Genomic DNA, 144,179 nt, shown 5'->3' with positions numbered 1-144,179 from the left:
ATTTAGACACCCACACAAGTCCGCCACACCAAAGGTCAGTGATAAACTGGCGATAACAAAACCTACACCGTCACGCCAACAGGAGTACGCCCACACTATCATGACCCACGAATCCACGCGGCGGTCATTCAACTGCGGTATTCCATTGGCAGTACACACCGCCGCGCTCAAAATACACACACTCTTCCAAAACACATCCACATTGGACAAATTGAAATACACACACCTGATACACATACACACACCACTCCCATACACGGAATACAATGTAAAACACCCACCCACATCACCCACAAACCCCTACGACCACAATTGCGACTGAAGACCAGAGAGAGACACCACCAGAAACAACACTAGCATCCACAGGCACTCAACACCATCACTCACACAACATCCACGCACCCCACACAACACACCCCTAAATATCACCCCACACATCACAACACACACCACACCACACATCACCCACACAACCCCATGGCACCGCAAAGACACCACAGGTTTTCTGAGGAGGAGCTCAGGGTCATGGTGGAGGAAATCATCCGGGTAGAGCCACAGCTATTCGGATCACAGGTGCAGCACACCACCATAGCTAGGAAGGTGGAGCTATGGTGAAGAATCGTGGACAGGGTCAACGCTGTGGGACAGCACCCAAGAACTAGAGATGACATCAGGAAGAGGTGGAACAACCTACGGGGGAAGGTGCGTTCTGTGGTCTCTAGACACCAAATTGCAGTTCAGAGGATTGGTGGCGGACCCCCACCTCCTCCCCCAGAACTAACAACATTGGAGAGCAGGTCTTGGCTATACTGCAGCCTGAGGGCCTCGCAGGAGTAGCTGGAGGAATGGACTCTGGTAAGTCAAATCTTAACTACTTCATCCCCCACCCTACCTGCATGCTATCACATACCCCCACCCTCGCCCTCACTCCTATCACTCCAACTCCTCACACATGTCCCACTATCACAAACCACACATCCCAAACCCAAGCCCTGCATGCAACACCAAAGCATGGACACCGATCACCAATGCATGGCCACTGCACATACCCACACAACCTCCTAAACCATTATCACAGAACGTCCCACACAAGAATGCATGCACACGGTTACAGGGTCACCCACCTAATGCACACCATGGCACATACAGATGCATTTATCGTGCCTTTACACCGCTGCAGGACCACTACCCGTCACTGGACAGGAGGGTCCAGACATGTCCACTCCACCCACAGAAGAGGCCCACAGTGATGACAGCAGCTCTGTCCAACTGGTTCTAGATGACCAGCCTGGCCTATCTGGGACCTCGGGACAGTCGGTTCCCCTTACACAGTCACAGGCCACTACAGAGCTTCCCCCCTCTGGAAACACCAGCACAGCACCCACCCAGCAGGCCCATACCTCTGTCCCCAGGACACATCAAGCAGCAGTGTGTCCACCACTATAGGGAACCCAGGCTAACCCACCACCCCAACAACACCAGGTCCAGTGGTAGTGGGCACACGGTGCAGGGGACAAAGGCCCAGGAACACAGGGGAACTGGGAGGGCTGCTGTGCGACAGGGGGAGGACAGACCAGGGGAACCCACTCTCCACGAGGCCCTCTCCAACATCATGGGAGCCTACCACCATTCCCAGGAGACAATGGCAATGGTTCGGGCCAAGTTTCAGGAGACCAAGCGGCTGCAGGAGGAACAGTATTTGGGGTTCAGGGAGGAACTCAAATCCATCAATACCACCCTAGGCAGCATTGTAGGGGTGCTGAAGGAACTCGTCAACACCAGGAGGGACACTGTGGCACAACCAGGGTCCCCTGACACTAGCCGGGATGATGAACTGCCCAACACCTCCGCCGGCGCTAGTGGACAGGAGGCACCGCCATCGGACTACAACACCAGCACCCCACCCACTGCAGATGGAGAACCACCCCGCAAACTGTCCCTAAGATCCAGGACAAAGACAGAGAACAATGCCAAGACCCCTGCCAAGAAATGAGACCACCCTGAATGTCATCCTGCTGTCCCACTTTGTCACCCTGTCCATCCCTAAACTGCCCTAGCTCCAGTTCCCATGCCCCTTTGGACAATGCACCTGTGAGACTAATAGACTGGACTCTGCCATGGACATTCCTCCACCATCCCCCCTGAACAATTTACATCCCCCTCCACTATTTTGCACTTAAATAAACACCCTTAAATCACAGAACAATCTGGAGTCAGTCTGTGCTTTCGAAAATGTATATTTGCAATAACTGTGGAAAAATGCTATATCCAATGTATTGTCAACATACCTATGTCACACAGCTCTAGTCCATGCGGAAACAAAGCAGATGTCACACAGTGGGACTCACATCTGTGAAATTGAAAAGGAAAGTAACAAATCAGGGTCCATACACTGGGTGAAAGTGACAGACAGATGAGAGGTAGAAGAATTACATCAGATGTAGCAGGCAGTGTTGTCTTCTTACCTGTGTCTCACTGGAGGTATTGATGAATCACCGTGTTCCAGTTGTCCATGTCCTCTTCTTCTTCTTCCTCGTCTTCACTGTCCACAGGCTCCACAGCTGCCACAACACCTCCATCTGGACCATCCTCCTGCAGAAAAGGCACCTGTTGTCTCAAAGCCAAGTTGTGAAGCATACAGCAGGCCACGATGATCTGGCACACCTTCTTTGGTGACTAGAATAGGGAACCACCTGTCATGTGGAGGCACCTGAACCTCGCCTTCAGGCGGCCGAAGGTCCTTTCTATAATCCTCATAGTTGGCCCATGTGCCTCATTGTAGCGTTCCTCTGCCCTTGTCCTGGGATTTCTCATTGGGGTCAGTAGCCATGACAGGTTGGGGTAACCAGTCACCTGCAAATGTCTAGGGACAACTTTTAAACACACACTAACTCTTAGGGACATCCCCAGACACCTAGTCACACTGTATTGGGTCCATGTCCTCACCTAATAGCCACACACGGTGCCTCTGGAGTTGCCCCATCACATAAGGGATGCTGCTATTCCTCAAAATGTAAGCGTCATGTACTGAGCCAGGAAACTTGGCATTCACATGGGAGACGTACTGGTCGGCCAAACACACCATCTGCAAATTCATCGAACGGTAACTCTTCCGGTTTCTGTACACCTGTTCACTCCTGCGGGGGAGACCAAGGCCACATGTGTCCCATCAATGGCACCTCTGATGTTGGGGATATGTCCCAGGGCATAGAAGTCACCTTTCACTGTAGGCAAATCCTCCACCGGAGGGAACACGAGGTAGCTGCTCATGTGTTTCAGCAGGGCAGACAACACTCTGGACAACACGTTGGAGAACATAGGCTGGGACATCCCTGATGCAATGGCCACTGTTGTTTGAAAAGACCCACTTGCCAGGAAATGGAGTACTTTCAGGACCTGCACTAGAGGGGGGATTCCTGTGGGATGGCGGATAGCTGACATCAGGTCTGGCTCCAACTGGGCACACAGTTCCAGGATTGTGGTACGATCAAGTCTGTCTGTGACAATTACATGTCGCTCCTCCATTGTCGACAGGTCCACCAGCGGTCTGTACACCGGAGGATGCCGCCATCTCCTCATCTGCCCCAGCGGATGTGCTCTATGGAGGAGAACAGCGAGCAGAGAGTCAACCAACACTGAGGTACATAAACGCAACCTTATTCCATAATTTTTTTAAATCGATATATGACTGTATTAGTGTTTATGCAAGGCCTAGATATGTGTGACGCAGTCAAAATTAATGCCATGTGGCCCCTGAAATGGCAGCTGCCTGACCTGTAAGGTGGGACAAGGGGATATGAGGTAACTGCGCTGGCGTTGTACACCGTCGCGCGAGGCGGTCGAAGACTGTGGCGCAATCCTGCTTTGGTTAACATTGGACCCTATGGGTCCCAGGAGCCAATGACGATGTACGCCGACAGTGATGGTACGCACTGCCACGGACGTCTCTGCCATTTTCTGTCTGTTCACTCACTTGATACCTGATCTTCAACAGGAGAGGACCTACACTGCAAGTGTCGCGCCGCACCACGCGGCGCGAGCCGAGCATTCAGCTCGCGCCGCACAGCGCGTCCTCAGGACATGGCGCGCCCCGAGCCTTCTGTGCACCTCGCGAGGCCCCAGATTTTGCTTGGGGCCTCGCTCTGCTTTTCCTTGCGTCCCTGGTACCCCCTGACCCCTCCTTACCTGTTCTTTTTTCTTCTTTTCTTCTTTGGGGCATTTTATTGTACTTTCTTTATGTCTTTTCCCCCTTCCCATGTTACCTTTTTCTTCCCAGCATTCCTTGTTCCCTATTCTCTATGGTTCCTACTCTATTCTGTCCTATGTACTTTTCCCTATCTAAGATGGTGTCCTTTTACTTCCTGTTGGTCATTTCCTGTTTCTTGGTATTTAAGGGCTCTGTTTTCTTCCTTTCCTTGCGCTGCAACACTATCTGCTCTGATTGTGTCTTCGCTCCTGATTCTTTGCCTTCGGTTCTGAATCTTGTCAAATTTCGTGTTTACCTGCATTTTTGTTTCTTTTTGATTCCTGGTTTTTGTTCTTGTTTCAGGAATCTACTGTTTGGAGGTTTTTTCCCCTTTTTAGTTTTTTTTTCCCTCTGGCACTATTTCTAAAGGGCACGGTCTGTTCTTGGCGTTTTCCATTGCCTACAGCACCGTGGCTACTAGAAAGAGTCGCCCGTTTCTGGGCCAAAGCCGAACCTTCAAGACCCACGCCACTCGATCTGCGGATTCCAGGCATAAGCAGCACGTGAGTCGTGACAGCAAGTGCTGCTGTGACCTCAGTCTGGAAGAGACAATGGCTCATGTGTCTGTGGAAAGGGTCCCTGCCTTCAGCACGGAGGAGTTGGAGAAACTAGTGGATGGGGTCCTCCCCCAGTACACACTACTCTACGGTCCTCCAGACAAACAGGTAAGTACACTGTGAGCATGCCGAATGGGCAATGCCTGTGTGGAGTGGTGTGGATGAAAGATAGGGGGGGGAGAATGAGGCGTGCATGAAACAACGGTGAATGCATGTGCGTCATGGCAAGGGTAGGGATGCGGGCCAATGACTGTGACGGTGCGGACGGTTATATCTTCTACTTTTCCCTGTACTATTTGTGTAGGTCAGCACCCACCAGAAGAAGGATATTTGGCGTGTCATCGCCAAGGAAGTCCAGACCCTGGGGGTCCACCACAGACGGAGCACCCACTGCCAGAAAAGATGCGAGGATATCCGCTGCTGGAGCAAGAAGACGGCGGAGGCCCACCTGGGGAGGGCCTCCCAACGTGGGAGGGGTTCCCGTCGCACCATGACCCCCCTGATTTTCCAGATCCTGGCGGTGGCGTATCTGGAGTTGGATGGGCGCTTGAGGGCATCACAGCAGCCACAAGGGGTTGAGTACACTCTCATTCTGCTGATTCAGTGCGCATTGTAGGTGTCTGGGTGGGGGAGGTGGGCTGTGGGTTCCCCTAGGCCAGGGCGAGTTTAGTAGGCAAGGTCCCTTCTTAAGGCAGAGAAAACTACTATATGAGCTACTCGAATACATATGAAGATACCATGATCTTCATAAAAACAACAATAAAGTTAAGGATAATATGACCTAAGTATAATAAGCCAATGATACACATATGATATCGGACTGCTATATACTTATTATTAGTTACAGATAAAGTAATCCCATTATATGATTTTATATATACTTTTTATTTTTGTTATTTGTCATTCAATAATAATACAATTATAAAATAATTATTTTTAATTATATACATCATTTAATAAAGAAAACAAAAATATCTAAATCAGACATACCACTCACATACACTAAACACAATAGATAAGAAAAAAGTCTTATAAACTAATGAAACATAATATCAATGAGGCTAATCCTAATATCATAGTGAAGCTAAAACAATTTTTAATAATGAAGATATATTGACATAAATTCTTCTAATACATTATTGATAGTCTAATACATAAAAGGAAAAGATAATGCTAACGTGGTTCTATCTGAGTGGTACCGTAGGGACCAAAAGGCCTACGCGCGTTTCGGTGTTTCGTGATGTTATAGGTCACCTTCTTCAGGGCCGTTCCCAGTGGTACTGTTCAATAGTGATCTAGTCTTAGCAGCCAAATCTTCTGATATATTTGATTTTAGATGTGTAGTATGTTCCTTGATAATGTAGTCACAGAGTTTGAAAGATCTCTTCTAGCTATTTTGTATGGCAAGTGTTGTCCCGGCTGTCTCTGTCTCTTTATAGGGCAGATATTAATTGGTAGACCAGGAGATTAGCTGTACACCTGCTGGTAGCAGTTGTTGAAGTTAGGTCCTTGTATTAGGTTTTGGTAAATCCTTAAGATTGTAACGATATAAAGGGTGAGTCCAAGATATATTTATCGGGCATGTCACAGTCAGGCGAAGTCTTTGGATTGCGGCTGCAGGCTTTGAGGCAGAATCTGTCATGGGTCTACCCACAGTGGACTTGGGCTCAGAATTGCTGTGGAACCTTCACAGGACCACTGCACCACACAAACTCAGGCCATGCATGTAGCGGTACAGAGGTGGATCCGGGTGCAGTTTTCCAGTTCCTCAGGGCAGAGTTCTTTTTTTTAATTTTTTTTATTTTTTTATTTGATTTCTTCTTCAACAGGTACGCTGTTCTCAGGAGATCTTGGAGGTCGCTGGGCTGCAGGGCAGGTCATCTTCTGGCGCAGGATCATCAAGGGCTGCAGACAGGCAGCAGGGCTGCAACCAAGGTGGGCTGTGGGTTCCCCTAGGCCAGGGCGAGTTTCGTAGGCAAGGTCCCTTCTTAAAGCAGGCCATGTGGCACCCCACCTGTGTTCAGAGCCAACTACACCTAGTCAGGCTCCTGTAAATTCCATGTGTGCAGCAATCGGGCATAGACCTTGTACCCCATGTCCCTGTGATTAATTTGGGAACTCAAAGTGCACAGCGTAGTGCAGGGGGCTTCTGTGTCTGTAGTGTCCGCCATTGGTGACGGTATTGCATGCACTCAACATGTCTTTCTTCTTTCTTCCCCCCCCTTTTTGTGGTCTCCCTGTTCTTGTGTGCATTAGCATCATCAGGCAGAGGAGCAGTGGCACCGGAGCAGGAGGGAGCTGCATCCCACATGGCCCTGGAAAGTGAGACTACGGAGTCAGAAGCCACCAGTGGGACGGAGGGCGAGGGGAGCTCCACGGTGGGGACAGGAGCTGAAACCAGTGACACAGACTCCTCCTCTGATGGGAGCTCCCTTGCGGTGGTGGGCCCCTCTGTGCCCCCCGCATCTACAGGTACAGCCGCCACCCCCCTACCAGCACGGCCCTCCCAGCAGCCCCTCAGCGTGTGCCCTGTGCCCGCTCACCCAGGAGGGTGGGCATCTCCTTCGCCCCAGGCACCTCAGCCCCTGCCCCTGTCAGCCCTGCTTCCCTCAGTGAGGAGGCCATTGACCTCCTCAGGTCCCTCACTGTTGGGCAGTCTACCATTTTGAATGCCATCCAGGGTGTAGAGAGTCAGTTGCAACAGACTAATGCATACCTGGAGCGCATTCATTCTGGTCAGGCAGCCCAACAGCAAACCTTTCAGACTCTGGCCTCAGCACTGATGGCAGCCATTGTCCCTGTGTCCAACCTCCCCCCTCCAACTTCCTCCACCCAGACCCAAACACCTGTACCTCAGCCTATCCCAAGCACACCAGCAAACCAGCATGCACACACCTCAACACACAAGTGAAGCTCAGGCACACATAAGCACCACACATCCCACAGGCACTCACGCAAGCATCATACACATGCACACATACCAACATCCACTGCCTCCTCCTCCTCGTCTCTCTCCTCCCTCCCAGTCTCGTCTCCACTCACACCTGCATGCACTACATCTTCAGCCACTATCTCCATCACCAGCACACCCACCAGCACACCCCACTCACTTGCACTCATCACCCCCACTACCATTCACACGTCCCCTGTGTCCTCTCCCAGTGTGTCTGTGAGCCCACCTCCCAAGGTACACAAACGCAGCCACACACCCACCCAACAGCCATCCACCTCACGACAGCCTCCAGCCCATGCACCTTCACCCAAACTCAGCAAACATACACGTCCTACCACCACTACCTCTTCCTCCATTCCAAACCCCCTCCATCTACCCGTCCCAGTGTGTCGAAAAAACTTTTCCTGTCCAACCTTGACCTCTTCCCCTCACCTCCCCCACCCCTTTAGTCCCCTAGGGCCCGCCTTTCCAGGTCCCAACCCAGCACCTCAGCCACAACATCTGCGGGAACAGTGGTGCTAGTAGTAACCGGCTTCTGGAGTGCGCCAAGCAGCAGGGCAGCCAGTGTGCCGACGAGCCAGACCACGGACAGTCCCCACCTCAAAAGCACAAAAAGTTGGCCACTGCCCGGCGGGAGAGAGGCAAAACATCTACCACCAAAGCCTCTCCCAGGAGTACAGTTGGGAGTGGGAAGACAGCTGCGCCACCATCCAAGGTGGGGAAGGGGCACAGAAAAACAGGCGAGTCGCCGAAAACCTGCACGGCTGACAAGACCGCCACCGGCAACACTGAACAGGACACCTCCGCCACCAGCACCACTGAACAGGACACCGCAGCCACAAGCACCGCTGAACAGGACACCCCCGCCACCAGCACCGCTGAACAGGACACCGCCGCAACAAGCACCGCTGCCAAGGACACCGCCGTCACCAGCACCGCTGAACAGGACACCGCCGCCACCAGCACCGCTGAACAGGAAACTGCCGACACCAGCACCGCTTTACAGGACACCGCCGACACCAGCACTGCAGACCAATGAGCGCCAAAAGCTCTGACGCTACGGAGGCTGCCATGAGAACGATGAAGCACTCTGGGCACCAATCCCCCTCCAGAACCAGTGGAGAAAGGCATCCACTACCTCAGTCCTTGGCAGGATGAAGCTCTCTGGGCACAAAGCCCCCTGCAGAACCAGTGGAGAAAGGCATCCACTACCTCAGTCCTTGGCAGGATGAATCACTCTGGGCACAAAGCCCCCTCCAGAACCAGTGGAGAAAGGCATCCACTACCTCAGTCCTTGGAAGGGTGAAGCTCTCTGGCTAAAAGCCCCCTCCAGAACCAGTGGAGGCTGTTATCCACTTGAGAGACTGTGTCTTTGCACTCCCCAGGATACAGCAGTGGGCAACCCACCCACTGGAGAGACTTGAGAGACTGTGGCTTTGCACTCCCCAGGATACAGCAGTGGGCTGTCAACACCAGGGCAGTGCGCGCTCTATTGCCGACTAGAATGCAAAAACCCAGCACCCTCAAAACAACGTAATTTATGCATTGTGCTGATATGTTGTTGTTTAACCTTTTGCATTGCAGAGTTTAATCCTAAAGACTTATTTTTAATGTGTTTACAAATACTGTTAATTTGCAATGTATTGCTGCAGGCTTTCAGAGAGTGTTAGGGTGTGGTCCCTTTCCAGGGCCTTCCAGAGACTGTCCCTAAAGCATGCCTGGGTGTGGTTGTGGGCTGTTGCCAAGACTTTATAAAAGGGAGCCAGCCCAGCTCCAAGTGCTCACTATTCAGAGGTCCCGGTGCAGAGCAGAAGCTACTTCCTGAGCTCCTATCCCGGTGGCCTATTTGATCTTCCACGCCTCTGCCCTTCATTCTTCATTGGTGATCCTTGTTCTGGGTGGTAAGACGGTGGTTGGGCTGACCTCCTGACGCCGTTATCGACAACTTTCATATTCTTGGCCTAATTCTTTAATGATTAACAGATTACTTTGTGCGCTACCATTTCTTGACATTCACATGGTGGATTACGAATCGGCAAGACGCGCGATTCGTATCATGCTGATTTAATCTTGTTATTCATTGCACGCTACCATTTCTTGCCATTTATATGGTAGCTTACGAATCGGCAAGACGCGTGATTCGTTTCATGCTGATTTGACTTTGTTATTCATTGCGCGCTACCATTTCTTGACATTTGTATGGTGGCTTGCAAGACGCACGATTCGTTTCATGGTGCTTTAATCTTGTTATTCATTGTGCGCTGTTATTTCTTGGCATTTACATCGTGGCTTACGAATCGGCAAGACGCGCAATTCGTTTAATGGTGATTTAACCTTGATATTCATTGCGTGCTACCATTTCTTGACATTTTACATGGTGGCACTCGAATCGGCAAGACGCACGATTCTCTTTTCGAGCTTAATTCATGTTGTTCATTGTATGTCATTATTCTAAGACATTTATTCGGTAATATTCGAGTTGACAAGTTGTGTGATTTGTTTCCTGAATCCATATTGTGTTATTCATGGTGCACAATCCTTTTATGGTGTTTACTATATATATGAAAATCTGCAATGTGCGCTATTCGTGTTGAAACATTTCAAGAGAACACAGAAGACCAGAGTTTCTAGATGCAATATTGCATGGCCCTAGTATGCATTCTCAAAAAAGGATTCATATGACTGGTTTAGAATTTATTCAGAATGTTTTCCTGATTCTCATGTAAAGGAAAGTACTTGGATTTGAAAGTTTCATTTAATCCATCTTGATTCCCTTACAGGTATTCGGCCATCTTGAAACTTAGCCATTTTAAGCCTAATTCTTAGGTTGTTCATGTTTTCAGAATGACTAGGCTTAGAGTCATAGTCTAGTATTGATTTCATGAGATGTAATTTTCATATTGTGTGTTTTAACCTTTTTCTTACTACAGGTCTCCTTCCCAGCTGTTCCCTTCCTAATCCCCTCTTCCCCTCTTGAACTCTCTTAGCCTCTGTGATTTATTTATCAGAGTCTTGGAGCTGTTCAGTGGTGGACGTGTTGGGAACGTGCGCAGACCACGAGGATTTGGTGACTCTGACATGGGCAAACCACCCACTGGAGAGACTTGAGAGACTGTGGCTTTGCACTCCCCATGATGCAGCAGTGGGCAAACCACCCACTGGAGAGACTTGAGAGACTGTGGCTTTGCAATCCCCAGGATACAGCAGTGAGCTCTCGTGGATCTGGCCCTCGTGGATCTGGCCTCATCCGGCTGAGGTGCCCCCCACTTCCCTTCCCCCTGAGGTGCCTGATGTATTTCTATCTGATGCCCCAGCAGTGTTCTCTCCGTTTTGATTGGGTATCGAGTGTGGGCCTCGCCCATGCATTTTGGGCCCAGTGGTCCACGGACTTTAATGGTGGAATACCTTGGACTTGTATTCTTGGTGTATATATTTGTTTATAGTGTGTATATATATTTTTGATTACTGTATTTTAATAGATTACAAACGTTCAACTCATTTCCTTTTGTCCTTGCATTGTTCCAGGGGGCGTTGGGGGTTGTAAATGTAATGTATCAACATGTACTTGTGTTGGAAAATGGGTTATTGGTAGGGCAGGTAGGTACCTACACCTAGCAACAAGCCACTAACCTCCACATAGGTACAGTTAGGTCTCAGTAAATTAATCCCAGCTCAACCCTTGGTAGCTTGGCAACGAGCGTCAAGGCTTAACTTAGGAGACAAAGTGTAAAGCATTCAAATATCACAAAACAGTAATTAAATAAAACACAGGAAACAGTTTAAAAATCCAAAACCAATTTATAAAAATAGTTTATATTTTTATCTTTAAAATGACACAAAAATGATTAAAATCGGTTCAGGGGAACCGGAGATATGAATTTTTTAAGAATTATTACTTTTCTAGCGCTTAGAAACAAAAAGCGCCAATCGGGTCATCTGGTTGCACCTCGACCGGGGCAAAGTCAAACTTTCAGGCCGACCGCGATGGAGCCCTGCTCGCGGGAGGCCTCGGTTAAAAAGTTACCTTCTGACTTAGTCTTTATTTTGAAGTTTTTCTTCACCGGGACGAACCTGCCAGTTGAATCCGACCTCCTGGAGCCCTTGTCCGGATACGCGATGTGGGTTTCCTCGGTGGAGACTTTTACCTTCGGACTTAGTCGTTTTTTCGAGATGAAAATCCTTCGACCGGGGTAAACCTGGATCTTGATCCGACGTCCATGGAGCCCTTCTCGGATACAATGGCTGGGAGGTCCCGGTCAACTTTTTACGTTCGGACTTAGTCTCTTTTTTGGATGTTTTTCTTTACCGGGACGAACCACGAAGTCAGGCCGGGTCGCGGTTGAGGCAAGCCGGCTAGAATTTCCGCGGCGGGTCGGTCCCTCTCTGGAGCTTTTTTCCAAAAATTCTCAAATCTTTTCCAAACTTCTGGGGCTTCACCCAGATGTTCTTTTAAGATTCTTTTGGGGTCCACAGCTCACCCCAAGGGTCCAGAAGTTCTGTGATGGTCCTTGGGGGGTGCGGACTTCAACTCCCAGAATGCACCTGGCGCAAACTCCTTTTTGGCCACTGGACAGTGGTCAGCTGGTCGCTTTCTTCAGGAGTTGGTGCAGGGGACTCTGGTTTAGCAATTTTTCACCTGTAGCAAACAGGGAGTCCCTCCTTGAACCAGTTGAAGCCAGGCAAAGTCCTTCTTGTGGTGAAGCCCAAGTGTGCAGCTGGTGCAGTCCTTCTGAGTGCAGGGTCCAGGTGCAGGCCAGGGGGTCCAGCAGGGCAGTCCTTCTTCTTCTTTAGTTCCTTTCTTGTTGAATTCTGGAGGGGATCTGAGGTGTGGGTGCAGGTCTGCCAGTTTTATCCTTGCTCCTGGGTGAAAAGCAGGGGGGCCCTGGTTCTCCAATCAGGGACAGGGTCGTCCCCCTGTGATGACCACTTCCTGGGAAGTGTGGCAAAAATCCATCCCAGAAGGCAACAGTCTCTAAAAATCCAACATGGATGAATCTGATTTTTGGAGGTTACATCTGGCTGAGCCCACCCACTGGTGTGGCTAAAAATCTTAAACACACCCCTCTCCTGCCCTCTCCTAATCGAATCAAGGGGGCACCTAATTGTCTGGGGTTTCAGGATGTGGGGGTGTTGCTGGGTGCTGCAAATGTCCTTCTCTGCCTTTGAAGACCAGTTTGGCAGCCCTCCCCCTTCCTGCCTCACCATCTGCTGAGGGGAGATTCTCTCCCCCAAGCACATTCCTTTGTGTGAAGTCAGGCCACTTCACACCTCATCAAGGCAGCCTGGCAGAAGCTGCTGCAGGCTGGCCAATCAGAGCACAACAGCAAAAACAATGCAGAGCTGAAATTGGCAACTTTTTAGGTAAAGTCTAAACTTTTTACCTGGACAAGTTATATTAAATCCAACAACTGGAAGTTGTGGGATTTATTACAACAATCAATTTGATACCAAATTCTTGGTATGTAACATTTAAGGAGACTTTAAAATTTAAAATAAAGTCTGCCCATTCTAGCCTATGAAGGCCATTTACTTCAATGAGGGAAAAACGAATTTGGCTGTTTTTACCTCACCAGGGCTTATAAATCTATTTTTATAAAGTCCCTGCTTATAGTTACATGGCACCCAGCCCTAGGGGCACATAGGGCACACCTTAGGGGTGACTTATATGTAAAAATAAGGTAGTTTAAGACTTTGGAAGTACCTTTAATTCCAAAGTCGAATTTGCATATAACTTTAATTTAAAAGCAGCCAGCAAGGCAGGCTTGCTTTTAAAATGACACTGGGCACCTCAGCAATGCACCTAGGTGTGCACCACCTATGCTGTGGTCCCTAAACCTACATGCCCTACCATATACTAGGGACTTATAGGTAGGTTAACTTAGCCAATTATAATTAGCCTAATTTGCATATCCATTTTACACAGAGCACAGGCCCTGGGACTGGTTAGCAGTACCCAGGGCACCATCAAAGTCAGGAAAACACCAGCAAAAAGAGGAAAATGGGGGCAAAAAGTTATGGGGCCTCTGCAATCAGCCCTGTTTTCTCACAACTTGTGTGTATTGCGTGTTGCGTGTGTGTGTCACTCTTTCTTTCCTCCCCCTCCCCTGTGTCGTAGGTGCAGTACTCACCGTGGTTTTCACCGCCGTCTTTGATGTTCCTGATAGAGGAGCAGGAAGACAAAGGCTGGGAGTATCTGGAGATCGGGTTCCATGGCGTCCTGGTTCCTCGTGGGGTGTGTAGAGGTGAGCGTTTTCCCTTCCAAGTCCTGTTTCCGCCGTGTTTTTGTTCACGGTGACACCGCCCCAGAAAAGGTGGCGGATTGGACTGTTGTAATACAGTGGGCAGAACCTGTCTTCCGCCTGTCTGTTGGCGATTACCGCTGCGGTGTTTGTTTGTACCGCCGTGGCGGTCGAAGTGTTAAAGTGGCTCTCTATGTTGGCGGTTTCCGCCACGGTCGTGATTCTATTTTTTTAACCGCCGGCCTGTTGGTGGTTTTACCGCTGATTTAACACCAACCACCACGGTTGTAATGAGGGCCTATGTCTACTGGGAGAACAAGGTCCTGGCTATAGAGTTTAGTAAAGTAAGAGATCCAGGTTTTGGAAGGGATGTGACAGTCAGGCCTAGAACTCAAGTTTCATCCTTCTTGGGAGACCAGGGACTAGAATCGCTTTGTGTCCCGATCCTTGGCTGCTACCAACAAATCTTGCCATACATCCTCCACCCACTGTGCCTTGCTAGACTTAATTCCGGCAGCATAGTCCCACCTTGCCATCCTTATAGCAGATCTATCTTGCTTCCAAAAGACCATGCTTTGCCCTCCTGCAGGCATTGTTAAACCATGGATTTAGTTTGAGCGCCCTGCGCTTCCCTCTTTCCCTACTTCCCCTAATGAAAAGGGCCTTTAGGGAAGCAAAAAGCTCAACATGATTTGCCATGATTAAGTCAGCGGAATAAGGATTAGGTACAAGGGCAGCAGCATGCATAGAGACCAAATTTGATATTTGAGCTACTAGAGCACCCTTGTTCATAAAAGCCTCCCATCTTAACACACGCTGGTTGCTGGCCACCTCCTATGGGGGCGTAGATCTCTGGTTTTGGTTTTTTAACCCAGGAACAGAAACCCACCTGTCCCACTCTGTCAAAAGGGGAAAGTGGTCACTATAGCATTGATCTCCCACTTTAAGATTTTTAATCTCATGCCAGATCCTAACATTGATAAGCAGATAGTCAATCAGACTACTATAGGAACCTCTAGAAAAAGTGGGACATGCTGGGATATCTGAGGGGAAGTGCCCATTTCCTCGCCGTAGGCCATGTAGCAGCATTAACTCAGTGACCTGCAATGCACTTGGGCTGGGTTTGGGCTGGTTTCTCAGCGTGGAAAAAGGTGGAATTCCCCATATTGCATCCTCTTCCTGAGTTAACTCTGCAAAAAGGGAATTAGGCTCCAGTAAAGCATTGAAGTCGCCAGCAATTATAGCAAAATACGACGGAAGTAAATCAGCCACAAGTGTATTTAACAAAGATATAGTTTCTGAGGTTTTTACCAGAGGGACCTGGTCTGTTATAGAGATTGACACACAAAGCCAGGGGACCCAATTTCGGTTTGATTGAAACCGCCAATATATCAGGTGAGTTCACATGGATTTCCTTTACTTTCCCTACCTGGGAAATCTTTACCCACGTAATGAGGCCCCCTACTGCCCTCCCGCAGGTGACAGGATGGCCTCTTTACAGAATTAAATATACCCTTGTCTATGTATGTTAGTGCTAGCCCATGTTTCCTGGAAAAGACAAATACTGCAGGAGTCAATAAGGGAACCCCAATCCAGATCAACAATCTTGTTCCGTAAGCCCGCTATATTCCAAGAAATTAAAGAAGGGAAAAAAAGCCTGAATCTAGGATGAGGATCATTCACAATCTTATGGCAGGGCGCTAAAAGCAATGTTGCTAAGTAATCTGATGTCCGTAGAGTCACCCCCCACAATGGACTCCTGGGAGCTACCATCCAAGTTCTTACATGAGTTTCCAACATCTTGCAATGAGCGAATGTTCAGATGGACTATTACTTCTTTTAGTCAATCAATATCTGATAAGTCAGAACTAGGTGTTTTATTTGGGGATTTCAGCTGCTTGCCCCAAGTCTCGCACTCCCTCCAGGGAGTGTCCACAAGAGGAACTGTTGTCAATGGTACATGCCACTTGCGGATATGGCCTGAGACTGGAAATTGAGCCCTATTTTATGTTGTGACAATACCATCTGTCCTGTGACAGCAGGCCAGTTTTACGTTCTACCCTACCCTCCTGGACTGGCTTGGCCTTTCCAACAGCCTTGGCATGGCAGAGTACCCCCATGCAAAGGTTGTTGGTGTAGTGTTGTGCTGTGCCTCTGGTTTCCCCTGCACAGCCCATGCACCCGTACTGTGCCCCTTTGCCCTTTCCACTGCCTGATTTCCATGGCTGACATGCATTGTGTAGTAGGTATGTCCCTCCCCCTGCTTGCAGGTAACATTTAGGCATTTTTGTCCCCCATGCAACTAACCCTGCATCTCTGTTGTTTCCTGGTAGTCTGCGCTGTCCTGTCCTTGAATCCTTTTGACGATCTCCTCTGGAATGACGGCTGCCACCATCTCCTCCATCTGGTCCAGGGCCTCCTGCATTGATGGACTCCCACCTCCAGTCTGCAGTGCTGTCTTCCTGTTTGTTGCCATTTTTTCCTTGGTCCTGCGCTTGCAGTCATGCCAGAATTTCTTGCACTCAGTGACTGTTCTCCGTACTTCTGCCACACTGTTTATCTTGTCCACAATTTGATGCCAAATTGCCTCTCTCCTCCCAATTGGCAATTTTGAGGTGACAAAAAGTTGATGCTGGTGTTCCGTCAACTCTTTCACCATTATTCCCTGCTCCTCTGCACTGAAACAACACTTCCTTTTCTTCTTCTCCCTCTCCTGGGTCTTGTCTAGGTCCTACTGGCTGGTTCCTGGTCGATTGGGGTCTTCCTGGGGTCTCTCCTGGCTTCTGGGATCCATTTGGGGGTCCTTAGCACATTTTGCTGTGTTTCGCCACTTGTTGACGCTATTGTGGGGAAAAATGGCACGTATACGGTTTGCAACGTCATAAACCGGATTAAAGTCATTTTCTCTGTGTTAGCGTTGTTTTGCTTTACGATGTGGCGCAATGGTTAGAGTAAAAAAAAATGACTCTAACCCATGGTTTGCACCATGGAGCGTCAAAGTATAAATTTGACGCCCGGGTGGCGCAAAACAATGGTGTTAGCCGTAGTTAACCTTTTTGACGCAAAACTGCATTGCCGCAGTTTTGCACCAAAAAGTATAAATATGGGCCTTAGTTTCTATGCATTGAGTGTGGACCAGGGGTGAGGTGATGAAGCTGTTCTTGCTAGTCTGGTTTATTTTGACCAGATCTTTTAGTCTTCCTCTTCTACTCATTTGTTCTCTTTTATGTCTCCTATTTTGTTTCAGTCTCTAATTTTCTTCCATTGCCACTGTCTCGTTCTTTTCTTTGTTCCTCTAATATCCAGAGAGCATCAAGTGAGATCTGTGTGAAATTACTGGGCAGCCTTGTTGATGTGATGTTATGATGAGAAGATGTCTTTAAGGCCTAAATGCATGACCTGTGTATATGACAAAATCTAATGACTATCTTTCTCTAGCTTGAAACATTTGTTTATGCCGGAGAGATGATGGAGGGATGGTGCTGATTTCTTTGTACTGTATTTGCCAAAAAAATAAAAATAAAATCTGTGATGGACAAATGGTACAAATCTGGCTTCACATTTCTAAAGAATCCAGCTGTCAAAATAGTTTGGTTTGAAAAAAATACATCCTTCTACCATTATTTAGCAGTTTATCAATTTCGAATCTTGCACATTGTATTTTGTAAGTTTACGCCACTTTTGCGTCAAGAAATGGAGCAAATGTGGCGCTAAAAAAGTATAAATATAGGCCTTAATGTTCTTAGGAGCTGATTTATACTTTTTTGCACTGCATTTGTGTAATTTTTTTACGCAAAAGCGGAGCAAACTTATACATTTGTGTCGCCTTTGCGTCAAAAAGCAGCGCAAAAGAGGCGCTAAAAAAAGTATAAATATGGCCCATATTTTGTAAGTTAGCACCGCTTTTGCATAAAAAAAATACTGCAAACGCAGCGCTAAAAACGTATAAATCAGGCCCTTAGACAATTGTGTTGTTCATAAATTAAGCCTTATGTACCAAGCAATTTCTCTGGCAAAAACAGAAATCTGCAACATATTGTATCCATCACATTAAGAAAGCAAGCCACGGTTGACAAGTGATGCTGGGAAGGTAGGACATTTGGGCTTGTGTCTCTTGTGCACATCGATATTGAGGTCTTTTCTTCAGAGTAACCAGGATAGAAAACTGGTGTGAGCTTGTAGAAACCTTTTAAGCCCCAATATTATCAAAACGATAAGGATGAACAGAAAAACATTTACAACCACTGTTATGATATTTCCCTCAGATCGATAATACCGAAATGGTAATCAAAGATAGTGCAATACAATACACCTGCATGATTCCGAGTCTGATCTTGGAAAATCATCAAAGGAATGTCATCTACTCGTGAAATGCGATTCAACACAGAAGTCAGTTGGGGTATTAAGACAGATCTTGTGTTTTAAAGAGTTACCCCATGGATAATAGTTCGACTTTGGTTGAAAGTAAGATTAGCTGAACTAGAAATCCATTAAATACCTTAAGGACCTTTGCCCTGCTCAACCAAACAACTTATAAATCATGTCTCACGGATCGGCATAGGTCCTGGAGAAATACCATCAGCATACTGATGACACCAGAGAAACTCGACACAGAATGTAAGGTACCACATATTGAAAAAATATATATATTAAAAATATACTTATTGTGGTACAGTCATCAATGACGTTTCTTGTGGAAAGAAATCATTTATTTCTGGATCCAAACCTGCCACTGGATGACAACTTGAGAGCTATCATCAACGAAATAGTTATCCAGAGGGATCTTTTCAGCATCCAGCAGAATGGAGGCAGCGTTCTGACCTGTATAAAAAGGATTTGTATATGTTGTTCACCTGATTTTATGTTGTGGGTATAGGAAGCACAAAAACAAGCCACTGGGTGAAAGCAGCCTTCGATAATGGCCAAATTAGTTAGGCCAAGCTACAATATATGAATCTCTAGACAACATACTAGGACAAGCTATGCTTTTGTAGTTACCCAAACCCTGACTGACATTAACATTATGGAAGGACAAATTCAGAGGCCAGGCAGCCAGCACATACAGCAGACCATGAGAGTCAACAGCACTGGGCCAGACAAAGGATGCTGAATACAACAATTGCGCCTCTGACTTTTGTCAGCTTTCTGTCTGTGACACCAATGCTGGGTGATGGAACTTCCGGCAAGGCAGGTGTGCCTTAAAGTGTTGGGACATATCTCTTAGTCTCAGCTGCAACATAGGGATGGAGGCTGTCTTAGTTTATTGGGTATAGTTTTCCTCTGCCATAAGAATTTCAAAAAATCGTGGCCAAATGGTGCACTTACCAGCTCAATTTTCATTCAAATTGACTAAAAATATATATGTGCTGAATAGGCAATACCTTTTCAAGAGGTGCTGGGGTTCACCTTCTGAGAAGTCGTTGACCAAATGGTGGCAAGACATTGATTTTGTTTCAGAACAACTTTCCTCAAAATAAGCCGGGTTATTCATTACAAGCACTAAACAATCTGATTGTGCATATTTACATACTTTAAACTTTTTTTTAAATGAACGTGAAATCGTTCTTCTTCACATTTTTCAATTCTATCATTTTCTATAATTTTCACATGAATCTCAGTCGTGTTTTGACTGAGAATCTCTTTGGATGGAACAAGGTTAACATTTTTACATTTATACAAAATGTATACAAATCTCATGTCCATATGACAGCAGCATCATATAGATTTTGAGGGCACATGCAATAGTTCTACTGCTGAATAACACAGTAATTACAGGATAAGAGAGCTGCTACATTATACCAGTTTTGCATGGTCGTGCCACAAAACAGTAGTATTGATGTCATAGAAAGTGTTTTTAGCCCCTTAAGTGCTGAGGCTTCTCATCACCCATCTCTGAGCTTACGCCTCCATAACTTTTTCCGCTGAAGTTACAGGCCAATTTTGCAACCTTTTTTCCCACTTGTTGAAGATTCTAAAAGTAGCTAGGGTTTGTTGATTTATCTGCTGTAAACCAAGAAAATAGCCAAAATTCCTGCATATGAGCCTGTGCTGAGGACATAAAGGGCCATATTTATACTTTTTGACGCAAAACTGCGCTAACGCAGTTTTGCGCCAAAAAAATTAGCGCTGGCTAACGCCATTCTGAAGCGCCATTCGGGCGTCGTATTTATTGAATGGCGTTAGCCGGCGTTAGCCGACCGGCGCTGCTTGGTGTGCGTGAAAAAAAAACACGTACACCAGGCAGCGCCGGCGTAGGGAAAAATGGCGTTTGGGCGTCCAAAAATGGGGCAAGTCAGGCTGAGGCAAAAAAATCGTCTTAACCTGATTTGCGCCATTTTTTTTGGGCGCCCAGACGCCATTAACATGACTCCTGTCTTAGCAAAGACAGGAGTCATGCCCCCTTACCCAATGGCCATGCCCAGGGGACTTCTGTCCCCTGGGCATGGTCATTGGGGATAGTGGCATGTAGGGGGGCACAAATCAGGCCACAAAAAAAAAAAAAAAAAAATACTTACCACAACTTACCTTTTCTTCCCTGGGATGGGTCCCTCCAGCCTTGGGTGTCCTCCTGGGGTGGGCAAGGGTGGCAGGGGGTGTCCCTGGGGGCTTGGGAGGGCACCTCTGGGCTCATTCTGAGCCCACAGGTCCCTTAACGCCTGCCCTGACCCAGGCGCTAAAATCCAGCGCAAATGTGGGTTTTTTAGTCCCGCCCACTCCCGGGCGTCATTTTTGCCCGGGAGTATAAATACGACGCATATGCATCGCAGTAATTTTTTAAGACGGGAACGCCTACCTTGCATATCATTAACGCAAGGAAGGTGTTCACGCAAAAAAATGACGCTAACTCCATGAACTTTGGTGCTAGACGCGTCTAACGCCAAAGTATAAATATGGAGTTAGTTTTGCGTCGAAAAATTAGGCGCAAACGGAGTATAAATGTTCCCCAAATTGTCTTAATCGTAAACAATGACCTGTTCTGCGCCAAACACACCTAATTAGGATGTAAACAGAAACAGTGTGTCTAGTGTGTAAGTGGGCCCTGAATGTCTTTTTGTTTTATAAAAAAAATGAGTGGGGGCTGGTCCGTCCTGGCATATGGCCACACCCACCACCTCCGTGGCCCAGACAGTCCATGCACCTCAAGCATTAAAAATGCAACCATACCAAAGGCAAGTGAGATGGAATTTATGTTCCTTTAGGCATAGTTTAGACACATGGACATTCAAAGAGGGGATAACCTCTTCTCACACTTTTCCTGCCATGGGTGGATAAATGACTATGTGGTGCCTGCCCTGATTTAGAATCTGATGCCAAGATGGGCTAGCACTCCACACCATTCATTTGTTGACACCAATCCCTGGGGAAAGAGTATTCCCACTAAGGGGTTTGAATGATTGTCTGGTAATGGGGCCTGCACTCTACTGCCAGGAATGGCAAGCTTAGTAACCTTTGCAGTTTCTCGCTTTATGTCTGATGGCCTGGTGGGGCTTTCTGAATCCCCACTCCCTTCTCACAGGAAGGGCTCATAAAGGGAGGGACCCCAATCTGCCCACCCAAGGTGTCTGAAAAACCACAAGAGTACCAGAGAAAAAAGTGGGAAAACGGATGGGGTGGGGGTGCTGAAACATTTTGACACTGGGCTTCACCCCAGCACAAAACAGCATTTCAGAGGGAGGCAGAGTGGGTGGGGTATACCCCTTCCATGCCAACCTATTTGTCAAAACTATGACCAAACTGGAAAAAATGAGGTTATGAGACTGAAACATTTTGACACTAAGCTTCACCCCAGCACAAAACAGCATTTCTGCCTTCAGAGAGAGGCAGAGTGTGTGGGGGGGGGGTATAACCCTTCCATGCTAACCTATTTGTCAAAACTATGCCAGAACTGTAAGAAATTAGGTTACTGGTTGAGAGGGATGAAACCCTACTCTAGTAGCAACTACAATCCTTATTGGGGTACACAAGCAAATCCCAAATTAACCTGTGCTTAAGACTCTGCTAGCTTGGCACAAAAGCAGCCAGGCTTAACTTAGAAGGAAAGTGTAAAGTATTTATGTAGCACTTCAAATAGTAATAAAGTGAAAACAAAACACAAGAAAATTCCCACACCAACTTGGAAAAAAATATAGTACAATTTTATAAATTATTTGATAGCAAAACAACAAAAATCCAATCAATTAAACCGGAGATGTGCAATTTTAAAGATTTGAGTTGAAACAGTGCTTAAAAGCCGAAGCATCAACAGTAGTTATCCGGTCGCACCAGGCGGGGACAAAGTCACAAGTTCAGGCCAACCATTATGGAGTGTGGAGCATATAAAGGGACTAGGTTAAGCCTGCTGAACAAAGTACCTTAAGCCCTGGTTACAGGGCATTGTGAGGTCTCACATCAAGAATGCACTGGACAGCAGCAGTTCAGAGGAGCTGTGGGGGTGAAATGTGATGCCTTGCTTTGAGGATGCATCACACAGCAGCGGTTCAGAGGAGAGGTGGGGCTGCAATGTAAGGTCCTGCATCGAGGATGCATCCTGCAGTGGCAGTTCTGAGGAGCTATGGGGCTGTGATGTGAGGTCCTATGACAAGGAGACATCGTGCAGCAGAGGTTCTGAAGAGCTGCAGAGTCCTCTGTCAGGGAAGTGTCGCACAATAGCAGTTCTGATATGGAGCTGCAAGGAGCTGCGTCACACTGCATCAGCTCCGTCCAAACACCACAGCTGCGCTGACAGAACAGCTTCAAGCCCACTTCCAAGGGTTCAGGACTCTGGTGGCACCTGTTGGCGGACAAAACTCACAGCAGTCAGAATCCAGGTATAGGGTTCAGGGCGGTTGGTGCCTTTTCTATCCCGCAGGCTCTGATCAGCAGGTCAGCCAACTAGCTTTTGAAATTATTCAGGTGGTCCTGAGTTCAGGATGCAGGCCCAGGCTTGTTCAATCTTGCAGCAGGGCAGCAGAGTGGCAGCCCTTCTTGCAGCTGAGCAGCACAGCAGTTCTTCTTCTGAGTCTTCCACAGGTCCAGATGTGTACTGAAGAGTTGAATCTGAGGGTCCGCTAAAACCTGGTGCCTACTTTGAATTGGAGAAGCTTCTGGAAACATATATGTATTAAAAAGGGAGGTTTGGGCCTAGCAAAATGTTTATTTTGCCAGGTAGGAATGGTGGTTTAAAACTGCACATACAGGCTGCAAAGACAGGCTGAGATATGTTTAAAGAGCTAGTTGAGTAGCTACCACAATGAGTGCTGCATGCCCACTTGAAACATTCACTTTACAGGCTCTGGGTACATGTAGTACCACTTTACTAAGGACTCAGATATAATTTAAATGTGCAAATTGAGCGGTAAGACAATTTCACCATGTTTAAGGGAGAGAGCACAAGCACTTTAGCACTGGTTAGCATTAGTAAAGTTCACAGAGTCCTAAGGTCAGCAAAAACAGGAGGATTGAAGGCAAAAAACCTGGGAGAAAACCACACCAAGGATGTCAGGTCCAACACAAACAAATCCCAATTTCCTTTCACTTGCCACGAGGAATAGCTGCAGCATTCAAGCTATGGCTCATCCAACAACCAGGGAATCCTATTAACCATGGCCATTTCTAAAAGCTTACGCCTAGGTGAATCCTTGGCAGAGTAGTTTGCTTGGAACCTAACATATTTTTTATACCCGTGATGCCTGATACTTGTCAATGTATGGGTCAAAAAAATATGTTTACCATATCTATGGAACAGAAATCTCAGGCACTTGCAGGCAAAGGGCAAAGACTTACTATACTGAATTCTCACACTACTGATTGAATCCCTGCCCCCTCCATGTATGGCTTGACCTAGCGCATCTTCGGGAATAGAACTGGGATTGTTTGGCAAGGAGACATCTACCCCTTGATAAATGGTTGCATACAGGGAGATGTTCCCCTATTTCATTCCCATGTGACAATGTCCGAAATAACACAGGGAAATACCCGTGATGCAGTGATACAAGCAAATGTCTACTTCATGTTCTATGTTTGTCTTTTTTAGTCCTCCCACTATTAGAACCACTCAATACTTGAGGATTGACAGGTTATAGGGATCACATAGTCCTGATGAAGTTTACCGACCCACAGTGGCATAAAAGATTGGCTAAAACTTGTTGACACATTTACCACATAGGATGGAGGGTCAATGCCGCCCCCATTACCATTCAACCATATACATTTTAAACTTGCCAGAGTGCTCGCCAATAAAACAGTTATTTAGATTATGCCCTAGTCGTATTTAATCTTTGAACTGAGCAATGATTCTGATTCCAAAGTATAATATCGAGAGCTCCAACTTAGGGGTTGGGCCCATCTCAACTTCAGAAATGCCATGGATGAGCAAAGCCCAGTGATAAAGCATGCCACAGCATGTGGACGAGGGCTTCTTTATCTAATAAGAACGATCTCTCTTGCATGGAATTTTCTGATACCAAATATAGGGGGTGATTCTAACCCTGACGGGCGGCGGAGGCCGCCCGCCAGAGTTCCCCCCTCCAGAACACCGCTCCGCGGTCATAAGACCGCTGCGGTGATTCTGGCTTTTGCACTGGGCTAGCGGGCGGCCGCCAAAAGGCCGCCCGCCAGCCCAGTGCAAAAGAGCCTTCCCACGAGGACGCCGGCTCAGAATTGAGCCGGCGGAGTGGGAAGGTGCGACGGGTGCAGTGGCACCTGTCGCGTATTTCAGTGTCTGCAATGCAGACACTGAAATACAATGTGGGGCCCTCTTATGGGGGCCCCTGCAGTGCCCATGCCATTGGCATGGGCACTGCAGGGGCCCCCAGGAGCCCCACGACAACCCCTACCGCCATCCTGTTCCTGGCGGGAGAACCGCCAGGAACAGGATGGCGGTATGGGCTGTCAGAATCCCCCATGGCGGCGCAGCAAGCTGCGCCGCCATGGGGGATTCCCAGGGCAGCGGAAAACCGGCGGGAGACCACCGGTTTTCCACTTCTGACCGCGGCAAAACCGCTGCGGTCAGAATGCCCTGCGGGGCACCGCCAGCCTGTTGGCGGTGCTCCCGCCGACCCTGGCCCCGGCGTTAAGGAACCGCCGGGGTCAGAATCAGGCCCATAATTCTCTCACTATACTTTGTGGTGTTATTTCGACACCACAGGAATGGGTGCATCTTAAAACTGCATTGCTTAACCACACATCCATTTTCTTTCATTAGATCATACCTTATAAATTGATGCATGGTGGGAACGTAATGAAAAATAATTCTCAGCTGCAGCACCATTGTTGACTGTAAGTTTTTCAGACAATGAACAAACACTATTTTTTGCTCTGACCAGGAAAGACTGTAGGAAAGTACCCTCTTTTTGGCATGTTACGACCAGTTTCTGCCCAATGTCAGTGTGTTTTTTAATGTATCACTGGGATCCTGCTAGTCAGGACCCCAGTCCTTGTGGTTTATGGCCTGTTTGTCAGTGTGTTTCACTGTTTTCCAAATTGACACTAGAGTCCTGCTAATCAGGACCCCAGTGCTCATTGCTCTCTCTGTTATCCAATTGGTCCTTGTTAGAAATGGGGTCTTTGGTTGGCAGTCAGGTTACCCCCTGTCCAAGCAAGGACCCTCACTGTAGTCAGGGTAAAAGAGAATCACCCTCAGCTAACCCCTGTTTACCCCCTTAGTAGCTTGGTGCGAGCAGTAGCCTTAACTTCAGAGTGCTAGGTGTAAAGTATTTGTACTAACACACACAGCAACTTAGTGAAAACACTACAAAAAGACACAACACAGGTTTAGAAAAATAGGAAATATTTACCTAAACAAAACAAAACCAAAGCGACAAATATCCACAATACACAAGTCAAGTTATCAATTAAAAAGCAAAAAGAGGTTTCATGTAGTTTTAAACACACACTAACACTGTAAGCGTGAAAATGTACCTTGGGTGGGTCAGAAATAACCCTGCACAGGCGAGTGTGTGTCAAAAAGGGCTTGTGATGCGTCGATTTCACTCACTCACGAGACCTTGCGTTGCTTCTCCTTTTGTCGGGTCGGGGTGCGTCATTTCTTTTCTCCGCAGGAGAGCGATATGTCGATCCGGTCAACACTCTTGGGTCCGGGCTGGCCTCGCGTCGTTTTTACACGCCCAGCAGTGTTTGCATCGGACACCCAGCCGCACAATGATCCGAAAACCATACAGCGTGGGTTGCGATCTCACCAGCCTCCGTCAGCGATGCTGTGCGCCGTTTTTCCACCCCAGTGCGTCGATCTTCAGGTCGCGTTGCAGGCGAGCGTCGATTTTCAGCTGCGAACCTGGGGTTTGACGATTTTTCAGCTGCAGATTGGAGTCGCGTCGATCTTTTCCCCGCACGGCGTTCTGTGCGTGGATTTCTTCCTCTTCGGCTGCCAGCTTCTCCTTTCAGGGTCGCAGGAACTGGAAGGGCACCACTTGGCAGAGTAGGAGTCTCTCCAGAGATTCCAGGTGTTGGCAGAGAGAAGTCTTTGCTGCCCCTGAGACTTCAAAAAACAGGAGGCAAGCTCTAAATCAAGCCCTTGGAGATCTTCACAAGATGGAAGGCACACAAAGTCCAGTCTTTGCCCTCTTACTCTGGCAGAAGCAGCAACTGCAGGATAGCTCCACAAAACACAGTCACAGGCAGGGCAGCTCTTCTTCCTCAGCTCTTCAGCTCTTCTCCAGGCAGAGGTTCCTCTTGGTTTCCAGAAGTGTTCTAAAGTCTGTGGTTTTGGGTGCCTTTCTTATACCCATTTCCCCTTTGAAGTAGGCCCACTTCAAAGCAAAGTCTCTCTTGATTGTGAAATCCTGACTTGCCCAGGTCAGGCCCCAGACACTCACCAGAGGGTTGGAGACTGCATTGTGTGATGCCAGGCACAGCCCTTTCAGGTCTGAGTGACCACTCCTCCCCTCTCTCCTAGCACAGATGGCTCATCAGGAAATGCAGACTACACCCCAGCTCCCTTTGTGTCACTGTCTAGTGAGAGGTGCCACCAGCCCAACTGTCAAACTGACCCAGACAGGGAATCCACAAACAGGCAGAGTCACAGAAATGGTATAAGCAAGAAAATGCCCACTTTCTAAAAGTGGCATTGTCAAACACATAATCCTAAAATCAATTTACTAAAAGATGTATTTTTAAATTGTGATCTCAGAGACCCCAAACTCCACATGTCTATCCACTCCCAAAGGGAATCTACACTTTAATCATATTTAAAGGTACCCCCCATGTTAACCTATGAGAGGGACATGCCTTGCAAAAGTGAAAAATGAATTTAGCAATATTTCACTGTCAGGACATATAAAACACATTACTATGGTGGTCATTACAACCCTGGCGGTAAGACCGCCAACAGGCCAGCGGTAAACAAATTGGAATTACGACCCTGGCGGAAACCGCCAACAAAGACATCCACTTTAACACTCTGACCGCCATGGCGGTACAAACAAACAGCGAAGTGGTCACCGCCAACAGACAGGTGGAAGACAAAGTACCGCCCACAGTATCACAACCTACCAATCCGCCACCTTTTCCAGGGCGGATTCACCGCGGACAAAAACACGGCGGAAACAGGACTTCGAAGGGAAAACGCTCACCTCTACACACCCCACGAGGAATCCGGACACCATGGAACCAGAGCTGCAGATCCTGCCAGTCCTTATCTTCTTGCTCCTCTACCAGGAGCACGAACGCCGGCGGCGAAGACAATGGTGAGTACTGCACCTACGACAGAGGGGAGGGGGAGGGAAAAAACAGGGACACACACATGCAACACGCAACACCCCCACCCTCACCCACGACAACACACACACCAATACAGCATGATACATTAGTTACACCCCCCCAACCCCCCGGAAGAATGCAAAGACAAAAGAAAATGAGTGTAACCATTGTAATATATTAAAAGCAAGTACGCAAAAATGTATATATATACACTATAAACAAAATATACACCAAGCTTAGTAGTCCAGGTAGTGCTCCAATGAAGTTCGTGGAACACTGGGCCCACACGGTATGGGCGACGCCCACACAAGATCCCCGACCATGATGGAGAGAACACTGCAGGGGCATCAGATACCAATAAAACAGGCACCTCAGGGGGAGGGAAAGGGGAGGCACCTCAGCCGGTTGAGTGCACAACGCCAAATCCACGAGGGGGCCACATGCCCACTGTTCCATTGTGGGGAGTGCAAAGCCACAGTCTCTCAAGTCTCTACAGTGGGTGGGTTGCCCACTGATCCATCCTGAGGAGTGCAAAGCCACAGTCTCTCAAGTCTCTACAGTGGGTGGGTTGCCCACTGTTCCATCCTGGGGAGTGCAAAGCCACAGTCTCTCAAGTGGATAACAGTCTCCACTGGTTCTGGAGTGGGACTTGTGCCCAGAGTGCTTCATCCTGCTAAGGACAGAGGTAGTGGATGATAGTCTCCACTGGTTTTGGAGGGGGCATTGTGCCCAGAGTGCTTCATTCTGCTAAGGACAGAGGTAGCGGATGACAGTCTCCACTGGTTCTGGTGGGGGCATTGTGCCCAGAGTGCTTCATCCTGCGAAGGACAGAGGTAGCGGATGACAGTCTCCACTGGTTCTGGAGGGGGCATTGTGCCCAGAGTGCTTCATCCTGCTAAGGACAGAGGTAGCGGATGACAGTCTCCACTGGCTCTGGAGGGGGCATTGTGCCCAGAGTGCTTCATCCTGCTAAGGACAGAGGTAGCGGATGATAGTCTCCACTGGTTCTGGAGGGGGCATGGTGCCCAGAGTGCTTCATCCTGCTTGTGATGGACTCAGTAGCGTCAGTGCCCTTGGCGCTCATGGGCGAGCGGTGCTTGAGGCGGCGGTGCCCTGTTCAGCGGTGCTTGAGGCGGCGGTGCCCTGTTCAGTGGTGCTTGAGGCGGCGGTGCCCTGTTCAGCAGTGCTTGTGGCGGCGGTGCCCTATTCAGCGGTGCTTGTGGCAGCAGTGCACTGTTCAGCGGTGCTTGAGGTGGCGGTGCCCTGTTCAGCAGTGCTTGAGGCGGTGGTGCCCTGTTCAGCGGTGCTTGAGGCGGTGGTGCCCTGTTCAGCGGTGTTTGTGGCGGCGTGTTCCTCTGCAATGACTCAGCTGCTGGCGGTCGTCTCTAGCCCAGCGGGGCTTGTGCTGGCGGTCCTTTCTAGCCCAGCGGGGCTTGTGCTGGCGGTCCTCTCTAGCCCAGCGGGGCTTGTGCTGGCGGTCCTCTCGAGCCCAGCGGGGCTTCTGCTGGTGGTGGCCTCTTGGGCAGCAGGGCAGGTGCTGGCGGTGGCCTCCTGGGCAGCGGGGATGATGGCGGTGGCCTCCTGGGCAGTGGGGATGATGGCGGTGGCCTCCTGGGCAGCGTGGATGATGGTGGTGGCCTCCTGGGCAGCGGGGATGATGGCGGTCTTCTCCGCCGTGCTGCTCTTCCCACACTTGCCGGGTTTCTTGTGGCCCTTCCCCACCTTGGAAGGTGTCGCAGCTGACTCCACACTCCCACTGGGACCCCTGGGAGCGGCTTTGGTGGCTGGAGTCTTCCCCCTCTCCCGCCGGGCACTGGCCAACTTTTGATGTTTGACAGGTGGGGGACTGTCCATGCTGTGGCTCCGTGCCACACTGGCTGCCCTGGTGGCTGGTGCACTCCAGATTCCGGTGACTACAGACACCACTGGTCCCAGAGATGTTGTGGCTGAGGTGCTAGGTTGGGACCTGGAGAGTCGGGACCTAGGAGAAGGACGGGGTGGGGGAGGTGTGGGAAAGAGGTCAAGGTTGGACAGGAAAAGTTTTTTGGAGACACTGGGACGGGTAGCTGGAGGGGGTTTGGGAGTGGAGGAAGAGGTTGTGGTTGTAGGAGGTGTTTGTTTGGTGACGTTGGCTGAAGGTGCATGCGCTGGAGGCTGTCATGAGGTGGATGGCTGTTGGGTGGGTGTGTGCCTGTGTTTGTGTATCTTGGGAGGTGGCATCACAGACACACTGGGAGAGGACACAGGGGACGTCTGAATGGTAGTGGGGGTGGTGACTGCACGTGAGCGGGGTGTGGTGGTGTGTGTGCTGGTGATGGCAGTAGTGGCTGTAGATGTAGTGCATGCAGGTGTGAGTGTAGACGAGACTGGGAGGGAGGAGGGAGACAAGGAGGAGGGGGACACAGTGAAGGCATTGGATGTTGGTGTGTCTGCATGTGTGTGATGCATGCATGAGTGCCTGTGGGATGTGTGGTGCTTATTTTTGCCTGAGCTTCACTTGTGTGTTGAGGTGTGTGCATGCTGGTCTGAAGGTGTGCTTGGGATAGGCTGGGGTACAGGGGATTGGGTCTGGGTGGCGTAAGTTGGATGGGGGAGGCTAGAGACGGGGACAATAGCTGCTATCAGCGCTGAGGCCAGAGTCTGAAAAGCTCGCTGAAGGGCCGTCTGACCAGAATGAATGCCCTCCAGGAATGCATTTGTTTGTTGCAACTGCCTTTCTACACCCTGGATGGCATTCAAAATGGTAGACTGCCCAACAGTGAGGGACCTCAGGAGGTCAATGGCCTCCTCACTGAGGGCAGCAGGGGTGACTGCGGCAGGGCCCTCCTGGTTGAGCGGGCACGGGGCAAAGGCTGAGGGGCTGCTGGGAGGGCAGTGCTGTTAGGGGGGGTGGCAGCTGTACCTGTAGATGCGGGGGGCACAGATGTTGCCACCACCACACGGGAGCTCCCATCAGAGGACGAGTCCTTGTCACTGGTGTCAGCTCCTGTCCCCGCCGTGGAGCTCCCTTCGCTCTCCGTCCCATTGGAGATCTCCGAGTCCGTAGTGTCGCCCTCCAGGGCCATATGGGATGCAGCTCCCTCCTGCTCCGGTGCCACTGCTCCTCTGCCTGATGATGCTAATGCACACAAGAACAGGGAGACCACAAAAAGGGGGGGGACGACATAAGAAAGACATGTTGAGTGCATGCATTACCGTTGGCGGACACAACAGACATAGAAGCCCCCTGCACTACGCTGCACTCTTGGGCTCCACTGTTCAATCCCTGGGACATGGCCTACAAGGCTATGGACGACATATGCACACATGGATGACACAGGGGCATGACTAGGTGTACTTGGCACTCTACAGAGGTGGGGTGGGGTGCCACATGGCCTGCCTTATGGAGGGACCTTGCCTACTAAACTCGCCCTGCCCTAGGGAAACCCACAGCCCACCTCCCCCACCCAGACACCTCCACTGCGCGCAAAATCAACAGGATGAGAGTGTACTCTCCCCCTTGTGGCTGCTGTGATACCCTCAAATGCCCATCCAACTCCAGGTACACCACCGCCAGGATCCTGAACATCAGGGGGGTCATGGTGCGACGGGCACCCCTCCCATGTTAGGAGGCCATCCCCAGCTGAGCCTCCGCTGTCTTCTTGCTCCAGCGGCCAATGCCCTCCCATCTTTTCCGGCAGTGGGTGCTCCGTCTGTGGTAGACCCCCAGGGTCCGGACGTCCTTTGCGATGGCACACCAAATATATTTTTTCTGGTGGGCGCTGACCTACATGAATTGTACAGGGGGAAGAGAAATTTTATTACCAACTGCACCGTCACAGTCATTCGCCCCCATCCCTACCCTTGCCATGTGGCACATGCATTCATCGTCGTTTCATGCACGCCTCAATCTCCCCCCCATCTTTCATCCTCCCCACTCCACACAGGCATAGCCCATACAGCATGCTCCCAGTGTACTTACCTGTTTGTCTGGAGGACCGTAGAGTAGTGTTTACTGGGGGAGGACTCCATCCACGAGTTTCTCCAACTCCTCCGATGTGAAGGCAGGGGCCCTTTCCCCAGACACTCGAGCATTGTCTTTTCCAGACCGAGGTCACAGCCGCACTTGCAGTGTAGGTCCTCTCCTGTCGAAGATCAGGTATCGAGTGATTGAACAGATAGAAAATGGTGGTAACGTCTGCGGCGGTGCGTACCATCACCGCCGGCATACATCGTCATTGGTTCCTGGGACCCATAGGGTCCAATGTTAACCAATGCAGCATTGCGCCGCGGTCTTCGACCGCCTACCGCGACGGTGTACAACGCCAGTGCAGTTACCTCACATCCCATTGTCCCACTTTAGAGGTCAGGCAGCCGCCATTTCAGGGAACCCACATGGCTTAATTTTTAACTGCGTCACACATACCTAGGCCTAGCCTCAACACACATACAGGCCACTTTTCGGATTATGATTCGTGTTCTGTGTAAGCTGTGGGTACGTACCTCTAAGTTGGTTGACTCTGTGCTCGCTGTTGTCATTCATAGGCACCGTCTGCTGGGACATGTGAGGAGACAGCGGCATCCTCCGGTGTACAGACCGCTGGTGGACCTGTCGACAAAGGAGGAAAGACATGTGATCATCACCTACAGGCTTGACCGTACCACAATCCGCGAACTGTGTACCCAGCTGGAGCCAGACCTGATGTCAGCTATCCGCTATCCCGCAGGAATCCCCCCTCAAGTGCAGGTGCTGTCAGTACTCCATTTCCTTGCAAGTGGGTCATTTCAAACAACAGTGGCCATAGCATCAGGGATGTCTCAGCTTATGCTTTCCAACGTGTTGTCCAGAGTGCTGTATGCCCTGCTGAAACACATGCAGAGCTACATCGTTTTCCCTCAGGTGGAGGATTTGCCTACAGTGAAAGGTGATTTCTATGCCCTGGGACATATCCCCAACATCATAGGTGCCATTGATGGGACACATGTGGCTTTGGTCCCCCCCGCAGGAGTGAACAGGTGTACAGAAACCGGAAGAGTTATCATTCCATGAATGTGCAGATGGTGTGTTTGACAGACCAGTACATCTCCCATGTGAATGCCACATTCCCTGGCTCAGTGCATGACGCCTACATCCTGCGGAATACCAGCATCCCTTATGTGATGGGTCAACTCCAGAGGCACCGGGTGTGGCTATTAGGTGAGCACCTGGAAGCAAGACAGTGGGAATGGTTGTCTGGGTCTGGGGATATCCCAACAGGTTAGTGTGTGTCTAACAGTTGTCCCTCGCCATTTGCAGGTGACTCTGGTTACCCCAACCTGTCATGGCTACTGACCCCAGTGAATAATCCCAGGACCAGGGCAGAGGAACGCTACAATGAGGCCCATGGGTGAACTCGGCGGATTATAGAACGAACCTTCGGCCTCCTGAAGGCCAAGTTCCGGTGCCTCAATATGACAGGTGGACCCCTATTCTACTCACCAAAGAATGTGTAGAATAGGGATCATCGCGGCCTGCTGTATGCTTCACAACTTAGCTTTGCGACGACAGGTGCCTTTTCTGCAGGAGGATGGTCCAGATGGAGGTGTTGTGGCAGCTGTGGAGCCTGTGGACAGTGAAGACGAGGAAGCAGAAGAAGAGGACATGGACAACAGGAACTCGGTGATCCTGCAATATTTCCAGTGAGACACAGGTAAGAGTACAGACCTGCCTACTACATGTACTTTAACACTACTACCTCTCTACTGTCTGTCCTTTTCACCCAGTGTATGGTCACTCAGTTGTCACTTTCCCTTACGATTTCACAGATGTGGGTCCCACTGTGTGACATCTGCTTTGTTTCGTCATGCACTAGAGCTGTGTGACATAGGTATGTTGCCATTACAATTGAAAGAGCATTTTGTCACTGTAATTGCTAATACACAATTTCGAAATCACAGACTGACTCCAGATTGTTTTGTGCTTCAAGGGTGTTTATTTAAGTGTTCAATATTGGAGGGGGTTTTAAAATGGTGAGGGGGGATGGTGGCGGAATGTCCATGGCAGAGTCCAGTCTATTAGTCTCACAGGTGCATTGCCCAAATGGGCATAGGAAGTGGAGCTGGGGCAGTTTGAGGATGGACAGGGTGACAAAGTGGGACAGTAGGATGACAATCAGGGTGGCCTCATTTCTTGGCGGGGGTCTTGGCATCGTTCTCTGTCTTTGTCCTGGATCTCAGGGACCGTTTGCGGGGTGGTTCTCCCTCTGCAGGGGATGGGGTGCTGGTGTGGTGGTCCTGTGGCGGGCCGTCCTGTCCACTAGCGCCGGCGGAGGTGGTGGGCAGTTCATCGTCCATGCTAGTGTCAGGGGCCCCTTGTTGTGCGACAGTGTCCCTCCTGGTGTTGAGGACTTCCTTCACCACCCCTACGATGGTGCCCAGGGTGGAATTGATGGTTCTGAGTTCCTCCCTGAAGCCCAAATACTGTTCCTCCTGCAGCCTCTGGGTCTCCTGAAACATGGCCAGTACCGTTGCCATTGTCTCCTGGGAGTGGTGGTGGGCTCCCATGATGGAGGAGAGGGTCTCGTGGAGAGTGGGTTCCCTTGGCCTGTCCTCCCCCTGTCACACAGCAGCCCTCCCAGTTCCCCTGTGTTCCTGGGCCTCCGTCCCCTGGACCGTGTGCCCACTACCACTGCCCCAAGGTCCCTGTTGTTGTTGGGGTGGTGGGTTAGTCTGGGTTCCCTGTAGTAGTGGACACACTGCTGCTTGACGTGTCCTGGGGACAGAGGTATGGGCCTGCTGGGTGGGTGCTGTGCTGGTGTTTCCAGAGGGGGGAAGCTCTGTAGTGGCCTGTGACTGTGTGAGGGGAACCGACTGTCCAGAGGTCCCCGATGGGCCGGGCTGGTCATCTAGATGCAGTTGGACAGAGGTGCTGTCATCACTGTGGGCCTCTTCTGTTGGTGGTGTGGACATGTGTGGACCCTCCTGTCCGGTGACGTTGGGTAGGGGTCCTGCAGGGGTATAAAAGGATGTTTATTACATTTGTGTGTGGCATGGTGTGCAATGGGTGGGTGACCGTGTACCCCAGTGCTTGCATTCCTGTGTGGGACCTTGTGTGACGATGGTTTAGGGGGGTGTATGGGTATGTTCAGTGGCCATGCTTTGGTGATGGGTGTCCATGCTTTGTTGTTGCATGCAGGGCTTGGTTTTGTGATGTGTGGTTTGTGATATTGGGACATTTGTGAGGAGGTGGAGTGATTGGAGTGAGGGTGAGGGTGGGGGTATGTGATGGCATGCAGGTAGGGTGGGGGATGTAATAGTAAAGCTTTGACTTACTAGAGTCCATTCCTCCATCTACTCCTGTGAGGCCCTCAGGATGCAGAATCGCCAAGACCTGCTCCTCCCATGTTGTTAGTTGTGGGGGAGGAGGAGGGGGTCCGCCGCCAGTCCGCTGAACCGCAAGGTGGTGTCTTGAGACCACGGAATGCACCTTCCCCCATAGGTCGTTCCACCTCTTCCTGATGTCATCCTGATTTCTTAGGTGCTGTCCCACTGCGTTGACCCTGTCCACTATTCTTCGCCATAGCTCCATCTTCCTAGCTATGGAGGTGTGCTGCACCTGTGATCCGAATAGCTGTGGCTCTACCCGGACAATTTCCTCCACCATGACCCTGAGCTCCTCCTCAGAGAACCTGGGGTGTCTTTGCCGTGCCATGGGGTGGTGTGTGTGATGTGTGGGGTGTGTGTGGTGATAGGTGTGCTGATATGTAGTGGTGTGTTCTATGAGGTGCGTGGAAGTTCTGTTGGTGATGGTATTTTGTGCCTGTGGATGCTTGGTTGTGGATTGTAGTGTCTCTCTCTGGCCTTCTCTCTGTAATGTTGTCGTAAGGGTTTGTGGGTGATGTGGCTGTGTGTTTTATATTGTATTGGGTGTGTGGGAGTGGTGTGTGTATGTGTATCAGGTGTGTGTATTTCGATTTGTCCAATGTGGTAGTGTTTTGTATATGTGTGTGTATTTTGAGCCCGGCGGTGTGTACCGCCAATGGAATACCGCGGTTGAAAGACCGCCGCGTGGATTCGTGTGTCGTGATAGTGTGGGCATATTTCTGTTGGCGTGACGGTGGAGGTTTTGTCTTCGCCAGTTTATCACTGACCTTTGGTGTGGCGGACTTGTGTGGGTGTCTGAATTTTGGCGTATTCCGTGCTGTGGGTCATAATAGCTGTGGCGGATTTCCGCAGCCACGGAGGTGTGTTGGCGGTCTTCTGCACGGCGGTAACCGGCTTTTACCACCAATGTTGTAATGACCGCCTATATGTCCTACCTTTACCATACACTGCACCCTGCCCTTGGGGCTACCCAGGACCTACCTTAGGGGTGCCTTACATGTAAGAAAAGGGAAGGTTTAGGTCTGGCAAGTGGGAATTTACAGTTTAAAACTGCACACACAGACAGTGCAGTGGCAGGTCTGAGACATGATTACAGAGCTACTTAGTTGGGTGGCACAACCAGTGCCGCAGGCCCACGAGTAGCATTTGGTTTACAGGCCCTGGGCACCTCTAGTGCACTTTACTAGGGATTTACTAGTAAATTAAATATGCCAATCATGGATTAACCAATTAACCATACAATTTACACAGAGAGCATATGCACTTTAACACTAGTTAGCAGTGGTAAAGTGCTCAGAGTTCAAAATCCAACAGCAACAGGACAGAAGAAATAGGAGGCAGGAGGCAAAAAGATTGGGGATGACCATTCATAAACTAAAAAGTCCAACAGTCCTTACATACTGGTAACTCAGTATTTCACTCCAAATTGGCATACTGGTCCCCCTTATAAGTCCCTAGTATATGGTATCTAGCTACCCAGAGCATTGGGGTTCCAGGGGATCCCTATGGGCTGCAGTATTTCTTTTGCGACCCATAGGGAGCCCATGAAAAGGCTTCTACAGGACTGCCATTGCAGCCTGTGTGAAATAGTGCATGGACTATTTCACAGCCATTTGCACTGCACCAGGTCACTTATAAGTCACCTATATATCACATCTTCCAACTCTGAAGGCTGGGTGCAAAGTACCTGTGTGTGAGGGCACCCCTGCACTAGCAGCGATGCCCCCACATCATCCAGGCCCATTTTCCCAGACTCCGTGAGTGCGGGGAAGCCATTTTACACATGCACTGGACATAGGTCAATACCTATGTCCATCTCCACAATGGTAACCCTGAATATGGCCATATAAGGTGTCTAACAACTGGGAATTGTACCCCAATACTGATTCCAGTATTGGTTGCACAATCCCATGCATTTTGGGGGCTCCACAGTGGACCCCCAGTACTGTCATACCAGCCTTCTGAGGTTTTCCAGGCAGCCCCAGCTGCTGCCACCTCACATACAGATTTCTGCCCTCCTGTTGCTTGAGCAGCTCTAGCCCAGGAAGGCAGAACAAAGAATTTCTTTTGGGAGAGGGGTGTTACTCCCTCTCCCTTTGGATATAGTTGTTACAGGCATGGGAGGAGTAGCCTCTGAGAGCCTCTGGAAATGCTTTGAAGGGCACAGATGGTGCCCTCCTTGCATAATCCAGTCTACACCGGTTCAGGGACCCCCAGTCCCTGCTCTGGCATGAAACTGGACAAAGTAAAGGGGAGTGACCACTCCCCTGTCCATCATCACCACAGTGGTGGTGCCCAGAGCTCCACCAGAGTGTCCCTGGGTTTTACCATCTTGGATTCCAAGGTGGAGGAGCACTCTGGGAGCATCTGAGTGGCCAGTGCCAGCAGGTGATGTTAGAGACCCCTCCTGACAGGTGCTTACCTAGTTAGGTGACCGATCCACCTTTCAGGGCTATTGAGGGTCTCTCCTCTGGGTATTTCTTCAGATTCGGTTTGCAAGACTCTAGCAGGAATCCTCTGCATCCTTTACTTCATCTTCTACATACGGAACAATCCCTGACCACTCCAGGAACTCTACAAAACTTCAACAAGGAAGCAAAGACGACTTCTGCAACATTGTATCTTCAGCTCCTGCCAGCAAATGCAACAGTTTCCAGGTCGTGCATCCTCTGAGGACTTCCTGTCTTCAGCCTGCACCAGGAGAACTGAAGGAATCTCCAGTGGAGTGACAGAGTCACTTTCCTTCTTCAGCAGGCACCTCTCTGTAATGACGACCTGTGGCTTGGGTCCCCTCTCCAGATGACAGGCGTGGATCCAGTAACACAGGTGTTGGACTTAAGTGACTCCGACAGACCCAACGCCAAGCTGTCCAACTTTGGTGGAGGTAAGAGCTTGCCTCCCCATGCAAGACAGTACCCCCATGCACAGCATGACTTGCAGTTGCCAAGGCTTGTGTGCAACCTTTCAAGAAGTTCTTCGTGAACAGCACAGCTTAGGCCCCCAGCACTCCATCCTGCAACACACAGCTTCCTGAGTGGTTCTCCGGCGGAGTTGGAATCCTTTGTGTCATGCTGCGTGGGCCTCCATTTGCACCTTCTTTGTCCCCGTGCTGTGGGACTCCGGTGTGCTTCCTGGTCTTCTGAGTGCTCTCTGAGTTGATGAGAGCCCCTTATGTCTCCCCCTCCTGGTTAGAGTCCACCAGGTCCCTCCTGGTCCCAGGCAGAACCATTTTCTGCTAACAGCGAGCTTTTCATGTGCCAAGGCTTGTTGGTGGAATCCAGTGATGCAAACCAGACTGCATTCATCCATCTGGCATGGGACATCTTCTGCACCAACCAGGAACCCCCATCTGTCTTATTTGGTGCATTACTGACTTTGTCTTCTAACCTGTGGTTCTTCTTTTGCACCTTCATCTGTGTTAGCAGGGGCTCCTGTTCTCCCTGGACATCTTCAGTGTTTCTTGGACTTGGTCCCCTTCTTTCACAGGTCTTCAGGTCCAGGAATCCATTGTTGGTGTCTTGCAGTCTCTTCTGGTTCTTGCATAATCTTCTATCACAATGTCTTGTGTGTTTCAGGAAACTTACTGTGATTTACTCCTGTTTTCCTGGGCTCTGGGGTGGGGTCTATTACTTACCTTTGGTGTTTTCTTACACTCCCAGAGCCCCTCTACACACTACAGTTGCCTAGGTGGGAGACTGACTTTCTCATTCCACTATTTTAGTATATGGTTTGTGTTCCTCCTAGGCCCATTGCACCATATTGTGATTTTCACTATTTGCACTGTTTTCCTACTGTGTACTTACCTGTTTTTGGTTACTAGTGTATATGTTGTGTATATTACTTACCTCCTAATGGAAGGTAGTCTCCAAAGTATTTTTGGCATTGTGACACTAAAATAAAGTACCTTTATTTTTGTAACACTGAGCATTGTCTTTCATGTGTGTGAGTACTGTGTGACTTCAGTGGTATTGCAAGAGTTTTGCATGTCTCAATGTTCAGCCTTGGTTGCTCTGCCTACAGCTACCTCTAGACAGTCCGCTTCTAGACACTGACTACATTTCACTAATAAGGGATAACTGAACCTGGTATAAGGTGTAAGTACCTTTGGTACCCACCACAAACCAGGGCCAGCCTCCTACACAGACACAACAGCATGTAACATTTTGTAAATCAGCCAGAGTGGAAAGCACATTACAGGTACTCTAATTGATTTTTGATTTCAATGATTAGTTTATTTGGAAAAAATGTGAGTGATCTGCACAAATGACTCCTTGCTGACTTCAGAATTGTGCAGACGTTTCAGAAATATACAGCTTTCTGTGTTCATCCAAGAGTCCCACTCCACCACAAAATGAAAGTAGGTATAATTCACAACAATAGAACATATTGGCTATTGGTCGGAAAATAGCAACAACTGAGGTGAAAAAAATTAACATTTTGCACAGCACTTTTGCCATTTTTCCAACAATTTCCAAAGTTTTGCCACATTTTTGCAACACTTGAAAAAATTTAGGCTGATCAGCCTCTGTTTAAAGAGGGCAATTCCTTAGAGTCACTCGCAGCCCCTTTGAGGAGCACCTTCAGTGGACAGAGTGACTGTTTGCCACCTCTATTTGCTGCACAGCTAGTGTGCCTACTGACTTGATTTTTGTCTCTGTAACCATGTCTGTAAAAAGGCACGGGCACAAAGGCAAAGTTCATTGCGACTTTAGTGCACTTTTGTGACATTGTTCCTTTTGTCTAGTGCATTGTCTGCTCCTCTGGAGGAGAGACTAAGAGTTATGACACCAGGGGAAGAAAGACTTTTGGGCCTTGAAGGGTACAGTGATTTCTGCTCTCCCTGATGTTAGAGTGCAATAAACTCACTAATCTGCTCCCCAAAGGGTCAGAAAGACTCTATGGGGATTATGGGTGGTGGATGCCACGCCACGATGGGCCAACCTCCATCCCATTCATTTAAAAAAAAAAAATAATAATTCTGGTGGCTAGTAGGCTTTCTGCCCCCTTAGTGAGGCAGATTGGGAGTAAATCCCCCAAGCCATCCTCCTAGAGGGCAGAAAGTCTGTTCAGCCCTTAGTGGTGGGAAGTAGGGCCTAATGTCAGGAAGGGCTGCCCCTCACCCGATTCTACTTAAAAGAAAATGATAAACCTGGTGGCTCATAGGTGGATCCACGTAAGGTATATTGGGAGGTAAACCTTTCAACTTGTCCCTCAGGGGGATGAAGAATGCTTGTTACTTAAGGGGGTACAGCCTCATGGCATGATGGCCTGAGCCCCAACCCTGTTCTTTTGAAAACAATACATAATGTTGGTAGCTAGGGGACTTTGGGGGTCATTCTAACCCTGGCGGTAAAAACCGCCAGGGCGAATGACCGCGGTAGCACCGCCAACAGGCTGGCGGTGCACCGCTGGGCATTCTGACCGCGGCGGTTCAGCCGCGGCCAGAAACGGAAAGTCGGCGGTGTCCCGCCGACTTTCCGCTGCCCTTGAGAATCCTCCATGGCGGCGGAGCGTGCTCCGCCGCCATGGGGATTCTGACACCCCCTACCGCCATCCTGTTCCTGGCGGGTCTCCCGCCAGGAACAGGATGGCGGTAGGGGGTGCCGTGGGGCCCCTGGGGCCCCTGCAGTGCCCATGCCCATGGCATGGGCACTGCAGGGGCCCCCCGTAAGAGGGCCCCAAAAGGAATTTCAGTGTCTGCCTAGCAGACACTGAAATTTGCGACGGGTGCTACTGCACCCGTCGCACTCCAGCAACTCCGCCGGCTCCATTCGGAGCCGGTTTCATCGTTGCTGGGTCTTTCCCGCTGTGCTGGCGGGCGGCCTTTTGGCGGTCGCCCGCCAGCACAGCGGGAAAGCCAGAATGGCCGCCGCGGTCTTGTGACCGCGGTGCGGTCATTTGGCGGTAACCGCATGGCGGGCGGCGACCGCCGCCCGCCGCGGTTAGAATCACCGCCTTTGTGTCTCTCTGCCCCCAGGGGGGCAGAAAGACCTTCAATGTTCTTAGGTCCTTAGTTGCTGGAGGACATAACTCCCACTGCCTGGGGTCCATTCCCCCACCTTTCATAGACTTGGTTGATTAATGTGTCAACCACTGGCTCAGGATCACCATCCTGTTCGATCCACGAGCAGGAGTTCACTAGGCAGAGGTACTCTTACAAAGGGGAGATCTCCCCTTTGTAACGGTGCCTTTCCATTGTGAAGTGTGCTTGGGGAGCTAGGATGTGTTCCTGAGCACTGATCTCAGTAAACGTCTCTCTATACTTTCACATTCATTAAAGTGTCAGAGACAAACACAAATATTTTGGATTGTAAAGAACGCACTTCCCTCACAGCCAGTGCTTAATTTGTGCTTGTTGTGCTGAGCACCAGCACTTATTTTTGAGGGCCGGCGCTTTTTCTTCTGCCTCAAGCATTTTCTGCAAGCAAAAGACACATTTGGGAAAGAGGGAGGAAGAGAAAAACGAAAAATCGTCGCAATGGGAGAAAGCAGAAAGCTGCAAGAGTGAGCAGAAGGAGCAGGGAGGGGCTCCAATGTATTGAAGAGGCCCGAGGTGGCTTCAGGATTACTCCCTCAGTATTCCGTGCTCCCACATTTAATTACAGCAGCTGCGTGTTTCAGAGGAGAGCTGTGAGCACCTGCACGTTTTTATTTACAAATTAAGCACTGCTCGCAGCTCAGGTGTTTGCACAAAAAAGAACATGTTTCTGATATTTCATGATATTCTGCCTCTAGTCCTTAATCGAGACATTCCTATACTCTGCACTGGAGAGGTAGTTCATATAAAGTAAAGTCTTGTCCTTGAACTTAAAAATGTGATATACATGATGAAATGCCTTTCCGCAAGCCAGGAACATCAGCCTAGTATTAAGTGCCCCCTGGGACCAAGGATTTAAAAAGAGCAAAAAAGAACGCAAGGGATTGGAGATATCAAGAGATGAACCAGTTTTGCCTGTTTTTATGGACCAAGCTTTTTTCCCCCTACATTATTTAACTTCCCAATTACATATCCCAACAAAATCTTGTTTCACACTCTATGCAAATGTTTCTTAAAGGGACAGAGCTGGAAATCACAAATTGCACTCCCAAATGAAGTTTCCATCACTAACTGATTTGGCTCTCTGTGTTTTAATGGAAACAACAATAGTTTTACCTTATGCTAAATAATGATATCTACCCAAAAAACACGACTATCTAAAATTGTTCTCCATTGAATAATCTACAAAAAAAGACCAGATATTCAACGCTGTTCTTTTTGCAAACTGCACCGGTGCCCCTTGACACAATCAGATCTGCAAGAAATGTCTTCAGGAAAACGTCAAAAAACATTTCATTTACCTCCTTCTAAGGGCCACTATCTGATACAATCCCACCATCACCAAACAAAATGAACCCTTGACAAGAATGGAGAAAAAAAAATATTCATTATCTAACTAAACCTACACACAGTAAGGTTGCAATCCTATTCAAATAACCCCTTGGATTTTGAAATTCTTTCTACCAGATCACTGTAGACTACCTCCTGCTCAGATATGGTCTAATAACAGTGCCTATCATCAAACCTCCTACTCGCCCATATAAAAACTAGCTTAAAGTCAACTTTTTAAAAAGCTAAATTCAAAATCAATGTCTTCACATCTACTGCCTTCTGTAATTGGATACTGCAAAATGTAATATCAAAATTCGTAAAGACTGGGACTCCTCCCTCCTCATAAAGACTACGCCATTGCCTGCAACTTCTCTTTCAATGACAACAGGAGGTACACATTTTTAAGTACTGGCCTAAAACATCCAATTATCCATCATAAAATATTTCTCAGGCCCTACCATGCGCTAATAATCTTCACAAATTAAGTATCAATTACTCTCCAGCTTGCTTGCTGTATGGAGAAAATAATGCAGGTTATAGTTATGTGTTAGCTCACTACCCCCAATGAAAGATTTGTGGACTCGTATGTAACCAACATTCAATTCTCTTTTAACCATTAGTTTGTAATACACAAGGAATTATTTAAAAACTTCAACAATTCTACTCTATTTTGGGTCTCAAAAAGCCTGACAATGGGCGAGTGCATTTGTTAGAGCAAAGGCAAACTAATGAAAGCCATAGCAGCTTAAATTTACTTCTGAATTTATATTCATTTATATTTGAAGTACTTCGCATTAGTAAAAAACTCCCATTACATTCAAATGTATATCTAGCCTAATCATTCTCACTCATCCTATTTTGGAAGTCTTATGTTTAACTCTTGTGTCCGTGATATCCTATACAGTTGTTTACTGATTCTCCTCTTCCTTAATGTATCTTCACTTTCAAGCCACTTAAATGTAATAATTCAACTATATCAAGGAATTGCATCTTCATTTTTGCTTTATAACTTTGCCGTTGATATACCCCTTGGTTATGAATGTAAAGTCTGCATGGCGGATCTGTCATTTATTAGCTCTGAATATAGTCATGAAATACAGCACTTTTGTCCAAAACAGCTGCCTGCAAGTTTCTGAAAATGCAGATATTCATCATGAAATGGAAAAGCTGAATGGGTAAGTTTTCTATATATTATCTCAACTCCACGTCCAATATCCTAAAAAGATAGTACTTTGTCTTGAATTTCAAATGTTCATGATTAGTAAATACATTTTAGACCCGAGCAACAGTTTCGCTTTTTCACCAAAGACCCATATTATTATTTACATGCAGGGACAGAATGTTCCTGTCATGCTCGTTTATCACAATCATTAAGGGCCACATGTACGAAATATAGGTTTTGCAACTCGCAAATTGCGAGTCAGAGCGACTCGCAATTTGTAAATTGCAAAACCTTAAGTTCAACAGTTTCAATTACACTGTTTGCGATTCACAAGGGGGTCGCAAATGCCCTACCTCATGATTATTCATGAGGAAGGTCGCAATTTGCGACTCCCTTGGGAATGGCTGCCCTCACAAGGATGGTGGCCTGCTGGAGGCAGCAGACCACCATGTCTGTGACTGCTTTTAAATAAAGCATTTATTTTTATTTTTTTGGTAAATGCAGCCTGTTTTCCTTAGAGGAAAACAAGATGCATTTCAAACCACTGCCGTTTGCGAATGGGTTAGCACCAGTTTGAAACTGGTGCTAACTGTGATTGTTTTGCGACATCATTCGTGGTCACAAAACAATCATACATGGGACTGTGACTCGCAATTAGGAAGGGAACATCCCTTCCTAATTGCGACTCGCAAACCCTTTTTGCAATTCGGTAAATAGTTTACCGAATCACAAAAATGGGTCTGAACATCCCAAAGTGCATTTTGTACGTTGCAAACGTCCCGATTCACTGCATGCGATGTGTAAAATGCTACGTACATGTGACCCTAAATGTCAGGAACGTTCTGATGAGGAAATTTTCTGTGCAGGAGAGATAACCCTGTGGGAGAGAAGTAGGCAGTGCAACACATATCTTTGCGTTGTCAGCATGCCCTTATTGTCAATGAATTCTAAAGTTCTATGCTGTGTAAGAAGTTGCCTTTCTGGTTTCACCTGCAGAACCAGTCCGGGAGCAAGTTGCATCAGTTCAAGTTGTAAGTTGTATTTTACTGACACACACCGAACTTATTAAAGTGGGTGATAGGTTTTTTCATACTTTATTTCAAATGGCGAGTTAATAAAAACGGTTTTCGTTAAGTTTGCTAAAAAAAGAATTTCGTTTTTTTGACAAGTTGACTATTATTCCAAATATCTCTTGGAATGTATTTACATTCACACTGGCTATGACACCTTATTGGATTGTCATTGAAAGAGCAACAAAGTCCTGTACTTAGATTTCACAGTCCTTCTTTTAATTTATTTAAATACACTTTGGGACCTTAGTGAGTTGTCCTTCATAGAGCCGTATAATCCTTTCCCTAGCCAACGTGTGTGTCACCTAAGCACAATGCACCTCGGGATTTTCAAGGCTTTTGGTTAAAAAGTGTGTTCCAGAATGTCACAGACAAAGAGGCAGTGTAGAGAAATCGCCAGTTTTAAACCCAGCATACAAGCTTGTTATCATTGGTAAATGCTTTATATTTGTCCCTCCTTGGGGAAGTTTTGTTACCGCCTTGGCCAGCCACCCTGTTACGTGGATAATTGGGGAAGAGGGGGGCATTACCGACAGTGAAACAAGAATTGTGTGGAAAAAAAAGCTTTATTGGAAAACAGGTGCACTTACAATTCAAAACCTCGGCCTTTGCCTTTCAAAACTAGTTACCTCACTATACAGCCAGTCACCTACCAAACTCACCCCCCCTCCCCTACCTTTCCTCCGACTCTTAAACGTAGCCTTGTGATATTGTACTCCTTTAACTGTTTAAACTGTTCACCCCGTTCAAATTGTTTCCTATTGTTAACTGCCTTCTGATGCAACATAACAATTATTTCAACACATCCAAACCCATCTGCACTACTAAATCATTCCCCTCTAGGTGGATTAACAGCTGGTCCAGACAATGACCTCTAGATTTGAACTTATCTAAGTCCAACAACAAATCCTGCCATCTCATTCCCCCTTTCCCCTCCCAACACACTGATCCCGCTCCCGGTGCAATCGCAGGTTCCTTCCAAGGGTGTTTGTCCTCGCCTGGCACTGGGGCCATTTCATAAAGGAAAGCCCCACCACCGAAATTGAAATTAATGCTGCGTCAGGGCCTGGGACGACACCTGCAAAACAAAGAACAATGTTAGGTGCTCCCCACAGAACCCTGAACACACTCACCGCTCACGTACCATTGGTAACAATCAGACCTCCACCGTCCTGTGCACATAATTGTTGGCCTGCTCCCCCCCTGCCTGCCCGTCTCCGAGGCCATCCAGATTCTGAAAGAATGCGTACCAAACAATTTTCCATTCATGCTCAGAGACTTTAGGCATTTCCTCAGTACCGCTAGCAACTGAAAGAACGTTACCTTCCTGCAATTTCTATGCTGAAACACCCTTCTTGTCGCAAACATACTCTGGACCCTCAGCTGTTTCCCTACGCTCCAAGGACATATCATTGTTGGCAGATACCTCTTCAGGAAGACTGACATAGCAGCCCAGGCCTGATCTGTTTTTGAGCCGTACAGAAACGCAGTCATTCCATTCTGGCTAATATGCACATCCTCCCAAGATATCCCCTGAGTGCCTCCCCCAGGTGCTCTGAAAATCAAAAAGACCCCAAAAACATCCAAGACAACAAGGTACGAAACAGAATCTCTTCACTTTCCTCCACACAGATTGTGTGAAGCCCCGCTCCTATCTGTTTAAGCAGACTCAGTGCAACCGGTCTCCTAGGTATCCCCAATTGACCTACCTCCCTGGCTCATCCTTCTAAAATTCTCAGCCCCAGCTCTCCTGCCGACGTCATGTAACCCCATAACAATTTTCCCACAAAGGCAATCCCTGCTAACTTGCCCGCTATAGTTACCCTTGACTGACCTCACTCAATCAAACCCATTATGAACCGTACTACATCTTCCACCCTTTCCAAGGCCGCCCCCTGCCTCTTTGCCCCGATCGCAGACATTCCTGGCATGCCTGTGCATAACCCTCCTTGTAGAAGGCACCAATGAAGTCACCACCAAGAGAAACATCCTCTGTAGCCTATGCTCCATAGTGCCGCCAGCATCACCGTTCGGACAAGCTCCTTGTCCGTGACTAGCCTATGGAACCTTTCCCACTGTGAACGAGACAAAGCATCTGCAATGTCATTGTCCACTCCTAGCACATCTCTTGCCCTGAAGGAAATGTCATGGTGCAAGCAACCCAAGACAAACATCCTCAACAATTGCAGAACTTGTGGGTCCCTTGAGGACTGCCTGTTCACTGCGTGCACCACTGCCAAATTATCCACCGTGAAAACCACCTTTTTGTCTTCCAGATGATGACCCCATAAACAAACTGTACCTACCAGAGGAAACAGTTTCAAAAAGGCTATACTCCTGCCCCCTTGCTGCCATTCCAGGGGCCACTCCTCTACACGCCACTTCCCTTGCAAGTAGATGCCAAAACCTGTCACGTCTGCCGTATCAGAAAAAATGTGCGCATCCCACTCACATTCTTGCCATGCTTGCAAAGTAATACCATTGAAAGATTTCAGAAAGATACACCACTTGCGCAAGTCCTCTTTTATCCCTGCAAAAAGTATTACATGGTGGTGAGGTGATCTGGTCCCTGCCAATGCCAGTCCCAGTTGCCTACAAAAAGCCCTTCCAGCCCGCACCAATCGGCAGGTAAAATTTAGATGCCCCAGTAAGACCTGTATTTGTCTGACCATCGCCTTTTGTCTGCTTAGTATCTCCGTCACTAATGCCATCATGACCACTCTTTTGTCTTCTGGCAATCGAGCCATCATTGTCACTGAGTCCAGCTCAATCCCCAAAAAGGATAATGCTGTTCTCAGTCCCACCATCTTCTCTGGGGCCAGGGGCACACCCAGGTCCCCCATGAGACTCTTGAAGTGGTCTATTAGCTCCTCACAATGAGCAGAATCTGCCGGAGCTGCAAAGAAGAAGTCGTCCAAATAGTTGGTCACCGCAGTGTGACCTGTGACTCTTGTGAAAAGCTATTGCAAAAATGTGCTAAAGCATTTAAAAAGGGAGCACGAAATGGAGCATTTCATTGGTAATGCTTTGTCCACATACCACGATCTATCAAACTGGTTACCAAGGAGCTCGAAATCGTCAGGGTACACCGGCAGCAACTGAAAAGCAGACAATGTCTGTTTTTCTCATCAATGGCCTGGGACCCACTGCCTCGACCATTTCCATCGCCACATCCACCGAGGCATAGGATACTTTTATCAACCCCTTTGGAATGAACTTGTTCACTGATGTGCCCTCCGACCAGGAAAGAAGCTGAATTAGCTGGAACTGTCCTGCCTCTTTTTTGGGCACCATGCCAATAGGCGACATAATGAAGTATTGCATCGGTCAGTCTGCAAAAAAACCTGCCATGCGACCTTCACCCAACTCCTTAATGAGCATGCTCCTCATCGCCTCCTCGCGTCCCCTTACCTATCTCAGGTTCTCAGCCCATCGATGTTCCCTCGGCCCTGTGTACCCCGAATGAAACTCCCAGGTGAATTCATCCAACAACTATTCCACGTCCCTCTTCCGGTCATATTGGGCCATCCAAAAACACAACCTCTCCAATTTAGCCTTTTCCCCAGGACCTTGAACTCCTCACCCCTTGGTGCTGGCTGCCAGTTCTGTTGCGGACTTCCACTGTACTGTGCCTGTTCTTGTCCTGTGGGCCCTGGTGATGAGTTGTTTCCATAGCAATGGACCAGTGCATGCCTACCTGCACACTTTGAGCAATCGTGTTGGAATTTAAAGTACTCCCGAGTGCACATGCCCTTATTAAAGTCCCACACCGTCCCAGGCTGGGCTGCCACTGAACCTCGTATTCCTGACTGCCCTTTTCCTCCTGACCCCACCCCTCCTGGGGTGGGACATTCTCGAAAGGGCCGATAAGTGATAAGTAGGCCACTGGCCATGAAAATGGTCTTACCAAATTTTGTAAGCCCCATAGTATGTTGCCAGAGGTCCAAGTCAATTTCCCCCCACTGCACCTCCGGGTCTGCTGCCATGAGTGCCTGAAATTCCTTGTCATACTGTACCCACGCACAGCCCCCGTGATTAAGTTGCGCCTTCCGGATGATATCCATGTGCTTGAACAACGCAACTGACCTTTCTGGGTACCGATCCGAGTACACGCTAGCAAAAACTAGAAATGCTGCCGTCCAGTTCTTAATAGTGACTGGAACCTTGGGGTGCTTTGCCAGCTCATACTCCTCCACCATAGATCCCTCTTTTGGCCTCAGTTTTCTGTGGAGTAGGTTTAGCATCTCCACTTACTCCCCCTTACATACTTTCTCCTTTGTTGCCAACATGAGAAGGGCCTCCAGCAGCTTTGCCGTGTCCATGTATGCCATCTTCTTTACTTATTTCTCTTTACTCTCCACAGACCCTGCCACCCCCTTTGCCATCTGTGTCACACCACCACCCCCGTCTCCTGAGCCCTGGCATCCCCGCTCGACTGAGAGGTCACTTTCTCGGACCCCTTTTTCAGCTCTTTTTTGTCACCCCCCACCTAACTTCCTTTTTCTGTCAATACCCCAACATCCATCACATATATTCCTTTTAGGAGGCAGGCCTCCCCACCACAACCAACATCCTTGGCTTCAATAGCCACTGATACCATGTTATTTTGGGCTTGCAACCCCCTTACCTGCATCAAGGTCGATGGCCGCTCCGGTGCCTTCCGCCTAGGCAGCTGACTCTTTTCCAGGCCTTCCTGTCCCACCTGGTCCCTGTAAGGACATATGACAACTGTTATCACACCCCTCCTCACCCATCCCCTCGCCACTGCTGCCTCACCCCCGTTTCAAAATCCTCGTCCCTGATCTCTCCTTCTTCAACACTCTCCTCATCAAAGTCCAACCAAGTTGACTCACATTAGTTTTGACCATTCTTAACGGGCGCCAGTACACCTGATGCTGCCTCTTGCCCAACACCGTGTAACAATGTGACTTTCTGTTCTGGCTGGTGCTGAGGGGGCGTATTGAGCCTTTTATGCCACTTTGTTGCACCAGGACGCTGCCTCTTTGACGCCGTGACACGGGTGGGTGCAAAACCCCTTCCTTCACACAGGCCCGAAAAGAGGCTTCCTTGGCATTCCCCGATTAGGCAACTGCCTTTCCTGACAATGACATCTGGCTGTCTGCTAATGGCTCTGCGTTCTCTTCCTCCCAGGGTTGCCGAGCTGCACTTGGTCCACCCAGGTCACACCCCACTGACCACAACGCCTCCTGACACTGAGAAAACAGGTCCGATGTGCTGGCGCCACCCAATCTTGCCTTAAATATGGGCTCATACCCTCAGTGGCCCTCCTCCCATGCTGAGTTTCACTCTGCCCTCACTTTCCTCCACCCCTTCCTGGAAATCCTCCAACTGCACTCCTGACAGCCACCCTCCCACAACACCCTCCTGGCATGGACTGTCAGTGTGCCTCCGGCCATATACCTTGGCGAGGGCCTGACCACTTGCGGATTTTCTAATCCTTGGGTCCCCATAACCCACCCCTGCTCCTGTTCCCCTTCGCCTTCCCCCTCCTCTCATTTCACTCCATTACAGCATGGTGGGCCAGTGAACAGACTCTGGCCTATCCCACCCCTGCCCAACTCCTAAGCCCTACTCCTGCCTCCTCTGGTCCCCTTCCTCCCACCTTTGCCATCCAGCTCTCACCCTGGTTCTGCCCTTTCCTCCTGCACCTAGGTACCACACCCCCAGCTCCTGGCTCTCCTCCTGCTCTTCTGTGATGTCGATTACATCAGCTTTGAATATCCCTCTCTCTCCTACCCTGCTTGGAAGCCTCATGATTCCCTCCTCAGCTCCTCTATTTCCATTGTTGGCTGCTGTGCTGATTCCTGCAGCACCCTGCCACTCCCACACCCTTTCCTCACCTCAGTGCAATTATTTTTGGAGGCCCCGGCCCCCACTTGGAGGAGCAAGACCTCTTCCTGGCCAAGCTTGATGCATGGCAACAGAGCCTGTGATCCAGTCGAGCTATCCGCCTACACATGGTGAGCCTTCTGCGCTGGCATGCCTTCCCGGGAAAGCAGTGATAATGAAAGCCCTCCTCGGTCGTCAATGCTGACTATGGAGACTGCCCGCCTCAATCGTGGGTGGCCTACAACCCTTATCTGGACACCGAAGCTCAGCGGCGAACAAGTCAATACTGCTGCCGCCAGGCTGCTTTCCTCTCTCTGCGCAGGCCAAAGGTCTGCCAGCGCAACCTCCCATGTGGTCTGCTTCCCTTAGAAGGTGGAGGGCCTTCTGCACTTTCTCGTCGCTAGACATCCTCATCTGGTAAGTGCTGTTTTTTAACTTAATAATGCCAGCACCTGTGCAGAAGCCCAACTCAATCCACAAGTCTAATGGACAAAGTTGCCCACAGGAAATTCGAAAACTTAACTAGCCCCGGCTATACCATAGCCCATATGTAGCCAAACCAGCCCAACGCAGTCTTGGACTGCACCACCTTCCCCAATCCTCCCAGGGGAGGAGGCCTCCCTCCAGTCAGTGATACCCCCAAAACCCCATTGCATGATTGCCGATACGTTTGACTGCAAGCAAACTTCTCTTTCCCTTTGTGTCTCTCCTTCGCGCTCGTGCTCATTGTGACCGTGGCACTTTGAAATGGCTTATGTGAGCTGTTTTACTTTTCATTTACAATTTATGTGGCAAGAAAAGTCCAGTTAGGAATTTACAATGCTTATAGCTCTAACTCGAGCAAACGTGAGACCCATTGCATTGCAAATGCTTGTTTGCTCAGTTGGTATGTGGTGTATTTAGTAAGGAGGTCTCATGTGGTCTGTCGTTCTGTGAAGAGGCAGCAAGTATGATGGGTATCCATGTCCTGCTTGACTGACTGACTGCTGTCTGAAAGTAAAGAATTTGAATGCATGCAATATTGAGTTGAGGCATATTGGTAGTAATCCTTGGCTTGATAAGTTACCTATCTATTTAAGACTAACTGTTAGTTAGTAAAACATTTGTACCTCAAAACTCCTCCATCCTTAACACGTACAAAGTGAATGGAAACGCAGCACACAAAACATGAATATTTCACTCTGAAGGCTACATGAAAAGAATACAAGTGAGTTCACAATATTTGAAGGGCATGAAGGTCTCTGTAGAATAATTATCAGATAGTGGTAACTCAGCAGCCGCTCTGGCGAGCACTAAAGGGCCCTACTCCCAAACAATGAACACTGCCCTCACTTCTAAGGAGTACCTGTGGTCTGTGAAGCCCCAGACACCTGGCATTAGGCTGTTATCCCACAAAAAGGCTTTGGTGTCTTCTAAGCCACAAGTTGAAAAGCAACAGGAGCACAAACGCCAGAAATTGTTCTGAGAAGCTAAGCTTGGTGTTACCTTTGTCGGCGTTTATGCTATCAAACTAAGTATGTTTTGCATATCACTTACATTACATTGGTGTTAGATTTGGTATCCTTGGTGTGGCCTCCCTAACCTTTAGCCTTTGTTTCCCAGGTTGTTGATGTGTGCCGGACTCTGTTTTTGCTGTTTTTGTTACTCTGGGCACTTTACCACTGCTATCTAGTGCTAAAGAGCAAGTGCTCCTATGTAAAATGTATGTGTAATTGGATTTCCATGATTGGCATATTTGATTTACTGGTAAGTCCCTAGTACAGTGCACTAGAGGTGCCCAGGGCCTGTAAATCAAATGCTACTAGTGGGCCTACAGCACTGGTTGTGCCACCCACGAGTGTCCTTGTAATCATGTCTCAGACCTGCTGCTGCATTGTCTGTGTGTGCAGTTTTAAACTGCCAATTCAACTTGGCAAGTGTACCCACCTGCCAGGCCTAAACCTTCCCTTTTGTTACATGTAAGACACCCCTAAGGTAGGCCCTAGGTAGCCGCACAGGCAGGGTGCAGAGTATGCTTACAGTAGTACATATAATAATGTGTTTTATTTGTCCTGACAGTGAAACACTGCCAAATTTGGGTGTTTTTGCAAGGCCTATCTCTCTCATAGCCTTTAAATATGATTAAAGCATAGATTCCCTTTGGGAGCACATAGGCATGTGGAGTTTGAGGTCTCTGAACTCACAATTTAAAAATACATCTTTCAGTAAAGTTGGATTTGAGATTGTGTGTTTGAAAATGCCAATTTTAGAATGTAGGCATTTTCTTACTTAAACCATTCTGTGACTCTGCCTTTTTGTGAATTCCCTGTCTGGGTTAGTTTGACAGTTGGGCTGTTTGCACCTCTCTCTAGAGAGTGACACAAAGGGAGCTGAGGTGCAGTCGCCTGCTTATCCTGATGAGACATCTGTGCTAGGAGGGCGGGGAGGAGTGGTCACTCACACCTGCAAGGGCTGTGCCTGCCCTCACATAATGCAGTTTCCAACCTCCTGGTGCGTGTCTGGGGCCTGGCCTGGGCAAGGCAGGATCTCATAAACAAGAGAGACTTTCCTTTGAAGTAGGCCTACTTCAAAGGCAGAAAGGGGTATAAAAAGAGCACCCAAACCCCTGCAAATTAGATCACTTCTGGTCTCAAGAGGAACCTCTGCCAAGGAGAAGAGCTGAAGAGCTGAGGAGAAGTGCTGTCCCTGCCTGTGACTGTGCTTTGTGGAGCTATCCTTTAGTTGCTGCTTCTGCCTATGAAAGGGGTCAAAGACTGGACTTTGTTGTGCATTCCTGCTTGTAAAGAATCTCCAAGGGCTTGGACTGAGCTTGCCTCCTGTTGTTGAAGTCACAGGGCCATCAAAGACTTTCCCTGCCAGCACCTGGACTCTCTGCTGAGATTCCTGCCCTGCTAAGTGGTGCTCTTTCCAGTTCCTGGGCCCTTAAAAGGTGAAGCTGGCAGACCAAGACTGAAAAGCCACGCACAGGGAAATTTTTGGTGACCTTCCGTGACGCGGCTGATAAACAACACGCCCCCGGCTCCATGGATGAAATCAACGCTCCACCTGCATTGCGGCTGGAAGATCAATGTAATGCGGCTAGAAAAACGACGTGCAACACCCGCTAACGGAGGCTGTCAACGACGGCAACCACACGCAGCTCGGTTTTGTGATACTGTGCGACCAGATTTTCAATGCAACATCAATGGGCACGGAAAAACAACGCCACGCCTGCCCGGACCCCAGGTGCCTGTTCGGATTGATGCATAGCTCTCTTGTGGGATAGGAAAAACGACACGCGCCAATGAGACGGGAGGAGGAACGATGCACGGTCTTGCTTGCGAGTGAGAAATCAACAAATCACTGGCCTTTTCTGATACACACTCCCCGGTGCGGTGTTATTTTGACACTACCCAGCTATTGTTTGCACGCTAACAGTGGTCTCACTGTTTTCTAAAGGATTTAAGACTCTTATTCTTCAAAAATTCATAACCTGACTTGGGAGGCTGGATTTTTGTCATTTTGGTCTTGTTTTGTTTAGATGAATATTATCTAATTTTCTAAACCTGTGTTGTGTCATTTTGTAGTGTTTTCACTGAGTTACTGTGTGTGTTGGTACAAATGCTTTACACCTTGCTTCTGAAGTTAAGCCTGTATGCTCTTGCCAAGCTACCAGGGGGTGAACATGGGTTAACTGAGGGTGATTCCCCTTTACACTGACTACAGTGAGGGTCCTTGCTTGGACAGGGGATAACCTGACTGCCAACCAAAGACCTAATTTCTAACAATTGAGAATGCCAAATTTCAGATGAAGATGCAAACACCTTCTGCAATGACAACAGGGTCATACATGGCTCCATTGTGATCTCTCCTTGATAAAACCAGTAAGCCTTGTGTATCAATGATAATGTTTTGGGTATTATATGGAAAATGCTGGTGTTGGTATATGTGGTATTCCTTACCCTAAAGGACCTTACATAGCCATATGGTGCCCATCTTTGGTACAATACTGTGGCCCTGCCATGTTACCAGTAATTCGTCTCCTATTAGGGCCATTGATGTATGATGGTCCACATCCTTGGCAAAATACTGGTCTTAGCATACTGGTTGCAAATTTTAGCATCTTGTTGGCATCTTGGCATGGAAATGCAGACACATGACATACTACTAGCCCTCACATAATTGCAATTCTTGGCCTACTGTAGGCCTCCAGGGAACAAGATTATGATAAACTGACAGAAGCTTTGAGCGTACCTAATGAAAATAATACATGTATATTTGGTCCTTTAAAAAAACAGAAACATGAGTTAGAGTAACTGACCTAATTCCTTTTGGTAAGTTTCTATCAAAAACACAAAAGGTGATGGGAGGAATGCCTGAAATAGTTCTAACCACTGGCAATCACCCGGGGAAGCATTCCAACCCATCATTTTGCCCACCATTAAACCTTAGAATAGCACCAGATATATTTAAATCAGTCATGACCCTGCTCCAATAGGAATAGCCCACACAACTGCCAGGCCAGTCCTCTGTGAATTGGAACACAAGCAACCCAAGACCGTTTTTGCTCTTCAGCCAGGTGCAGACTGGCTTCAGTGGCACAATGAGCACAGGAGCCATGTCTTAGCATACTTAGGGTGTTACATTAATCACATAAAAACATTCCTCTCATAATTTTTTGCATAAATTATGTTAAGTTCTACACCAGGCAATATTTCTGTGGCCAAAATGTACAAAATCCTGCTTGTATTTGGGTTTGTAAGCTGTCATGAAGGCTTCTGAAAAAAACAGAACATTCCTCTTCAGAAATCCTAGGCCATCTATATTTTCCTCCCTTAGAAAATATATAAAGGGATGTTTTTCCTTACATGCCTGCTTAAAGAGGCGGTTTCTTTCATAGGGCGCTGGGACTCTGACCTACCTACCTGAATTTCCTTGGATCTTGCCTGTAATGCTATTTGCCATTACCATCATCCACATTTCTGCTAGAATGCTATTTCTAAGTAACATGTTAGTGCATCAGACCTTATTAAGTCAACTTACAAGGGAGATGCAACATATATCCCGTACTAGTATAGATCAATAACCGCAACAATCAATAACATTAGTAATCAATAGGAGTCAGTAATTTCCACACACCATGACCTTGCAGTCATGAATACCCACACCTTTATGTAAAAGTTAGAATGTTTATTTCCCCACATTAACAATGCTAATGTCACGTAACTTAGTCTCAAAATAAATTGATAAACATACAGAAACAATACTGGCTGACCGAAGCGGCAAAAGAATCGCAATCTAATCAAAGCTTGAGCTACTAGACATTCTAATGTTACAGTACAAATTAATAGCACGAATAACTGCGCAAATGATATTTCATACATTTAGATTCAGCAAAGACATCAACTGTTATTACATGTAGCAAACCGAATCCATGAGAACCCTAACATCAAATTAGAATAGCATGTTTGGGCTTCATGCAAAACAATTTAGTCACACAAATTTAAAAAACATCTAACCATGGCTCTATCAAAATAGTGGTTGGTACCTAGAAACAAAAGCAAATAGACATAACAATCAGCAACATTATCAGTATACCTGTCCTCAATATGGTTCGGAAAGCTGTGACAGTCTTCATCAACAGGACATCAGTTCGGTCAGCAAGACATCAGGATTCAGCATAAAAGTTCAGAAAAGCAAAGTCTCTTGAAGCAGCTCGAAGGAATATAGCTAATGGACTAAACTCTCAAGAAGAGTGGGCCTCTCACCTCTATAACGCCATATTTGCACTCCTGTGCAAACATAGTGAACAGGAGGGAGGAGGGGTCAAAAAATGGTGCAAAGCTTGCTTTGTCCCTTTTTTAAACGCCTGGGTCAGGGTAGGCGTTAGGAGACCTGTGGGCCTATTTGGAACACCATGGAATAAGCCCACAGGTGCCCTCCCCAGGCCCCAGGGACACCCCCACCCACACCAGAGGTACTGTGGAGGATAGGGGACCCCATCCCAGGTAAGTACAGGTAGGTATTTAATTTAATTTTTTTAAGTGCCATGGGGGCCCTGAAATGGACCTCCATACATGGCACAGGGTGAAGTGGCCATGCCCAGGGGACCCTTGTCGCCTGTGCTGGCCATTGGGGTGGTGGGCATGACTCCTGTCTTTTCTAAGACAGGAGTCATGTGGTTTGGATGGTTTTGAGTCAGAAAATTACTCTAGGCAGGTTGGACTCATTTTTTTTTACTCTAATCTGTCTAACGTCATGTTTTAGTGCCCGGCTGGTGCACAGAAATGGTGCAAGCCGGTGCTAAACTTTTTGGTGCAAAAGGTATTAATCAGGGCCTGAGTGTTCTGGCAGTAAGTTCGCTGTGGAGTGAGCAGTTATCCCACTAATTTACTTGCCACTTCTCACAATCAAACTTTGGTGCTGCATGTAAAAGTATATTCACCCACCTCTTGCCGAACTGGTTGCTGTGCTGAGTGTAAAACACTTTTCAGTCAAAGCATTGTCATAAACAAAAGTATTTCCAGACCTGGCTGACAGACAGTGCCCCAGTGAATGCAGGGGCAGCGCTTTGCCTGCTGTTGTTTTCCGGTAAGGCGTCAGACTATGGGATGCTTTGAAGAATGTTTTCAACCTTGGTTTCTGGGTGCTGGGAAATCATCACTGGCTCATCTCTCCCCTGGCTCCCCACCCACCTCAATGTTGTTGTTGTGAAACCTACATTCACCATCCCTCCTCTGGTCAAATTAGGTTTCCCCATCCTTTGCTTCACTACATCTCCAGGATTCTAGAGTTCGGGAATAGCAACGATTTAGGTATAGTCCACGTTTGCCTTAATTGCCAATTTTTAGGTTCTTGTTGTTTTGTGAAAAAATATTAATAATATTATGCTCATTGTGGAAGTTTTAAAAAATGTTCTACTTTATTTTAGTTTATGGGTACATAGTAGATTCTGTACGATTGTTTATTTATTTTTCTAATCCATGCCCCTGGAATTCTGGAGTTGGTGCCATTTAGGTAGAGCACTGCTGTAGTGCAGTTTATAAGTGCTATGCCAGTCTCAGCACTTAGGGCCAGATGTATCAAGAATCCATTTTACGATTATCTAATAGCGATTTTTAAGAAATCGATATTTCAGAGTCGCAAAATGGTATGGATCATATTTGCGATTCGGTAATATCGATTTTGCAAAAAACGCAAATGCTACTACCGAATCGCAAATAGTGATTCTGACCCCATTTGCACCTATGGACCTGTAGGCCCATATTTGCAAATTTTTTGCATTTCCCAAATTGCGAATTCCTAACTGGAATTAGCAATTTGTAAAATGCAAACCCCAGGGTGGTGGGGGCCTAAGGCCCCCTCAGCTGCACCCCAAAAAATTATTTTACGACATGTAAGGTGCACACATGCCAAAGGCGCATGTGTGCGTTACATGTCAATTTAAAAAAAGCATTTTTAATTCATTTTTAAAATTTGCACATGGTTACCACCAAATTGTATTTGGTGGTAATTGCAATTCCTTAATGCCCAATTCGCATTAAGGAAAAACGTGATAAATGTGCTTAAGAAATCGCAAATAAGGATTCCTTATTTGCAGTTCCTTATTTAGAGAATCGCAATTTGCGATTCTCTAAACGGGGTCGCAATTTTAAGGAATTGGTATTTTAGCGATTCATTAAAATTGCATGGCGAATACCTTTCATACATAATGAAAGGCATTTTTGTATTTGCAAACGGCCATTCACAACATTTGCGAATGCAAAAATGCTTGATACATCTGGCACTTAGTCACAACCAACACACAGTAGCAAGCGCAGCAATAAGCAGCTGCACGAATATGGTGCAACATCCAAGGCCTGTCTTCGAAGTCCACTAACCTGAAAAAACAGCCTGGCACTCTACTAAATCTCAACTGCTGTCAGTATTTCAATAGTAGCAGCTCGCCTTTAAGAACTGTCTTTTGCTCCTATTATCTCAGAATTAGTGCTAAAAAATGGACAAGAATACACTAATGTTTAAAAATTCTCTCAATGGGAAAACTCCCCCAAACCCTCCTATAAATGTTGGGCTCACTTGCTGCATTCGCTTGCAAAATATATTTCCTCAGTTGCTTAGTTGCTATTCTGCCCCACCACTCTCTAATTCCACCAGTTGCCACCGCCTGCCTAGGTTTTATTTTATGTTGGTACTCTGACCTTTTGTGTAGTTTGCCCTCTGCTCTTTCTTCACACCACACCTGATTTTGTGCTCACATAAATCAAACAGAGAAACTTTAAGGTATTGGATAGAAATTCACCAATCACCAAATGTTCTTTGTGTTTAGCTGTTTATCAATGAAGTGTGAATATTATCTTCCTCTATCCCAGGGTTAGTGCTACTGTCCATCTTTTAAGAAACAAAAATGTATCTTCAAACCTTCCTTTTAAACTCTTTCACCAGTTTCCAAAGCTTGCCTAGGCTACAGTCCCTTAGTGGCATCTTGGCAACTGGGCACCCAGAACACCTCTAGTCATGGTTGGTAGGCATGTTGTGTTAAGGATTTCTGTGGCCCTGACAAAAATTATTTTGGGACCTCTGAAACAACTTTATCACTCATATTTTGATAATTGAAGACTGAATGATACCCACCAAACTTTCAGAAATTGGGTCACCCAAAGACATTTGAAATATGTCTTTCCGGGGTCCCAAAAATACCTAAATTGACACTGAAAATAGAGGGAAGTAGTCAGAGGCAGAAGTAGGCAGAGAGAAAAGAGGGTGAAATTTAGGAATGAACGGCGGTGAGCTAGAAAGAGAAAGTTCAATTTTCAGAGGAGCCTCTTGGAAGGTAGGAGCACTGGGCAATTGCCCACTCATCCTTTAAAATTCTCTTTACTCCATGTCTTGGGTGATGAGAGGATAATTACCAACTCAGTAATGCCCTCTTAGCCCTCCTATTCTTATCCACCTTTTCTCTTTTCTCTCCACAACATCCAATCATCATCTGCTAGTACACAACAGGACTCTTCTCTATTCCACCTCATCTGATGTTTTGTTGCTCCACGTACAATGTCCTGTCTCCTCCTCATCTTCTCCTTGTCTTCTAGCCCATCTGTTGTCCTCTCTCTCTGCATCATCTACTTCTCTGCTATATTTGTCCCTCTTTATTCCAACTCCCACCACTTCCTGTATCTCAGTTGCTTCATTACAGTTAATTGTCTCCAGGCATCCTGTATTGGTTCATCCACATTTCTGAGATATGCAATCCAGTTGCTGTAATGTCATGTTTTGCTTGCTGGGACACCCCTAGGACTGTTCAGGAAGAAAAATGGATAAGAGCAGAAAGGATCCACATGAGCCTTAGCAACGTCATAGACCTTCAGTAAGTGGTTGTCATAGGTTCACGAATTAGACTCCTGAAAGTATTCTCACTATCTCACAGTGATAAGATGTATTCCAACAGGAGTGTTTCCGCTTTCCCCACCCAACCCATGCCACATCACTGGGTTTTCAGAATTGGTATCCAGTGGGTCAAAATCCTGTGGACTCCTGAGAGGGCAGGAAGGGGAGTATCTTCACACTATGGAAGAGGTAGAGCGAAAGACTAACTTAAGCATGCCCTCATACTATCTACATATCACAGAAAAATGTTTGAGTCTGTGTCCTATTGCTCATACAGTCTAGAGCAATATCCCTAACTCTGTCCTACATCAAACAAGATATTTGAGGGGTCACCTTACCCACAAGCTTCATGCTTGCATGCTTCATCATGGGCAGCCCTCCACAGTGAAGTAGGACAATGTTACGTTAGTGGACTAAACAGAAACTGTGAGTTCTTGGATATTTTTGAAACAGGAAAATGCAGGGGTCCAAATAATATTTTAAAATATCTAAGGGTACACCCCAAATGTATCCTTTTATCACAGGGTAACCTTGATAGTTAAAAATTACTTTTAATAATGTTACTACCTAACCATAATGAATCAGGCACCCCACTTGTGAGCACTGCACTTGATATGTAAATGTTGTGATAGCGATTGTATATGATTAATTCTCATTATGATGGAGCAACAACACAACGCACAGTGCATTGATTCATGCATAAATATATGACTGTATATGGGTCACTTATTAAGTTTCTGAGAAACTCTGGGCATCATGGTCTAGGTAGAGGGAGGGCTCTAGAAGTAACGATCATTAACCCCTTTGCTGCCAGGCCTTTTCCCCCTCATGTGCCAGGCCTTTTTTTGGCTATTTGGGGAAGTTCACGCTTAGGCCCTCATAACTTTTTGTCCACATAAGCTACCCATGCCAAATTTGCGTTCTTTTTTTCCAACATCCTAGGGATTCTAGAGGTACCCAGAGTTTGTGGGTTCCCCTGCAGGAGACCAAGAAATTAGCCAAAATACAATGAAAATCTTGTTTTTTTCATACAAATGGGAAAAAAGGGCTGCAGAAGAAGGCTTGTGTTTTTTCCCCTGAAAATGTCATCAACAAAGGGTTTGCGGTGCTAAAATCACAATCTTCCCAGCTTTCCAGAAAAGACAGATTTGAATCAGAAAACCACATTTTTAAACACAATTTTGGCATTTTGCTGGGACATACCCCATTTTTACTATTTTTTGTGCTTTTAGTCTCCTTCCAGTTAGTGACAGAAATGGGTGTGAAATCAATATTGGATACCAGAAAGTCAAACATTTCTGAAAAGTAGACAAAATTTGGAATTCACCAAGGGGTCATTTGTGTAGGTCCTACAAGGCATTCCTACAGAAAATAACAGCTGAAATAAAAACAAATATTGAAATTGAGGAAAAAAAAATAACATTTTTCTCCATGTTTTACTCTGTAACTTTTTCCTGCAATGTCAGATTTTTCAAAGCAATATACTGTTACGTCTGCTGGGCGCTTCTGGTTGTGAGGATATATAGGGCTTGTAGGCTCATCAAGAACCCTAGGTAACCAGAGCCAATAAATGAGCTTCACTCTGCAATGGGTTTTCAGTCTATACCGGGTATACAACAATTCATTTGGTGAAATATAAACAGTGAAAAATATGTATCAAGAAAACCTTTGTATTTCCAAAATAGACACAAGTTAAGGTGTTGAGAAGCAGTGGTTATTTGCACATCTCTGAATTCTGGGGTGTCCATACTAGCATGTGAATTACATGGCATTTCCCAAATAGATGTCTTTTTAGACACTATTTTACATTTGGAAGAAAACAATGTAGAGAAAGACAAGGGGCAATAACACTTGTTCTGCTATTCTGTGTTCCCCCAAGTCTCCTGATAAAAATATTACCTCACTTGTGTGGGTAGGCCTTATGCCAGCGACAGGAAACGGAACATCGACACATCACATTTTTACATTGGAAAGTGCCTAGCTGTGAATTTTGATCTCTAGCTCAGCCGGCACATAGGGAAACCTACCAAACCTGTGCATTTTTTAAAACTGCACACCTAGGGGAATCCAGGATGGGGTGACTTGTGGGGCTCTCACCAGGTTCTGTTACCCAGAATCCTTTGCAAACCTCAAAAGTTGGCAAAAAAAAACACTTTTTCCTAACATTTCGGTGACAGAAAGTTCTGGAATCTGAGAGGAGCCACAAATTTTCTTTCAGCCAGCGTTCCCCCAAGTCTCCAAATAAAAATGGTAGCTCACCTGTGTGGGTAGGCCTAGTGCCCGCAACAGGAAATACCCCAAAACAGAATATGGACACATCACATTTTCCCAAAAGAAAACTGAGCTGTTTTTTGCAAAGTGCCTAGCTGTGGGTTTTGGCCTCTAGCTCAGACGACACCTAGGGAAACCTACCAAACCTGCACATTTTTTAAAGCTAGACACCTAGGGGAATCCAAGATGAGGTGACTTGTGGGGCTCTCACCAGGTTCTGTTACCCAGAATCCTTTGCAAATCTCAAAATTTGACCAAAAAACACTTTTTCCTCACATTTCGGTGACAGAAAGTTCTGAAATCTGAGAGGAGCCACAAATTTTCTTTCACCCAGCGTTCCCCCAAGTTGTGACTTGTGTGGAAACCCCAAGGTTTTCTTACCCAGAATCCTCAGCAAACCTAAAATTTAGCTAAAAAATCACATTTTCCACAGATTTCTGTGTGGGATCACTGCACCAGGACAAATTTCATACCACCCAACATTCCCCTCAGTCTCCCTGTAAAAATGGTACCTCACTTGTGTAGGTAGAACAAGTGTCTGTGACAGGGAAGAGCCAAACACATGTCAAAATTGAGGGGGAACCAAAGCAGGTCCAAAAGGAAAGTTTGAAAAAAAACATTTTTAGGCTGACAAGTAGGGCATAATTTTTTTCGGTATAGATGAGACATTGCTGCGTGGTAAGAATTTTGTGGATTCCTGTAGATTCCGGAAGGTTCCTGTAGCGGGGCGTCCTCCATGGACGCAGCCCGCAGATGCCCCGGGGGTACATCCCCGTTCAAGGCTGGCCCGCGGGTACTTCTGGTGCCGGGTTATCCGACTCGGAAGCACCCGGATAAGGAGGACAAAACAGCACAGCGCCGGGAACCACTGTATTATTTAAATGGCTGAGGAGTAGGAGATGCCGCGACTGACATCCGGGGAGCTGAAGCCTTCCCTGCAGACATCACAGAGAAAGAACAGAACCACCATGACGCAGGACGCCAAAGACTGCTCCCGGAAGCCTCACAGCGGACTGGGTGACTCTGAGGCCCGCAAACATAGAAGCCGGCCAGGCTCAAGGAGAGCGTGGCCTCACCGGGTACGGGACAGAGGACGGGTAGGTGAGGGACTGGGCTTTGGGTGGCATTCCGTTTGGTATATATATTTTGGTCAAATTAAGTGATCCTCAGTAAAACTCTAATTGGTCCAGGGAACAGACCAGAACAGGGTCTGAAGCGGTTTCTTATTTTTCCTTTCTTTTGTCTTCACCCCATTTTTTGTTTTGGTTTATTTAAAGGGGGGGGGAGAATGACCACTACTGTGCTATAGAGCACCCCACATAAACAAATAATCACGAGTAAACAATAGAATCAGGGCCATCTATCTTTATTCGTTTTTTTTTACAATACAGTAGTAATTTATGTGGAGAAAAAGACATGCCATAAAAAGCAGGACAGGAAGAATCCAGGAAAGACAGGAAAGAGAGCCAGAAAAATAAAATGAACAAAAGAGCAGAAAGTTGACAAAGTACAACAGGAAGACAAGGAAAGTACAAGAACAGAAAAGTGAACAAAAAGAATTACAATGAGAGAGACCCGCTACAAAAAGAAGGGTAAAAAGAGAAAGACAATGCAACAAGGAAAGATAATTATTTTTTTTTAAAACAAAGGAAGACATACTTACCAAACCCTGTCTTGTTTTGTTTCTTTGCATGCTCCTCCTGAGTTGACCCTGAGAAGAAGAACAAGAAACGAAACGGGAAGGTTAAAAAAGAAGGCAAAGGCAAAGAAAGAGTCAAGACCTATCAATAAGAAGCAATAGACAATTACGAAAATCACTTCATTTACTTTAATAAATCACTAGACCAAATACAAGCGTGCTCCTTCATTCCTGACGCTCCTTTACAGTTCCATCTGAAAAATGTGGGAAGATGTGAGATTTCCAGTAAAGTTGGAGGTTTTCTGGGCATTGTGGGTAAGAAAATAGTGCGGGGTGCATGTGAAGCACACCACCTTGGAATCACCCAGATGTTTAGTTTTCAGATTTGTCTAGGTCTTGTGGATTTCTCTACATGGCAGCGTCCAAAAGTCCAAAAAGTGCAGCTCTCACCATTCCAAGTGGGACGATTGTGAGAGTTAGCCAAGCTCTCATGCCCCAAATGTAAAACCAAAGCCGAAAATAATCAAGGGGCATATTTATACTCCGTTTGCGCCGGAATTGCGTCGTTTTTTTTGACGCAATTTTGACGCTAAACTAACTCCATATTTATACTTTGGTGTTAGACGCGTCTAGCGCCAAAGTCCATGGAGTTTGCGTCATTTTTTAGCGTGGACACCTACTTTGCGTTAATGAGATGCAAGGTAGGCGTTCACGTCTAAAAAATCGACTCCGAGGCATGTGCGTCGGATTTATACTCCCGGGCAAAATTCACGCCCGGGAGTGGGCGGGTCCAAAAAAATGACATACGGCTGCTTTTGCGCCATTTTTTTGCGCCTGCAAAAGGCAGGCGTCAAGGGACCTGTGGGCTCTGAAGGAGCCCAGAGGTGACCTCCCATGCCCCCAGGGACACCCCCTGTCACCCTTGCCCACCCCAGGAGGACACCCAAGGCTGGAGGGACCCATCCCAGGGACATTAAGGTAAGTTCAGGTAAGTGTTTTTTTTTTTTTTTTTTTTGTGGCATGGGGGGCCTGATTTGTGCCCCCCTACATGCCACTATGCCCAATGCCCAGGGGACAGAAGTCCCCTGGGCATGGCCATTGGGCAAGGGGGCATGACTCCTGTCTTTGCTAAGACAGGAGTCATTTCTATGGGGGTTGGGAGTGAAAAAAAATGGCGCAAATCGGGTTGAGGCGAAAAAATTGCCTCAACCTGACTTGCCCCATTTCTTGACGCCCAAGCCCCATATCCCCCTACGCCGGCGCTGTCTGGTGTACGTCTTTTTTTCCACGCACACCAGGCAGCGCCGGCGGCTAACGCCGGCTAACGTCATTGCTTAAATACGGCGCCCGCATGGTGCTTCAGAATGGCGTTAGCCGGCGCAAATTATTTTGACGCAAAACTGCGTTAGCGCAGTTTTGCGTCAAAAAGTATAAATATGGGCCCAAATGTCCTCTTGCTTGCTATGGGATAAGATGTTTTAGTGTGTGGGAGGAGAGCAGAAAGACTGTTACCCCCTTCAATTGGGGTGAGGGCATAACCAGGCCCATTCTGATTGGTAGCCACCACCCCACTATTTTTCATTTTTTCAAAATTCCCTGGCATCTAGTAGACTTTCTGGCCCCCCCTTCCGGGGTGTGGCTCAGGGGTGATTGCCCCATCTGCCCACTGGTGGGCAGAGCAACTTTGGCCCCTGTGTCGGGCCAATCATTGTAAATACGGCCCAGCAATGCCCCAGGGGTACTTCCGGATCGGGCAAAGGCAATCCAGAAGAAAACTTCATGACCGCCAATGATGGTGATCGGCCCGCCAGAGGAGGGTTTTTTAAATCCCAACACGACCGCGATCAAGAAGAGATGGATTCTCCCAATGCCACTGACAGCAAAACACTGACCGAGACGGAGGAGAAACAAGCAGACGCCGGCACCAGGACACTAGAGGAGACGACGGCGAGAGGATTGCCCTGACGCCCGGTGAGACGAGCAGGAGGCGGCGAAGTGCACAGACCGGCCACGCTCTGGGAAGAGCGTGGCCTAACCAGGTACGATCCAACAACATCCAAAAGGGGAAAAAAGGAATTGTGAGAGCAGGATTGGTGGGAGGGGGAGAGGGATTTCATTAAGGGAACATTTCTGTTATGCCTTCGATGTTTTATGTTCTTGTTAGTTATTTTTTTTTTATGATTCAGCTTATAAGCAGGGTTTGGTTGATTTGCTTATTTACATTTTCATGGAACGAGGGCTACTACGGGTGGACCCCAATAATAACAAGTAGACTACTTGGGTCAGAACAAAGCACATACAAGAAGAAAAATAGAGAGAAAGAAAGAAGAGGCAACTAGGTCAATAAAAAGAGTGAAGAGAGGGCACAAGAGAGGAAATAAAAGAGAACCCTAGCAAGAGACAGAAGAAGAAAACAAGATAGACAGTAAGAAAGCTCAAAGAAGAAACACATTAAAAAAGGAAAAGGGAAAACAGCAAAGAAAGGAAAAGTAAATACAAAGACAAGAGAGGAGCATCAGACAGAACAGGAAAGAAGGGAGGAAAAGAAAAAAACAGTATTCATACTAAGGGGGTTATTCCAACTTTGGAGGAAGTGGTAATCCGTCCCAAAAGTGACGGTAAAGTGACGGATATACCACCAGCCGTATTACGAGTCCATTATATCCTATGGAACTCGTAATACGGCTGGTGGTAAATCCGTCACATTTGGGACGGATTACCACCTCCTCCAAAGTTGGAATAACCCCCTAAGTACCTATATACCAACCTTCTTGTATTCTTCTTTCTTTTCATGCGCCTCCTGAGCCTCCATCTGGGTAAAGAAGAATACAGAGAGAGAAAGAGTGAAGACCATGTGGGAAGGCAAAGACGAAGAATATAACAAACAAAGAGCAAGGAAAGAATTACAAGACTGTAAAACCCTCTAAAAATCAATACATCACAAACATTATATAAAGATCCTTGTGCATCTCCATTACTGTGACCCTGTTACAGCCCCATTAATTTGGGGTGGGGGTATGCTACATCTGGCCCCTTATCCCTGTTATGCGATCGGGCAGCAGAAATGCTTGCAGAGACATGAAAGGAAAGGAAAGGCCTTTCCTTTCCTTTCATGCCATTATCTGCCCCCTCCTCCCGAGCGGAAGAGAAATGCATAGCATAGGTTTCTGTACTGTACACCTGTTCATTCCTGCGGGGTGGGACAAATGCCACATTTGTACCATCGGTTGCACCAATGATGTTGGGGATATGTCCCAGGGCATAGAAGTCACCTTTCACTGTGGGCAAATCCTCCACCAGAGGGAAAACGATGTAGCTTGCTGTGTTTCAGCAGCACAGACAACACTCTGGTCAACACGTTAGAGGACATTGGCTGTGACATCCCTGATGCCGTGGCCACTGTTGTTTGAAAGGACCCACTGGCCAGGAAATAGAGCACTGACAGGACCTGCACTAGAGGGGGGATTCCTGTGGGATGGCGGATAGCTGACATCAGGTCTGGCTTCAACTGGGCACACAGTTCATGGATTGTGGCACGATCAAGTCTGCAGGTGATAATGATGTGTCTGTCTTCCATTGTCGACAGGTCCACCAGGGGTCTGTATACCAGAGGATGATGCCATCTCATCATCTGCCCCAGCAGACGTGCCCTATGGAGGAGAAGGGTGAGTAAAAGATCATACACCACATAGCTTTCACAAGGGTGTTTTGAACAATTGTGATGTAATCGGTGTGTGGTGCTGTCTGTTTGTATTCCTGCACAAAAGTGATGTGACGCAGTTAGTTGCCCTGCCATGTGGCCCCCTGAAATGGCGGCTGCCTGACCTGTAAGAAGGGACAAGGGGAAATGAGGTAACTGCGCTGTCGTTGTGCAGCGTCATGATAGACGGACGAAGACTGCAGTGCAATTCAGCATTGGTTATCATTGGCCCCTATGGATTCTAGGAGCCAATGATGATGTACGCCGGCGGTGACGGTGTGCACCGCCGCGGACGTGGCCGCCATTTTCTATCAGTTCACTCACTTGATACCTGACCTTCAACAGAAGAGGACCTACACTGCAAGTGCTGCTGTGACCTCAGTCTGGAAGCGACAATGGCTCATGTGTCTGGGGAAAGGGCCCCTGCCTTCACCGCGGAGGAGTTGGATAACCTTGTGGCTGGGGTCCTCACCCAGTACACGCTACTCTACGGTCCTCCAGACAAACAGGTGAGTACACTGTGAGCATGATGGATGGGACATGAATGTATGGAGTGGTATTGATGGAAGATACTGGGGGGGTGGGCTGAGGCCAGCATGTGAGGATGATCAGTGTATGTGTTTCTGGGCCAGGGTGGGAAGTTGTGGCCAATGAGTAAGACGAACCAGACGGGGGAGTAAAATCCATTCTTACTTCACTTTTCCTCTAGGTCAGCGCCCACCAGAAGAAGGGCATTTGGCGTGCCATCGCCAAGGAAGTGCAGACCCTCGGGGTCTACCATAGACGGAGCACCCACTGCCGCAAAAGATGGGACGACCTGCGCAGCAGGAGCAAGAAGACGGCAGAGGCCCAGCTGGGGATGGCCTCCCAACGTGGAAGGGGTGCCCGTCGCACCATGACCCTCCTGATGTACCAGATCCTGGCGGTGGCATATCCTGAGTTGGATAGGCACTTGAGGGCATCACAGCAGCCAGAAGGGGGTGAGTACAGTCTCATTCAGTTGACTCTGCGCGCTGTATGAGGTGTCTGGGTGAGGGAAGTGGGCTGTGGGTTCCCCTAGGCCAGGGCAAACGTGCCAGGGTAGATCCATTGTTAGGCAGGATTTGTGGCACTCCAACCCCAAAAGTGGTAGTGGCCATCTACACCTAGTCAGGATCCTGTATGTTCCAGGTGTGCATCAAATGGGCATAGGCACAGTCCCCCAAGGACATGTGATTTTCTCCTGAACTGTTAGTGCATGGCCTAGTGCAAAGGGCTGCTCCCTGTGTGTTGTGTCCACCAACGGTGGTGTTGTTGCAGCCATTGACCATGTGTCTCCTCTGTCTTTCCTCCCCTTTTTGTTTTGTCACCCTGTCCTTGTGTGCATTAGCATCATCTGGCAGAGGAGCATTGGCACTGGAGCAGGAGGGAGCTGCAACCCACATGGCCCAGGATGGTGAATTTACGGAGACTGAAGGCACCAGTGGGATGGAGGGCGAGAGAAGCTCCACGCTGGGGACAGGAGGATACACGAGCGACATTGACTCCTCTTCTGATGGGAGCTCCCTTGCGGTGGCGGGCACCTCTGTGCCCATCACAACAACAGGTATAGTCGCCCCCCCCCACCAGCACTGGCCTCCCAGCAGCCCCTCGGCGTGTTTCCCGTGCCCACTCACCCAGGAGGGTGGGCATCTCCTTCACCCCAGGCACCTCAGGCCCTGCCCCAGTCAGCCCTGCTGCCCTCAGTGAGGAAGCTATTGACCTCCTGAGATCCCTCACTGTTGGGCAATCAACCATTTTGAATGACATCCAGGGTGTCGAGAGGCATTTGCAGCAAACAAATGCATACCTGGAGGGCATTCATTCTGGCGTGGCAGCCCAACAGAGAGCATTTCAGGCTCTGGCCTCAGCACTGATGGCAGCCATTGTCCCTGTGTCCAGCCTTCCCCATCCAATTTCCACCATCCAGACCCAATCCCCTCTACCTCAGCCTATCCCAAGCACACCATCAGAACAGCATGCACACTCATCAACACACAAAAGTGGCTCAGGAAACATAAGCACCACACATCCCACAGGCGCTCACACAAGCACCATACCCATGCAGACACACCAACATCCACTGCCTCCACTGTGTCCCCGTCCTCCACATCCTCGTCCTCCCTCCCAGTCTCGTCTCCACTCACACCTGCATGTACTACATTCTCAGCCACTACCTCCATCACCAGCACGCCCATCACCACACACCGCTCACGTGCAATCACCACCCCCACTACCATTCACAAGTCCCCTGTGTCATGTGTCCTCTCCCAGTGTGTCTGTGAGCCCTCCTCCCAAACTACACAAATGCAGGCACACACCCACTCAACAGCAAACCACCTCACAACAGCCTCCTCCCCTTCCACCCTCACCCAAACTCAGCAGAAGTACACCTCCTACAACCACTACCTCTTCCTCCACTCCCAAACCCCCTCCATCTTCCCGTCGCAGTGTGTCTAAACAACTTTTCCTCGCTAACATTGACCTCTTCCCTACACTTCCTCCCGTCCTTCCCCTAGGGCCAGGATGTCCAGATCCCATCCCAGCACCTCAGCCACAAAATCCTCGAGCACTGTGGTCCCTGCAAGTCCAGTAACATCGCAGGCGGCACCCATCAGGGCTTCCAGTGTGCCACCTAGTAAGGCCAAGGATCACCCTATTCAGCCACCTGCCAAGGTGAAGAAGGGGCCCTCATGCCGTAGAGAAAAGCTGCACCAACCACCCAGCAAGGCCTCCTCCAAGACAAAAGAGGACAGTGCCAAGGTCCCAACAGCGACTTCTAAGGTGGGGAAGGGACACAAGGGCAAAGGGAAGTCAGCTCAGGGCACGGAGCCTCCGGGTGAGGGACTGGTGTCACCCCTTCTGCAAGACAGAACAGCAACCTGTACGGCGGTTGCCACCGCTGCAACCACCGCCACCTGCACCGCCACATGCACGTCTGCTGCCTTTGCTACAGTCCCCAGCATCATCCCAAGTAGGCAGCTGTCCAAGGCTGCAGGAGACGTCCTGCTGTCTCCCTCCACAGGTGTTGACACCTGCACCACCAGCAGCATCTCTGCCGCAGGCACTGCCGCAGCCACCGCCACCTGCCCCGCGACGTGCTCAGACAGTGCCACCACAGCCAACATGAACATCATCCCCAGTGGGCAGTCGTCCGAGGCTGCAGGAGACATCCTGGACCCTGCACACACTACATGAGGCACCACAACCAGCACTGGCAGTACCAGAATTTGGCAGTCAAAGTCGCCGCAGGGTGGAGTGTGTCTGCCTCCATGGAGTATCATGCTACCTGTTCCCAGAAAATCTCGTGGCTCAGACACCCAGGTGAGGGAATGGGAACTGCCACACACCATGTGCAGCACTCTGGACACCATTCCCGCTCCAGAACCAGTGGAGAATAGCATCCACTTCCCCAGTCCTTGGCAGGATGAAGCACTCTGGGCACCATGCCCCCTCCAGAACCAGTGGAGAAAAGCATCCACTACCCCAGTCCTTGGCAGGATGACGCACTCTGGGCACCATGCCCCCTCCAGAACCAGTGGAGAAAAGCATCCACTACCCCAGTCCTTGGTAGGATGAAGCACTCTGGGCACAATGCCCCCTCCAGAACCAGTGGAGAAAAGCATCCACTAACACAGTCCTTGGCAGGTTGAAGCACTCTGGGCACAATGGCCCCTCCAGAACCAGTGGAGAAAAGCATCCACTAGAGAGACTGTGGCATTGCACTCCCCAGGACCAAGCAGTGGGCAAACCACCCCCTTGAGGGACTGTGATTTGCACACCCCAGGATACAGCAGTGGGCAAACCACCCACTTGAGAGTCTTGAGAGACTGTGGCTTTGCACTCCCTAGGATAAAGCAGTGGGCAAACCACCCACTTGAGAGACTTGAGAGACTGTGGCTTTGCACTCCCAAGGATAAAGCAGTGGGCAAACCACCCACTTGAGAGACTGTGGCTTTGCACTCCCCAGGACCAAGCACTGGGCATGGAGCCCCCTCGTGGAGAAGTGGCGTCGCCCCATCATCCGGCTGAGGTGCCCGCCCCTTCCCCCCGAGGTGCCTGTTTTTTTTCGACCTGATGCCCCAGCAGTGTTCTCTCCGTTTTGAGGCTGGTGTCATGTGTGGGCTTCACCCATGCATTTTGGGAGCACTGGTTCACGGACATTGAATGGGACAGTATCGTACTTGTGTAGTTGCTATACATATTTGTATATATTGATCTTTTACAGACATGTTGCCCTATCTGGATTTTCGATGATTATACTCATTACAATCATTTCATTTGGTCCTTGCGTTCTTCCAGAGGGTTACGGGGTGTATATGTAATGTTGATGCATGTATTTGTGTGTATTGTGTTGGGGTGAGTGTGGGGGTAGGGGTGTTGCGTGTTGCGTGTGTGTGTGTGTGTCACTCTCTTTTTCCTCCCACCCTCCCATGTGTGTTGGGTGCAGTATTCATCGTGGTCGTCACCGCCGTCTTTGATGTTCCTGGTAGAAGAGTAGGTAAACCAACATTGGTAACACCTGTAACTCGGGCTCCATGGTGTCCTGGTTCCTCACTGGGTGTCGAGAGGTGAGTGGTTTCCGCTCCAAGTACTGTTTCCGCAGTGCTTTTGTTGGCGTTGGTACAGCCCCGGAAAAGCAGGCGGATTGGTGCCTTGTACTACAGTGGGTGGTACATTGTCTTCCGCCTGTCTGTTGGCGGTTACCACCACAGTGTTTGTTTCTACCGCCGTGGCAGTCGGAGTGTTAAAGTGGCTGTCTGTGTTGGCAGTTTCCGCATGGTTGTGATTCCATTTTTTTCCCTCCGGCCTGTTGCCGGTATTACTGCCGCTTTATCACAGTCCACCAGGGTTGTAATGAGGGCCAAAGTCTTTAAGCATTAAAATTAAACACGTCTCTTGTCAAGACCCATGAGGAAATATTGACCTTTTGGCCAGCAAGAAAATGGGCAATGACGCTAATAGCAAAATGCAGAATGCTTAAGGCAAAATGCAAGGGCAGAATGCTGGGTTCTTCTCAGTGCAGAATCGTTAAATCAAAACTAGTAAATCTACTTCCCAAATCCCTATTGGTCAGTTAATCGCATGTTCACACTTTGTCCAATAAAACTAAAACTCCAAATCTATTAATTCTACTATTACTCTGTTCACATGTCTTTGATTGGTTGTCCTGCAATGTCCTCATCATCCGGCTTGTCAGGTAACAATATTGTTGCAGCTTCCACTCCAGTCAGTATCTCCATTGTTCTTTTCCTGAGAAAGTAAGTCTCACACGCATTACACACAAAATGCTAGACTGACAAGAACATCATCATCTAGCAGTCGGTTCTCATGAGAAAGCTTCCCTTATAAGCACATTTAAACAATACAATAAAAATCACAGTTGAACTCTCTAGGACAGCCATTTATTAAACGTTAACAAATACAGTTTTGACATGAGGTCTGGTAAGTAGACCATGACACTCGCTAAGTTAAGGCCTACAATTAATAAAGCTAGAGCATAATGCATAACCCTTAATATGACATATTACTACAATCAGTCAAACATATATTCAGCATTTCACAATATTAATTCACTAGTAAGTACACTTCGTGAACATTGGCGGCCACTCTTCGTAATCACATTTTCAAAGGCATGCATTATTTTTCTATGTTATTATATTTTCTCCACAAATCCATTTTTCGGTATACATGAACACTTGTTAATAATCTTTATTTAAACATCTGTGCTAAATGGTGCAGCACAAGCAGTTATCGATGCCTGAGTCACAAACACACTTTGTTCTCAATAAAACCAGATCTTCCTTGAGGATATTGAATTCATGAAGAACTGTATGAAGATCGCCTGGAAATGCACCAAGGATTGGCTTATTTTGATCATCCAAATGGCCAAAGGTCTGTCAGATGCTTTATTAGTCACAATAAAAATCAGTGAATCAGCATTAAAAGCACAGATAATGATCACTATATACAAAAACATGGATGAGAACAATAAGATAATCTTGGAACTCAAAGAATTCCTAACAGCATTCAAGGTCCAGAAATTGTAAAAGGATCTGACTAAGACCTTTTTTGACAGTACTTATCCATACTCTAAACCTGATACTGGCAGAACAAATCTGAAAGAACAGATAGCTCCTCCAATAATTTGTATTCAACAGAATCTGACTCTACTGACTCAGACTACACCACACCTAAGAGGAGAGGTAAACATTTTAGGAGGGGTCAAAGGTTTCAATAGCAGGGAGGTGCACCACATTACCAGCAACCTATGTTTGGCTGGAATCTGTTGTAATGAAACTTCACAAATACTTATTTCTTGAAATATATGTTTATTTCTGAAGAGCGCTTGAGGCAGTCCTTCACCACTAGTCAGCCGCTACAACTGACTTGGTGTGGAATTCCTGCATGGATCCTACTTTAACGTTCTTTAAATGACCCATATAACATTCCTCATTGTAAAGTATTCCAACTCAGGATAAAACAGAATCCTTACCTTTTAATCCAAAACCCTACCCCTTCTGGTCATTTTCCTTGGTATCAGGCATCTTCCCCTTTTTAAGAAAGAGGCAACAGAATAGGAAAGAACAGAAGAAGGGGCCTACAGGTACACTGGGGAAACAACAACCTGTCACAGACAGGGAATGATCTCCTCAATCGGGAACAATCAGATATACTCCACAGTGATTAATTTGAGTGGTTTTCAATTCACAGACACACAGTTGAAACTCCTGAACAGAGGCTTAGGCTTTGTCCCCATACCTAAGCTTGATTCTTTGGAACTCTGCAGAGAACTGGCAGAATTCAATTGTTTTGTCAAGACGAACCAATGATTGAGAAAGAGAAAGCATAGGCTTAAGAAAACAATCGCTATTCAACCCCCCAACAAAGAGCAGGCCTTGCAAATTCTTGGCTTCTGAAGAAGCCTTGATAAAGCAGATAGACCAACTAAACAACGTGGTCACTAGTAGGTTCCAAAATAGTACCCAAGCGGAACAGACCGCCTTGAGGGAGCTCTCCCAAGTAGAATCTATCATAATAAAATCAACAGGCAAAGAAGGAGAATAAAAATAGTAATAATAACAAAAACAATAATAATATTAATAATAATAACAACGATAATAATATTAGCTGCCAGACCTTTTCCCTTCCTGTGCCAAACCTTTTTTTTGGCTATTGGGATAGTTTGCGCTTAGACCCTCATAACTTTTTGTCCACAGAAGCTATCCATGCCAAATTTGCATTCTTTTTTTTCAACATTCTGGGGATTCTTAAGGTACCCAGAGTTTATGGGTTCCCATGGAGGAGACCAAGATATTAGCCAAAATACAGATAAAATTTTGTTTTTTGTGGAAAAATTGAAGCTGCAGAAGAAAGCATCTGTTTTATTCCCTGCAAATGGCATCAGCAAAGGGTTTGCAGTGATATAATCACTATCTTCACAGCTTTCAGGAACAGGCAGACTTGAATTAGAAAACTATTTTTTTTAACACAGTTTTTGGCATTTTACTGGGACATACCCCATTTTTACTATTTATTGTGCTTTCAGCCTCCTTCCAGCTACTGACAGAAATGGGTGTGAAACTAATAGTGGATTCTGGACAGCTAAACATTTATAAAAAGAAGACAAAATTCAGCATTCAGCAAGGGGACATTTGTGTAGATCCTTCAAAGTATTCCTGTAGAAAGTAACAGTTAAAATAAAAAAAACTGAAATTGAGTAAAAAAAAACCAGTAATTTCTGTTTACATTTTGTTCTGTAATTTTTTCCAGCTATGGCAGATTTTTTAAAGCAATATACCATTACATCTCCTGGACCCTTCTGGTTGTGGGAGTATATAGGGCTTGTAGGTTCATCAAGAACTTAAGGCACCCAGAGCCAATGAATGAGCTGCACTTTGCAATGGGTTTTCATTGTGTACCGGTATACATCAATTCATTTGGCAACATATTAAGAGTGAAAAAGAGGTACCAAGGAAACCTATGTTTTTTCTGAAATGGGCACAAGATAAGGAGTTCAGAAGCATGGTTATTTGCACAGCTCTGAATTCCCCATACTAGCATCTGAATTACACGGCATTTCTCAAAATTACTTCTTTCCTACACACTGTCTTACAATTGGAAGGCAAAAATGTAGAGAAAGAGTATTGGAAAGAACACTCCAAAACGCAACATTGACACATTACATTTTCCATTGGGAACACATGTTTTTTGCAAAGTTCCTAGTTGTGGATTTTGGGCTGTAGGTCCACCAGCATTTAGTGAAACCTACCAAACCTCTACATTTTTAAAAATTCGACACCTAGGGGAATCCAGGATGTGGTGACCTGTGGGACTCTCACCATGTTCTGCTACCCTGAATCCTTTGCAAACCTCAAAATTTGGCAAAAACACATTTTACTCACATTCCAATGATGGGCCAAAAACATGTAGAAATTGAGGGGGAATCAAAGCAGGCCCAAAAGCGCAGTTTTTTTTCAAACGTTTTTAGGCTGACAAGTGGGGCAACATTTCTATGGGTATAGTTGTGAAATACTGCGTGATCTCAAGCAAAGTTGGAGGCTTGCATGGCATTGTGGGTAAGAAAATGGTGTGGGATGCATGTGAAGCACACCACTCTGGACTCACCCAGTTATTTAGTTTTCAGATGTGTCTAGGTCTGGTAAGTTTTTCTAGGTGGCAGCCATTCCAAGTGGGACGATATTGGGAGTTACCAAGCTCTCTTGGCCCATATGTAAAATCAAAACCCAAAAGAGTCCTCTTGCGTGCCATTGGGATGAGATGCTTTAGTTTGCAGGGGGGCTGAAAGACTGTAAACCCCTTCATTTGGGATGGGGGGGATAACCATCTCCATAGTGGTTGTCAGCCCCTACTCTTCTATTTTTTATTTAATTCATTGGCATTTAGTGGGCTTTCTCCCCCCAGGAAGCGGCTCAAGGGTAATTACTTCATCTGTCCCCGAGTAGGCAGGACAACTTTGTCTCCATTTATTTGGGAAGGGGTATGGCCATACCCCTACCCTCTTTTTTCAGAAAAAAATCTTCCCTGCTGTCTAGTGGGCTTTCTGCCTCCTTGGACGCAAATGGGCCTAATAAAAATAGGGTTATCTGCCCCCAAGTAGGGCAAAAAAGGCCAAAATGAATATGCCCCATGGGCAGTGACCCTTGCCCAAGGGGCCACCTGCCCAAACAAAGAACACACAACAATACCTCTTGCCTAAGTGGTTTTAATAAAAATAGGCCGCTCTTCCCCCAAGGGGAGCAGAAATGGCAAACAGTAATCTGCCCTCATGGGGAGCGACCAGGGGCCTGACCCTCCAAACAAAACACTTACACACATAACCCTCCCTGGTGCCAAAGTGGTTTCTGTCCCCTTTGGGGGCAGATGGGCCTAATATAACGAGGACAGTCGGCCCCCAAGGAAGGCAGAAATGGCCCAAAGTGTAATGCCCCCATGGGGAGCGACCCTTGCCCAAGGGGCTGCCCCCAATTACCAAAATAAATTTATAAATAGATCACTGGTGTCTAGTGAGTTTCTGCCCCCCTTGGGGACGGATATGCATAAAAAGCATAGCTTTCAGCACATCAGGCCAACCTCCGATGGTCATCAGATGTCACCAAGGGGCTTTTATGGCCTTGTAAATATGGATCCCTTTCACGCATGACTTTGTGTTCATGGTGTTGCTGTGGGAGCTAGGCAGCAGTTTGTGCACCAGCGCTGAGGAAAGTACCGGGATGCTGTAGGATGCTGTCTCTCTATGTAGTGTGCAAAGCTAGGCACACTGTGCAAAGAGTCCAGACAACCACACGTTGATTTACAAAGGTAAATAATAGACCACCTAATGCTCTAATTTTTATGGTAGATTGGTCGAGCAGTTAGGCTAATCTTGGAGAAGTGCAAAGCATTTGTTACTCACAGTATCAATAAATGAAAACACACACTCAAAAGAATAACTCAAGACCAATTTACAAAAATACTACAGATTTTTTATAAAATGTTTAAGACCAAAATCCTGAAAATTCAGTAAGTACTTTTTTAGGTATGAATTTTTTAAGCTTAGCAAAAATAGGCCCTCATGACATTGGCGGTAAATCCCACTTACCGCCACGCTGACGGGCGCCAACTTGCCGGCACGGTGGCGGATATTCGTTCACCATATTATGACACACACACACCAATCCGACAGAATACAGTCAAAGACACAAATCCGGCAGTCCAAACGTCAGTGAACAACGCCCATCACCCAGCGGACATTCAACGTCAGTAAACCATTGGCAGTACATACCGCAGCGCTCACAATGGACACCCACAGACAAAACACCACCACATTGGCCAATTCAAACAACACACACCTGACACCCATACACACACCACACCCACACACCCACACCACTATAAAACACACACCCACATTACCCACAACCCTTTACGACTACAAAGCATTGCCACCAGAGGGACACCAAGACCACTGACACAACTAGAGCCACACACTACTCACACCTACACACCACTCACGCACTCCACATCACACACCGCAACACATTACCCAACACACCCTCACCAACACACCTCACATAACACCCATGGCACCACAAACAAACCACCGTTTCACAGAGGAGGAGCTAAGGGTCATGGTGGAGGAAATTGTCAGGGTAGAGCCGCAGCTTTTTGGAGTACAGGTGCAGCAGATATCAATAGCCAGGAAGATGGAGCTATGGTGGAGAATCGTGGACAGGGTCAACGCCATGGGACAGCACCCCAGAACTAGGGATGACATCAGGAAGAGGTAAAATGACCTACAGGGGAAGTACGTTCCAAAGCAGCCAGACACCAGCTCGCTATCCAGAGGACTGGCAGTGGACCCCCACCTCCTCCCCCACAACTCACAGCTTGGGAGGAGCAAGTCTTGGCAATACTGCATCCTGAGGGACTGACTGGAGTCGGAGGAGGACTGGACTCTGGTAAGTCAACTCTCTACTATTATCACCCCCCTACCTGCATGTCATCAAATACCCTCACCCTCACTCCCATCACTCCACTGCAGCCCACACACTCCACCATCACATTTCACTTATCCAAATGCCAAGCCCTTAATGCTGTACCAATGTATGGACATCCCTCAAAGCCCTGCATGGGCACTTATCACTAAAGCATGCACACCATAGAGAACGAACAGTCCCACCATACACTAACATACGCAAGTGAAAGCTGACAGGGCAAATCCAACCATAGAGGGGAAGCCACGGATGTACAATATGTCAGAAACATTAACCATAACATATCATTTACATCCCCACAGGTACCCCAGCCAATGTCAGTGGAGAGGAGGTGCAAGCACTATACAGTCCCCCAACTGAAGAGGCCCACAGTGATGACAGTAACTCTGGTCTTTAAGATCTGGATGAACTACCTGGCCCATCAGGGACCAATGGACGGCCGGTTACCCAGGCACAGTCCCATACCACCACAGAGCCTCCCCCCTCAGGAGACATCGGCACAGTACCCACCAAACGGGCCCATACCTCTGTCCTCAGGACACGTCAATCAGCAGTGTGTCCACCACTACAGGGACCCCAGGCCACCCCACAAATACATGGCGATCAGGGACCTGGGGTTAGTGGCAGTAGGCACATGGTTCAGGGGACAGAGGCACAGGCCAACAAGGAAACTGGGAGGACTGCTGTGCGCCAAGGGGAGGACAGGCCCAGGGAACAGGCTGTCCAGGAGGCACTCTCTGAGATCCTGGGAGCCTATCAACATTCCCAGGACACAGTAGGCCAGATCCTAGACAACGTGCAGGATAACAGGCAGCTGCAGGAGGGACAGTACCAAGCGATAAGGGAGGACTTGCAGGCCATCAACAACACCCTGATCTCCATAGCAGGGGTGCTGGCAGACATGGCCAACATTATGAGGGAGGCAGTCTCACACCATCAGGCCCCTGCCACTAGCCAGACATCTGAACAGCCTTCCACTTCTGCTGCCGCTAGTAGCCAGGAGGCCCCGACACAGGACTCACAGGCAACCAGCACCCCTCCCCCTGCAGAAGGTGAACCACCTCACAAATGTTTCCTGCGATCCAGACAGAAGCCAGAGATACTTGCCATGACCCCGCAAGGAAATGAGACTCTCCTGATTGTCACCCTTGAGTTCCACTCAGTCACCCTGTCCACCTTGAACTGCCATTGCTCCCCTTCCACTTGGACAATGCACCTGTGCTACAAATATACTGGAACAATACCCTGGACTTTCCTCCATCCTCACCCCATCCCATTGCACTTTCACCCTATATGTTAGCACGTCAGTAAACACCCTTTGAAAGAAATCTATTTGGAGTATGTCATGGATATCACATATGTATTTATTGAAACAGGTACAAACATTGCTAATTAACTGTACATACGATGAACATAGATTAATGTCCTGTAGCTGGCTGTAGTGATCACACGAGGAGTATTTGTCACATCACCAACATCTGCAAAATAACTTGCCAGAGGGAATAATAAGTGGGCATATAAGTGGGGAATATCAGCATGCCATTGCCACACAGATTACAACCAAAGTCATTGAAATGTAAAGTTACACTGTCCTGCCTGTATGTCATTGGAAGTACTGTCGTATAACTGATGTTTTGTTGTCCTCATCCTCATCCTCTGCCTCCTCATCCTCACTGTCCACAGGGTCTACTGCTGCCACAGGGTCATCTCCTGTCAGGAATCCCCAAGGTGCCTCCTGCTTTATCTGTCAGCATCCCCAGGGATTAGGGTTAAATCATATCTATGTTCTTGGTTAAACCTTCATGTTTCTAAGTAAACATATGTGCTGTGTTACACAATTGGTTTTATCAATGCTTGTTTTACCAATATTTGTTTGCTAATGTGAGTAGGTGTAGTTATGTAGACATGTGCTTCTAATTGGGTGTGGTGACTCATCCACATGTGGAAACTCAACTGCTTTCCTGATTGGCTATAAATAGCAGAGTGAAACATGCCTCCCTGCTTGGTTTTGTTTTGCTTCCTGATCTCAGCATCTGATTTGGCAGTCCAGCCCCTGCTGTCATCCTCATATTCAGGACTTTTGAGGCAATTCTTTTCTTCTTCCTGTACTAGCTGACACCAGCAATTCCTCCAGCACTCCGGAAAAGACTGCAGCTAAGTGACTAGTATTCTCCAGGGAGTTTGTTCTTTGAGCGCTGCGCTTTCCTAGAACAGATGGTGTATTTCAGACCTCGTATTTTGGCAAATTGCTTATCTTGAAGAGACAAATTAATTTCTGAATATTCTACATTATTATTGTAGTTACTTGCCTAAATGTGCTTCAGGAAATCTGCTTGAGCTCAAGTACTACAAAAAGTGACAGTGCAATTTTAAAAGAGCATTTACGTGACTTTTATTTCTCTAATAGCATAACTCTTGGATTTAAATTGTGTCATTCATGCCTGTGCTTCAGGTTTGAGGAATTTGCTTTTGGAGAGTTTTTCACACACACAGTGAAACCAAACCAAACTGTGCCACCCTAACTATTTAAACCCAGAGTGGACATTTGTATTTCTTGGATTGTTTTTGTTCCTTTTAGTTTAACCCTATGCATGCAGGAAAGTTAATTAAAATTAATGCCCTTGTTTGTCTTTCTTGTGCATTATAAGTGCAACTACAGTTCTAATTGTAGTGTGCAACAGTGAATCTCTTTGAAGCCAGCCCTAGTGTTGCAGTACTTATTGTTATGGTACTCAGTTTGGGTTTTTGGTAATGCAGTGTTAGTAATTGCGGCAACAGTTATTATTATCCAAGAAAAGTGCTGGAGCATACCAGTGTTCTTCTACCGCTCTCGCGCCTATATCAGAAAGAGATTCAATTTCAAGGAAGTTGAGTGCACTAACTCTACTATCACTCTGTCAACATCGACCTGCCCCCGAAGATGCAGGGTGCCTGGCTGGACTGGCAAGACGTGACAGTGTTTTGTCTCTTTCTCTTGAACTCCCCCTTTCCTTTTGGGACACCTGATGGGGTTTCTGTGTCCACCAGGAAGTGCTGAGAGGTGTTCTAGGAGGTCGGGGTATACCATCGCCCCTGCAGACATCCTGCTTTTCAGATGAGTGACCCCGTCTCGACATCTCCAGTCTCCTCCTCCTGCAGAAAAGGGACATGGCATCGGAGGGCCAGGTTGTGCAAGATGCAGCATGCTACTACTATCTGGCAGACCTTCTTGGGTGAGTAGCACAGGGATCCACCTGTTAAATGGAGGCACTGGAAAATGGCCTTCAGGAGGTCAAAGGTCCTTTCAATGATCCTTCTGATTCACCCATGTGCCTCATTATAACGTTCTTCCACCCTTGTCCTGGCATTCCTCACAGGTGCTGCTGTGACCTGTGTCTGGAACCTACCATAGCCTGTGTGAACAGGCAAAGGGCCCCAGCCTTCACTTCGGAGGAGGTGGAGAGATTTTTGGATGGGGTCACACCCCAGTACGGACTGATGTATGGGCCTCCAGACCAACAAGTGAGTACACTGTGGGCACGATGCATGTGGCATGAATGCATGGAGTTTTGTGTGTGAAGGCCTCGTGTAAGGGGGTGGGTGGATGTCCTCTTTGCGGTGTACACGCTGTGTGCTTGGCTATGTGTCTGCCAATTGTGATGCAAACGGGTATGGTGGGCCATATGTGTGACAGGCTGGACTGTTTGTCTAATGATGTTTTCCTGTGTGTATTGCCTCTGCAGGTCAGCGCCCTTCAAAAGAAGGGTATATGGGGTGCCATTGCCAAGGAGGTGCGGACCCTGGGTGTCTATGGCAGGCAGAGCACCCACTGTTGCAAACAGTGGGAGGACCTGAGACGCTGGGCACGGAAGACGGTGGAGGCCCAGCTGGGGATGGCCTTCCAACAAGGAAGGGGTGCCCATTGAACCCTTACCCCCCTGATGGCCTGCAAACATGGTTGTCGCCTATCCAGAGCTGGATGGGAGATTGAGGGCATCACAGCAGCAACAAGGGGGTGAGTACAGTGGCTATCATTAAAACTTAAGCCTGGCGAGGTGGTATCCGGGTGATGGATGTGTGTCAGTGGGGGCCCCTAGGCCAGACCTGACATAGCAGCGTAGGCCCTCTGGTGGCTAGGGTTCTGGAGGGATAATCCTGCCTATCTAGCTTGTAAGCATCCACTACTGGTCAGGACGGTGTGTGTCCCAGGTGTGCCGCAGTTGGCGGTGTGTGCCCCTCTTCACGCCTTGGTGGCTAACAATATCAGTGGTGGTGCAATGCATAGCGCGTAGGCCTGTTCCCTGTGTGTGAGGGTGCTGTGTAAGCCAATGGTGTTGTTGGTGCAGCCATTGACCCAGTGTATCCTTTGTCTCTCTCACCCCCTTTCTTGTTTTGTCATCCTGTCCTTTTGTGCATTAGCATCATCTGGCGGAGGAGCAGAGGCACCAGCGACGGAGGGAGCTGCTTCCCTGCAGGACCCAGGAGGCAGAGTCCACCAACGCTTCGGGCACCAGTGGACTAGAAGGCGAGGGGAGCACCACGGCGGAGACTGGAGGGAACAATTCAGACACAGATACCTCCTCCAATGGAAGATCCCTGGTGGTGGCAGACACTATTGTGACCATCCCAGCTACAGTTACAGCTGCCACCCCCATGCCAGCACTGCCCTCCCAGTAGCCCCTCATCGAGTTGCCAGTGCCCGCACACGCAGGAGGGTGGGCATCTCCTTTGCCCCAGGCATCTCAGGCCCTGCCCCAGTTAGCCCTGCTGCCCTGAGTGAGGAGACTATTGACCTCCTGAGATCCATCTCTGTAGGGCAGCCAACCATTGTGAATGCCATCCAGGGGCTGGCAGCCCAGATGCAACAATCTAATTTATTCATGGAGGGCATTCACACTGGATTGGCGGCTCAACAGAGATCGATCCAGGCCCTGGCCTCCTCTCTGATGGCAGCTGTCCCTGTTTCTACCATCCCCCCTCCAACTACCACTTTCCAGTCCCATTCTCCTCTCCCCCAACCCATCCCAAGCACGCAGCCAGACGAGCATGTACACAGGACAACACCCAAGAGTGTCACAGGCAAACACAAGCACCACACTTCATCCCACAAGCACTCATGCAAACACCATACTGTTCCAGACACTGCAACATCCACTGCCTCCACTGTCTACCCCTCCTCCCCCTCCACCACCTCCCTCTCACTCACATTCACACTTACACGTGCATGCACTACATCAGCATCCACTACCAGAATCACCACACCATGCAGAACACACACCTCATTGGCAGACACCTCCACAACATCCATGCGCACATCACCTGTGTCCTCTACCACTGTGTCTGTCCTCCCTCCTAAAGTACACAAATGCAGGCGCTCAGATGCCCACCAGCCATCCACCTCACAACAGCATACAGCCCATGCACCTGCACCCAAAACCAGCAGACAGACACCTCCACCAACCACTCCCTCATCCTCCACTCCCATTCCTTCTCCCTCTTCCTGCCCCAATGTCCCTGAGAAATGTTTCCTATCCACCATTGACCTCTTCCCTACCCCTCCCCCGTTCTGCATGTAAGGCCAGGCTATCACAAACCCAGCCAAGCACCTCAGCCACACTCCACGGGCCCAGTTCCAGCCACACCTACTGGCGGTGGAAAGGATTCCAGGCCACATATACTGACGGGGAAGGAACCTACACCAGCATGAATGAAGGACAAGGAGTCTGCACCAGCAGACAAGAAGGGCAAGGAGCTTGCGCCTGCCACCCGAAAGGACAAGGAGCCTGCACCAGCAGGCAAGAAGGGCCAGGAGCCTGCACCAGCAGCTGTCATGGATCCCCACCACCAACCATGGTTGTGCATCCATCCGAGGATGCAGGGGATGTGCAGGAGCCTCCCACCACCACCAGCACCACAGTGCATCCATCCGAGGGTGCAGGGGATGGCCAGGAGCCTCCTACCACCACCGCCACCAGCACCACCACAGTGCATCCATCCGAGGATGCATGGGATTTGCAGGAGCCTCCTACCACCACCAGCACCACCACAGTGCAGCCGTCACCGCCTGCGGATGCAATGTGATCCTGCCTCCATGGGCTGCTCTGTGGCCTGTCCACTCCAGAACCAGTGGGCAAGACACCCACTCGAGAGACTGTGGCCTTGCACTCCCCAGGACCAAGCAATGAGCATGTTGCCCCCTCCAGAACCAGTGGGCAAGTCACCCACCTGAGTGACTGTGGCCTTGCACTCCCCAGGACCAAGCACAGGGCATGTGGCTCCCTCCAGAACCAGTGGGCAAATCACCCACCTGAGACACTGTGGCCTGCACTCCCCAGGACCAAGCACAGGACATGTTGCCCCCTCCAGAACCAGTGGGCAAGACACCCACTCGAGAAACTGTGGCCTTGCACTCCCCAGGACCAAGCATAGGGCATGTTGCCACCTCCAGAACCAGTCGGCAAGACACCCACTCAAGAGACTGTGGCCCATCACTCCCCAGGACCAAGCAATGGGCATTTTGCCCCCTCCAGAACCGTTGGGCAAATCACCCACTCGAGAGACTGTGGCCTTGCACTCCCCAGGACCAAGCACAGGGCATGGTGCCCCCTCCAGAACCAGCGGGGGATTCACCCACTCGAGAGACTGTGGCCTTGCACTCCTCAGGACCAAGCACAGGGCATGTTGCCCCCCCCAAGAACCAGTGGTCTTGTTTCAGCTCCCGGCTGAGGTGCCCCCCAGCCCCCTGAGGTGCCTGCCTATTTACCAACTGATGCCTCTGCAGTATTCTCTCTGTGTTGATGCAGGTGACAAGTGGGGTCTTGGACTTTGCCCTGTGGCCATGTGGCCATGTGAGGACTGAGCAGTGTCCCTTTATCTGTACATTTGTAGATATCTGTAACATTGGCTAAGTTAATTTTGTACTGTGTTGATATTATTACATCCAGTTAAGTAAATTTGTTTTGTCCTTGCATTATTCAGCCGATTTAGGGGGATTAACTTGTTTTCTTGTGCATCTGGTTGTGTTTATGGGGTGTGTGTATTGGGTGTGTGTAGTGCGTCTGTGTGTCACTGTCGTTTTCCTCCATTCCTCCCTTGTGTGCTAGGCGGCTGTACTCACCGTCGTCGTCTTCGCCGGCGTTGGTGTTCGTGGTGGAGCAGAACGTAGAATATCATCAGAAATACATACAGTTCTGGTTCCATGGGGGCGTGGTTCTTCCCTGTGTTTCCAATGGTGAGTCCTTTCACTTCTGAGATCTGATACCACCGGGCTTTTGATGTCGTTGGTACTGCCCCGGAAAAGGTGGCGGTTTGCAAGGTCTTAATATGGTGGACGGAACATTGACTTCTGCCTGGCGGTAGGAAGCTACTGCCGTGGTGGCTGTTGTTTCCGCCCTGGCGGTCGGTGTGGTACATTGGATGTCTTTCAGAGATCTTTCCGCCATGGTCATAATTTGGCAGTAATTACCACCACTTTATCACCGACTGTCAGCAATTACGCTACATAGGTACCAATGAAGAAATACTTTTAAAATGAATCTAAAATCAGGCAATGCATTTACCAATGTCTCCTTTTGTAGGTATATTGAGGTCATCTGTGGGCATTATGGACCAGCTGGAGAAGTTCAGGTGGTTCCGGTTTTGGTGGAAGCAGCTGCAGAAAGTTGTTGGAGCTGTTGCCAGGGCAATGCGGGGGATCATTTGGAAAAACACTGCACTGGTGGACTTAACGGTATGTCCAGTGGGTCCACTTGGAGAGTCGAGGTTGCAAGGGGTGGGGGACCCTTAGGGCTCAGCTGGATCTTTGGTGCAGGGCACAATGTGGCCGGGTGCAGAGGAAATCGGTGAGCCAGGAGTTGTGTGCAAAGGTGCCCTTGGAAGCAGGAGGTAGGTCTCGTTGAGGGTTGCTTGCAGCTCAACAGGTGCACTCTGGTGGGAGGTCCTGGTGTTTTCTGAAGTCCTTAGACTGGGGGTTCCTCCTGGTCATTTTGCAGTCCAGAATGGACTGTCCTTCTGTGTGTCCAATGTTAAGTGACCAGTACCTAGGGCTATTGCAAGGAAAGGCCACTGGAGGGTGCAGTGCCACCAAACCTGGCACACTTGCAGGGTTTGTCCTCACATTCCATCAGGTGGTGTTTAGTCTGTGTCCTCTCCCAGTGTGTCTGTGCCGCCCCCTCCCAAGATACACAAATGCAGGCAGCCACCCACCCAACAGCCATCCACCTCACGACAGCCCAGACACCTGCACCCAAAGCCACCCCACTTACACCTCCTACAACCACAACCTCTTCCTCCACTCCCATACCCACTACACCTCCCCGTCCCACTGCTCCCAAAAAATGTTTCCTCTCCAAACTTAACCTCTTTCCCTCAACTCCCCCACCCCGTCCATGTCATAGGCCCAGAGCTAGCACCTCAGCCACTACGCACCGGTGTTGCATGTCGTTCATGGTCACTGGAGTGCACTGCCCACCAGGGCAGCCAGTCTGGTACGGAGCCACAGCACAGCCAGGGCCCCTCCCCCCCCCCCCCCCCCCAGAAACATCCAAAAATTTACAGTGCACGGCGGCAGAGGGTCAAGACACCAGGGACAAAAACCCCTACCAGGGCTCCCGGCGGGAGTGTCGAGGCAGCTGGGACACCGGCCAAGGTGGGGAAGGGCCACAGGAGAGCAGGAAAGGCTGGGAAGGGCAGCACGCCCGACAACACCGCCATCAGCCCAGCTGGCCAGGAGGGCCCCGCAAGCCCCATCCCAGCTGGCCAGGATGCCACCAAAAGCCCCAGCACAGCTGCCCAGGAGGCCACCAAAAGCCCAGCACACCTGCCCAGGAGGGCCCCGGCACCCACAGGACAGGTGGGCCCCACCAGGCCCAGGCCAGATGGCACATGAGCACCCCGGCATGGGCAGCAACGCTGAACAGGGGACCGCCATCTGAAGCACCGCTGAACAGGGCACGGCTATCTCAAGCACCGCTGAACAGGGGACAGCCATCTGAAGCACCGCTGAACAGGGGACGGCTATCTCAAGCACCGCTGAACAGGGGACCGCCATCTGAAGCACCGCTGAACAGGGGACGGCTATCTCAAGCACCGCTGAACAGGGGACAGCCATCTGAAGCACCGCTGAACAGGGGACGGCTATCTCAAGCACCGCTGAACAGGGGACCGCCATCTGAAGCACCGCTGAACAGGGGACGGCTATCTCAAGCACCGCTGAACAGGGGACCGCCATCTGAAGCACCGCTGAACATGGCACGGCTATCTCAAGCACCGCTGAACAGGGGACCGCCATCTGAAGCACCGCTGAACAGGGCACGGCTATACCAAGCACCGCTGAACAGGGGACCGCCATCTGAAGCAACGCTGAACAGGGCACGGCTATCCCAAGCACCGCTGAACAGGGCACGGCTATCCCAAGCACCGCTGAACAGGGGACGCCATCTGAAGCACCGCTGAACAGGGCACGGCTATCCCAAGCACCGCTGAACAGGGGACCGCCATCTGAAGCACCGCTGAATAGGGCACGGCTATCTCAAGCACCGCTGAACAGGGGACCGCCATCTCACGCAGCACTGGCCCATGAGCGGCAGGGACAGTGCCGCATCAGTGTCGGACAGGGCTGCACGATGCACTCTGGGCACCAGGCCCCCTCCAGAACCAGTGGAGACATGCATCCACTACCTCATTCCTGCACAGGAAGAAGCACTCTGGCCAACAGGCACCCTCCAGAACCAGTGGAGACTGTTATCTACTTGAGAGACTGTGGCTTTGCACTCCCCAGGATGGAACAGTGGGAAACCCACCCACTGTAGAGACTTGTGAGACTGTGGCTTTGCACTCCCCAGGATGGAACAGTGGGAAACCCACCCACTGTAGAGACTTGTGAGACTGTGGCTTTGCACTCCCCAGGATGGAACAGTGGGAAACCCACCCACTGTAGAGACTTGAGAGACTGTGGCTTTGCACTCCCCAGGATGGAACAGTGGGCATGGAGCCCCCTCGTGGATCTGGCGTCGTGCACTCATCCGGCTGAGGTCCCCTCCCTTCTCTTCCCCCGAGGTGCCTGTAGATTTGCTATCTGATGCCCCTGCAGTGTTCTCTCCGTTTTGGTCAGGTATCCGGTGTGGGCTTTGGGCCCAGTGGTCCACGGACAATGCCTGGTACAATGCCTGGACTTGTAAATTTGGTGTATATAATAGTTTTTAGTGTGTATATATTTTTGATTGCTGTATTTCAATATATTTCAATGGTTACAGTGATTTCCTTTTGTCTTTGCATTCTTCCAGGGAGTCTGGGGGGTGTAACTGTGATGTATAGATATGTGTTAGTGTGTGTGTTGTAGTGGGTGAGGGTGGGGGTGGGGGTGGGGGTGTTGCGTGTGTGTGTCACAGTTTTTTCCCTCCCCCCTTCCCTGTGTCGTAGGTGCAGTACTCACCGTTGTCTTCTGCGCCGGCGTACGTGCTCCTGGTAGAGGAGCAGGAAGACTTTGGCTGGGAGGATTTGGAGTTCCGGGCCCATGGTGTCCTCGTTCCTCGTGGGGTGTGTAGAGGTGAGCGTTTTCCCTTTGAAATGCCTGTTTCCGCTGTGTTTTTATCAGCGGTGAATCCGCCCCGGAAAAGGTGGCGGATTGGACTGTTGTGATACTGTGGGCGGTACTTTGACTCCCGCCTGTCTGTTGGCGGTGACCGCCGCGTTGTTTGTTTGTACCGCCGTGGCGGTCGGAGTGTTAAAGTGGCTGTCTTTGTTGGCGTTTTCCACCACGATCGTGATTCCATTTTTTTTCCCGCCGGCCTGTTGGCGGTTTTACTGCCGCTTTAGCACCGACCACCAGGGTTGTATTGACCACCATAATGTCTAATGCAGATGAGAATGTGATGGAACTCGATATCACCCCTTACCTGAATCTTAGGATGAAAGAGTTAAGGTCTCTCTGCAAAATAAAAAAGATTAGAACTGGTTCACACCCTACCAAATTACAGCTCCAGGAGCTTTTGGCAGAGTTTGCCAAGAACAACCCCTCTGAGGATGACCTCACAGAGGAGGAAACTAGTGATGTGGAGGAAATCCCACCTCCAGTCCTAGTTAGGGAGGCCAGGGCTCCTCAAACCCTGACTCCAAATTTGATAGTCAGAGATGCTGCTTCTCTCACAGGAGGGTCCAGCACCTCTGGGATCACTGAGGATAGCCTCAGTGAAGATGACCTACTGTTAGCCAGGATGGTAAAAAGATTGGCTTTAGAGAGACAGCTCCTAGCCATAGAAAGGGAAAGACAAGAGATGGTCCCATCCATGGTGGCAGCAACATAAATAGGGTCAGAGATTCTCCTGACATGTTGAAAATCCCTAAAGGGATTGTAACTAAATATGAAGATGGTGATGACATCACCAAATGGTTCACAGCTTTTGAGAGGGCTTGTGCAACCAGAAAAGTAAACAGATCTCACTGGGGTGCTCTCCTTTGGGAAATGTTCACTGGAAAGTGTAGGGATAGACTCCTCACACTCTCTGGAAAAGATGCAGAATCCTATGACCTCATGAAGGCTACCCTGATTGAGGGCTTTGGATTCTCCACTGAGGAGTACAGAATTAGGTTCAGGGGGGTTCAAAAATCCTCGAGCCAGACCTGGATTGATTTTGTTGACTACTCAGTGAAAACACTGGATGGTTGGATTCAAGGCAGTGGTGTAATGATTATGATGGGCTGTACAATTTATTTGTGAAAGAACACCTGTTAAGTAATTGTTTCAATGATAAACTGCATCAGCATCTGGTAGACCTAGGACCAATTTCTCTCCAAGAATTGGGAAAGAAGGCGGACCATTGGGTCAAGACTAAGACTTCCACAGGGGGTGACCAAAAGAAAGGGGTCACAAAGCCTCCCCAGGGGAAGAGTGTTGAGACATCCAAACGGAAAAATAGTAAAGAGTCTTCTATAGGATCCCAAAAACCTGCTCAGGAGGGAGGGCCCAGAGCCTCTTCACAATCCAAATTTGGGTACAAGGGTAAAAACTTTGATCCCAAAAAGGCCTGGTGTCATAGCTGTAACCAGCAAGGACACCAAACTGGAGACAAGGCCTGTCCCATGAAAGGTTCCACTTCTAACTCTACTCCAGCTAACACTGGAATGGCCAGTCTCCAAGTGGGATCAACAGTGTGCCCAGAGCAAATCAGGGTTCACACTGAAGCTACATTAGTCTCTGAAGGTGGGGTGGATTTAGCCACACTGGCTGCCTGGCCCCCCAATATGCAAAAATACAGGCAGCAACTCTTAATTAATGGGCAAGTGTAGAAGGCCTGAGGGATACAGGTGCCAGTGTCACCATGGTGACAGAGAAACTGGTTTCCCCTGGTCAATACCTGGCTGGACAAACTTATCCAGTCACCAACGCTGACAATCAGACTAAAGTACATCCCATGGCTATGGTAACTTTAGAGTGAGGAGGGGTCAATGGCCTGAAACAGGGGGTGGTCTCCTCAAATATCCCTGTAGAATGTTTGCTTGGAAATGACCTGGAGTCCTCAGCATGGGCTGAGGTAGAACTCAAAACCCATGCAGCCATGCTGGGTATCCCTGAACTGGTGTGTGCCAAGACAAGGGCACAGTGCAAGGCTCAGGGTGAAAAAGTGGTGTTGGAGCCTGGAAAAAGGGCCCAACCCTCCAAGAGAAAAGGAAAGAAGACTGGGGAACCAGCTTCAACACAACAAGAGAAAAAGAACCTCTCTTCCCAGGAGGAAGTTCTGCCCTCTGAGGGAACTGAGCCCCTGGAGTTAGAACCTTATCAGGTTGAGCTCCTAGGCCCAGGGGGACCCTCAAGGGAACAGTTGTGTAAGGGGCAAGAAACCTGTCCCTCTCTTGAAGGCCTTAGGCAGCAAGCTGCTGAAGAGTCCAAAGGAAAAATAACAGGAACACATAGAGTCTATTGGGAAGATGGACTCCTTTACACTGAGGCAAGAGATCCCAAACCTGGGATCCCAAAACTAGGAGAGTGGTAGTGCCTCAGGAGTTTAGGGAGTTCATTCTGACCTTAGCTCATGATATTCCTCTTGCTGGGCATTTGGGACAGACCAAGACGTGGGAGAGATTAGTCAACCACTTCTATTAGCCCAACATGTCCCAGAAGGTTCAAGGAGTTTTGTGTCTCCTGCGCCACCTGTCAAGCCAGTGGTAAGACTGGTGGACACCCAAAGGCCCCCCTCATTCCACTTCCAGTGGTGGGGGTCCCCTTTGAAAGAGTGGGTGTGGACATAGTGGGTCCACTTGAACCTCCCACAGCCTCAGGGAACCAATACATACTAGTAGTAGTGGATCATGCTACTAGATACCCTGAAGCAATTCCCCTTAGGTCGACTACTGCCCCTGCAGTAGCCAAAGCACTCATTGGTATTTTTACCAGAGTGGGATTTCCTAAGGAGGTGGTGTCTGACAGAGGTACCAACTTTATGTCAGCATACCTGAAACACATGTGGAATGAGTGTGGGGTGACTTACAAATTCACCACACCCTACCATCCACAAACCAGTGGTCTTGTTGAAAGATTTAACAAGACATTGAAAGGCATGATCATGGGGCTCCCTGAAAAAACTCAAAAGGAGATGGGATGTCCTCTTGCCATGTCTGCTTTTCGCCTACAGAGAGGTGCCTCAGAAGGGAGTAGGGTTTTCCCGCTATGAACTTCTGTTTGGCCATCCTGTAAGGGGACTACTAGCTCTTGTGCAAGAAGGCTGGGAGAGACCTCTTCATGAGCCTAAGCAAGATATAGTGGACAATGTGCTAGGCCTACGTTCAAGGATGGCAGAGTATATGGAAAAGGCAAGTAAAAACCTTGAGGCCAGCCAACAGCTCCAGAAGTTTTGGTATGACCAAAAGGTTGCTATGGTTGAATTTCAGCCAGGGCAGAAAGTCTGGGTACTGGGGCCTGTGGCTCCCAGGACACTTCAGGACAGATGGAGTGGCCCTTATCCAGTGCTAGAAAAGAAGAGTCAGGTCACCTACCTGGTAGACCTAGGCACTAGCAGGACCCCCAAAAGGGTGATCCATGTGAACCGTCTCAAACTCTTCCATGACAGGGCAGATGTGAATCTGTTGATGGTAACAGATGAGGACCAGGAAGCTGAGAGTGAACCTCTCCCTGATCTCGTCTCCACAAACCCTAAAGATGGTTCAGTTGATGGAGTGATCTATTCAGACACCCTCTCTGGCCAACAGCAATCTGACTGTAGGAAGGTCCTGCAACAGTTTGCTGAGCTCTTTTCCCTAACCCCTGGTCAGACACACCTGTGTACCCATGATGTGGACACAGGAGACAATATGCCTGTCAAAAACAAAATGTTCAGACAGTCTGACCAAGTTAAGGAAAGCATTAAAGTGGAAGTCCACAAGATGCTGGAATTGGGAGTCATTGAGCACTCTGACAGCCCCTGGGCTAGCCCAGTGGTGTTAGTCCCCAAACCTCACACCAAAGATGGAAAGAGAGAGATGAGGTTTTGTGTGGACTACAGAGGACGTAATTCTGTCACCAAGACAGATTCCCATCCCATTCCAAGGGCAGATGAATTGATTGATAAATTAGGTGCTGCCAAATACTTAAGTACCTTTGACTTGACAGCAGGGTACTGGCAAATCAAAATGGCACCAGGAGCAAAAGAAAAGACAGCATTCTACACACTTGATGGGCATTATCAGTTTACTGTTATGCCCTTTGGTTTAAAGAATGCCCCTGCCACCTTCCAACGGTTGGTGAATCAAGTCCTTGCTTGCTTGGAGTCCTTTAGTGCAGCTTATCTTGATGATATTGCTGTGTTTAGCTCCAGCTGGCAGGATCACCTGGTCCACCTGAAGAAGGTTTTGAAGGCTCTGCAAGCAGCAGGCCTCTCTATCAAGGCATCCAAATGCCAGATAGGGCAGGGAACTGTGGTCTACTTGGGTCACCTTGTAGGTGGAGACCAAGTTCAGCCACTCCATCCTAAGATCCAGACTATTCTGGACTGGGCAGCTCCAAAAACCCAGACTCAAGTCAGGGCATTCCTTGGCTTGACTGGGTACTACAGGAGGTTTGTGAAGGGATATGGATCTATAGTGACACCCCTCACAGAACTGGCCTCCAAGAAAATGCCCAAGAAGGTAAACTGGACTGTAGAATGCCAACAGGCCTTTGACACCCTGAAACAAGCAATGTGCACAGCACCAGTTCTCAAAGCTCCAGATTACTCCAAGCAGTTCATTGTGCAGACTGATGCCTCTGAACATGGGATAGGGGCAGTTTTGTCCTGAACAAATAATGATGGCCTTGACCAGCCTGTTGCTTTCATTAGCAGGAGGTTACTCCCCAGGGAGCAGCGTTGGAGTGCCATTGAGAGGGCGGCCTTTGCTGTGGTTTGGTCCCTGAAGAAGCTGAGACCATACCTCTTTGGTACTCACTTTGTAGTTCAGACTGACCACAGACCTCTCAGATGGCTAATGCAAATGAAAGGTGAAAATCCAAAACTGTTGAGGTGGTCCATCTCCCTACAGGGAATGGACTTTATAGTGGAACACAGACCTGGGACTGCCCATGCCAATGCAGATGGCCTTTCCAGGTTCTTCCACTTAGAAAATGAAGACTCTCTTGGGAAAGGTTAGTCTCATCCTCTTTCGTTTGGGGGGGGGGGTTGTGTAAGGAAATGCCTCCTTGGCATGGTTACCCCCTGACTTTTTGCCTTTGCTGATGCCAAGTTATGATTTGAAAGTGTGCTGAGGACTGCTAATCAGGCCCCAGCACCACTGTTCTTTCCCTAACCTGTACTTTTGTTTCCACAGTTGGCACACCCTGGCATCCAGGTAAGTCCCTTGTAACTGGTACCTCTGGTACCAAGGGCTCTGATGCAAGGGAAGGTCTCTAAGGGCTTCAGCATGTCTTATGCCACCCTTGGGACCCCTCACTCAGCACAGACACACTGCTTGCCAGCTTGTGTGTGCTAGTGGGGATAAACCAACTAAGTTGACATGGCACTCCCCTCAGGGTGCCATGCCAACCCCACACTGCCTATAGGTATAGATAAGTCACCCCTCTAGCAGGCCTTACAGCCCTAAGGCAGGGTGCACTATACCATAGGTGAGGGCATAACTGCATGAGCACTCTGCCCCTACAGTGTCTAAGCAAAACCTTAGACATTGTAAGTGCAGGGTAGCCATAAGAGTATATGGTCTGGGAGTCTGTCATGCACGAACTCCACAGCACCATAATGACTACACTGAAAACTGTGAAGTTTGATATCAAACTTCTCAGCACAATAAATGCACACTGATGCCAGTGTACATTTTATTGTAACATACACCCCAGAGGGCACCTTAGAGGTGCCCCCTGAAACCTTAACTGACTACCAGTGTGGGCTGACTAGTTTTTGCAGCCTGCCACACACCAGACATGTTGCTGGCCACATGGGGAGAGTGCCTTTGTCACTCTGTGGTTAGTAACAAAGCCTGTACTGGGTGGAGGTGCTTCTCACCTCCCCCTGCAGGAACTGTAACACCTGGCAGTGAGCCTCAAAGGCTCACCCCCTTTGTTACAGCACCCCAGGGCACTCCAGCTAGTGGAGTTGCCCGCCCCCTCCGGCCACGGCCCCACTTTTGGCGGCAAGGCCAGAGGAGATAATGAGAAAAACAAGGAGGAGTCACTGGCCAGTCAGGACAGCCCCTAAGGTGTCCTGAGCTTAGGTGACTCTGACTTCCAGAAATCCTCCATCTTGCAGATGGAGGATTCCCCCAATAGGAATAGGGATGTGCCCCCATCCTCTCAGGGAGGAGGCACAAAGAGGGTGTAGCCACCCTCAGGGCTAGTAGCCATTGGTTACTAACCCCCCAGACCTAAACACACCCCTAAATCGAGTATTTAGGGGGTCCCCAGAACCTAGGAACTCAGATTCCTGCAACCTAAGAAGAAGAGGACTGCTGAACTGAAAAACCTGCAGAGAAGACGGAGACACCAACTGCTTTTGCCCCAGCTCTACCGGCCTGTCTCCCCACTTCTAAAGATACTGCTCCAGCGACGCGTTCCTAGGGTCCAGCAACCTCTGAAGCCTCAGAGGACTACCCTACATCTAGAAGGACCAAGAACTCCAGAGGACAGCGGCTCTGTTCACCAAAGACTGCAACTTTGCAACGAAGAATCAACTTTGAAACAACACACGTTTCCCGCCGGAAGCGTGAGACTTTGCACTCTGCACCCGACGCCCCCGGCTCGACTTGTGGAGAACAAACACCACAGGGAGGACTCCCCGGCGACTACGAGTTGACCCCCCCTGAGCCCCCACAGTGACGCCTGCAGAGGGAATCCCGAGGCTCCCCCTGACCGCGACTGCCTGCTTCAAAGACCCGACGCCTGGTAAAGACTCTGCACCCGCAGCCCCCAGGACCTTAAGGATTCGACCTCCAGTGCAGGAGCGACCCCCAGGTGGCCCTCTCCCTTACCCAGGTGGTGGCTACCCCGAGGAGCCCCCCCCTTGCCTGCCTGCATCACTGAATAGACCCCTTGGTCTCCCATTGCTTTCTATTGCGAACCCGACGCTTGTTTGCACACTGCACCCGGCCGCCCCCGTGCCGCTGAGGGTGTACTTTCTGTGCTAACTTGTGTCCCCCCCGGTGCCCTACGAAACCCCCCTGGTGTGCCCTCCGAAGACGCGGGTACTTACCTGCTGGCAGACTGGAGCCGGGGCACCCCCTTCTCCATTGAAGCCTATGCGTTTTGGGCCCCACTTTGACCTCTGCACCTGACCGGCCCTGAGCTGCTGGTGTGGTAACTTTGGGGTTGCTCTGAACCCCCAACGGTGGGCTACCTTGGACCCAAACTTGAACCCCATAGGTGGTTTACTTACCTGCAAAAACTAACAAACACTTACCTCCCCCAGGAACTGTTGAAAATTGCACTGTGTCTAGTTTTAAAATAGCTATATGTAATTTATGTGAAAACTGTATAGGCTATTTTGCTAATTCAAAGTTCCTACATGAAATACCTTTCATTTGAAGTATTACTTGTAAATCTTGAACCTGTGGTTCTTAAAATAAACTAAGAAAATATATTTTTTCTATACAAAAACCTATTGGCCTGGAATTGTCTCTGAATGTGTGTTCCTCATTTATTGCCTGTGTATGTACAACAAATGCTTAACACTACTCCTCTGATAAGCCTACTGCTCGACCACACTACCACAACATAGAGCATAAGAATTATCTCTTTTTGCCACTATCTTACCTCTAAGGGGAACCCTTGGACTCTGTGCATACTATTCCTTACTTTGAAATAGTGCACACAGAGCCAACTTCCTACAGTCTGGCTGCAGCATCCAGTTCCCTGGTCAACAGCCGGTCAAGAGAAGTGGCATTCACTGAGTCTTTGGTTGCAGGAGAGTGATGCATTTACTCTGGAGGGAGATGTTTGGCGATTTTTCAAGTGTGGAGGTGCTCTGGGGGTTTGCAGAGTCAATCCAATGTCCAAACAACCCCTTAGCGGCCATTGTCAAGTTCTGGGTGCAGGAAACAGGGTTTGGTGCCTTTTCTTGGTGCAGCAGGAATTCAGTTCTCTAGAATTTGGTCTTCTTTGTTGCTGGTATTTTTTTGTCCTTGGAATTTGATTTTCTGGTCTAGGGATGTCCACTAAATACTGTATTTAATGGGCATTTAAGGGAGTACCTAGTAGATGACCAATGGGTTATCTACCTTAGGGTGTCTACGCCAACTAAGTGACCCCTTCCTGTGGGCAGAGGTCACTTCCCCTCACCTGATTGGCTATTTTTCTTCCATGCAAGATGCAGGAAAATGTATTGGAGGGGTCTCCTCACATGCTGCACCTTAGAGGTGGTGCAAGCTGGGCCTACTGCCCCCCGTCCTTTGTGTGGTTTTCTCACCATTGCTCCTTCCAAAAGTGGGTGGATTGCAATGGGGCAGCCATCTGCTGCCAGCAGCAGGCTTGAGTATTGGGGTTCAAGGGAGGTAAGCCCTTTGCAGCTTGCTACCAGGGCAGTGCACAGTCCTGAGGGAGGGGGTGTTTGCACCTCCACCCAGGAATGGTTTTGTTCTGAGGCCTAGAAAGCAGGATCTCTCACCCCAAGGTTTCAGGATCTTGTCTGGTGGTGACAGGATTGTTGGGACTGCCAGCAACCATGCTAGGGTAGTTAGCTTTTGCATGTGGCACCTCTAACTTGTCCCCTGGGTACATTTTGAATTAAATCAAATATTGGTAACAGTGTGGATATATATTCAATGACGTTAGCCGGCGTTAGCCGGCGTTAGCCGCCGGCGCTGTCTGGTGTGCGTTAAAAAAAACGACGTACACCAGGCAGCGCCGGCGTAGGGGGAAAATGGCGTATGGGCGTCCACAAATGGTGCAAGTCAGGCTGAGGCAAAAAAATCGGCACAACCCGATTTGCGCCATTTTTTTACGATGCCCATCCCCGATTGAAATGACTCCTGTCTTAGCAAAGACAGGAGTCATGCCCCCTTGCCCAATGGCCATGCCCAGGGGACTTCTGTCCCCTGGGCATGGTCATTGGGCATAGTGGCATGTAGGGGGGCACAAATCAGGTCCCCCTATGCTACAAAAAAAAAAAAAAAAAAAACTTACCTGGACTTACCTTAATGTCCCTGGGGTGGGTCCCTCCATCCTTGGGTGTCCTCCTGGGGTGGGCAAGGGTGGCAGGGGGTGTCCCTGGGGGCAGGGGAGGGCACCTCTGGGCTCATTCTGAGCCCACAGGTCCCTTAACGCCTGCCCTGACCCATGCGCTAAAATCCGGCGCTAATGCGGGTTTTTTAGACCCGCCCACTCCCGGGCGTCATTTTTGCCCGGGAGTATAAATACGACGCATATGCATCGGAGTTATTTTTTAAGACGGGAACGCCTACCTTGCATATCATTAACGCAAGGAAGGTGTTCACGCAAAAAAATGACGCTAAATCCATGAACTTTGGCGCTAGATGCGTCTAACGCCAAAGTATAAATATGGAGTTAGTTTTGCGTCGAATTTGCGTCGAAAAAAACGACGCAAATTCGGCGCAAACGGAGTATAAATATGCCCCTGTGTGTTTTGCCAGAATGTTTCTAGTTCACATATTCATATATTCACTTAAACTCTGATACTTGGGGAAAGATATAGTGACTTTAAGATGAATGTGTAAGTACATCCCCATGCTATTCTTCTCACGCTACACCATAAGTCACCTGGGTCATTCTTAACAAAATAAAGTTAGGAATGTTATAAAAGATTGTTCGCAGCACACCCAAACTGCTAAGGGACGAGTGGTACTGCTACTCAGTATGAATACAAGCACATTTGTTAGTAGGATCCGCTAGAGTGCTGTTCACTTCGAGCATTTCATCACATACTAAAAGTACAATTTTAAATTAATTCATTCACATTCATTTCCTCAGTTGTTAAAGCTCTCCCTCATTTCAAATTTAGAGATTGCGGGCAATTATCTTTAGGAGCAAGACGGATCTGCAAATCTTTAAAGGAAGCAAAACTCAGGAAAGTAGAATGCTGAACAGTTCTATTGAGAAAAGTAAATTCGTTTGAATATGAACATGCAAGAAACGATATATAAAATCCATCAAATTTGCCAGGAGTGAGTGCTCCACATACTTTTTATTAGTATGGTATCATGTCAATATGTTTAATCACGTGCTAACAAGAACTCAAGAAAATTAGTAGAGTAATGATATGATAAAGATTATAATAGATTTCATTCTAGTAATTAAATAAAATCATTACAATTACAAAAACAGGAAAAGGATGGATAATGCAGACCTCTTTCCAAAGCGTGCTGCATCGACAAAACTACAGACTACATCCATTGAAATGACCTATGCCTCATTGTCGAAAAGTTTCATTCAAAATTTATGGGAGGCAAAAAATCTCACGTGCAACTTGTTATAACCTTAAAAGAGAACATTTGACAATTTTTTTAACAGTGTTTTTTCAAAAATGTTGCAGAGCGTGCAATTTTGAACACATGCACCGCGTTTAAACCACATTTTGACGCATCTACACAATTTCTTATGCTGTATTTCAAGAACAAACGCTTTAGCAAAATTTGTTGTTACACTTTCAATCCAGGACGACAGCACTCAAGGTATGCACTACTTTCTTGATGGTACTGCCAGGGTGGCCGCTGCCTTAGGGGCGACCACCCCACTGGACCTATTAGGAGTTTCCCTCCAGGCTGGGGGCAGAAACCTCGGCTTCTGCCCACTGGTCTAGCGGAAAACAGCTACAGCATTATCTCCAGCTCGTAATCGAGCCGGTGGCAATGCTGTAGCCTGCAAGGTGCACCAGCATCCTCGCAATGTTCACTGTCTGCACAGCAGACAGTGAACTTTGCAAGCGTGCTGGCACTAGGACACCTACACTGCTCATTCCAAGTGCTTGGCAGTGGAGGCCCTCCCGAGGCCCCCTGCGCCTGTTCTCAATTTGCCTTCTCAAGGTGGTAAAACTGCCATAAAAAGGCTAGCAGGGAACAAGGTCGTAATCCGCAGGGCAGCTCTGCATGCAGCACTGCTCTGGTGGATTATGATCTCCACCACCACTCAGCTGTCAGGATCACCGATCCTGGCGGTGCTGGCAGGAACCCTGGGGGTCTGACCGGCAGGGTCTTTATGTGCAGTCGGACCACCACAACAGCGGTGGTTCTGACCGCCACCACGGGGCTTTAGGGCTGAAGACCACCAGCCTCATGATGAGACCCAAAGTCTGCTGTGCTGTGACAGGTTCCTATATTTAGGCTGTTTAGCTCTGGATGGTTTCTGTCATGGCTACCACGCCCTCTATACTCCCTACTGCCTCTGCACACCATACCACATCATTTGCACCCCCTCCCACGTGCTATGCGTACCCTTCCTCTGAGAACCTCTAAATAGTCTGGTGCTCAATAGCTTGGTGCCCAAGCTCTTAGGTTAACACCCATGAGTCCCTTCCTGAGACCTTAAAGAAACCCCTTCCACCCACCACAATGTGTCCTGTCCTGCAGCCCCCTACACATTGGTAGTAGCTTTTAAAATACACCATTTTTGTGCAGCCCCCCACATGTTTGTGTTCTTCGGCACATGTAGTATCATCATTTGCCCCCACCCCCTTGATGTGATTCTCACCACACTAGGATTGGTACTGCAGTGAACAGTGTCGTGCAAACTGGCCCTCAAGATCTTGCTACTCTCAGGAGATCTCGGCCTCGCCGTGAGCAAATGTTGCTTTTTTTGGCCATGCTTGACTTCTTCTCACCTGCCCAGAGCACATCTCAAACACTTACCTAATCCAAGCATCGTCCTTCCTGACTGCCAGGATCTCCTCCATGATGGTGTGGTCACTCTCCTCCTCCTCAAACCTGCAAAACAAGGAAAGCAACAAGTAAGAGCTCAGCTTTTTGTACGTGCTTAGGTGGTGCTGCCTCCATGTCTTCTAGCGCATAAAAACCTAAACACAAGAGTTCTGGACAATTCGATACGAGGGCAAGAGAGTGAAGAGATTATGCTACTAGCCTATCTAGGGCTCCAAAGGTTTTGTGATATCCAGCATTCTGCCTTTTTGGACTCATCAGCCTTTAAATTATTGGGTGAACTCCTTAGATTATGAGTGGTATAATGTGAGCCTCATTTTTATTTACCTTGAAACCTCATCAGAATTTCAGCGTTTGAATGTTTCTTTGAAAGAACCAACAAGTACTTGTAAGCCTAATTCTGTTACTATTTTTTGCATGGTGGCTGAAAAAAGATGGTGCATGATAAAAGTGAAAGGTTCCTAAGTAACCACTGTTTCTCAACAACAGACAACTCAAGAAATCCTTCCAACCGGAATACATAAATAAACATAAAAGAGGGATGGTGTGAAGACAAAACTCTTCCCGACATGGCCAACAGTATGGAGAACCTGGTGACTTACAGAATAATTTACAGGGTTTTTTTTTCTTTTTATTTTAGCCCTTCACCCCTTCTCTTCAGGTGTAACTGTCAGGATAAACTTGAACTGAGAGCTGTTCTTGTGGGGAGTGGGAGGACAAGCATCGCCCCAATGGAATAGACTGGTATTCAGGTGAGTGCTTCCAACACTTTCACTGGAAAAACCAAAAGGCACGTTCTCATTATTTGGTGTCAGCAACCCTGAGAATATATAGATATGTGATGGGAAACAAAAAGTACTATCAATAATTACATTTCTTGAAAATAAAAATAAGCAGACAGATCATAACTTCTGGCAGTGTTGATATAGTTGATGAAATTTTGGAGACAAAATGATTGATAACAAAAATATTGCCATAAAAAGTATCATTGCAACAAATAGCGACTTTTAAATACTTCACATGTAAAATCAAAAATATAAACCACAAAAATATAAAAGACTACATAAATCAAAAAGTGGGCAAATTAATTGAATTCTATACACTGGGTTTAAATGCAATATTATATTTTAAAAATATATTCACAATATAACAAGCATAAAAGAGTATTCAAAAATTAATAATACAAAACGACTAACAATTAGTTATAGTAATAAACACCACGTATTAAAAAATGAAAAACAAGTATACAATAAGAACATAAAATGTATTACAAAATACAACTAAACATTAAATAATACAAATATTATTTACATTAAACTAGCTTTAAACATGAGTTATGTATGGTCATACATTATTTATATATATGTATGTGTGTATGTTGGAAATGGCCCTCTTTGCAGGGTCACTCCCAAACTTTTTACCTTCCTCCTTCTACTTTTTGCTGAATTTGTGTTGGTTGGTGTAGGAAAGTCCTCCTTTTTTGCCTGATCACCCCCACTCTTTTTGGATAGGTACTGGTGGTTACTGACTCTTGGCTGTGCCCTGGGTACTGCTAACCAGTCCCAGGGCCTGTGCTCTGTGTAAAATGGATATGCAAATTAGGCTAATTATAATTGGCTAATTTAACCTACCTATAAGTCCCTAGTATATGGTAGGGCATGTAGGTTTAGGGACTACAGCATAGGTGGTGCACACCTAGGTGCACTGCTGAGGTGCCCGGTGTCATTTTAAAAGCAAGCCTGCCTTGCTGGCTGCTTTTAAATTAAAGTTATATGCAAATTCGACTTTGAAAATAAAGGTACTTCCAAAGTCTTAAACTACCTTATTTTTACATATAAGTCACCCCTAAGGTGTGCCCTATGTGCCCCTAGGGCTGGGTGCCATGTAACTATAAGCAGGGACTTTATAAAAATAGATTTATAAGCCCTGGTGAGGTAAAAACAGCCAAATTCGTTTTTCCCTCATTGAAGTAAATGGCCTTCATAGGCTAGAATGGGCAGACTTTATTTTAAATTTTAAAGTCTCCTTAAATGTTACATACCAAGAATTTGGTATCAAATTAATTGTTGTAATAAATCCCACAACCTCCAGTTGTTGGATTTAATATAACTTGTTCAGGTAAAAAGTTTAGACTTTACCTAAAAAGTTGCCAATTTCAGCTCTGCATTGTTTTTGCTGCTGTGCTCTGATTGGCCATCCTGCAGCAGCTTCTGCCAGGCTGCCTTGATGAGGTGTGAAGTGGCCTGGCTTCACACAAAGGAATGTGCTTGGGGGAGAGAATCTCCCCTTAGCAGATGGTGAGGCAGGAAGGGGGAGGGCTGCCAAACTGGTCTTCAAAGGCAGAGAAGGACATCTGGAGCACCCAGCAACACCCCCACATCCTGCAACCCCAGACAGCTAGGTGCCCCCTTGATTAGATTAGGAGAGGGCAGGAGAGGGGTGTGTTTATGATTTTTAGCCACACCAGTGGGTGGGCTCAGCCAGATGTAATCTCCAAAAATCAGATTCAGCCATGTTGGATTTTTAGAGACTGTTGCCTTTTGGGATGGATTTTTGCCACACTTCCCAGGAAGTGGTCATCAGAGGGGGACGACCCTGTACCTGATTGGAGAACCAGGGCCCCCCTGCTTTTCACCCAGGAGCAAGAATAAAACTGGCAGACCTGCCCCCACACCTCAGATCCCCGCCAGATTTCAAGAAGTGAAGAACTAAAGGAGAAGAAGGACTGCCCTGCTGGACCCCTGGCCTGCACCTGGAACCTGCACTCAGAAGGACTGCACCAGCTGCACACTTGGGCTTCACCACAAGAAAGACTTTGCCTGGCTTCAACTGGTTCAAGGAGGGACTCCCTGTTTGCTACAGGTGAAAAATTGCTATCCAGAGTCCCCCTGCACCAACTCCTGAAAAGTGACCAGCTGACCACTGTCCAGTGGCCAAAAAGGAGTTTGCGCCAGGTGCATTCTGGGAGTTGAAGTCCGCACCCCGCAAGGACCATCACAGAACTTCTGGACCCTTGGGGTGAGCTGTGGACCCCAAAAGAACCTTAAAAGAACATCTGGGTGAAGCCCCAGAAGTTTGGAGAAGATTTGACAAATTTTGTAAAAAAGCTCCAGAGAGGGACCGACCCACCGCGGAAATTTTAGCCGGCTTGCCTCAACCGCGACCCGGCCTGACTTCGTGGTTCGTCCCGGTAAAGAAAAACATCCGAAAAAGAGACTAAGGCGGTCATTCTGACCTTGGCGGGCGGCGGAGGCCGCCCGCCAAAGTCCCGCCGTCAGGTTACCGTTCCGCGGTCGAAAGACCGCGGCGGTAATTCTGACTTTCCCGCTGGGCTGGCGGGCGGTCGCCTTCAGACCGCCCGCCAGCCCAGCGGGAAAGAGGCTTCCACGATGAAGCCGGCTCGGAATCGAGCCGGCGGAGTGGAAGCTGTGCGACGGGTGCAGTTGCACCCGTCGCGTATTTCACTGTCTGCGCAGCAGACAGTGAAATACATGTAGGGGCCCTCTTACGGGGGCCCCTGCAATGCCCATGCCAGTGGCATGGGCACTGCAGGGGCCCCCAGGGGCCCCGCGACCCCCCCTACCGCCATCCGGATCCCGGCGGTCGGACCGCCGGGATCTGGATGGCGGTAGGGGGGGTCGGAATCCCCGCGGCGGTGCAGCAAGCTGCGCCGCCGTGGAGGATTCAATGGGGCGGCGGTACACTGGCGGGAGCCCGCCAGTGGTGCCGGTCCGACCGCGGCTTTACCGCCACGGTCGGAATCCCCATTGGAGCACCGCCGGCCTGTCGGCGGTGCTCCCGCGGTCCTCCGCCCTGGCGGTCTTTGACCGCCAGGGTCAGAATGACCGCCTAAGTCCGAAGGTAAAAAGTTGACCGGGACCTCCCAGCCATCGTATCCGAGAAGGGCTCCACGGACGTCGGATCAAGATCCAGGTTTACCCCGGTCGAAGGATTTTCATCTCGAAAAAACGACTAAGTCCGAAGGTAAAAATCACCACCGAGGAAACCCACATCGCGTATCCGGACAAGGGCTCCAGGAGGTCGGATTCAACTGGCAGGTTCGTCCCGGTGAAGAAAAACTTCAAAATAAAGACTAAGTCAGAAGGTAACTTTTTAACCGAGGCCTCCCGCGACTTGTAGCCGAGCAGGGCTCCATCGCGGTCGGCCTGAAACTTTGACTTTGCCCCGGTCCTGGTGCAACCAGATGACCCGATTGGCGCTTTTTGTTTCTAAGCGCTAGAAAAATAATAATTCTTTAAAAATTCATATCTCCGGTTCCCTTGAACCGATTTTAATCGTTTTTGTGTCATTTTAAAGATAAAAATATAAACTATTTTTATAAATTGGTTTTGGATTTTCAAACTGTTTCCTGTGTTTTATTTGATTACTGTTTTGTGATATTTGAATGCTTTACACACTGTCTCCTAAGTTAAGCCTTGACGCTCGTTGCCAACCTACCAAGGGTTGAGCTGGGATTAATTTACTGAGACCTAACTGTACCTAGGTGGAGGTTAGTGGCTTGTTGCTAGGTGTAGATACCTACCTGCCCTTACCAATAACCCATTTTCCAACAGTTGGGTTTAGCATTTTGTGCACTTTACCACTGCTAAACAGTGCTGCAGTGCGTTTGCTCTCTCCCTAAAACATGGTTGATTGGCATATACGTGATTGGCATATTTAATTTACATGTATGTCTCTTGTAGAGTGGTACACCATATACCCAGGGCCTGTAAATTAAATGCTACCAGTGGGCCTGCAGCACACATTGTGCACCCACTTAAGTAGCACCTTAAAACTTGTCCGAAGCTTGCTATTGTTGCCTGAAGGCAGAGTATCCCTGCCATGTCGACTTGGAATTTAAAATCCTGTGCCAAGCCTTAAACTCCCCTTTTATTACATATAAGCCACCCCTAAGGTAGGCCATAGGTAGCTCATAGGGCTGGGTGCTGTGTAATTAAAAGGTCGGACATGTACTTTTCAGCCTTCTATGTCCTACTAGTGAAAAATTCCCCAAAACATTTTTTACTAGTAAGATGCCTACTCCTCCCTTAGGAGAACATTGGGTATTCCTTATTACAATTATTAGGCTGTAATTCCTGTGGTGGTTGATATGCAATGTTTGATGTCTGTGAACTTGTAATGATAAACTCTCTTCAATGGTAAAGTCAGATTTATCATGCCATGTTTGAAAATGCTACGTTTAGAATGTTAACAAACACAAATCCGTACATCATCTGCTCTTTTTGTATTTGTCGCCATAAGTGGGAAGGGTATGCCCAGACGTGGGTCCCGTGCTTGCTATGCCAACAGATTCAAGCTAGCCTGGCTGAGGAGGGATGATGGCTAGGTCCAAACTGGGGTGGCATGGTAAGGAAAGAATGATGAATTAAACCCAGATCTGTGACTGGGGGTTAGTGTTTGAAAAGTTTCAGCACTTCATTCATCATCCTTTTGTGTTACTTTTAGAAAGTTGGCATTTTCCTGGCCTTAGCCCTCTGTGCCTGCAGCCTGCCTTAGGTCACATGACTGGGTGTAACTGATAGTTGAGACTTTGTGAACTCATCCCAACAGTCATACAACTGTGGGATTAGTAGAGCCTGAATGGGCCATTACCTGACTTGATGGAGGGGTGGAACTAACCCCAGGTCCACTTGCACCTGAATAGGTTGGGCTCTGCCACCACACAATAGGCTTAATGACCCTGCATTGTCAGTGCAGCCAGCTTGACGCCAGGGCAGGGAGGCAGAACAAACCCTTCTGGAAACTTATCCCCACTTCTAGGACCGGGGCACCCAGGAACAAATATAGGGCTCTCAGACACACTCTTCATGTCCACTACTGGACCTGGGGAAGACCTGTCAGAGGACTGCCTGCTGCTGTGACCTGCTGTGAATTCTGCCAGACTGTTTCTGTACCTTGAAGGACTGCTTTGCTGCTTGGAGCCTGCCTTGAACCTTCAGATGCCAGCCCTGCTGTGTAACCCTGCATCGTCACCTGCACCCAGGACTTCAGGAGTGATTCCAAAGGCTAGTTTAGCTAGCCTCCTGTTCAGAGCTACAGGGACATACCAGGCTCCAACCATCTTGAACCTGCACCTGGACCCAGCCTGAGTCAGTCCTGAACACCCAAGAGGTTTCCAGCCACTTCTGGACCATTGGTTGTGGTGCAAAAGCTGCCCAGGTGGTCAATTTCCAAAACTGAAGACTTGCTACTTTTAACCTTAAACTTTAAAAATACATGCTTCTGCATCTACCAATTGGATTTTGATGGTTTTGATGTCGAATACTTTATTAGCATTTCCCATCTTTATTGTGTTGTGATTGCACTGTATTGCTGTTTGTGTACTGCATAAATACTTAATGATTTGCTCTAAGTTGAGCCTGACTGCTTTTTGTGCTTGGCTATTCAGGGTTAAGTACAGATTAAATCAATGACTTTTTGTGGTTCACCCTTTGAGGGATTGTAGCTGCTGCTTGATCAGACCTCACACCCTAGTCAACCAACCACCCAATTTCTCATTTATTTCTATTTATGGGAGCTGTAATATCTGGGGTAACTAGCAGTGCATGGCAAGGGCATGAGTGAAGTGTCTATGTTTTTTTAATGTAAAGTACTTTTAATTACAACTAGTTACTGTAACCATTATTATATGTTAATCCAGCCAGGCCCTGTGGTTAACCCCCTAAAGCTACCCAACCCAGTGACATGCACAGCCTTCAGCTGCGTGCAGCAGGGGATGGCAACGGAGCCTGGCCTGCAGCCAGACACTGCGGCCATCCCCCTATAATCACCCAAACCCACACACTGAGTGACTGGGTGGGTCTGTGAGTGGGTGCAAGAGTTGCTGAGTGGGTCTGTTAGTGGGTGTGTGAGTGTCTGAGTGGGTCTGTGAATGTGTGCATTCATGTTTGCGTGAGTGTGTGAATGTATTTTTAAAATTTTTCTCTGCAAGGTTTGTTACTCCGGTGCGGTGCTACACGAGGGGCCTCACTGAGTGTTGTGGCTGAATCACGACTACCCTCATGTGAAAAAAATGGTTTGGGCCTTTTTAAAACTCATTAAGTGTACCTCAGAGACCCCTACAATGCACCCATGTGATCAGAGTAGCCCTACCCTGACCCCTTCTATAGTTTTCATTGTTTATATGCATCACCTGAGATATATTCCCAGTTTAGAAAATAGCAGCCACAACTTTCTTTATAGGTAACAGTCCTCCAATCACAGCACTTCTCTTAGTGTGAGGGTTCGCAAAGCTCCACATAGGCATCGTGACGGATCACATCTCTATATACACAAATTTGTTTTTCATTTAATAACTAGAAAACTACTGAGCGGACTTACACCAAATCACAAAAAGGGCACTTTCTGGACCAAGATCTGGTTGGTGTACATCCGTCCAGTGGTTCAGACTATAGTCATATTCAAAATTCCTATGGAAATTAACATGGGGAAAATTAGTTTTGAGACCCCCCCTTTTTCTCAGCCCTTGCTTGACAGATCACCCCGAAACTTTCCAGACAGTAGCTGAAGTGAGCGTCCACGATCCGCGGATCATGGGACTTTTTTTTTTTAAAGCGTGGGCTCCCATGCTTCGTTGTTTTTAAGCCCCTTGTGGGTATGTCCCGGGGGTATTTTTTTTTTGGAGTGCTCCCCCCCGTCCCAGGGACCACCACCTCCCCTGGACTATATTTTAATATTGGGCTGCATGGCTCCCACACCCCATGGATCACCACCTTCCCAGGATAAAATCAAATTTGGCCTCCCTCACAGCCTCGGTGACCTCCACCTCCCCGGGGCTATCTTTTAATAGTGTGTGGGGGGCCACATGGCCCCCCACACTCCCTCAGGGGGCACCAACTTCCCAGGGCTATAATAATAAAGGAGAGGGGAGCCATTTCGGAACTCCTTAGCCCAGGGGACTACTACCTCTCTGGTGCTTCTTCAAAGTTGGACCGCCAACCCTCAGGGTCAGCTCCTTCTATGCCCTGGGATGCTCACCCCTGGGACATGGCTGTTTTCTGTCTCTTGGATGTAGCTTTGCAGCTGCAGCTAAGCCACAGCAAACACTCCGGTTTTTGACAGTGAGACCTGTTAAACATGTCCCGCTGTCAAAAACCGTACCTTTCATTTCTGTCCCTACACACAGGTATGCATGCAGGGAGAGAAATGAAAGTTTTGCCTCAGCAAGCACGGAGCTGTTATTAAAGCAGCTCTGTGCCTGTTGAATAAATGGCAACATGGGGAGGTTTTGAGGCTGCCCCCATAGTCCCAGATAACCCGTATGGTGCTTGTTTTACTATTAAAAATGTTTTTTTTTAAAACATGTAGGGACAACAGGGGAGCCCTTGATCCCCCCCATGGTCCCAGCTAGCACATAAAGGGCTAAAAAAAAATTCAAAAATCAATGACCTACACACTGAACGTTGAGGGTTTGAGTCCAGACGGACTTCTCTCCCTCTTTTCTTTTTTTTACTACAAATGTTTAAGGCTCATACTGAAAGGGATGTACTCTTCTTAAATGACAAACACATCTTTCTTTTTAGTTGTCCAAAAATATCTCATTCTAGGTATGTTATATATCAAAGCCTAAAAAACATTCTCTTTCCCTCTCTCTTTCTTTCTCTCTCACGCTCTTTCAATCTTTCTCCTACTCACACACCCACTCAGACACTTACACACCCACTCACAGACCCACTCAGATTGTCACACACCCAGTCACAGGCCCACTGACACCCTTATGCACCCACTCACAGACCTGTTTACACACTGACGCACCCACTTAAGCATTGATGTACGCACTCTCACACCCAGACAGTCAATCTGACAGCCACTGTCACCCCCTAGATAACCTTCTCACACTCATTCACACACCTATTTTCACACCCAGAAAGGCCGCGGCAAACTCCTACCGCGCACGGTCAAAGAGCCATGCACAGCATTGGGTTGGGTGGTTAGGGAGTGTTGGCTACAGAGTCTGGCTGCAGGCCAGGTCTTGCAGTCAATCTCCCCTGCGCACGGGTGAAGACAGTGCACGGTGCAAGGTTGGGTGCTTATAGGGGGTTGGCCTCAGGGTCTGGTGGATGGATTAACATATAGTAATGAAAATTACTATAGATTAAACAACTATAGAACGTAACTGAAAAAACAAAGGTTACAGGGATGCTATAGTTTGGAAATAGAATTAAAAAATACAAACATAGAAGCTCACATTTTAAAGGTACCAAACCATTGAAATTCACCAATTATACTTAGAGTTATCTCAAGTAACTGTAACTTGTGACCTAAGGTAACTATAACTCATGCATTGACATGCACTTCTAATTACCCCACAAATTATGGCACTCATGACATCTTTGATAACATCCTTGATAACATCAATGTAATATTTGCAGTAAACTTTTTGAGGGAAAAACTGCCTGGCAAGGTCGCAAGTTATAGTTAGCTTAGGGAATGAGTTACAGTTACTTGCGGTAACTCTAACTATAACTGGTGAATTTCTATGGTTTGATATGTTTAAAATGTGAGCCTAACTATAATGTCCTTGTAACCTCTGGTTTTATACGTTTATATATATATATATATATATATATATGGTTTTTTTTAAGTTTTAGATATAAAACTTTAAAATATCAAATAGAAACTTAGACATGGAGGGGTAATATTCACTACACCAACCTGATAACTAGTAGGAAAAGTGTTGGACTTAGGAGTGGTCAGATTTACTATTCCAACTCCAGGTTACAATAGTGAAAGATGTGGACTTTGGAGGGGTTACATTTACTATTTCTCCTCCAACATCAGGAATATTAGGGAAATTGTTGGACTTTGGAGAGACTGGGTGCCAGATTTGCTAAAGAGTGGTGAGGCGCAATGCTGCTCCAAACTTTTCAGCACTGTGTGGCGTCACTTTAGAAATGCAGGGATGTGCTGTATTTACTAAAATACGGTTAACCACTGTGTTTCCCCCTGCGCCGGCTCTAAATCTAGCTGCCAGTGCCAACACGGGCATCCTTACACCATAGTGCAAAGGTGTCAGCGTTGAGGGGATTGATTGTTTATGTGCAGGAAGATGTCCCTTCCTGCTCATAAACAATCATTCATGGCCTTTTGCTCTTTCTGTTTGTGCTGCAGAATGCAGGAGACATGAAGATAGCACAAATGAGGAGGTATAAAAGTGTGCCATGCTAACATCACCCCTGTGGTGGTGGTAGTTTTTGGCACTGCCAATCAATCAATCAAAGCACTTATAAAGCGCGCTATGTACCCGTTAGGGTTTCAAGGCACTGAGGGGGGGGGGATAGCTGCTATCGGTTGAAGAGCCATGTCTTGAGGAGTCTCCTGAAGGTGAGGAGGTCCTGGGTCCGGCACAGGGAGGTGGGGAGTGAGTTCCAGGTCTTGGCGGCGAGGTAGGAGAAGGATCTGCCGCCGGAGGTCCTGCGCTGGATTCGGGGAACAGTGGCGAGTGAGAGGTTGGTGGAGCGGAGTTGGCGGGGGGGACGTAGAAGTTGAGTCTGTTGTTCAGGTAGGCGGGTCCGGCGTTGCGTAGTGCTTTGTGCGCGTGGGTGAGAAGTTTGAAGGTGATCCTCTTGTCCACGGGGAGCCAGTGGAGGTCCTTCAGGTGGTGGGAGATGTGGCAACGGCGGGGTATGTTGAGGATCAATCGGGCGGATGCGTTCTGGATGCTTTGGAGTCGTTGGATGTCTTTTTTTGGGATGCCTGTGTAGAGTGCGTTGCCATAGTCAAGTCTGCTGCTGACGAGGGCTTGGGTCACCGTTTTTCTGGTTTCCGTAGGGATCCACTTGTAGATTCTGCGGAGCATGCGGAGGGTATTGAAGCAGGAGGAGGAGACTGCGTTGACCTGTTTGGACATGGTGAGAGCGGAGTCGAGGATGAATCCGAGGTTGCGTGCGTGGTTGGTTGGTGTTGGAGGATGCCCCAGCGCGGAGGGCCACCAGGAGTCGTCCCAGGCCGAGGGGGAGTTTAGTTTCAGGCGGCTGTTTCTCATCCATTCGGTGATAGATTTCAGTCCCTCGTGGAGGTTGGTTTTGGCGATGTGTGGATCTTTAGTAAGGGAGAGGACGAGCTGGGTGTCGTCGGCGTACGAGAGGATGCTGAGGCTGTGCTGTCGGGCCAGTTGTGCAAGGGGTGCCATGTATACGTTGAACAGCGTTGGGCTTAGCGAGGAGCCTTGGGGGACGCCGCAGATGAGGTTGGTGGCTTAAGATCGGTAGGGTGAGAGTCGGATTCTCTGGGTTCTATCGGAGAGGAAAGAGGAGATCCAGTTGAGGGCTTTGTCTTGAATTCCGGCTTTGTGGAGTCGAGATAGTAGAGTGCGGTGGCAGACCGTATCGAAAGCGGCGGATAGGTCTAAGAGGATGAGGGCTGAAGTTTTGCCGTTGTCCATTTGTTGTCTGATGTCGTCTGTGGCGGTGAGGAGTGCAGTCTCGGTGCTGTGGTTGCGTCTGAATCCGGATTGGGAGGGGTCCAGGATGGAGTTGTCTTTGAGGTAGTGGGTGAGCTGTGCGTTGACGATCTTTTCGATGACCTTCGCTGGGAAGGGGAGGAGGGAGATCGGTCTGAAGTTTTTGAGGTCGTTGAGGTCAGCCTTGGGTTTCTTGAGGAGGGTTTGGATATCGGCGTGCTTCCAGCTGTCTGGGAAGATTGAGGTGTCGAGGGATAGGTTGATGATCTTGCGGAGTTGGGGGGCGATGGTGGAGTCGGCTTTGTTGAAGACGTGGTGTGGGCAGGGGTCAGAGGGAGATCCAGAGTGTATGGAGTTCATGGTCTTTAGGGTTTCGGCGTCGTCTACGTGCGTCCAGGTGGTGAGGCGGTCGGCGTGGGGGGGGTTGTTTGGGGTTGGGTCTGGCGGAGGTGGGGTGTTGAAGCTGTCGTGGATGGCGGTGATTTTCTGGTAGAAAAAGGTGGAGAGTTTGTCGCAGAGTTTCTGGGATGGTGGGACGTCGTTGACGTTGGCGTTGGGGTTGGAGAGCTCCTTCACGATGCAGAAGAGTTCCTTGCTGTCGTGTGCGTTGTTGTTAAGGCGTTCTGTGAAGTGGGAGCATTTGGCGAGTCGGATAAGTTGGTGGTGTTTGCGGTTGGCTTCTTTGTGGGTTGCTAGGCTGTCGGGTGTGCGTCCGAGAATCCATTTTTTCTTGAGTTTCTGGCAGGTGCGTTTGGAGGCGATCAGTTCTTGTGTGAACCAGGCTGCTTTTTTCTTTTCTTGGTTGACGGTGGGCCTCTTGAGTGGTGCGAGGGAGTTGGCGCCGTTGAGGATCCACTGTTGGAGGTTGATGGCGGCAGAGTCCGGGTCGGTGGGGTCGGGCGGTGGGTTCTTGGCCAGCATGCTGGTTAGTTGGTCTTTGGTTACTTTTCCCCAGCGGCGGTGTGGCTGTAGCGGGTTGCGGTGGTGTTCGGTGATTTTCTTGAATGTGAAATGGACGCAGTGGTGGTCCGTCCAGTGGAGTTCGGTGGTGTGGTTGAATACAATGTTGTTGCTTGCAGTGAAGAGTGGGTCTAGGGTGTGACCGGCGACGTGGGTGGGTGTGTTGACCAGTTGACGGAGTCCGAGGTTGGAGAGGTTGGTGGTCAGTGATGCAGTGTTGGCGTCATTGTTGTTCTCCAGGTGGAAGTTGAGGTCTCCCAGGAGGATGTAGTCTGAAGAGGCGAGGGCGTGGGTGCTTACGAGGTCGGAGATGGTGTCGCTGAAGGGGGCTCTTGGTCCTGGAGGTCAGTATATGAGGGTTCCTCTGAGGGTAGTGTTGGGGTCCGTGTGGATCTGGAAGTGAAGGTGTTCGGCTGTCTTGAGGGTGTCGTCTGTGTGGGTGAGGATCTTGAGGGTGGATTTGTGGGCGATGGCTATTCCTCCGCCGATTTCGTTGGTGCGATCTCTACTGGTGATCTTGTAGCCGTCAGGGATGGTGATGGCGATGTCTGGGGCCGAGGAGTCGTTCCACCAGGTTTCGGTTAGGAAGGCTACATCTGGGGTGGTGGTGTCGAGCATGTCCCAGAGCTCGATGGCGTGCTTTCGTGCGGAGCGTGTGTTGAGGAGGATGCAGTGTAGGTGGTTTGTGTTGGTTGTTGCAGGCTTCATTGTTCTGTTGCAGGTGAAGTTGCAGGTGCGGCAGGAAAAGGGTCCTTTGGTGTGCTTCGGGGTGGTCTGGAAGCATTTTGTGGAGGGTCCAAGGTTGAGGACGAGGAGTTCACTGGCCGAGTAGCGAAGGATGGGGATGCGGGGGCGTGAGGACCAGGGGGGGTGGCGCTGGGCGCGGTCCAGGCGCGGACGGGCGCAGACGGGCTTGCCTCTGGCGCGCCAGCGGCACGGATGCGCAGCGCCAGCCATTAAGAAGGGAGGGGGGAGGGAGGAGCAGCTGGGAGGCGGGAGGGAGTGGCGAATGGGGGCGTGAGGGGGGCGGGGCCGCGGGGAGGCAGCAGCAGTGAGAGAAGGCAAGGGGGAGCGCACAAGGGGTAAAATACCAGGAAACAAGGCACAATAACAGGAATACGGCACAATTCAAAACAGTCACAAATCTACGCAAAATGGCACAAAAACAATTGGAATACAGCAATCAGAGGGGCACAAATGGGGGCTAGAGCGTAAGGAGGCAGGCGCTAAAAAAGTGGAACAAAACACTTACAGGAACGGCGAGAAGGCGGCAGAAGCCACGGGACTCGAACACGCTAGCAGCAGCGTGGGCGGGGGTCAGGGGCACGAGACAGCAGGGTGGTGCTGCGGACATGGGGGGCGAGCTCTGGACCAAAACAGGTTTCTGGACCACAGAATTTCAGACTTATTATAAATCTGGGGCAGCGTCAAAAACAATGTATGTTGGGGTGGAACGCCCACAGCAACACCCATTGCACGCCCCTCTGACACAGAAATCTTTATCGAAGGGGCCCATATTTACAAGGTGGCATTAAGCAACAAAATGTGGCTTAGCGCCGCCTTGTAAATGTGGCGCACTGCACAGCATCACCAGATCATCAAAAATCATGATGCTCTGGTGGCGCAAGGGCCTTGTAAATCTGTCCCTAGATTTACTATTCACACTCCAAGATAAACAGCAATAGGGAAAGTGTTGGACCTTCCGGGGTCAGATTTATTACTTTTCTCTAGCTTGAGCAACAGTAAGGAAACTGTTCGATTTTTGAGGTGTCAGGTTTACTATTCCCACTCCAATGTAAACAACAGTAAGCATTGTGGTGGACTTTGGAGGGGTCAGATCTACTATTGCCGTTCCAACCTGAGCTACAGTAGGGAAAGTGTTTGACTTTAGAAGGGTCACATATACGATTACCACTCCAAACTGAGCAACAGTAAGAGAGTGTTAGACTGTAGAGGGGTGAAACTTTTGATTTCTACTTGAATCTGCAAAGCAAGAGGTGATGTGTTGGACTTTGGAAAGATCAGATTTATTTTTCCTACTCAAACCTGAGCAACAGTCAGCCAAAGTTGGATTTTGGAGGGGTGAGAGTTACTACTCCTACATAAGCAAAAATTGGGAAATATTAAACTTTAGAGAGCTCATAGTTAATTTCCTGTTCTATATTTATACAAAGTGACATGCATATGACATTTTGAAAGTACAAAACATATTTACATAAACAAGACAAGGTGAACATAGGAAACATACTTATTAATATGAAAACAAATAATAAATAAAAACATATTTTAAACACTTCCTACTCAATTACTCTAATATTCTAACATATACAAAAACAATTTCAACTGAAAAAATAACAATACATATTACATTATGATGAGTATAACATTATTTATAAACAAAAAGCTTTAATCTAATAAAAGTAATTATTGTTCCAATTGTGAAAAATAATAACATAATTAACACAATCATACAAATGGACAAATTAACTACTAAAAATATTTTACTTTAGTGTTAAAATTATCTACTAAATAATAAAAATATTTACATAATCTATTGTCAAATTACCAAATTAAAATGTCTAAAAACATGGTAATCATTTAATAAATTATGTTTGCATAATTCCTGCCCCATCCCCCTACACACCCAACATCCCACCCAAAAAATATAAAAGATAAAAAAACTCTTGTTGGTTGATTCATGAATATAATGGTGTTCGTACTGATGAAAACAAAACCTTTTTCATAGTTCTCTGCATCTAGGGAAGGATCTTCATTATTGAGCAAACAATAGTATCTAGGATCTGTTTAATTGATTAAATGCCCCATTGATTTGCAGAAATATCTGACATGAGAATGGCACCAATTGAAAAGTGTAGAACATGTGCTAATTGTACCGCTTTCTGTGGCTTGGATGTTTGATGGCACAACTCCCAAAACAAGTAATGGCTATGCAGTGATGCTGAAAACATGATAGCTCCTTCTCACACACTGTGAGGATAAAGGTGGCTGCAACTCTTGCATCATAGAACTTGATGATGGAGATTATTCCAGAAACTATTACCCAGACACCATCCAGAAGTTAATCAGCAATATAATCATCATATTAAATTATGAACTTGCTGAAAGAATTCAGGTATATAACCACGCAGCATAAATGTACTTGCCACTTCCCCAGCAACAGGAAATCATCCATCTAATCATCCAACTGACTTCAGATGTTGGTATTTTCAGGAAATCTGGAAGGACATCAACCCTTGTTTCTGCAGGATAGGGCTCCTCTTGTGGCAATGCAACTTCATGATTTTGAACAGAATATCTTTGTAGTGTTGAGTCTGATGGTGTTGCAGACTCAGTTGTTGAAGTTACTGCTGGGACAAAATCAGGATTTTACAAAAGTAAATAAATCTGGAATCTCAGCAGTTCCCCTATTTGGGGAGATTATCTCAACTGGGCTAAATTCTTCTTGTGGTAATTCTGAACTAGAGAGAGGGGGTGGTTGACTAATCTGGAGGCAGCCTGTGTACATTGGGGGACTGATGAACAGATAATGTCATCCACATGATGATTCTTGATGTGCTCAGTTATCACTTTCATGTTTTTCTTAGTGCTAGGCAATGGTGGCAGGTTACAGTGAGTGGGTTCTCTACCTGAAGAACTGGAACAGGTGGCCGATATGATGGTCTAAAAGGTGCATTATCGGGAATCCTTTCTTGAACATATTAATTCAATTTAGAAGCTATTTGTCAGCTTCTGCAGCATAGTCAGGAGAAGGTCTCACATTCGCAAGTTTTCTTCTTAAGTTTTTAAGATTTGGCAATAGATTGACGAGTGAATGAGATTGGGTCTCCACCTTTCCGCAGAACAGTTAATCAAGTTCAAACATGTCTACCATAAACAAAAATGTGTAGATTGTGCACCCACCTAATATAAGTGACTGCAGGTTATTCAGTGCCTACTGAATCTGATATGGGAGGGTGGTACAATGACAATCCTAGTTCCAACGCCCTTGCAGTCAAGGCTTATTTAAGCATACCATTTGATTCTGTTTAATTGGAGGGGCGAGAGAACAGGTCAACTCTAAGAACATGCAAAATTTGTGTAATTTGCATTACCATAACTACGTAAAATTTTGGGAATATTACCCGAAATTATGCATAGTTATGCAAAATGCAAATATGTCGTTTAGCACTATATATTAGCAGGAAATAATTTCTTGCCTCCGTTTTTAACTTGAGGACGTAATTTGTGTTACAAAAGTAGTGCAAACAACATAATTGCTGTGAACAAAAGCCTCTTTCATTCTGATGTTTCACAATATTCATTTGCTCCTGCCCGATAACTTACAAGAGTGGCAGCACAATTTCAAAACTTGGCATAATGGTGACATTTCAGGAATTTTTTGTAACAAGCATAACACAAAAGTATCAAAAGTATTCAAATTATACTGACATAAATAAAGTGTTATCTGGGCCTAGCAAACTTCCAGAGTAAGCATACCCTTAACAAATAGTTTTGCATCAAAAACCAGGCCATTGTCAGAATGAAAGGTCCACACTGCCCCTATAGCAACTTGGCACTCCAAGTCTTTTAGGGTTATGTAAGCGGTAGCGTTCCTTTATGGCACTCCCCACAGGAATCTGGAGCACACATTGACTGCAACCAGTATGTATTTATAAGTGTTCAGAGCAGGCAAAGGGCTAATGTGATCGAGGAAGATGACACCAAAAGGTTTTTCTGTTATCGTCAGGGGTGAAGGAGGTGACCTCACAGCAGTGAAGGATTTTGCTTGTTGACAAATAGTACATTGCTTTGTAGATCTCGGTGTGGCCATAAACATACATGGCCACCAATATCATAAAGGAACTCTCTTAACTGATTCCAGTACATGTGGTAATTCTCCTATGAATCATAATGCATGTTTTTGATAACCAATTGGGATCTGCCAACTCTCATATGGTATATTTTGTGCTGGAGGGCGTGCTGCTAAACTGTTTGGTAATGCCCTCAACTGGTACAAACTCTACTCATGAGTAGAATATTTCAAAATGATAACCTGAGCTCAAGGTTGCTACTAGATTAATTTGCTCTTTGTAGCAGAAAACCCAAGAGACGTTAAGTAATCAGGTATTGGACCACTAAAATCACCCATATTTGTACATTCGCAGCTGCTATTTTAACGCAGATTCAATATACAATGTACAGCTCAATCGAATGACGTGGATTCCTTTAAGTTGTTACACTTAACACACCCTTCAACAAAATAGGAAGGGGCATATTTATACTCTGTTTGCGCCGGAATTGCGTTGTTTTTTTTGACGCAATTCCGACGCAAAACTAACTCCATATTTATACTTTGGCGTTAGACGCGTCTAGCGCCAAAGTCCATGGAGTTTGCGTCATTGTTTAGCGTGGACACCTACTTTGCGTTAATGATATGCAAGGTAGGCGTTCCCGTCTAAAAAATTGACTCCGAGGCATGTGCGCCGTATTTACACTTCCGGGCAAAATTCACTCCCGGGAGTGGGCGGGTCAAAAAAAATGACGTACGGCCGCTTTTGTGCCGTTTTTTAGCGCCTGGTCAGGGCAGGCGTTAAGGGACCTGTGGGCTCGGAAGGAGCCCAGAGGTGCCCTCCCAAACCCCCAGGGACACCCCCTGCCACCCTTGCCCACCCCAGGAGGACACCCAAGGCTGGAGGGACCCATCCCAGGGACATTAAGGTAAGTATTTTTATTTTATTTTTTTGTGGCATAGGGGGGCCTGATTTGTGCCCCCCTACATGCCACTATGCCCAATGACCATGCCCAGGGGACAGAAGTCCCCTGGGCATGGCCAATTGGGCAAGGGGGCATGACTCCTGTCTTTGCTAAGACAGGAGTCATTTCAATGGGGGTTGGGAGTCGAAAAAAATTGTGCAAATCGGGTTGAGGCGAAAAATTTGCCTCAGCCTGACTTGTCCCATTTTTTGGCGCCCAAGCTCCATATTCCCCTACGCCGGCGCTGCCTGGTGTACGTCGGTTTTTTTCACGCACACCAGGCAGCGCCGGCGGCTAACGCCGGCTAACGTCATTGAATAAATACGGCGCCCGCATGGTGCTTCAGAATGGCGTTAGCCGGCGCTAATTTTTTTGACGCAAAACTGCGTTAGCGCAGTTTTGCGTCAAAAAGTATAAATATGGCCCGAAGTTTCTATGTAGACTGAAAGAGGAAGTGCCAATATTACTCATATGTCTCCATTTTGACAATTACTGGAAAGTAGTTGTGTTTGGCCCCTAATGGTACCAGATTTACAGCCAAGCTCGGCACCATGTTACAGTTTCATAATCATTCAGTGTCATGGCCCAGCCCATCCTATTATTTCTAAAAAAAAACTATGTAAACCAAGTTTCCATCTTGAACAGGAAGAGCCGACAAGTTATGGCCCATGTAGCTCCCAAATTACCGGAGAGAATGTGTGTTAGGTACATAAAAACCTGACAGAGTCAAGAAATCCCAACAGTTATTTTTAAGGCTGAGTTAAAGCCGACTGCAGTGCAGAATAAATGCAAACATATTATTGCAGATACGAGACAAATAACAAGCATAAATGAGAACAAAGTAATTATGATAAAAGCAGGCAACGCAGTACATTTTGATTGATTGCTACACATCTAACAATAGCTGATAAACATAATAGTATCAAAGGTCTACCATTCTAGGAGCATTCAGTATTTAAACAATTGTCATTGCATACCTGAACTTTACTTATTTTGCATTTCTCAGCCTGCCTGGAAGGCACGGTTAAATTGAGTCTATAAAGTCACTTCTGATATCGATTGATGGAATCTATTGGGCCATGAGCAGGAAAGATCCTGATAAAATAACGGTATTGCAGTTGGGATCCCTACTTTCAACCAGAAAATTACCAGCCCTATTTCCACATTTCCATGTATTTTCACCGTGACCCACATACCAGTTTTAATATTGTTAGAAGACATTTCCAAGGTCAGACTCAGAATACAACAGCAAGATGTCTAGGCCTTGGTGAAATACTGATTATGCCAGAGTAATTCCACATCATTCCAGGTTACTCTTTTGAAGCTAAATTATAGAAAGTTACACAGTTATCCCCGTTTGCATAATTATGAATCATTTTTCCGAAACATCCTACGCCAGGAGCACAGGAACAATGAATTTAGCAACCAGGAGCAGATGCTGGCTGCTGCTGTGTGTATTTTGTTGCATTTAGTGCTAATTTCATAGTGCAAAATGAATCTTCGGGTCCATTTTGGACGTGAGGGTGCATATTGAAAGATAAGTAAGAAAATAACGCTAAATGTTGGATTATTCTCCTCTTGTAATTCTGTAAAATCTCGCCTTGTTTTACTATCATTTCAAATAATTATGCTACAGAAATGTACACAAGTTCAAGAGATCCACTCCGCAGCATATATCAGGCCATTTTTTCATTTCACTATTGCATGTCAGCTATCACCTGCTATGTACTAGGCAAATGTATGACTCCTACAACTTACTCTTACCAACACTTTGTGAAAATTGCTGTTACTCTATCACTATTTCTCAAAACCATTACTTCTACCTGAACATTGCTTCTACCAAACTATTGGATTGTCGGTGCTGATTTACATAGTTCGGTAATTAGAGTCCTAAACAATTTGGGCACGAGATAAATGTTGAAGTAATGATTACAGCTACGTAATAGGCCAAATTAATACTCTTGTAGAAATTAATGGATGAATGAATGTGGTGCTCTTGTATTATCATCGTGTGCCAAGTATTCCCCAAATGTATGGCTTGCATTTCCATCAAATGCCAGGGATTGCTAAACATTTTCAAATATTCCCACAATATGTCAGGTTTGCAATCATACACCGGGTATGCACTTCATGTGCCAAGTGCCACCATTATAATACCATCAGGCTTCAGAGTTTGCCATCATATAGCAGGTAGGGTCATTATATCATAGGTAATTAAATTAAACGCGAGGTATTGATATTTTATGGCAAGAACTACAATCAGATGCAGTAGATTGTCTTCAAAAATTCCAGTGATCATCATCAGTTTAGCAGACGCTCCCATCCCGTACATGCCATATGTTTTTGAAACTCGTGGTATATTAAGAAGCGCTTACAAAGGAAAGGGGTTAGTGATACTATTGGAAAGGTGGACTAAAACTAAACAGATCTGCTGGGGAAAGAACACGTTTTCCCTGGCCTTACAGAAAGAAAAGTGATAGTTCAAAAGTTTCAAAGCGAGGGAAAAAGAATTCCAAAGAATCAACAGCCGCCAAGTATCTGTTATGCTTAAACAAGAATTTGCCGAAGACCAGGGTTTCTGTAGCCTAGAAAGTAGGGCTCTAAAGAATTAGATGTTTTTTTCAGGAAGTATGACTAATTTCAGCAAAAAGTAAGGTGGAGAAAACAGGAAATCCTAAAGCAGATTTTGGCTTCCAATGTAATACCATGAAAAGTGCAATGTAAAAGAAAGGCATGCAACATTTTGGAGAATATGGTATCACCTTATCCGCTGCATTGTGGACTGTGTTAACGCGTCAGACCTTATTAAGTGAACTTACAAGGAGACTCATATAGGCCGATGGACCTTTTGACTGTGCTTCGAGCAGTTCCTATCATGTAATCCCGTCCGTACCAATACAAATCAACAGCAGTAACGATCAATGACATCGATGATCAATGGCAATCAGTAATTTGCACACACCATGATCTTCCGACCATGAATAACCACACCTTTACGTAAAAGTTAGAATGTTTATTTCCCTATATTAACAATGCTAGTGTCACTTAACTTAATCTCAAAATCATATGATAAACATACTGAAACAATACTTGCTGCCCAAAGCGCCTAATGAACTGCAATCTAATCAAAGCTTGGGCCACTACACATTCTAAGGTTACAGTGCAAATTAACAGTAAGAATAACTGTGCAAACAAAATGATATACATTTTGATTCAGCAAAGAAAAGACATCAACTGTTATTACATGTAGTGAGCATCATCTTTGAGAACAGTAACTAACCGTCGGATTAGAATAGCATGTTTGGATTTCATGCAAAACAATTTACTCAACACAAATTTGGAAAAACATCTAACTGTGGCTCTATCAACAGTATAGCGGTTGATACCTAGGGACAAAAGCACATAGACATAACAATCAGTAACATTGTCTTATACCTTGCCTCAGTATGGTTCAGCAAGCTGTGACAGTCTTCGTCAATTGGACATCAGTTTGGTCAGCAAGGCATCAGGATTCAGCATTAAAGTCAGGAAAAGCAAAGTCTCTTCATGCATTTGGAAAAGATAGCTAAAAACTCAAGTCAGTTAAGAAGAATATTGCGGAATGGTCTCTCTCTCCTAGGTGCAGTCTGGGTAAGTTAGATTTCCTAAAACTACTTCCCACATCCTTATTGGTCAAGGAATCGCATGTTTGCATTTAGTCCAATTAAAATAAAACCCCAAATCTAAGTTTTCCCTACTACACAGTTCACATGTCGATGATTGGCTCCTCTCCTCCCATTCCCGTCGTTGAGCTTGTCAGGTATCAATTTTGTTGCAGCTTATACTCCAGTCAGTGCATCCATTGTCTTCTCCTGGGAAAATCACCCTTACACATACTACATTATACAATGTACCCCTAGCTAGTGCACCATCTTCTAGCAAGCAGTTCTCATGAGAAAGAATTTCAGCTATGAGCACTTGGTCAGTACAGTGGAAAATCACAATTTAATTCCCTAAGCAGCCATTTTATTAGTCGCCTAAGAAATACAGCTTGACATGAGGCCGTGCAGCTAGGCCCAAGACCTCACTAAGTTAAGACCTATGATTAATAAAACTAATACACAATACACAACCCTTAATGTGAAACACTACTACATTAATCAAATATAGGGTCAACATTTTACATTAGTAAGCTATTAATAAGTACACTTTGTGAACATTGGCGGCCACTCAGGTAGGCGCACCTTCAAATGTGTGCATTATTTTTCTCTAAGTTAATTCATTTTCTCTGCAAATTCAACACTCAAAATACATGAATATTCATTAGTAAAATTCAGCGTTAACAATCCTTCCTCTGATGACTAAATATGTCATCACATTTAAATCTTCCCACACAAATGTTCTACTTCAGCTAAAATTCTGTCATCTCTATCTCTGTTAATCTTTGTCCCCTTTTCAAATTTTCCCTAAACAAATTTTCCCTTTTCATTTTTCTCTCCTCTGATCATTTTTTACTTTCTTTAATTTAATCACTCTACATATTTTTTAGATTCCCCATTCTCCGATTATGCAAATCACAGTAATCAATATCCCTTGTATTATTTTCAATAAAATCCCTTTTCCAATGTTGCTGAGCCAATTTCCCACTGAAACATATCTTTTGCAACTTTCTCCCAAACATCTTGTTCTTTCAGCTCTTTCAAATCAGCACTTTCATTAGTCAGAATAGTAAGTAAGCTTCTAATTTCCTTGCTGTTGTCAGGAGTAGCAGCAATGTCTCAAATTAGGCATTTTGCAAACTACGCCCTCTTTTGCTAAAAGAATGTTTAACGCAAGGCGGTTCTGAAGAGTCATTGATCTTTCCGCAGCCAATTCTGTATCCATTAAGATCATGGCTTCTGAGAAATTTGTCAACATGTTATCCACAATAGTAGACAACAATCTTTATAGAATTCAGAACAACTCCTACTGAAGGGATCATTGCTCCAAATATATCTCTCACTATACCAGAAGGAGACTCTATCTTTTGCTTAATGTGATGTAACTCAGTCAATTTCGTTAATCTTTTCAAGTCATCAAGTTGAAATATCTTTGTGAAGACTATTCCCAAATAACATGTCCCATACCATCCTCTTGGAAGACGGTAATAAGCACTAGGACCACAAATGTAATATATGAAAGAATCGCTGGATCCTGTCCTTTTAACATGAACGTCCATTTACTCTGAAATAAAAACACATGTCTACATTCACTCGTTCCCACAAACAAAGTGTCAGTACGAGATTTAGGTCTATATAAACAAAGCTTTCCTACGTGTTGCACATCTAAAGCTAATTTCCCTTGTGTCTTTATTTCACTAAAAGCATAATCATTTCTAAAACTCCTTTTCTCTAAGCCTTTTTCTAACTTCTCCTTCAGTGCCTTTCTCCTGTCATCTGTCTGATCTAAAAATCTCTTTTCTAATGGTGTAAGCGATCATGTCAGGTTATTCTTGTGTGCATATGCTGTGCCAAAAGTTAATGTAGGCTCAAAGAAGCCTCTCACTAATACTATGTCATTGTCCTTAACTACTCTACTCAGATATCTAATTATGGGGACAAATGAAAACACAACATCGTGATTGGAATAGAAATACTGAATGTACTCCTGGTTATAGAATCTTGTTAGTGACAGACTACAACCTATCCCATAAGTAAGGGACAAACTATGATAGGTAACTCCTTCTTCGACTGATGAAGGAATCTGTGTAGACACATAACAATTTCTCACATCCATCGTCTCAACATAGTCACACAATAAACAATAGAAAACATTAGAAGAAAGTTCCCCTTCTGCGTTGTTTATGTGTAAATACTACTCATCTAACCTAAACTTCTCTATCGCTGTTTATGCAGTAGTTGTCTCTAAAGCTGAAGTATGGTTGGCTTTGCTTTTGTCAAGAACAGTCATTGCCACAATCAATATCAGGCACAAGATCACACACACAATTGCCAAACCAATACTCGTGTATTTACAGCACCTGTTCTTCCTACCCTGCTGGCTAATGTTGTTCATGATCTGTAAAGAATCAGAAAGTAGAAGAGAAAGAATTAGTAACTATGCAGCAAAAACGAAAAACAAAAATCTTCAATCTTCTTTCAGCAGTTATTTACAGCTTTCAGTCTCACTTCCAGGATTCTTTGTCAAAATCAGTTTAGCACCTTGTCAAATCAGGTTATCTTTTCAAATCAGGTTTTCAAAAGTCTTTTCTGGTTACTTTCAACAGTTTTTTTTTCCTTCTTGTACTTTTATCACTTTAAAATTTCAACAGTTCAGTTCATTGATTTCCTTCAAGTATCAAAATATTGACCTGGAATGTCTTGAGCAAAACAAAAAGACAAAAATTATCTTTGTCATTCACTTGTTGTTGCATATGCCCATTCAGGACCTGCGTACCTTCGACTTGCTATTCTTTTTCTTTTTAACTTTCCATCTCCATTCAATTCTCCTTCAATCAGGTCTTCCCTCCTTGTCGTATCTACTTCTTCCTCGATTGATGTCACAACACCTGCTTCCTTTCTCTTTGCTTGTGACTCCGGCCACTTGTCTCCTTTCAGTGGACCCTTGGTCAATGCTCTTTTCAGTGTTGAACTTGAAACTTCTCCTTGCTCTGCATGATTTTCTGATGACAGACCTGCGACTGGGTCAGGAGGAGTCAGACCACATTGGCTTTGATCTACCTCAACTCCTTCCCCCTCAGGGTCTGGCGTTTGCTCTGTTTGTCTCTCAAAATCATCTACTTCTGGGAGAGTCCTCCTCTGACTAGACTCTCCTGCTGCCTCAATTAAGATTGGGTAACTGTCACTCTCCTGGAGGTCTTCTCATTCGCCTCTCACAGGAGTGACTGCACTGTTCTCAACGTGCTCAGTTTGGTCTCATTTCCTTTTTCTTCTCTTTCTGGGTCTGAGGCTTGTTTGGTAGTTGTTGCTACTCTCAACAACTCTTCTTCATTGTCCAGAGGACATGCCACTTTTCTCGTATGGCTTGCATGAATGCAGTTCGGAACTCCAGCGCACTTCACAGTTGTGGTAGTGATCAAAACTACCTGGTAAGGCCTTTCCACCGAGGTTCCAAACATGTCTTCCTCACGTGTTTTTGGACCACAACCCACTCACCAGCTCTCAGGTTGTATCCTGGATCATGGATCGGTGGCAGTGTGGTGGCTTCCACCTGCTGAGAGAAAGAGCGAACCACATCAGCCAGACCTTTGCAGTAATCCAACACCATATCATCTGTTATGTTCACAAGCACATTTGCAGGGACCACTGGTAACATTGCACTGCCAATGAGGATCTTGTGCGGTGACAATCCTGTCTTCCTTTTGGGTGTGTTTCTCATTGTCATCAGAACTAACAGTAGTGTGTCAGGCCATTTCAAATTCATGGATGTACACATTTTCGCCAGTCTTGATTTCAAGGTACCATTCATCTGTTCCACTAGTCCTGATGCTTCAGGGCGGTAACTACAATGCCACTTCTGCTCAATGTTTAAGGCTGCACCTAATAATCTGACTACTTCATTGTTGAAGTGACTTTCCCTATCTGATTCTTAAGAGATCAGAAACCGAAAACGTGGTATCAATTCCCTAAGCAGTAGTTTCGCTACTGTGAGGCTGTCATTTCTTCATGTAGGGTACTCTTCAATCCAATGACGAAAGATGCAGATAATCACCAACACATATCACAAACCTCCACACACAGGAATCTAAATAAAATCCATTTGCATTCTGCTGAATGAACCTCCTGCTCTTCTAATGTGGCTTAAATTAACCACTGTCCCTTTCCCCCTGTTCATTTGTTGACACATGACGCAAGGATGGCAAACTGTTTCAGCAGCTTTCCTAAACTTTGGATTGAACCAACTGTGTTTAAAGAGACAAATTATAGCATCCCTTTAAACATGTGCTTGGCCATGATACAACCTAGCCATTTGAGTCAACAAACTGTTCAGTAAAACCAATTGACCCTCTCCTGAAACCCACTATTCATCTTTTTGCTGTACACATTTCATTTTGACCAATAATCATTTTTCCTCCCTGTCACCATTATTCTGTAGTGTTCACAATTCCGCCGATGTATCTATTACATGCAATGCATAATTTGGACATGTTTCATTTTCTTCATGTAACAGTTCCCACTTATATTTGAACGATATACAGTTCAATGCGCACAACCTTGCGACTTGATCCACATATCCATTTCCCATTGACACAAAATCTTGCGATTTCAGATGTGCACTGCATTTTACCATGGCAATCTTTTCAGGCATTTGGATAGTTCCCAACAATTCTTGAATTCTCTCACCATTTCTCACTGGTGAACCAGATGAGGTCATGAAACCTCTCTGTGACCACAACTGGGCAAAGTCATGGACTATTCCAAATCCATACTGGCTATCTGTATAGATGGTAACTTTAAGCTGAGCAGGAATATGGCACTCTCTAGTAAGGGCTACCGGTTCCGCTACTTGTGCAGAATATACTCCTCGAAGCCAGGACGCTTCCAGTATACCAGAAATTGGGCACACAGCATATACTGCTCTCACTGCTCCTGTATTGTCCCATAGACATCAACCATCAACAAAGACAATTTGGTCATTTTCTTCCAATTGGGTGTCTCTAATATCAGGTCTCGGTTTTGTGCACAGATCAGTTACCTCAAGACAATCATGCTCAATATCTTCCAATTTTTCAATTTCAACATTTTCATTTGGAAGTAAGGTTGCCCGGTTAAGCACTCTATATCTTTTCAATTATACATTAGGTGACCCTAAGATGCTCGCCTCATAGCAAGTCATTCTGGCACCTGTTAAGTACTGGGTTTTGGTTCTTGTAAGACTTCAATGGAGTGAGGGTCCACAACAGTCAAAGGGTGTCCCATCACAATGCCTTCACACTGTGTGAGGTTCTGTCCAACTGCTGAAACTGCATGCAGACAGCCTGGTAAAGCTGCTGCAACTGGGTCCAAAGTAGCTGAAAATATGCTCCTGGGTGGTTTACACCTCCATGAACTTGCGTCAAGACAGTCAAAGAACATGCATCACGCTCATGGCAAAACATCGGAAGGACTTAGTGTAGTCAGGCATACCTTTACACAGACTCTCTCTCAGTTCAGAAAACGCTTTTATACAAGCCTGGTCTAACACTAGGGGGTCAGTGACTTCTTTGTGGTTCAGCTTCTTCAAGGGCTTGGAAATAACTGAAAATTAGGAATCTATTGGCAACAGTAGCCTACCATCCCTAAAAACATCCTGACATCTCTCTGTGTGGTTGAGAGATTCATCTGAAATATGGCTGTAACCCATTCTCTGGATATTTCCTTGTTCCCTTCTTAATCTGGTGACCCAAGTATTTCACCGCTTTTTGACAGTATTGGAATTTAAGTGGAGACACTTTATGATTGTTCTTTCCTAAATGGTTCAGCAAGGCAAACGTGTCATACTTGCACTCGTCCTTCATTTTGGATGTAATCAGCAAATCATCAATGTACTGTACAAAGGTCGAATGGAAAGGTAATTCCAATGACTCAAGATTCTTTTTCAAGATCTGATTGAATATGGAAGGTGACTGAAACCCCTGAGGAATTCTACACCAACAGTGAACTCCATCCAAAAATTTGAAACAAAAGAGAAATTGACTATCCTTCTGAAAAGGCACAGAAAAGAAGGCTTGTGACAAGTCTATGACAGTGGAATCTGAAACAAAATCATGGCTCGATTTGGCACCATGGGGCAGCATTTGATCACAATGTAATTTATTTTTCTCAAGTCTTGGACAATTAGCACCTTCCCACATGGCTTTTTCAGTCCCATTATCCCTACATTACAGGGGCTACTCAACACTTCTTTCAAGACCCCTTGGTTTACAAACTCTGCAATTATGTGAGCAACCTTCATAAGGATATCCTGTGGCATGTGATACTGGGGAATCTGAGGAAAAATTGCATTTGGCTTTACAAGAACCTTAACTGGCTCAACTCCCTTAATCAGGCCAATCTCTTTCCCTGTCACATCCCACACTCTCTCTTTAACTGCTTCCAGTAAGTCAAGAGGAAGCTCCTTCCCTATGAATACTGGAAAGAAATCAATCAGGGGGTACTCCTCATTATAGTCTCACACTCTGTCTCTGGAATTGGTTCATCAACACTATTCGTCTGTATCTTGATTCCGTCATTTGAACAAGTAATCAAGCACCTGGTTTTACACAGCAAGTCTCTTCCTAATAGTTATACCAGACTTGAATCACAGACTACACATTTATGCAATCCTTTAAAGTTGCCTATTTTTTACCTTGACTTGTTCTGCAATTGGAGTGGTCAAATACTGAGTCCGTACTCCTACAATCTAGACTGTCTTTCCTGAAAGGGGCAAGTTGGAACTTCTGCAGTTCTCAGTGTAGAGCGTGTAGATCCTCTGTCAACCAAGAATGAAACCTTGTGACCCATCACCTTTCCCTTCACATATGGACCCTTCTGATCTACTTCTAAGGAGGCTGCAAACACACATTCTTCTTCATCCGAACTCTTGCTCACCCAATCATTGTTTATTCCATTCTCACTGTGTAACGGGACCTGGTGTACAGTGTTATTAGTCTGGTTAGACGTCTGCCCTGTGACCTGTTGGGGAAGCATCACCGGCTGCTGTTCCATTGGTGCTTGAGGTATTTCAATTTGCTGTCTAGGTACCATTTGAACCTGCTGTTGAATTGGCTGCAACTGTGTTATTTGTACACATGGCATTTGCACCTGCTGAATGGGTTGAAAATGTTGCATTTGATTCATATTGCTATGGAAATTTGGATTATGACCTCTCATCCTCTGTACTCTCATGTTTTAGAACAAATTGATGTCACTTGGTTGCTGAACAACACCTTCCAGTACCATCATCGGACACTCTTGCTTCTAATGTCTGACCACTCCGCAAGCATGGCAAGGCAACAATCTCTTAATTCCCTGCACATCATTCTGAACCACCACAGTACCCAAATAAGGACTACGGTTTCCATTACCCATACCTCCGCGACTCCTACCTCTCATCTGATTTTGAAACACCACATTTCCCTGCTGTTGCTAACTTCCCTGCATTCTTGTTTGTGCCGCTTTAATCTGCATCATCGTTGCCTTCTCTTTCAGCTTTTTCTGCTTCAACTCAATCACGTCACTACAGTACTTTGCGTACTGGAACACCTCATCAATTGGCTTTGCTTGCCATCAAATCAAATGACTCTTAATCATCTGTCTAATTTCAGGTCTTAATCCTTCCACATATCTGAACACAAAATGAATCATGTCTTTCGGCTCAATTGTCTCCGTGCCACTATAATGCTTAAATGCCTGCAAAAATCTTTCATAATACACATGTATAGACTCTTTCGCTTCCTGGGCTGTCCTGTCTATTCCCTGCCCGTCAATGTTTTGGCGCGAAATTCTTGTTTTCAAGAATTCAATCACTTTGTATTAATATTTCATTACCCCAGGAGACGGCGCACCTGTAGTCTGGTCTCTCTCTGGTTCCTTCATTGGCCAATCTATACTCCTCTTGCATTTCATCCAGAATCAGCTGGGACTACTATCTCTAACAGAGTGTTCAAGTCCTCCCACAATCATTTGGCAAGTTTCACAAATCTGTCTGTCTGCTGGTACCATTCTACTGTTTTCTCTCTCAACCTAGGATAATCATTTGTAAAGGACAGAATGTCACTTCTGCTCCAAGGGACATGAACAAATTTCCCTCCTGGAATCTCTTGCATTGGTAAAATTTTCACAGGATCCTTGCTTTGCTGCACATTTTCAGTAAGATCAGCAGAATCCCTTTTCCTTTTAACTCTTTTCTTTACTCATCTGCCTCCCCACTTGTATAATGCTCCCCATGTCTGGACATTTTGGAGTAACTCTCTTCTCGCCTTCATTGCTGCAGATCTCATGTGTTCAAAATCTTTTGTGTCAAAATCTAACCTGTATCTCCTTTTCAAATGTTTTGCCTTCTCTGTTTCAATGCCACACTTCTCTGCCAACTTTGCTAACCTTTAATGTACATTGCTCACTTCCCTCGTAATTTTCAGGCACAGATATCTCAGTTCTGCTTCTGTGTAGGAATCTAGGCCCTCATTCCAACCCTGGCGGTCTATGACCGCCAGGGTGGAGGTCGCCGGAAGCACCGCTAACAGGCTGGCGGTGCTTCATCTGGCATTCCGACCGCGGCTGTAAAGCCGCGGTCGCCCAGCCGGGTCTGGCGGTTTCCCGCTGGATTACCCCCCGCTGGGAGAATCCTCCATGGCGGCGCTGCAAGCAGCGCCGCCATGGGGATTCCGACCCCCTTCCTGCCAGCCTGTTTCTGGCGGTTTTCACCGCCAGAAACAGGATGGCGGGAACGGGTGTCGTGGGGCCCCTGGGGGCCCCTGCACTGCCCATGCCACTGGCATGGGCAGTGCAGGGGCCCCCTAACAGGGCCCCAGCATGATTTTCACTGTCTGCATAGCAGACAGTGAAAATCGCAACGGGTGCAACTGCACCCGTCGCACCCCTGCAACACCGCCGGCTCCATTCGGAGCCGGCTTCAATGTTGCAGGGCCTTTCCCGCTGGGCCGGCGGGCTCTCCCTTGGCGGGCGCCCGCCAGCCCAGCGGGAAAGTCTGAATGGCCTCCGCGGTCTTTTGACCGTGGAGCGGCCAATTGGCGGTTCCCGCTTGGCGGGCGGTGCCCACCGCCCGCCAATGTCGGAATGACCCCCCTAGTCTGTCCATAGCCATAGTTCGTTCAATGAGCTAACCCGCTTCCATCCCTAGACTCGCATAGTTCAAGTACTCCTCTATCCTAGGAGCACTCTGGGGGGTATTCAGCTGATCTAATCATTCAGTCAATTGTTGGGCAGTCAAACCTTGCAGCAAAATGTTGTTGGCCTGGGCATGTGTCATCGGTTGCACCACTACACTTGACGACTGCGGTGTCATTAGCTTTAGGCTCTGACTAACATTCGACCTTATTACAGTATCCAGAGGAACTCCAAATGGACTAAGGTCTAGCAAAGATCTCGAACGTGAAAGGTCTGTCCCATAGGAGAGACTACTTGGGTATTCTCATTAAGTTCTCTCCTCATTGCATTCTGACTCAAGACTCCCTGTCCATTTACACTGATATTCTCCTGTGCAAACAAAGGTACAATTGGACCAATAGTGACAGGTACAGATACAGCATCTGTGCTTAGTCTGACATTCTTGTTCTGTGGGTGCATAATTCCCGCATTCTGGCTCGTCAATACAGACATATCTGTCTATGCCTCTGTTATCGGAGTGTACTTTGGTATTGCCTGCGACTGGGGCAATAAAAGCGAAGTTGGTTCTGTCTGAACCAACATCGGTTTCAGGAAAACCTGTCCTGTAGGCACCATTAAGTTTGTGGCAGCTTCCACTATAGGTACATCAGGGTAAATTCTCTGGACATGCGACTGTGGCACCTGATTTCGTGCTACTGGTGTAATAGGCACATTAAGATTGCTCTGCTTTGGGCTCTGTGTCAGGCTAGGATTAACTTGTACTGGACTTGTTGTCATGTTAACCTGTGTCGGAGCTGAAGGATTCACACTGGTGCTTGGACCACTCTCTTGTGCTGCATATGGTGGGGGACAATTTCTCAATAACTGCAAAATAAACTTGTCATCATCTGACTCTTCCTCGAATGTAAGTGATCCCCTAGATTCTTTGATCTCCACTCCCTACTCTCAGAAGGGCTTCTATTTGTCTTCCTAGTGGCTTTCCTTCCTTCTCTCTCGCTGTCCTGTGTAATCACAGGAAACATTTTAATCCCCTGTAAAGTCTTGGTTCTCCAGAATTTCAAATCGCTGTCACATCTAGCCTCAGCTAGTGTCTTTTCTGCCTTCCTCATCCTCCTTTCAAATTTCGATTGCTGTTGCTGTCTAGCTACTAATTCCCAGATTGCTAATGCCTCAAACTGTGCTGGTCTAGGAGGGGGTTTCAGATCATACAGCACCCTTCTCAGATTCTGTAAAATCCTCAGATTAAATGTTCCGTGAGCAGGAAACGCTAAACTCCTTTCTTTCTCTGTCACTTTGCACCATTGCTTCAGCCAAAGGCATGGTTCAGCACCCTTTTCTTCGATTACAATGTAAGCTGGTGTACCTTCTGGCGGCGCAATAGCCCCTATACTCGTTGTAATGTACGTATCTCCCCTTAAAACACTCTTTAAAGCTTTGAAAAATGTAATTTTTGTTACCTTTATGTTTTTCTAAATTGAATCAGGAAGTGGCTTTTAATCCCATAATACTCTTCACCAACCTCCTCAACCAATTGCGCTTCACAGTTGTCCGCCAATCAGTGTGCGACTCTTCTCACCAACACAACCTATCCAAGCACAGCTCCAATAATGTCACACTCACACGTACATCGTCTGACAAAGTCTTGCAGCTTGTCCACCCAAACTCAGATTCACACTAGACTAATGCAAAATTATTGCGAGCACTAAACAAAATCAAAACCCTATTTGTCCGTTTACTACAGGTAGGCTAACATAATCACTTCAGAAACTACGGATTTTTCACTGACAGCATTTCGCTCTAACAGCTACTCTTTCTTTCTCAGTTTTCCTGATTCGCAAGCAAAATTCAACCAGCAAATTTTACTCTCAACCGATCAGTGGGTCTGTCCTGGTGCACATAGGACTAGCCAGATCTCATTCAATTTTTTTTTTCGCTCACTTTGACTCACACTCTGACTTGTCGAGCAAGCCAGATTGATTTATTAAACCAGACAAATTACAACAAAAACCAAGTGTCTCACACACTTCTAAATATACTCCGGAGTCTTAGACCATGCAGGGTCCGTATACCAACAACCACATGGACAATTTGTTAGCACAAAGCACCACACATATGTGAAATTTAACAACTTCCCTACTCTCACACTTCAGAGTATGCACACTCCTTCTACAACTTCATTTGACGTACGCAAACTCCCTATACCCTCACAAACATCACAATTCCCCTGTGATTTGAATAAGCAGTGCAAGCACAAAACCTAATCCATTCACACTGTCACTAGAACACCGAGAACATCCTCAAACAATCATTGGCAAGCTCCAAGGTTCTGGGAAATTTATTTTAAGTACTTAGGGGCACATTTTCTTTCCACTTTGTATCATCGAATCTGAAAAATCCAAACTTTCACCAATTTCACCCAATCTATGAAGTACTTTGCTCTTTGTAGGGGACTAACCCTTACCCTACTACCATCTCAGGGACACCTGTTATTTCTCGTTTACACTCTCTGGGACCAAATACTCTACTACCTATCTCTGGACTGTATAATGGGATCTTAAGGAGACAAACTATGTACCGGGCCTTTGTGATGGGCTCTTAAGAAGACAAACCATGTAACAGGCCTCTATGAAGGGCTCTTAAGGAGACAAACCATCCTCTGCTACCATCTCTGTTAGCGTGCCAGACCTTATTAAGTGAACTTACAAGGAGACGCATATAGGCGATGGACCTTTTGACTGCACTTCGAGTAGTTCTCATCATGTAACCCCGTACCAATACAAATCAATAGAAGTAACAAACAATGACATTGATAATCAATAGGAATCAGTAATTTCCACACACCATGATCCCTCGACCACGAATAACCACACCGTTATGTAAAAGTTAGAATGTTTATTTCCCTATATTAACAATGCTAATGTCATGTAACTTAATCTCAAAATCAAATGATAAACGTACAGAAACAACACTGGCTGCCCAAAGCACCTAAAGAACCGCAATCTAATCAAAACTTGGGCCACCTCACATTCTATGGTTACAGTACAAATTAACAGTAAGATTAACTGCGAAAACAAAATGATATACATTTAGATTCAGCAAAGAAAATACATCAACTGTTGTTACATGTAGCGAGCATCATCAGTGACAACCCTAACTAACCTTCTGATTAGAATAGCATGTTTGGACTTCATGCAAAACAATTTAGTCAACACAAATTTGGAAAAATATCTAACTATGTCTCTATCAAAAGTATAGCGGTTGGTACCTAGGAACAAAAGCAAATAGACAGAACAATCAGTAACATCGTCTTATACCTTGCCTCAGTATGGTTCAGCAAGCTGTGACAGTCTTCGTCAAATGGGCATCAGTTCGGTCAGCGAGGCATCAGGATTCAGCATTAAAGTCAGGAGAAGCAAAGTCTCTTCATGCAGTTCGAAAAATATAGCTAAAGACTCAAGTCAGTTCAGTTAAGAAGAATATTGCGGAATGGCCTCTCTCACCTAGGTGCAGTCTGGCTAAGTTAGATTTCCTAAAACTACTTCCCATGTCCTTATTGGTCAAAGAATCACATGTTTTCATTTAGTCCAATGAAAATAAACCCCAAATCTAAGTTTTCACTACCACACAGTTCACATGTCGATGACTGGCTCCTCTTCTCCTGTCATTGGGCTTGTCAGGTATCAATTTTGTTGCAGCTTATACTCCAGTCAGCGCATCCATTGTCTTCTCCTGGGAAAGTCACCCTTACACGTACTACATTATACAATGTATCCCTAGCTAGTGCATCATCTTCTAGCAAGCAGTTCTCATGAGAAAGAATTTCAGCTATGAGCACTTGGTCAGTACAGTGGAAAATCACAATTTAATTCTCTAAGCAGCCATTTTGTTAGTCGCCTAAGAAATACAGCTTGACATGAGGGCGTGCAGCTAGGCCCAAGACCTCGCTAAGCTAAGGCCTATGATTAATAAAACTAATACACAATACATAACCCTTCATGTGATACACTACTACATTAATCAAACATAGGCCCAACATGTTACATTAATAATCTATTAATAAGCACACTTTGTGAACATTGGCAGCCACTCAGGTGGGCGCAACTTCAAATGCGTGCATTATTTTTTCTCTAAGTTAATTAATTTTCAATGCAAATTCAACACTCAAAATACAAGAATATTCATTAGTAAAATTCAGTGTTAACAATTGCTTTTAGATCTTTGCAAATACCAAAATGAAGGGAGCTTAAGTAATCCAGTCTTCATCTTGCATCAGCAGCCATAGTAGATTTACCATTTACTGTGAGGTAGGGTACAATTTTCCTCAACATTTTAAATACAAGGAGGTTATGACGCGCACTTCAGTGGACAACTCAAGATGCGTGTTTAAGAAGTCAAGATTTTTTGATCTTGGAAAAAATATGACAAACATCCATCTCAGGCGGGCAGTACTCTGGGGAACAAATATTGAGCTTTTGCCCCATTACCAATGTTTTGGCTTTACTAGCATTCAGTTTGAGCTGGTGCAATTATTCCTAAACCTCCTTCATGCTAGTTTTAAAAGAGGCACCCAAATACCCCACTAAAGAGAATCGGTATATGCGAAGAACTGGAAACTATAACTGCACATCAGCCTGGCTAGAGACTCATCATCAACATTAAAAAGGTAGGGCAGAGCCGTGAGTAACTCCAGAATAAATCTGCTTGAATGTTTGAAATGGAAGAAGGAAGACTCTCTGGAAAACATACAGTAGAGGGCCCTGTGTGTTTTCACTGCTAAGATGTTAATAACAGATGTTTATTGTTGATTGACTTAACTGCTTATTTTATTGGCCACAAAAGGATGAAAGGCTGAGTAGACCCGTCAGCCTTAGCAGCTATAGACATACAATTAAACATGATTCATGCAGTGAAAGCATTACTTCACTGAGTTACCTAACTTAAAGAGCCATTCTCAAAAATGTGCACATGTATGTAAACAGATTCATGCATGTACACTGACTCATACGCTGCTCTGGAAGTACATTGGCAGAAATGATGTGCAGCTAGCACATCAGTGAGGAAGATTCCAGCAACCATGAATGCATCTAGGTAGTGGTGCATGCTTCTTGTGAGAACCCATCAACTAACCACTCTGCAGATCCTACAAACAGAGGTATTTGATTACAAAACATGCAAAGGAGTGGGGTGGCCACCAGGTAAGCATTTCTCATACAGAACTCCACCCAGACTGAACTATATCCTTTAGCCCACTCTTTTGTCTTGCCGTTCAAGAGTCCCTCTCACCACATTGTGTTATAGTCAATTTTTAGGCTTTTCAGTTGACTCTGAGCTGCACAGAGTGGCCTTGAGTGACAATGAAAGCATCCATATGAGGCCTCCCCAGCCGGCATCTGCTACTCAAGTTAATGGAGACAGTCAACTGTATCCCTTCTAGCTTGCTCCAAGTGTTCAGGATTTTGTGTACGTGAGCACGGGTGTGGGGTTGGTAGTCAATGACTCCAGAGGGGCTGGGGTCAGTGGAGTTTGCGGATTTTGTGTGGTGGGCGTGGTTGCGGGAGTAGTGGCCATTGGAGTCCTGGCTTTGGTGAGGACTGTGGCTGTGGAGACCGCAGTAAGCAGAGGGAGTAAGTAGACTGAGTGGATTGCCCTATTTTCCTGAGATGAGGGCTGTCACTGGTAGGGCTGTGGTGTGGCTTACATGTGGAAAATTCCTTGTCAGATACAGGATGGAATGGAAGCCTAATTTTCTCCCTTTTATACACTGGGTACTTGATTGTTCAGATTCTCCTGCATTCTCATATCCTGCTTGTGTGAAGGGTCAATTTTAAACAAATAATCATCAATCGTGCATTTTTCCACAGTTGTGGTCCTGCAATGTGGGAAAGCATTTCATGTTTTCTCATTTCTTGTCAGAGTAATCTCAGAAGCCAACTTTCTCCCAAAGTTGGTAGTTTGATCTGTAGATGGTAGATATTATTCATCTATGGCCTCTTTCTTCATTATGTCGTGAGCCTTTCTACCACTGACTCCTCTATACTGCCATCCCTGTTCATTCTCTTTTATCATGTCTTAACTCCTTGCCATTCTCTTTGCCATTTTGCTTTTCTTTCTTCCCTCCTTTTCACTGCCTCTGCCCCTCTATTCTCACGTCTCTTATGTCCTCAATGTCCTCTCTCATCAGTTCACTTTCTTTTGTACTCATTCTGATACTCTGTGTCTTACTCCTACTCTTTCTCTCCCTTTTCCTCCTCTCTGTCCCTCGTTCCTCTCTACTTTCCTTACCATTCCTTGTATCTCTTTACTTCACTTTCTGCTCCATCTTTTTCTCTGTTCTTTCTCTTCTGTCTCTTCCTTGCTTTCTCCTTTTCCATTCCCCTTCCACCCTTGATCCCACAGTCCTATGATGCTGCCTAAAACCTCGCTGGCTTTTTGGATCACGTGTGCCAAGTACTGACTCCAACAAGCAGACTGATGGAGGCTTCTTCATTGCAGAACAGCAAACCGCTTGAGACTGCTGGCTAGCACTTTCTCAGTCCTGGGGAGACCCAGGATGCAGTGTTTTGCATTGGCACTAAACCAGCAGTCTTTCTCCATGCTTAAGTCTGCGTCTGGAATGAATTGCGGATCTGTGTAATGACTGTACTTCCGGAGGGCATCAGGTTGATCCAGAATGTTGGATGACCTTTGCTAGAATCCATCATGTTTGAGAGGAGGACATTCAACAGCAGAGTTTTTGCTTTTTGAGTATTTGTAGATGTCTTGAGCATATGCAAGTAACTGCGGTGGTATATGCATAGCTGTGCTTGAAGTATCTCTCATCATGCCTTTTTCACAAAGGATCACCAAACATTTAGCATGCCTTGGTGAACAGGACATCGACATCTCTCCAAATGCCCACTAGACAATACCCCAGCTCTATAATGTGCACACTATAGCTCCAAGACCGACAGTTGACTAGAATTTGTCAACTCAATACCACATTAATTGTAATTTATAATCCCACTCCACTCTTCACCTACCGTATATGTTTAACACAGTCTATGGCACCTTTCCACAACTACCATAGCTGCAAGCCATATAGCTGGCCTAGCCTCTTCCTCTTTGTCAACATATACACTTAAGTTATTATCACCCTTCCCTCTACAGCATCACTCTTCACCAACAGAGATTAGGAACAAACTAGCACCATCATGGGCACAGCATTATTCTAAGCCAGAGTTGCTAAAAGTTGCATTCATTGAAATCTAGCTGACATGCATGTCTCCTCTGACCACTGAACATATCAACCATTCTGAAAAAGTTTACTTAAATCTACTATACATGTGCATATAAACATATAGAAATACATTAAACTAGCAGAAAAGGCAAATTTGACAAGAAACATAGGATCCCCCATGAGCGGAGCAATGGGCAACGATATACCACAACAGAACAAAACTAATAACAATGCCCTTTGGCACTCATCCACATAGATCCATAACCCAATCAACTCAATATTATCCAATGTGATTCCTCACTAAGCGAAACATTAGTCTAGTGGTTTTTAACTTGTGGGCCATGAACCCCTCCGGGTCCATGACGCCTACTCAGGGGGTTTGTGGCTGTTTCGAAAATTAAATAATATTAACAGATTATTGGAGTATAAATACATAGAAAAGCCAAACAAATGTAAAATGCTTATAAACGTCATGAACTTTAAACTGGAGGCTAAAAATTAAATTGGTATAGTTAGCTTGATTCGTGGAAGCAGCACAAGTAAAACAAATGGAATCAAGTAATGGCAATCGGTATCCTTGATTGACGCACTGGTAGCTTTCACAAAAAAAGGAGCGTGCATGAGAAGCACAAAAGCCAAAATAATATGCTAGAACAGTTGAGTCATAAAATTACATTTTGAAGCAGCCCCAAACTTTCCATTGAATGTAAAATGTCGCTTTTTACCTAATTGTTTGTGATTTAAGTATTTCATAATCTGCATGTTTGGAGTCTGTATACTTGTTTCTGTATTTGTCGGGTATTGTTTTGAAATTCAGTTAATAGAAATTGACTAGGCGGAGGTACGCGGCCTTTAGTAGTAATTCACTGGGGGGCCACGACAGTCAGAAGTTAAGAACCACTGCACTAGTCTACGCTATCCCAGTCGGCCATTATTATGCAAATGGACTCAACTTTCTACATACAAACACAATCAGATACAAAACGAAAGGGAGAGAGGGATATAACTCACATTCTACATATACACACAATCGGATATAGAGGGGAAGGAGGGGGGAAGGAATAAATAAATGGAACTATAGAAATATTGGAAAACTAAGAAAGCCACCACGAAAAAGAGCAATTGTGTAATATAAAATGCATTTGAAGACGATTTCGGAGACGTACAGTTGTAAGAGACAATGACAGGAATATTGAAAGCAGTGGAAGGAAAGGAGAAAGATGAGCCAGATTGTGCGGGGTCTTCTCATTATAGAAATGGGTCTAATTAGGCTCATTTTGAATTTACCACATTCACTTATAAATAATAAAAAAGACTAACGGACTTGGCAGCGAAGTCGTTTGGGTTAATTGAGTTATTTAGAGAGGTTGAAAGGATTAGAATTGCTTGATTGACACATCTTTCATGCCCGAGCTCTGGATCAGCGTTTTGTTTCCGCAGCAAATGCTGCTAAAAGATTTCAATTTAATCTTTAAAGGCTAATTCTATGAAGAATTGAAAAGCGCAGAGTATTCCGTCAATTAAACTTTAACAAGAGTCTTTGCAGGCACTTTGCGGACCAGCTGGTTTCTGGCCTTCTCTCAGAGTGACCCAGTGGGTGCCTGACCTTGGATACTGATCACAAAGCAGGAGTTGGTAGTCATTAGAAGGGCAGCGCAGGCCATCGCAGCTCAGGCTCGCGTGTTGAAAGGGGGAAGTGGAAAGCCACAAAACGGCGATTCGGCGGTTAAAAGGGGCAACAGAAGCCATCACAGCTGAGGCCGGGAGGATTAAGGGATAACAGACGTTTTCAATGCAAGGGTCCCAACTTTTAAAGAGGCAGTAGAAACAAACAAAATTGGGGCGAGGCGTTAAAAAGGACCACTGACTGTATGAAAGCTGGGATCGGAGAGGATTTGCGATTAGTAGAAGCTGACAGAGTTGGGTTGTGGTCTTCAAAAGGGAAGCTGAGGTCAGGGAGAATGAAGGAGTCGCTTTCAGTGCTGGGTTCTCACGCATAACGCAGAATCTATAAAAGGTGGGGCCAGAAAGGATGCAGGGGGGTAGCAGATTGACTGTTAAAGTGGTCCTGCAGAAATTGTCAAAGTTGTGGTCCTACTTATAGGTGGTGATGGTTATGGACGTCATGTAGGGGGCGCCAGGGGTCGCAGCTGCCACCTCCGTCTTGCCCTTTGGTACCCCTGGCTCTGCATTTGCGACCACTGGCCTCAGAGGTGGCAAATTCAGTTCCAGGAACAAGGACATCAATTGGGTCTTCACGCTCTTTGTCTTCTGTCAATTTTTATTACACTAATAGTGAACAATAGCATATTATTCGTTATTAGTGTAATAAAAATGAGGTACACTTAGCTGAAATATCCACTTCCATGGCAACTGAGGTAAGTAAAAATGCTTATAAATGTATGTTGTCTGCATGCTTGTGAGTGAGAGTGTGTTTGTGACACAGTGTGTGTGTAAAAGTGAATGTGTGTATATGTGTGAGTGAAAGTGGAGCTCAAAGGGCGTGTGATGCCACTTCCGCTACAGCTGGCATTTTGGTGAATTGACGTCCATGGTAATGGTCAGCGGCCAGCTATTCAATACCCTTTGAGCACCAGAAGTATTACTATGCATGGAGCCATCAGAATATGTTTATCTGGGGGACACTATGAGTTGCAGTGAGCATTTTATAGTTTTACTCCAAACATTCAATTCTAAATCAGACATTTAGAGGCATATTTACTGGAAAGTGGCACCATGCGCCACTTTTCTTGCATCCCCCTTGCCACCCTAACGATACCATGGTTGCATCGTATTTACAATAGTACACATCATGGCAGTCATTACCACAAGTGTCAAAAAATGTTATGTAGTTGTGGCACTTTGCTGCACTAGCCCCCAAACTTTTGGCATTAGTGCAGCAAAGCACCGGGAGGCCCAGTTATTATTAACTGTGGATCACTTTAACGCCTATCCTGAGCAAGTATTAAAAATGACAGAAAAAATGGCGCAGTGAAAACTTGTAAATTTCACGGAGCCATTTTTTGGGGGATTCCCTGCGTGGAAACTCCCACTTTGTATTCATTATGCCTGGCGCAAGGGGTTGCAAAATGGCGCAATGCATGCATTGCGCCATTTTTGTAAAGGTGGCTCGGGGGAATGGTCACCATAATGCCACCTTAGCATCATAAAAACGATGCTATGATGGCGTTAAGGTGGCGCAAGGGACTTGTAAATATGCCCATTAGTCTCTTCAAGGGATATAACTATAACTGCACATTGAGTTTATTTAGTGTGATTACTGTGCCATACAGTAACCGAGTTGTGAATCATCTTCTATCTCCTAGAGTACTTTGGAGATGACTGCAATTGCTACTTTTAGTGAGCCCATTGTTCAAAGGAGTACTTGTTCTTAGGTCGATGCTAATAGGCATTGAAAGCTATGTGGTTGCAAACAATCTATTGTCAGCCTACCAAGAATTATCGTGGACAGAAAGCCTCTCCACATTTCTTACCACTGTCTGGCTTTATTGTCAGTTTTATTTACCTGCCTCTTTTTGGTGGCTTGCTCTGTCTGTCTTGTCTTTGTCCTCCCTCCTGGAGTGCTGCACTCCACTCTTTGCCCCTGGACTGTTCACTTTTAGGGACTGCATTCTTTTTTCTTAAGCACTCCAGTACGGTGCATCTGTTTTTCAGGTGTCTCACTTGTGTGATTCCCTTCTCCCTCTGGCTCATTGTCATTCTCTCTTATCTGTCTGCTTTTCCCCCCCAGGCTGTATTTCTCTACTCTTTTCTCCATCTTGTGCTTCTCCATTCTTCACTTTCTGTGTGCTCCTCCCCCCACCTGCATCTCCATTGTCTTTAATTACAGCCAATACCCATGACCCTTCCCTTTGTTAACTGTCATCTTTATTTATATATTTATTAATCTGAGTGGCTTCTGTCATCTTGGATTGATAAAGAAAAAATTAAGGCAAATGCTGCCTGTGTCATTCCACTGACACACACATTCACGGCATGTGTGTGGTAGTCAAGTGATACAAACACCATTGGGCTTTTTCAAAAATAATATGTTGCCACATAATATGCTGCACAGGGTCTGAATAGGACCATCACAAGCAAAGACCTATTCCCAAAGACAAGACCTATTTCCTTTGCAAATGCTTGTTTGAAATGAGGCAGTGGGACAAGGGTAAATGGCAGTATCCACCAAGGATATTTGGCAGTAACCACCTACTAACAATCTCCTTCTGTTGTTGATCTCTTATCTGCACACATTAGGAGTTTTTAGAAACTGGCACAATTTAGGAAGCTACTACTATTAAAAAACACTCTGACAAGACCTACACTCAAGACAGCATTTTACTGGAATAGACAAACAGCACCACCATCTCCACTCTGTGTGATCCAGTGGGTAGTATGTTTTATCAGTGGAACAATGAGACTTCACATATAATCCTAGCTTTATCACTGTACCAACATATACTAGTATTAAACATTGGGGTAAAGGTTTGGGAAGTGTGCCCTACCCCAATCCTAGATGTGGTACAGTAGACAAGCTGGAAACCGAGAAACCAGTAAAATAAGTTTTCTGTCCTGTCCCTCCCAGGTCATCTAAATAACCACCTTTTAATGTATTTTTTATATATTCTTCTCCCCCTGTGTTTTTCAAAGGCTGAAAGTACTCCTTTGATCTGGTTAAATACTGGTAGAAAGTGTATGGTAAGGGGACTGGAACTCAATATACACTGAATATCACCACAAGGGAAGGAAGTGCTCAATCCCATTGTCTAGTAGCTGCAGCAAAGTATGGTGGGAAAGTTATGGACCTTAAAAGAGTGGTCCTGCATTGTAGACTTCATTTATCTACATGACCAAATTGTTTGATCTTGACAAATCATGTTCTTCCTATGCATGTTTCCATACCTGCTGGCTGTTAGGAGATATCTTTGATTCAAGCTTCTTACAGAAAGGGAGCACCAAATGATAGGGGATGTATCCAAGACACTTCATCAGCACCTGCTCCTGCTGCCTTTTAATCTCTGCCCTGCTGAGGATAAGCACTGGACCCATCCTGTTGAATCCAGAGTGTCTCCAATGGCTTGGACCTTGTCTCAGGGACATTAAAGACTGCCTGCAACTCTCCTGGTGCTGCTGGACTCTCCAATTTGTGAGTCCTCTCCCTGCCTGAGGTGCCCCCTACAGTCCTGGACTTCAGAAGTGGGTTCTGCAGCTGATTTCTGTCAAAAACCGGCGCATCTCCTGGAGTGCATGAGAAATTCACCACATCGCTCCTTCAACGCCAACGAAGAGACTGT

Source organism: Pleurodeles waltl, chromosome 3_1 (genome assembly GCF_031143425.1).
Source record: "Pleurodeles waltl isolate 20211129_DDA chromosome 3_1, aPleWal1.hap1.20221129, whole genome shotgun sequence".
Classification (NCBI taxonomy): Eukaryota; Metazoa; Chordata; class Amphibia; order Caudata; family Salamandridae; genus Pleurodeles; species Pleurodeles waltl.
The sequence above is the reverse complement of the archived record's forward strand: the minus strand, read 5'-3'. Positions refer to the sequence as shown.